Raw genomic sequence first — 144,179 nt, forward strand, 5'->3', positions numbered from 1 at the left:
TCTTAGCCTTTCCTTATGGTCTCCTTTTTCTCTTTTTTCCTCAGCTTCCTTCCTTTCCATCAACTTGTCTTCTATGTCACTCACTCTTTCTTCCACCTCATTAACCCTAGCAGTTAGGACATCCAGTTTCAATTGCATCTCATTTAATTTATTTTTAATTTAAACCTGATTAGATCTAAATTCTGTAGTCATGAAGTCCCTAGAGTCCTTTATGCTTTTCTCCAGAGCCACCAGTTGCTTTGTAATTGTGCTTCTGAATTGGCTTTCTGACATCGAATTGGAATCCATAACTGTAACTCTGTGGCAGAGAATTGCTTCTGCATTTTTCTTTTGTAGGGAGTTCTTCCTTCTAGTCATTTTGTTCAGTGCAGAATGGCTGTATGGGTGGCCTGCGTCAAAAATATCAACCACGCCCTAAGTAAATTTCACCGTAGATGATTCTGACAAGGTCAGAGACCAGAAAATGAAAAAGAGGGTCAGAACAAAATAAAACAAAAGGACCACTAAATTGAAAAACAAATTTTAAAACAAAATAGTAAAAACTAAAAGGCAAACCTCCCCCCCAAAGAAGTAGTGGAGAGAGAATGTAGTCTACCTCATGGATCCTAGAGGGTGGTCCTCTTGGTTCTGAGTGTATTTTGTTCTGTATGTTAGAAGATGCTCAATCCCAAATTTATATAAACCAGCAATACTTATAGAAAGCCTCAACACTGACCACCAAAACATAAACAAGATAAAATAGGGGTAGTAGAATGGGAATTAAGAGAGAATATAATCTCACAGAATGAACCAGCACGAGTATTTCACATGGTTCTGGGTGCATGCTGGTCATGTTTTTGAAGGTATTGTAGAAAAAAACGCCATTGTAGAACAAAACGAGGCAGAGAAAACAAAAAACACAAAACAAAAACACATATCTCGTATATCTCCCAAAATAAACTGTGTATGTTGAAGGGAATCCAGAAGTGAAAAATATATCTAAGACATGTATTTGTAGAAATATGGAAGTCAAAAGGAAAAAACTTAAAAATGAAGAGCTGGTAAAATACTGTATTTAAGCTAGGAAAAGATAAAAAAATGTTGGTATTTTTTAGTCTGATATAAAAAAGAGTTGCAATGGAAAAACAAAAAAAAATTAAAAAGGGGACCCTCTATTTCTACATACTGTATTCCCTCGATTTTCCCTTGGTCCTGGAGCTTTCCAGCGCTGTTTGGTCAAGAACTTGTTCTTCCAGCTGGTCTTCTTGGGGAGGGGTCTGCTGTGCTGATTCTCAGGTGTCTGTGCCTTGGCAGAGATGCCCCACCCCCTGCCAGGTGCCTGGCTCAGTGTGAGCCATCTATCCTGTGAGGCCTTTGTTCCCTAGAAGCCCTGCCTCGCCCAGGCACAAGTTGAAACAAGGAGGAAAAACAACGATGGCAGTAGCTGGATTTCCAGCTCTGGAGTCAGCTCCCTGCAAGTAACTAATGCAGTCTCCCAGTCCGCATTGACCTAGATGCTCCCGAGGACTGTGTGGCTGCGCTGATCTACATAGCTTGGAAGTGCCCAGTGGCAGGGGAGTTCTCGCTGTTCTGTGCCCTCCCCAGCTCCGCCTGTCCCAGGGGAAATGCAGGATTGTCAGCTTTGTCCCTTGGGTGCCCTGAGATCTGGGGTCCTGTGCTACTTGAACCATGTTCCTGGGGGGCCACCTCTCCCAAGAGGAAGGGGGCTCTGGTGCCAGCCCACCTAACTGACTGGCTTCTCCCAAAAGTCTTGAGGGCTGCAACGCTCCAGCCCTTTACCAGTATTGGACCACGGTTTGCTGTGAGCTTTCCCCCAGGCGCCCCTCCTTTAATAGTGACTCCAGGAATCCTGAGATTTCACTACCCCTCCTGGGATTTTGCTCCATTTCCCTGCTAAGCACTTTTCCATCCAGGAAAAATCCAGTGCGGATTTTTAAAGTTCCTGCTTCTCCAGGGTTGGGCTTTCCTGTCCTGGAGGCTTTCGCAGCTTCACTTAAGCCCTGCTACTCAGAGTGCCCCTCCCCCACTTTATTCTTTTTTATTTTCCACCTTCCTACCTTGTTAGAAGCAAAAGCTATTCTCTCTGTAGTGTTTCAGCTGTTCTCACTTTAAATCTCAGGTTGAATTCATAGGTCTTCAGGATGTTTTGAAAGTTATTTAGGTAAGTTGGTGGGACCAGGTGAGTTGAGGACTGCTACTCTTCTGCCATCTTGCCCCGCCTCTTCCATAATGTTATCTTCTATATCACCTATTTGTTCCTTTGTTGCTTCTGTCCTGATTGTTTTTACATCCAGTTGGTTTTGCATCTCAGTTATAACATTTTTTATTTCAGCCTGGACTAGATTTTAGGTCTTTTATCTCTGCAGCCAGTGTTTCTCTGGTGTCATCTATGATTCTTTCAAGCCCAGCTAATATTCTTATGATTTGTTCTAAATTGATGTTCAGATACATTGCTTATATTTGTTTTCAGCAATCCCTGGCTATGATTTCTTCTTGTCCTTCTTTCATTGGTGGAGAATTCCTCTGTCTTGTGATTATGTCTGATTTTTTGTCTTTTGCATATTAATAAAGCTCCTGAAATGAATACAATATTAACAAGGGATTATACAGTATCCAGGGCCTAGCACTTCATGAATTGTTTCTGGCGTATGCTGTGTGCACTTTGCTGTTGTGTTTTGGCCGCTCTTTCCCCACAGGTCAGTACTCTGCAGAGTTCCCCTTTGCTTGTAGTGGGAAGTGTTTGGACCCTTAACTAGATGTGATTTGATTTGTTTGTTAAAATAAGCCCGATTTTAAAAGCTTTATCCAAGAAAAGAGAAAAGGAAAAGGAACAATAAAGCAAAAACAAACAAACAAACAAACAACAACAACAAAAAACAGAAATGACATACTATAAGCTGGATCCCAAAGAAAAAGAAAGAAGAATAAGAGAGTAGCCTGATCCAAAACAAATTAAAAAAGGAAATTTAAAAAAGGCAAAAAAAGAAAAAAACCCTATAAGATTGACTCCAAGGACTAAAGAAAAAAGTTTTTTTTTTTAAATACAGAATGTATATATATAAAGGAAATCCAGGTCCTTCCAGATCTGAAACTGGTGCTTTGGAGCACTCTGTGATCCTTAGACTTGGTATATGTGGGGGGATCTTGTGTTGGCTTTCTGAGAGAGAGGCCCACTTTGCTGGCTCACAGTCAGACCTTCCCTAGTAGAGATGCCCCTGCAGGGTGCAGTGGGGGCAGGGTTTGTTGTAAGTGACTCAGCCTCCACTTGAGTCACTGTGTTTTTCTCTGAAGCCTGGTGGCCAGTGGGGTGGAGGTGGAAAAAATGGTGTTATCCCGCCCTCTCATCCCCAGGGAAGGAAACTCAGGCTGCTTCTCTCCAGGTGACCCTTACGGAAAAGCAGACAATCTCCCCACCTGTGTCCCAGGCTTTGGTCAATCCCTGCCCTCACCCTGTACAGGCCCAGATCATTGGATCACCTGGTACCACAGTTCTCCTGTTTTATCTCTGGCCAGTGTCTTGGATTCAAAACTCCAATATTAAAGGACCCAGCAAGGTAAGGACCCACTCTCCTACTCTGGAGGAGAGCCTTGAAGTGCTATTCCCAGCACCGTTCTGTCCCAGAAAGCCAGCCACATGCTTGTGCAGCTGACAGGAGCCTATAGTAAAGCAGAGTAAAAAGCTGCAACCAGATTATCTGCCCTCTGCATGCACCTCTGTCTCCTGATGTTGAATGGCCACTCAATAGTGCCTGGCAGGCCTTTTGTCCTTGGAGAGGTAAACATGCCCCCAGGAAGGGGAGTTTTCTTTCCCAGTGCAACCCAGAGGATCTCCATATCACAGGTTTTACATTGCTGCTCTCTCTTCCCCTCCCTCTCTTCCTGACTTCTCTCTGAATAAAAGGCTTCCTCCTTTCCACAGCAATGTGGCTTTTCTTTCCCCCAATTCATGTCTCTGAACCTTGCATCTGCCATGTTATCTTGCTCCAATTGTACAGGTTATTTATTTTTAATCCTCAGATCAATTGCCTAGTTGTTCAAAATGATTTGAAATTGATCTAGTTGTATTCAAAGGATGAGGCAAGCCCAGGGTCCCTTTACTACTCTGCCATCTTGACTCTTCCTATACCACATTTTCTTTATCCATTCATCTGTTGATGTACCTTGGGCTGCTTCCATATTTTGGCCATAGTAAATAATGTTGCAATAAGCATAGGAGTGCATATATCTTTTTGAATTAGTGTTTCCATTTTCTTTGGTAAATATGAGTAGTGAATTACTGGATCACATGGCATTTTATTTTTAATTTTTTGAGAAATATCCATGTTGTTTTCTACAGTGATTGTACCAATTTACACTTTCACTAACAGTGCATGAGTGTTCCCTTTTCTCCACATCTTCACCAACACTTGTTATTTCTTATGTTTTCAATTATAGCCATTCTGACAGGTGTAAAGGTGACATTTCATTGTAGTTTTGATTTGCATTTCCCTGATTGTTAGTGATGTTGAACATTTTTCATATGTCAGTTTGCCATTTTTATGACTTCTTTGGCAAAATGTCTATTCAGGTCCTATGCCCATTTTAATCAGATTATTTGGGGCTTTTATTTTCACTTGCTTATTAGACATATCATTTGCAAATATAATCTCCCATTCAGTTAGGTTGCCTTTTTGTTTTGTTTATGGCTCCCTTCACTGTGAAAAAGCCTTTTAGTTTGATGTAGTCCCATTTGTTTGTTTTTGCTTTTGCTTCCCTTGCCTGAGGAGTCATATCTAGAAAAATGTTTCTATTCCTGATGTCAAGAGATTACTATCTATGTTCTCTTCTAAGAGTTTTATGACTTCACATCTATATTGAGGTCTTCAATCCAATGTGAGTTTGTATGTATGGTGTTAAAAAGTGGTCCAGTTTCATTCCTTTGCATGTAGCTGCCCAGTTTTCCTAGAATCACTTACTGAAGAAACTTTCTTTTCCTCATTGCATATTGCCTCCTTCGTCATAAATTAATTGGCCATATAAGTGTGGGTTTATTTCTAGTCTATCTATTCTATTCTGTTAATTTATGTGTCTATTTTTGTCACTGTACCATACTGTTTTGATTACCACAGCTTTGTAGTGTATCTTGAAATCTCTATTGGATAACCTCCAGCTTTTTTCTTCTTTCTTAAGATTGCTTTGGCTATTCAGGTTCATTTCTGGTTCCATACAGATTTTAGGATTATTTGTTCTTATTGTGTGAAAAGTGCTATTTGTATTTTGATAAGGATTGCATTGAATCTGTCAATTGCTATAGGTGCTATGGGCATTTTAATCATGTTAATTCTTCCAATATATGAGCATAGAATATCTTTCCATTTGTTTGTGTCATGTTCAATTTCTTTCATCAATATTTTATAATTTTCAAAATAGAAATCTTTCACTCCCTTGGTTAAATTTATTCCTAGGTATTTTATTGCTTTTGATGCAATTGTAAATGGAATTGTTTTCTTAATTTCTCTTTATACTGTCTCATTATTAGTGTATAGAAATGCTGGTTTCTGGTTATTAATTTTGTATCCTGTGACTTTACTGAATTTATTTTTTCAGTCCTATTGTTTTTCTGTGAAGTCTTTAAGTTTTCCTATATATAGTATCATGTTATCTGCAAGTAGTGACAATTTTACTTCTTTCTTACCAATTTGAATGTTTTAAGACTTCTTTTTCTTGTCTAATTATTGTGGCTAGGACTTCCAGTACTATGTTGAATAAAAGTGGCAAGAATGGACATCCTTGTCTTGCTTCTGATCTTAGAGAAAAAGCTTTCAGCTTTTCACCATTGAGTATGATGTTAGCGGAGGGCTTTTCATATATGACCTTTATTATGTTGAGTTCCTTCTAAATCCACTTAATTGATATTTTTTTTATCATCAACAGATCTTTGACAAAATTGTCAAATGCTTTTTCTGCATCATTGAAATTACTATATAATTTTTGTCCTTAATTTTTTGATAATGCTGTATCACATTGATTGATTGCTGTATATTGAACCATCCTTTCATCCTCAGAATAAATATCACTTGATTGTGGTGAACGATCTTTTCAATGTATTGCTAAACATAGCTTGCTAAGTTTTTGAGATTTTGCATCTATGTTTATCAGGGATAATTCTCTGTTGTCTTTTTTTTTTAGTCTTTGGTTGTTGTAGCAGGAGAATGCTGACCTAATAGAACGTATTTGGAAGCTCTCCTTTCTCTTCTGTTTTTTTAAAAATAATTTGAGGAGAATAGGTATTTTTTTAAATTTTTTTATTTATTTATGATAGTCACAGAGAGAGAGAGAGAGGCAGAGACACAGGCAGAGGGAGAAGCAGGCTCCATGCACCGGGAGCCCGACGTGGGATTCGATCCCGGGTCTCCAGGATCGCGCCCTGGGCCAAAGGCAGGCGCCAAACCGCTGCGCCACCCAGGGATCCCTGGAGAATAGGTATTAACTCTTCTTTAAACGTTTGGCAGAATTCACCAGTAAATCTGTCTGGTCTAGGACTTCCTTGGGAATTGTTTGATTATCTATTCAATTTAGTTACTAGTAATTGGCCTATTCAGATTTTCTATTTCTTCCTGATTCAGTCTTGGAACATTGTATGTTTCTAGAAAGTTACCTGTTTCTTCTAGATTGTTCAATTTATAGGCATATAACTTTTCATAGCATTCTCTTTTAATCCTTTGTATTCTTGGTGGTGTTCATTGTTAGTTCTCTTTTGTTTTCTTTAAAGATTTATTTATTTGAGAGAGAGAGAGAGAGAAAGAGAGAGAGCAAGCATGAATGTGGAGAGGGGCAGAGGGAGAGAATTTTCAAGCAGATTCCCCAATGAACAATGAGCCCAACACAGGGCTCAATCTCATCACCCAGAGATCATGACCTGCACTGAAACCAACAGTCATATGCTCAACTGACTGAGCCACCCAAGTGCCCCAGTTCTCTTTTATTTTTTATTTTACTTATTCATGTATTTTCTTTTAAGGATCTGGTTAAAAGTTTATCAATTTTGTTGATCTTTTGAAAGAACAAGCTCTTGGCTTCATTGATCTTTTCTATTGTTTTATTTTTAAGAATCTATTTCATTTATTTCTGCTCTGATCTTTATTATTTTCTTTCTTCTACTCACCTTGGACTTTGTTTCTGCTTCTTTTTTTCTAGTTCCTTCAGATATAAGGTTAGATTGAGATTTTTTGTGTGTGTCTTGAAGTAGGCCTCTTGAGGTAGGTATCACTATATATTCCCTCTTAGAACTACTTTTACTATAATCCCAAATATTTGGACCATTATGTTTTTATCTGTATTTATCTACATGTATTTTTTTCTCTTTAAAAATTTTTTTAAATTTATTTTTTATTTTTTGCCTCTCCATTTTTATTGCTTTAAATTGTTATTTAAATTCCAGGTAGTTAACATACAGTGCAATGTTAGTTTCAGCTAACATTAGTTAGTTTCAGTCATTCAACACTTCCATTCAATACCTGGTTCTCATCACAGCAAGTGCACCCCTTAATCCACGTCACCTATTTTACACATCCCCCCAGTCACTTCTCCTATAGTAACCATTGGTTTGTTCTTTATAGTTAAGATTCTGCTTCTTGGTTTGCCTCCCTCTCTTTTTTCCCCTTTGCTTATTTGTTTTATTTCACAAATTCCACAAATGAATGAAATTATATATTATTTGTCTTTCTCTGACTTGTTTCTCTTAGCATGTTACTCGCTAACTCCATCCATGTTGTTCTATGCTCATGGAATGGAAGGACAGATATTGTTAAAATGTCTATGCTACCCAAAGCAATCTACACATTTAATGCAATACATATCAAAATACATCATTTTTCACAGATCTAGAACAAACAATCTGAAAACTTTTATGGAACCACAAAAGATCTCAAATAGCCAAGACAACTTGAAAAAGAAAAGAAAAGCTGTAGGGATTATGATATCAGACATTAAGTTATATTACAAAGCTGTGCTAACAAAACCAGTATAGTATTGGCAAACAAATAGACACAGAGATCAATGGAACAGAATAGAAAACCCAGAAATGAACCCACAACTATATGGTCAGTTAATCTTACTTCCTCTTTGACTTCATTGTTGACCCTCTGGTTATTTAGTAGCAGGCTGTTTAGCCTCTATGTGTTTGTGATTTTTCCAGTTTTGTGTCTGTTTATGATTGAGTTCTAATTTCATGCCATTGGAACATGGTTGGAAATGATGCATGATATTATTTCAATTATTAAATTTATTGACACTTGTTTTGTGGCCTAACATGCAATCTATCAGGGATAATGGTGCACTTTAAAAAGAATGCATATTTCTGCTAAGTCCATCTGGTCTAATGTGTCATTCAAAGACATTGTTTCCTTATTGATTTTCTGCCTGGGCGATTTATTCATTGATGTAAGTGGGCAGTAAAGTCCCCCACTATTATTGTGCATCAATTTCTCCCTTTATGTCTGTTAATATTTGCTTTTTGTAATTAGAGGTGCCAATGTTGAGTACATAGATATTTACAATCCCCAAATGAATGAGACCATATGATGTTTGTCCTTCTCCGATTGACTTACTTCACTCAGCATAATAACCTCCAGTTCCATCCACTTTGAAGCAAATGGTGGGTATTTGTTGTTTCTAATGGCTGAGTAATATTCCATTGTATACATACCACATCTTCTAGTGAAAGGGATAAAGGGGAAAGGAGAGAAAATGAATGGGAAATATCAGAAAGGGAGACAGAACATGAGAGACTCCTAACTCTGGGAAACGAACAAGGGGTGGTGGAAAGGGAGGTGGGCGGGGGTGGGGGTGACTGGGTGATAGGCACTGAGGGGGGCACTTGATGGGATGAGCACTGGGTGTTATGCTATATGTTGTCAAATTGAACTCCAATTAAAAAATATGTAAAAATAAAAAAATAAACAAATAATAAAAATAAATAAACAAAAACAAAAAATAGATATTTACAATCATTATATCCTTTTGTTAGATGGACCTCTTTATGATAGTATAATGCTTTTTTGTCTCTTATTACAGTCTTTGTTTTAAAGACTATATGATGTCACTGATATGTGAAATTTAAGAAATAAAACATGTGAACATAGGAGAAAAAAGAGAAAGAGAGGCAAACCTTAAAGTAGACTCAACTATAGGGAAAAAACTGAGGACTGCTGGAGGAGAGGTGGGGGGGGAAGGGTTAAATGAATGATGGGTATAAAGAAGGGCCTGGGTGACTCAGTGGTTGAGCATCTGCTTTCAGCTCAAGGTGTGATCCTGGAGTCCAGGGATTGAGTCCCAAATCAGGCTCCTACAGGGAACTTGCTTCTCCCTCTTCCTGTGTCTCTGCCTCTCTCTCTGTATCTCTCATGAATACATAAATAAATTCTAAAAAAATAGGACACTGGTTGTGATGTGCCCTGGGTGTTGAATCTAAGTGATGAATCACTAAATTCTACACCTGAAACAAATATTAAACTGTATGGTAACAAACTACAATTTAAATAAAAACTTGAACCTTAAAAAAAGGCCTATTTTGTCTAATATAAATATGGCTTTTTTTCCACTTCATTTGAATGGAATGTCTTTTTCTATCCCTTTACTTTCAGTCTACATGTGTCTGTGAGTCTGAAGTGAGTCTCTTGTATGCAACATATAGAGGATCTTGCTTTTTATCCATTCTACCACTCTGTGTCTTTTGATTAGAGCTTTTAGGCGATTTACATTTAAAGTAATTATTGATAAGTATGTATTTACTGCCCTTTTGTTCATTGTTTTCTGGGTGTTTCTGTTCCTTTCTGTTTCTTTTTCTTCTGTTTCTGTTTCTTTTCTTCTCTGTTCCTTTCTAATTCTCTTGCTATCTTTCCTTTTGATTGATGACTTTTTTAAATATTATATTTGGCTTTCTTTATTTTTTGTGTATCTGTTATAGGTGTTGGGTTTGTGGTTACCATGAGTTTCATATATAGCACCTTAAGCATATAGCTATTTATATTGAGTTTGTGATCACTTAAGTTCAAACACATTCTTTAAAACTTTTTTATTCCACATATGAGTGAAACCATGATGATTGTCTTTCTCCAATTTGATGGGATGAGCACTGGGTGTTATAGTATATGTTGGCAAATTGAATTTAAATTAAAAATATTAAAATTTTTTTTTACCCAACTCCATGCTTTATGTATATGTTATCATATTTTTCATCTTTTTGTTCATAATTTTATTCTAATTATGGGCTTTTCTACTTCAAGTCTTTTTAACATTTCTTGTAAGGCCATTTTAATGATAATGAACTCCTTTAATTTTGTTTTTGTAGGAAACTCTATACTTTTTTTTCTTTACACCTTTTTAAAAAATTCTGAAATGATAAGCTTGCCAGGTAGATTATTCTTAGTTGTAGCTTTTTTTCCCTTTCAGCTCTGAATATATCATGCTCTTCTCTTCTGGTCTGAAAATATTCTGCCAAAAAATGAGCTGACAGCATTATTCTGTTTTTCTTATGCATAACTTTTTACATCTCTCTTGCTGCTTTTAAAATTCTCTCCTTCCTGGGATCGAGTCCCACATCGGGCTCCCTACATGGAGCCTGCTTCTCCTTCTGCCTGTGTCTCTGCCCCCCCCCCCTCTCTCTCTGTGTGTGTGCCTCTCATGAATAAATAAATAAAATCTTAAAATAAAATAAAATAAAATAAAATAAAATAAAATAAAATAAAATTCTCTCCTTATCTTTAAGCTTGATGTTTTAATTATTGTGTGTTGTGATGTGGACCTCCTTGAGCTCATCTTGTTTGGAACTCTCTGTGCCTCCTAAATCTGGATATCTGTTTCCTTCCCCTGGTTGTGGAAGTTTCCAGCTATTATTTCTTCAAATACATTTTCTGCCCTCCCTGTCTCTTTTTTTCTGGGATCCTTAAAATGTAAATGTGTGTTTGATGTTCATTAAAAGATTTTTTAACATCCTTATAGCAGCAATGTCCACAATAGCCAAACTGTGGAAGGAGCCTCGGTGTCCATTGAAAGATGGATAGATAAATAAATTTTTTAAAAAAGGGGGGATCCCTGGGTGGCGCAGCGGTTTGGCGCCTGCCTTTGGCCCGGGGCGCGATCCTGGAGACCCGGGATCGAATCCCACATCGGGCTCCCGGTGCATGGAGCCTGCTTCTCCCTCTGCCTGTGTCTCCACCCCCCCCCCTCTCTGTGTGTGTGACTATCATAAATAAATAAATTTAAAAAAAGAAGAAGAAAGATGAATAGATAAAGAAGATGTGGTATATGTATACAATGGAATATTACTCAGCCATTAGAAATGACAAATACCCACCATTTGCTTCGACATGGATGGAACTGGAGGGTATTATGCTGAGTGAAGTAAGTCAATCAGAGAAGGACAAACATTATATGGTTTCATTCATTTGGGGAATATAAAAAATAGTGAAAGGGAATAAAGGGGAAAGGAGAAAAAATGAGTGGGAAATATCAGAAAGGGAGACAGAACATGAAAGACTCCGAACTCTGGGAAACGAACTAGGGGTGGTGGAAGGGGAGGCGGGCGGGCGGGGGATGGGGGTGACTGGGTGATGCGCACTGAGGTGGGCACTTGATGGGATGAGCACTGGGTGATATTCTATATGTTGACAAATTGAACACCAATAAAAAATAAATTTATTAAAAAAAAGATTTTTTTAACATACTCATTTTTCAGTTCCTTTTTCTTGGGGAACCTGGCTGGCTCAGTCAGAAGAACATGCCTCTCTTGGCTTTGGGGTCATGAGTTCGAGCCCCACGTTGGTAGTAAATATTACTTAAATGAATAAATAAAGACTAAAAAAATAAGTAAAATTTCTTTTTCCTTATTGCTATTCAACTTGAGTTTTTATTATTCCATTTTCCGGATCCCTGATTTGTTCTTCTGCACCCACCAATATAGTTGATTCCTTGTAGTGTACTTTTCATTCACTTGTATTCTTCAACTCTAATTGATTTTTTCATATTTTCTATCGTTTTGTTGAACTCCTCACTGAATCTTACTCTTCTTTCCAGTCCAGTGATCATCTTTATGGCCATAACTTTCAGTTCTTCATTTAATTTTTGTTCTGAGGTTTTGTGTGTGTGTTTGGAGCATATTCCTATGCATTTTACTTGACTTTCTGTATTAGTTTATATGAATTACATGGAGCAGCAACTTCTAAACTTGAAAGAATGGTCTTGTGTCATGGAGAAACGAACATGCTCTGTGTATGCTGTATGCCTGGTGACTTGGCTGGCTAGCTAAAGCTGTGCCTGAGTGGGCTGGAGGTCCCAAGACAGTCTTATGAGGCTTCCATAGTGGAATGGCCAGAGATGAAGTGGGCATGGGTGCTCCATGTAGGGTCGCCTTGGTAGAGTGGCTGAAGCCAAAGCAGATATGAGCCAGGAGGTTCTAGAGTATTCCATGTTGAGGGTGCCCTAGTAAACCATCTTGGGCCAAAGTAGTGTGGGCCTGGAGTGTTCTATGATGCTTTGCTCCTGTGTCACCTCAGCAAGATGGCTGAAGCTGTAGTGAGCACTGACCAAGGATGTCCCAGGGTGAAGCACTATGGAGCCACCTTGATGGGACAGTTAGGGATGGTGTGATCTAGGGGTCTAGGGCTCACTGAGGGGGCAGGCCAGTATATTACCTAAAACCCTGAGGTGGAGGGCAAATATGAACTGTGTCACTTGTCAGGCCCTCTATACTAGAGAGAGTTATAGAAGCTTCCCTGCTATTTGATAGAGTTCTAGGGCTGGATCTTTTATATAGTAAGTCTTTTTTTTAAAAAAAAAACCCACAGCTTTTATTCTGTGCACCAGGGTAGACAAGTCTACTCTTAGTCCCCATGGTAGTTGGCAGCATTGGGGATGGGGAGGGACTGCCTTCTTTATCATGTCTGTCTCTTGCAATTCTCTATGTGGTATATTTTTTGTTGCACAGAAAGCTGTACAGCAAGCCCTCAATTATTTTTCAGGAAGAATTTCTCTGTAAATAGATACAGATTTGTTGTGTCCACGAAGAAGATAAATTCGGCATCTTCCTACATTGCCATCTTGCCTCAGACTCTTATTTTCTGTGGTATTTCCCTATTGTAGGACATCTTGCTTGTACCCAATTTTGGGATAACACAAATGAAGTTACTATAAATTGTGTTGAGATTTTTGCATAACCATGAATTTGCATTTACCTGCAATAAAAACTCAAAAGTACATTTCCTGGGTCATACTAGAGCTGCATGTTCAGTGCTTTTTTTTTTTAAACAAACTGCCAAGTGTTTTTGAGAATTTCTATACCATTTTACATTTCCACTGGCAATGTATGACTGACTCGGCTTCTATGCTTCCCTGCTAACATTTGTTGTTGTCACTAGTTTTTCATTTTGGCTATTCAGAAAGATATGTAGTGATATCTTGTCATTTTAATTCACATTTTCCCTAATGTTTAATGAAGTTGAATATCTTGTCATGTATTTAGTTTCCGTCCACATATTCTTTTCAGTAAAATGTTCATGTATTTTGCCCGTTTTGTTATTGGAGTTTTGGGGTTATTTTTACTAATAATTCTGAGGCTTTTAAAATACATATATATTAGATACTAGTCCTTTGTCAGGTAAGTTATTTGCAAGTCTTCCCTTCCAGCTTGTAATTTTATTTTTGTCCCCATCACAGAGTCCTTTACTAGCTAAAGTTTTCCATTTTGATTAATATTTGAACATTAAGTCAACCACATTCTGAGTTATACCTCATTTGTTTGTAAAGTGTTATCTTTTTAATGTAATGTTGGGTTCAACTTGACAGTATTTTGTTAATTATTTTTTCATTTATGCTAATGAGTGATATTGGTATGTAATTTTCTTTTAATGTCTTTGTTAAGTTTGTTACCAGATTAATGCTGGCCTCATAAAATGAATTAGGATTGTTCTTTGCTCTATTCTCTCATAAAGTTTGGCTATCTTTAGTATCAATTTTCACCATATATTGATTGAATTTACCAATGAAACTGAAAAATACAGTGGGATGCCTAAGAATTCTTTAGCAGAGACTGTTCATGGTTTTCATCAGGTTTTTCAAAGGATTTCTCCGAATTGTTAAGAACATTCTGGATCTCTCTCTCTCTCTCTCTCTCTCTCTCTCTCTCTCGGCTGATTGTGGTGGCATATGGTTTTGGCTTTTTTATCTTGTGGAGTTGAGAGACATAGGCTTTGATAAAAGTTTTTTTAAGTTGTGATGTTCACTTAGACTTCTAATTAAGTGTTGTTAAATGCCTTTTAATAATTTTATGTAGCAAGTAATAATACATTGTCACTCTAGAATATTTTGAAAATTCCTCAAATGAATTCTCTGGAGTCTTCCTCCAAGTTTGTCAAGTTAAGGTCAGTTATGCTTCAAAACTTTTCTTCTTTCCTTGAGAATGTTATGTTCTGTTACCTTTCAAGAGAAGCTGAGGAAGAAAAAAAATCCCAAATAAGAAAGAACAACCTGATGTTGGAGGTGATATGTTGTTGGTGGGATTCTGTCTGACAGTGGAGTGGTGGTGGTCATGAGTTCATTACAATAATAAAGTTTAAGGTAAACTTTCTCTAGAATCCTGAAGCAACTTCTCTCCTAACACTGCTCCTTTTGAATCATTGCTCATCTCCCTTATATATGAGGTGTCGGCATATAGAGATAGATGATAGATAGATAGATAGATAGATAGATAGATAGATAGATAGAGCTGAAGATTGATAGCTGAGTAGACAGGTATTATTTCTTCTTAACCCTTCATGGAATAGTCCCACTCAGTATGAGAACTGACATCTGTGTGTGTGTGTGGGGGGGAAATCCTGAAAAACTAAATCACTGCCTACTGGTCACAGTTCTATTCCATGAATGAGTCAGGAACAAGTAGTAGTGCCCCTAGATGGTGGAGGTATAGCCTCAGAGGGCTAAGTAAAGTGGTAGCTCCCTATAGTGAATTCCCCACTCCCAACAACCCTGACAGCCTCCATCCCTGAGGGTGCTGCCTATTTTAAACAGATGCTACAAATATGATGAAGGGAAAAATAAGCAAGCATGCCAGCATTATTATAAAACAACCAAGAGAATAACAGTAAAAATTAGGTGAATGTGGTAATAGAGGAATATTTATATTTAAGGGTCTGTGTTTGTAGCATACATGGTCTCAAATCATGGAATTTGTGTTTGTATTATATCCTTTCCTATGAAGGAAAGAAGAAGGTCAGCTGGTCCTGGGAGAACCTTAAAGTTAGAAAACCTAGGGATTCTCCTGGTTTATCAGAAAGGGGAGACAGTTTGGAAGGGAGAAATCAAGAGAGCTAGAGATTGGGACATTGCTGTCACCCAAAGCATTTTGTAAAACAATCCAAAGTTCTCCTGAATGGGGTCTTCCAAGATTCACGGGGAGCAGCAGGTTGGCTTGGCAAGCCATTGTCTTCAGATTGGTTCTGCATAATATCAATCAACACAACAAAGGCCACATGTTCCTCATCTGGATTGTTGACAGCCTGTAGAAAGATAGGAAATATCCTCACTCTAGTAGTCCCTACCAGCCATGTCATTTCTCTCTTCAACTCAGACCTGGGGAAGACACCTAGGGTTCTTCCTTAAGTGATGTCACACTGTATACAAGGCTGAGTCTAGAATTGAAGTCTGTGATAGAAAATAAGAAAGAGGCATCTATCTACTCTTTCCCTTCACCATTAGATTCTTGAGCTATGAGATCCCTTTTGCACACCCCCCACCCCCCGTTTGAGAGTGGGTTGTTTTTATTTGGAAATTATTCTTAGAAAACACAATCTGGACAATAGATGCATCAATTGAGTCTAAATATCCTAAATAATATAATTGTTGCACTTGATAGTTTCACTTTACTTCTCCTAAATTAATAGGAAAAGTCCTCATGCCATTCTACTGGCATAGATCCTATTCTGAAAAATAAGCAGAAATGTCTATTTCTTTGTCTTTACTAAAATAGAAAATCTTTTTTTGTGACAACTGTGGGATCTGCCCCAACAAATTGGATATTTCTATAATAAAATAAATCATTGTTAGTGTTCATCCAGGCAACCCACAACTCTTCAAATGATCTAAGATGCCACTGCCCAATGCAGACAGCCTTTCTTCATATGACAAACTTCACATATCTAATAACATTACAGTAGTATACTTCATTTCTCCTCTATTGGCCTTTGTGTTATTGTTGTCATACATATTTTTTTTTAATTTTTTTTATTATTACTTATTTATGATAGTCACAGAGAGAGAGAGGCAGAGACACAGGCGGAGGAAGAAGCAGGCTCCATGTACCAGGAGCCCGATGTGGGACTCGATCCCGGGTCTCCAGGATCGCGCCCTGGGCCAAAGGCAGGCGCCAAACCGCTGCGCCACCCAGGGATCCCATGTTGTCATACATATTTTATAAACAGTGCATGCATTATTATTTTTGAAACAGTCAACATTATTTGAAAAATATTTAAATAGTTAGAACAATCTTATGTATTTACCCATGCATTTACCATTTCTTGTGTTCTTTATTCCCTTGAATAGATCCATTTGTCCATCTGGTAACATTTTGCTCTGACTGAGGAATTTCTTTAATTTTTTGTAGACTTCTGGTGATAAATTCTTGTAGGTTTTGAATGTGGAAAAAGACATTATTTTGCCTTCCCTCTTATTGCTCTGTGTAGATTTTGTGTATGAACAAATCTCATTGCTCTTAGATTTTTTCTCTTTTTCAATGTTCATTATTTACCAACAGGTAATTTGCTGCCATCCTTATCTGTGTTTCTCTTACTGTACTATGTTTTTTCTCACTGTTTAAGATTTCTTTACAAATGCTCTTCAGTAATTTGATTGTGATTATCATTGATAATTTTCTTCATGTTTCTTGTAAGTGAACTTCGTCAAGCCTCCTATATCTGAGAGTATATAATTTTCAACAAGGTTGGGACGCCATTATTTTTATGCCCCCCCTTTATGGATCCTAATTACACATATATTAGGAAATTTGAAGTTGCTCTACAGCTTCCGGGTAATTGGTTAATATTTTTACTTTTCATTTTTTTCTGTGTTTTATAGTTATATAGTCTACCGCTGTGTTTTTTAGCTTACCATTCTTTTCCTCTGTAAGGTCTAATCTGCTCACTCTATCCATTTATTTTCCATTTTATTTTTCATCTCATACCTTGTAGTTTTCATCTCTTGAAGCCCAATTTTTTATGTCTTCTACGATTCAATTAAAATTTTTGAAATAGGGGGAGGGGCAAGATGGCGGAAGAGTAGGGTCTCCAAATCACCTGTCCTCAACAAATTACCTAGAAAACCTTCCAATCATCCTGAAAATCTACGAATTCGGCCTGAGATTTAAAGAGAGACCAGCTGGAACGCTACAGTAAGAAGAGTTCGCGCTTCTATCAAGGTAGGAAGACGGGGAAAAAGAAATAAAGAAACAAAAGGCCTCCAAGGGGGAGGGGCCCCGCGAGGAGCCGGGCTAAGGCCAGGGCGAGTGTCCCCAGGACAGGAGAGCCCCGTCCCAGAGGAGCAGGAGCTGCACCAACCTTCCCGGGTGGAAAGGCCTCCCGGGGAAGTGGAGCAGGATCCCCAGAAAGGCGGGGATTCCCTCAGGCTCCCTGGGACAGTAACAGAGGAACTGCACCCCGGGAGAGTGCGCCGAGCTCCCTAAGGGCTGCAGCGCGCACGGCAGGACCGGAGCAGCTCGGAGGGGCTCAGGCGGCGGCTCCGCGGAGGGGGCTGCAGGGCGGAAGCGCGAATCCAACAGCGCAGGCCCCAGAGCACAGGGGCCGGGACACAGCCCAGGATCCGGCCTCCCCCCGGGACAGGCAGAGGCCGGGAGGGCCCAGAACAGCAAGGACGCTCCTGCCCCGAGCTCAGCAGATCAGCGGCCCCGCCCCGGAGCCCCCAGGCCCTGCAGACGGAGAGCTCTGGAGTTACTGCGGGAGTTGACTCCAGGGTCCCAGAGCTGCCCCCGCCACTGTGGCTTCCTCCCAGGGCCTCACGGGGTGAGCAACCCCCACTGACCCTGCACCAGGCAGGGGCAGAGCAGCTCCCCCAAGTGCTAACACCTGAGAATCAGCACAGCAGGCCCCAACCCCAGAAGACCAGCGAGAGGGACCAGTTCCAGGGGAAGTCAAAGGGACTTAAAGTATACAGAATCGGAAGATACTCCCCCGTGTGTTTTTTTTTTTTTTTTTTGGTTTTTTGTTTTTGTTTTTGTTTTGTTTTGTGCTTTTTTTCTTTCTTTCTTCATGATTTCTGATTGCTTCCCCCACCCCACCCCACCCTTTTTTTTCTTTTTTCTCCTTTCTTTTCTTTCTCTTTTTCTTCTCTTTTTCCCCTTTTTTTCCTTCCTTCTCTTTTTTCTTTTTCTCTTTTCTTTCCGTCTCTCTCTTTTTCTCCTTTTCCCAATACAACTTGTTTTTGGCCACTCTGCACTGAGCAAAATGACTAGAAGGAAAACCTCACCTCAAAAAAAAGAATCAGGAACAGCCCTCTCTCCCACAGAGTTACAAAATCTGGATTACAATTCAATGTCAGAAAGCCAATTCAGAAGCACTATTATACAGCTACTGGTGGCTCTAGAAAAAACCATAAAGGACTCAAGAGACTTCATGACTGCAGAATTTAGATCCAATCAGGCAGAAATTAAAAATCAATTAAATGAGATGCAATCCAAGCTAGAAGTCCTAACGACGAGGCTTAACGAGGTGGAAGAATGAGTGAGTGACATAGAAGACAAGTTGATGGCAAAGAGGGAAACTGAGGAAAAAAGAGACAGGCAATTAAAAGACCATGAGGATAGATTAAGGGAAATAAATGACAGCCTGAGGAAGAAAAACCTATGTTTAATTGGGGTTCCCAAGGGCGTCGAAAGGGACAGAGGGCCAGAATATGTATTTGAACAAATCCTAGCTGAAAACTTTCCTAATCTGGGAAGGGAAACAGGCATTCAGATCCAGGAAATAGAGAGATCCCCCCCTAAAATCAACAAAAACCGTTCAACACCTCGACATTTAATAGTGAAGCTTGCAAATTCCAAAGATAAGGAGAAGATCCTTAAAGCCCCAAGAGAAAAAAAGTCACTGACTTGTATGGGGAGGAATATTAGGGTAACAGCAGACCTCTCCACAGAGACCTGGCAGGACAGAAAGGGCTGGCAGGATATATTCAGCGACCTAAATGAAAAGAACATGCAACCAAGAATACTTTATCCAGCAAGGCTCTCGTTCAAAATGGAAGGAGAGATAAAGAGCTTCCAAGACAGGCAGGAACTGAAAGAATATGTGACCTCCAAACCAGCTCTACAAGAAATTTTAAGGGGGACTCTTAAAATTCCCCTTTAAGAAGAAGTTCAGTGGAACAATCCAAAAAACAAGGACTGAATAGATATGATGACACTAAACTCATATCTCTCAATAGTAACTCTGAACGTGAACGGGCTTAATGACCCCATCAAAAGGCGCAGGGTTTCAGACTGGATAAAAAAGCAGCACCCATCTATTTGCTGTCTACAAGAGACTCATTTTAGACAGAAGGACACCTACAACCTGAAAATAAAAGGTTGGAGAACCATTTACCATTCAAATGGTCCTCAAAAGAAAGCAGGGGTTGCCATCCTTATATCAGATAACTTAAAATTTACCCCGAAGACTATAGTGAGAGATGAAGAGGGACACTATCTCATACTCAAAGGATCTATCCAACAAGAGGACTTAACAATCCTCAATATATATGCCCCGAATGTGGGAGCTGCCAAATATTTAAACCAATTAATAACCAAACTGAAGAAATACTTTGATAATAATACACTTATACTTGGTGACTTCAATCTAGCTCTCTCTATACTAGATAGGTCTTCTAAGCACAACATATCCAAAGAAATGAGAGCTTTAAATGATACACTGGACCAGATGGATTTCACAGATATCTACAGAACTTTACATCCAAACTCAACTGAATACACATTCTTCTCAAGTGCACATGGAACTTTCTCCAGAATAGACCACATACTGGGTCACAAATCGGGTCTGAACCGATACCAAAAGATCAGGATAGTCACCTGTATATTCTCAGACAATAATGCCTTGAAATTAGAACTTCATCACAACAAGAAATTTCGAAGGACCACAAACACGTGGAGGTTAAGGACCATCCTGCTAAAAGATGAAAAGGTCAACCAGGAAATTAAGGAAGAATTGAAAAGATTCATGGAAACTATTGAGAATGAAGATACAACCGTTCAAAATCTTTGGGATGCAGCAAAAGCAGTCCTAAGGGGGAAATACATCGCAATACAAGCATCCATTCAAAAACTGGAAAGAACTCAAATTCAGAAGCTCACCTTACACATAAAGGAACTAGAGAAAAAGCAACAAATAGACCCCACCCCCAGCAGAAGAAGACAGTTAATTAAAATTCGAGCAGAACTAAATGAAATCGAGACCAAAAGAACTGTAGAACAGATCAACAGAACCAGGAGTTGGTTCTTTGAAAGAATTAATAAGATAGATAAACCATTAGCCAACCTTATTAAAAAGAAGAGAGAGAAGACTCAAATTAATAAAATCGTGAATGAGAAAGGAGAGATCACTACCAACACCAAGGAAATACAAACGATTTTAAAAACATATTATGAACAGCTGTACGCCAATAAATTAGGAAATCTAGAAGAAATGGACGCATTCCTGGAAAGCCACAAACTACCAAAACTGGAGCAGGAAGAAATAGAAAACCTGAACAGGCCAATAACCAGGGAGGAAATTGAAGCAGTCATCAAAAACCTCCCAAGACACAAGAGTCCAGGGCCACATGGCTTCCCAGGGGAATTCTATCAAACGTTTAAAGAAGAAATCATACCTATTCTACTAAAGCTGTTTGGAAAGATAGAAAGAGATGGAGTACTTCCAAATTCGTTCTATGAGGCCAGCCTCACCTTAATTCTGAAACCAGACAAAGACCCCACCAAAAAGGAGAATTACAGACCAATATCCCTGATGAACATGGATGCAAAAATTCTCAACAAGATACTAGCCAATAGGATCCAACAATACATTAAGAAAATTATTCACCATGACCAAGTCGGATTTATCCCCGGGACACACGGCTAGTTCAACACTCGTAAAACCATCAATGTGATTCATCATATCAGCAAGAGAAAAACCAAGAACCATATGATACTCTCATTAGATGCAGAGAAAGCATTTGACAAAATACAGCATCCATTCCTGATCAAAACCCTTCAGAGTGTTTGGATAGAGGGAACTTTCCTCGACATCTTAAAAGCCATTTATGAAAAGCCCACAGCAAATATCATTCTCAATGGGGAAGCACTGGGAGCCTTTCCCCTAAGATCAGGAACAAGACAGGGATGTCCACTCTCACCACTGCTGTTCAACATAGTTCTGGAAGTCCTCGCCTCAGCAATCAGACAACAAAAAGACATTAAAGGCATTCAAATTGGCAAAGAAGAAGTCAAACTCTCCCTCTTCACTGACGACATGATACTCTACATAGAAAACCCAAAAGCCTCCACCCCAAGATTGCAAGAACTCATACAGCAATTTGGCAGTGTGGCAGGATACAAAATCAATGCCCAGAAATCAATGGCATTTCTATACGCTAACAATGAGACTGAAGAAAGAGAAATTAAGGAGTCAATCCCATTTACAATTGCACCCAAAAGCATAAGATACCTAGGACTAAACCTAACCAAAGAGGTAAGGGATCTATACCCTAAAAACTATAGAACACTTCTTTTTTTTTAATTTTTATTTATTTATGATAGTCAGAGAGAGAGAGAGAGAGAGAGAGAGGGAGAGACACAGGCAGAGGGAGAAGCAGGCTCCATGCACCGGGAGCCCGACGTGGGATTCGATCCCGGGTCTCCAGGATCGCGCCCTGGGCCAAAGGCAGGCGCTAAACTGCTGCGCCACCCAGGGATCCCCTATAGAACACTTCTGAAAGAAATTGAGGAAGACACAAAGAGATGGAAAAATATTCCATGCTCACGGATTGGCAGAATTAATATTGTGAAAATGCCAATGTTACCCAGGGCAATTTACACGCTTAATGCAATCCCTATCAAAATACCATGGACTTTCTTCAGAGAGTTAGAACAAATTATTTTAAGATTTGTGTGGAATCAGAAAAGACCCCAAATAGCCAGGGGAATTTTAAAATGAAAACCATAGCTGGGGGCATCACAATGCCAGATTTCAGGTTGTACTACAAAGCTGTGGTCATCAAGACAGTGTGGTACTGGCACAAAAACAGACACATAGATCAATGGAACAGAATAGAGAACCCAGAAGTGGACCCTGAAATGTATGGCCATCTAATATTCGATAAAGGAGGAAAGACTATCCATTGGAAGAAAGACAGTCTCTTCAATAAATGGTGCTGGGAAAATTGGACATCCACATGCAGAAGAATGAAACTGGACCACTCCCTTTCACCATACACAAAGATAAACTCAAAATGGATGAGAGATCTAAATGTGAGACAAGAGTCCATCAAAATCATAGAAGAGAACACAGGCAACACCCTTTTTGAACTCGGCCACAGTAACTTCTTGCAAGATACATCCACAAAGGCAAAAGAAACAAAAGCAAAAATGAACTATTGGGACTTCATCAAGATAAGAAGCTTTTGCACAGCAAAGGATACAGTCAACAAAACTAAAAGACAACCTACAGAATGGGAGAAGATATTTGCAAATGACATATCAGATAAAGGGCTAGTTTCCAAAATCTATAAAGAACTTATTAAACTCAACACCAAAGAAACAAACAATCCAATCATGAAATGGGCAAAAGACATGAAGAGAAATCTCACAGAGGATGACATGGACATGGCCAACATGCACATGAGAAAATGCTCTGCATCACTTGCCATCAGGGAAATACAAATCAAAACCACAATGAGATACCACCTCACACCAGTGAGAATGGGGAAAATTAACAAGGCAGGAAACCACAAATGTTGGAGAGGATGCGGAGAAAAGGGAACCCTCTTGCACTGCTGGTGGGAATGTGAACTGGTGCAGCCACTCTGGAAAACTGTGTGGAGATTCCTCAAACAGTTAAAAATAGACCTGCCCTACGACCCAGGAATTACACTGTTGGGGATTTACCCCAAAGATTCAGATGCAATGAAACGCCGGGACACCTGCACCCCGATGTTTCTATCAGCAATGGCCACAATAGCCAAACTGTGGAAGGAGCCTCGGTGTCCATCGAAAGATGAATGGATAAAGAAGATGTGGTTTATGTATACAATGGAATATTACTCAGCAATTAGAAACGACAAATACCCACCATTTGCTTCAACGTGGATGGAACTGGAGGGTATTATGCTGAGTGAAATAAGTCAATCGGAGAAGGACAAACAGTGTATGTTCTCATTCATTTGGGGAATATAAATAATAGTGAAAGGGAATATAAAGGAAGGGAAAAGAAATGTTGGGAAATATCAGGAAGGGAGACAGAACATAAAGACTCCTAACTCTGGGAAACGAACTAGGGGTGGTGGAAGGGGAGGACGGCGGGTGTTGGAGGGGAATGGGTGACGGGCACTGAGGTGGACACTTGACGGGATGAGCACTGGGTGTTTTTCTGTATGTTGGTAAATTGAACACCAATAAAAATTAATTAAAAAAAAAAAGTTAAAAAAAATCACACTTGACCCTCAAACCCTGGAACATTGTCCCAAACCAACAGTTTCTTCCTTATGTGAGATCATTCCAAAGGGGCTTCCTTGGTCCTTGCTGCTAATAGACCCTTGTCAGATCCATCCCATTGGCCTTCCTATCATGGACCAGAAATATTTGAATCCTAGCATGACCTCACTTAAGCTGTCAAACTGAGACCCCTCAGTAAAATGTGGTTATGTTCCTCCTTTAAAAAGAAAAGCATTCAGAAAGCAATAAAATCAAGATTTTATAAAGAAAAAAATTTTTGAAATATATGGAATATAATATTTTAAATGTCCTTGTCTACTAATCTTAATATCTTTGTCAGTTTGGGTTCACTTTTTAAACTAACTGATTAGAGGGGAGTATTTTCCTCTATGTTTACATGCCTTGTTTGATTGGATACCATACATTGTGAATTTTATCTTTTTGGGTGCTAGATGTTTTTCATTCCTACAAATATCCTGGAATTTTTTGGTGGGGGAGACAAAGTAAGTTTATTGTGCTTTGGATTTTTCTATTTCTGTCTTCAAATTCACTATTTGGTTTTTCTTACACAACATCTGATATACCCTTGAGCCCATTCAGTTATATTTGTAGTTTATATATCGTTTATAGTTTATTCTATAATTGGCACAGAGGAGGCATCCAGTAAACATTTGTTGAAATAAAGTATAAATGAATAATTTTGCCACTTAACTTCTTAGATTTGGTTAATTCTACTAGAATTCTGCTTTTTCATCACAACTTCATCTAATGAGTCCCATTGTGTAAGACATTTTTATGTTTACAGAAATGTCTCACATCTTTCCTCTTCTATTTGCCCTTAGAACATTTATTGGTTTTGCTTTTTGCACTCTGGTAGTAGGATGTCAGAATGATCACTGGGACAATCTTGACAACTTCTATTGTGAGCTTCACTATCATCATGTTTTTTTGGTACACTTCCATCATTCTTCACAATCTCATAGGACTTTACTAAGCTTTTAAAAAACACATCATGATGTGAGATAAAATATATTCAACTACCCCTCTTGTACTATTGCTTTCCAACATTTTGTCTTTTATTTATTTGTTAAGTGTGAGATAGAAGAATTACTTGCACCTAGTCCAGAAGATCATCCAATACTTACATGATCAACAACACACTACCTAAATGTGCATTCCACAACAACTTGTTAAACACCAAACATATAGCAAAATTATATACTGTGTAGGATGTTGTGAGACAAAGACATATGAGACAAGAGACACTGCTCTCAGTAACCTTACTGAGACAGACATAGAACCAGACAAGTAAATACATTGTAGGAAGAATAATATAACAGATGCATACAAGGCATATGTCTGGCATAAGAATATGCCAGTGAGAATCTCCAGATCACTTGGATATGGAAGTGGATGGTAGGTATCTTCATATGGTGAGACTTGTAGTTTCTCTTCATTTTTGCTAACTATACTGATGAAAAATTAGAGATCTAATACCATATCAAAAAATAAATATTTTCTGGAAGAAATTGTGTAGCATTAATGATATTTGATCTTTAAATATTTATTAGAATTCCTCAGTAAAACAATCTGGGCCAGACATTTTCATCCTTTAAAAAAAACAACTTCTAAATTACTTATTCAATTTATTTCATAGATATAGGACTAATCAGGTGATCTGTATATCCTCAACTGAATTTTCGTAATAGTGTCTTTCAAGAAATTGGTCCATTTTATTGAATATACCAAACTTGTGTACATAAAGTTAGTCATAGCATCCTTGTTTTAATTTTAATGTCTGTAGAATCAGTAATGATGATGTCCCCTTTACTTCTAACATAGGTATTTTACTTTTAAAGGCTACTTTACATAGAATATCAACAAACTGGGCTAAGGGATCTCAGTGCCAATATTGACAATTGTGCAAGAGGGGCACTTATTTTTTTTTAACATACAGTGGTTTCTTAGTTTCAGGTGTATAATATAGTGACTCAAGAATTCCATACATAATCTAGTACTCATCATGACAGGTGCACTCCTTAATCCCCTTCACCTATTTAACTCAAATTCCCACATCCATCCCCTCTGGTACACGTCAGTTTGTTCTCTACAATTAAGAATCTGTTTCTTGTTTATCTCTCTCTCTTTTATTCCTTTGCTCATTTGTTTTGTTTCTTATATTCCACATGTAAGTGAAACCATATGGTATTTGTCTTTCTATGACTGACTTATTCTGCTTAGCATTATACTTTTAGTTCCTTCCATGTCATTACAAATGGCAAGATTTCATTCCTTTTCATGATTCAATAATATTACATTACATATATACATATATATCATATATATCATATCTTTTAAAAAAGAAATATTTATTTATTTTATAGAAAGCACAAGTGGGGCAGGAGCAGAGGGAGAGAGAGAGAGAGAGAGAGAGAGAGAGAGAATCCTCAAGTAGGTAAGCATGGAGCCCAAGGAGCGGCTTGATCCCAGGACCCTGAGATCATGACTTGAGCCAAAACCAAGAATTGGCCACTTAACTGATTAAGCCACCCAGGCATTCCTGTATACCACATCTTTATCCATTTATCAGTCTATGGACACTTGGGCTATTTCCATAATTTGGGTATTGTAAACAATTGTGCTATGAACATATGGGAGTATGTAGCCCTTTGAATTAGTGTCTTTGTAGTCTTTGGGTAAATACCCAGCAGTGGGAATGCTATCATAGGGTAGTTCTAGTCTTTCTATTATTAACTTTTTGAGGAATCTCCATTCTGTTTTCCACAGTGGCTGCACCAGTTTGCATTCCCACCAACAGTACAAGAAGGATCCCCTTCCTCCACATTCTTGCTAACATCTGTTGTTTCTTGTGTTGTTGATTTTTGCCATTCTGACAGGTGTGAAGTGATATCATGGTTTCAATTTGCATTTCCCTTATGGTAAGTGATGATGAACATCTTTGCATGTGTCTGTTGGCCATCTGGATGTCTCTTTGAAGGAATGTCTATTCATGTATTCTGCCCATATTTTAATTAGATTATTTGTTATTTGCATGTTGAATTGTATAAGTTCTTTATATATTTCAGATACTAACCCTTTATCAGATATGTCATTTGCAAATATCTTCTCCCATTCCATAGTATGTCTTTTAGTTTTGTTGATTGTTTCCTTCACTGTGCAGAGGCTTTTTATTTTGATGAGCTCTCAATAGTTTATTTTTGCTTTTATCTCCCTTGCCTCAGGAGACATACCTAGAAAAAAAGTTGCTACAGCCAATGTCAAGGAAGTTACTGCCTGTGTTCTCCTCTAGGATTTTTATGGTTTCAGGTCTCACATTTATGTCTTTAATCCATTTTGAAATTATTTTAGTGTATGTTTATGGAAGTGGTCGAGTTTCATTCTTTTGCATGTTACTGTCCAATTATCTAACATCATTTGTTGAAGACACTGCCTTTTTTCCATTGGATAGCCTTTGCTGCTTTGTTGAAGATTAATTGACCATATAGTTGGGGGTTCATTTCTGGGTTTTCTATTCTGTTCCACTGATCTGTGTGTCTATTTTTGTGTCAGTACCATATGGCTTTCATTACTACAGCTTTGTAATATAACTTGAAGTCTGGAATTGTGATGCCTCCAGCTTTTTTTTTTTTCAAGATTGATTTGGCTATCTGTGATCATTTGTGGTTCTATACACATTTTAGGATGGTTTGTTCCAGTTCTGTGAAACATGCTGCTGGTATTTTGATAGAGATTGCATTGGATATATAGATTGTTTTGGGTAGTATAGACATTTTAAAAATACTTGTTCTTTGAGATTGTCCCCTTTATTACTATATAGTGCTCTTGTCTCTTGTTACAGTCTTTGTTTTAAAGTCTATTTTGTTTGACAGAAGTATTGCTACTCAGCTTTCTTTTAACATCTATTTACATGATAAATGTTTCTACATCCCCTCATCTTCAATCTACAGGTGTCTTTAGGTCGAAAATGAGTCTCTTGTAGGCATCATATATATAGGTCCTATTTTTAAATCCATTCTGTCACCCCATGTCTTTTGATTGGAATGTATAGTCCATGTACAAAGTAATTATTGACAGATACATATTTGTCACTTATTTGGTTGTTGTTTCTGAATATTTTCTCTAATCCTTTCTTGTCTTTCTTTCATGTTTGATAATTTTCTTTAGTGATATACTTGAATACCTTTCTCTTTATTCCTTGCATAGCTATTTGTGGTTTGTGATACATGGTTACCATTAGGTTTGTATATAACCTCTTCTGTATACAGTCTATATTACAGAGATGGTCATTTAAGTTTGAACTCATTTTTTTTCCTCTCTTCCTCACATTTTAGTTATATGTTGTCATATTTTACATCCTTTTATTTTGTGAGTTCCTTGATTGCTTTTTTACAGGATGTTTATTTTTACTGTTTTTGTGTTTCTTACCTCCATACTGTCATTTTTGGTCTTTCCTTTCCACTCAAAGAGTCCTCTTTAATATTTCTTGCTGGACTGGTTTAGTGGTCACAAACTCCTTCAGTTTTTGTTGTCTGGGAAACTCTATCTTTCCTTCTACTCTGAATGATAGCCTTGCTAGATAGCATATTCTTGGCTGCAGACTTTCCCATTCAACATTTTGAATATATACCACTCTGTTCTGTCTTGAAATGTTTCTGCTGCAAAATCCCTTGGTAGCCTTACAGGGTTTCCCTTGTATTTTACTGTCTTCTTTTGCCTTGCTGCTTTTAATTTTTTTCTTTATCACTCTATTTTGCCAATTTAATTATAGGATATTTTGGTGCGGATCTGCTTTTGTTGATTTTGTTGGGGGTTCTCTGTGCCTCCTGGATCTGGATATCTGTTTCCATTGCCAGATAGGGAAGTTTTTAGCTATTATTTCTTCAAATAAATTTCCTGCCCCCTTTTCTTCTTATTCTTCTGTGACTCCTATAACATGAACTACATTTGATGAAGTCATTAAGTTCCCTAAGTCTATCCTTGTTTTGCATGATTATTTTTTCTCTCTTTTGTTCAGCTTGTTTACACTCCATTACTCTGTCTTCTAGGTCATTAATTCATTCCTCTGCTTCTTCTGGCCTTTTGTTCATTCCATCCAGCATGTTCCTCATTTCATTTATTGAGCCCTTTCTCTCTGCTATGTTATTCCTTATCTCTGTGATTAGGGTCTCACTCATCCACTCTTTTCTCAAGTCCAGTGAGTGTCCTTACAATCATTGCTTTAATACTCTGTGAGGCATGTCACTTATGTTTGTTTCACTTAGATCTCTGGCCAAGGCCTTGTCCTGTTCTTTCATTTGAGATAATTTTCTGTCTTATTTTGTCTAAGTCTCTGCCTATTTATTTGTGTTAGGAAAATCAGCTAAGTCTCCCATTCTTGAGGTTATTGGCTTTATGAAGAAAAGGTCCTGAAATGCCCTGCCATGTAGTATCTCCTCTGTTCCCCAGGGACTGGTGTTTCCAGGAGTGTCCCCAGTGTGTGCTGTATATGCTCTGCTTTTTTGTCCTGGCCACTTTATCCTTCATACTAGTTGTCTCCAGAGGCTTTCTTTGCCTATTGTGGGCAGTTTTTGGATCCTGGCCTGAATGTGGTACATTTTAAGTAGGTGCGCTCTGTTCTGCTCATGAAATGAGACCTGTCACCGCCACTGCTGGAACTATGACTCTGCAAAACCCCCACATTGGGAGATGCACTGTGAGAAGGGGTAGTCTTTTGATGGAGGGGGACCCCACCCTGGGACTGAGGCAAGCCAGACTGGGAAGGACAGTTCCACCAGTGTGTGGGAATGGGGTGCTGGCTTTGTGTAAACAAGTTAGGTAGCTAGTATCGGTGTTGTGCTGGCACCCACAGGTGGCCTTGTGCTTATGCTGAGGGGCAAGGAAGGGAACTGACACTGGCCAAGTTCACTTGTTCCTGGAGAGGGTCTCTCCATAAAAGCTGCCTCTCTGGAACATGCTCCAAAATGGGCAAATAACCTCCCCACCGTGTGCTCTGGGTGGTCTTCAGATAGCTTTTCCCATCCTGTATTGTTCTTGGTTGTTTTCCTGCCTTCTTTCCAAGAGCAGTGCAATGTCCTCGAGGTTCTATCCCAGCCATGCTTTAAAACTCCAGGACTTAAGCACCACTGGCTGTAAAAAGTCATGAAATTTGGCCCTTCTTGCTTTCCTAGCCAATTGCTATGGGGATTCTTTTTTCCCTATGTGTTCCCCCGTGTATCAGTCTGTCTCTCACCCTTCTCTGAGACCACAGCTTCCTCCCCACCACAGTGGCAACAATCCATTTCTCTCCCAAAGTTTCTCTCCACACTTCCTACCTTCTTGGGTGTGGCCTCTTCTCTGCCTTTAATTGTGGACTGCATTCTGCCGATCTTAAGCTTAATTTCTGGAGTATTTAGGATTTGATAGTTATATAGTTGTATACATGGGGTAAGGTGAACCTAGGGTACTTCCACTTTGCTGCCATCTTCCAATTCCCTAACAGGTATTTTGTGTCCTTTCTTTGCTCATGGATTAGCCTGGATAGAAGTTTATCAATCTGGTTGATTGTTTCAAAGAAGCAGCTTTTGGTTTTCTTGATTTTCTGGTATCATTTCTTTACTCAATTTCATTGCTTTATATCATTTTTAAATTATTTATTTTCTTCTGTTTTAGGTTTAATTATTAGTTCTTATTTCTCTAGTTTATGAAAATGGAAGCTTATTCATTTCAGATCTTTTTTCTTTTATAATATATTTAATGCTATACATTGCTTCTAACTACTGTTTATATGCACTACATATATTTTGATCAAATCCATTTTCATTTTCTTTTGCTTAAAAATATTTAATATATTTCTCTTGGATTCTTCTTTGACCTATGGATCATTTAGAAATCTCTAATTTCTGATTGTGGGGTGTTTTTCAGCTATATTTCTGTTATTTTTTTGTATATTTATTTTCTATTGGTGCTCAATTTGCCAACATATAGAATAACACCCAGTGCTCATTCCATCAAATGCCCCCCTCAGTGCCCGTCACCCAGTCACCCCAACCACCCGCTCACTTCCCCTTGCACCACCCCTAGTTCGTTTCCCAGAGTTAGGAGTCTCTCATGTTCTGTTTCCCTCTCTCATATTTCCAACTCATTTTTTCTCCTTTCCTCTTTATTCTCTTTCACTAATTTTTTATATTCCCCAAATGAATGAGACCATATAATATTTGTCCTTCTCCGATTGACTTATTTCACTCAACATAACACCCTCCAGTTCCATCCACATCAAAGCAAATGGTGGGTATTTGTCGTTTCTAATGGCTGAGTAATATTCCATTGTATACATAAACCACATCTTCTTTATCCATTCATCTTTCGATGGACACCAAGGCTCCTTCCACAGTTTGGCTATTGTGGACATTGCTGCTAGAAACATCGGAGTGCAGGTGTCCTGCCATTTCACTGCATCTGTATCTTTGAGGTAAATCCCCAGCAGTGCAATTGCTGGGTCGTAGGGCAGATCTATTTTTAACTCTTTGAGGAACCACCACACAGTTTTCCAGAATGGCTGCACCAGTTCACATTCCCACCAACAGTGCAAGAGGGTTCCCCTTTCTCCACATCCTCTCCAACATTTGTTGTTTCCTGCCTTGTTAATTTTCCCCATTCTCACTGGTGTGAGGTGGTATCTCATTGTGGTTTTGATTTGTATTTCCCTGATGGCAAGTGATGCGGAGCATTTTCTCATGTACTTGTTGGCCACGTCTATGTCTTCCTCTGTGAGATGTCTGTTCATGTCTTTTGCCCATTTCATGATTGGATTGTTTGTTTCTTTGCTTTTGAGTTTAATAAGTTCTTTATAGATCTTGGAAACTAACTGTTTACATGATAGGTTATTTGCAAATATCTTCTCCCATCTTGTAGGTTGTCTTTTTGTTTCATTGACTGTTTCTTTTGCTGTGCAGAAGCTTCTTATCTTGATGAAGTCCCAATAGTTCATTTTTGCTTTTGTTTCTTTTGCCTTCGTGGATGTATCTTGCAAGAAATTACTGTGGCTGAGTTCAAAAAGGGTATAGCCTGTGTTCTCCTCTAGGATTTTGATGGAATCTCGTCTCACATTTAGATCACAGACACATAGATCAATGGAACAGAATAGAGAATCCAGAAGTGGACCCTCAACTTTATGGTCAACTAATATTCAACAAAGGAGGAAAGACTATCCACTGGAAAAAAGACAGTCTCTTCAATAAATGGTGCTGGGAAAATTGGACATCCACATGCAGAAGAATGAAACTAGACCACTCTCTTGCACCATACACAAAGATAAACTCAAAATGGATGAAAGATCTTTCTGTTATTGATTTATAGTTTAATTCTGTTGCTGTCCAAGAATATACATTGTATGATTTCTATCCTTTAAAATTTCTCAATGTGTTTGGCAGCCCAGAATATCATCTATCTTGGTGAATGTTCCATGTGCCTGGGAGAGGAATGTGTATTCTACTGTTGCTGGATGGAGTCTTCTGTAAGTGTGAAATAGGTCAAGTTGATTGATAGTGCTCTTCAGATCATAAATATTCTTGATTTTCTGCCTCCTTGATTTATCAACCACTAACAGAGGGATGCTAATCTCTCTGGCTGTAATAGTAGATTCATCTATTTTTTTTCAGTCCTGAGTTTTTGCCTTGTGTTCTTTGATGCTCCATTGTTAGATGAATATACATTTAAGATTGACATGTCTTCTTGGAGAATGAACCCTTTATCATTATGCAATATCCTTATTTCTCCCTAATAACACTCCTTGTTTTGAACTTTGCTATGTTTGAAATTAATATAGCTATTACAGCTTCCTTTGGAGTAGTGACAGATGGAATGTCTTTTGCCATCCCTTTATTTTTTCATATTTCTCAAAATTGTGGTAAAATACACATAACATATAATTTACCATCTTAACCATTTTTAAGTGAATAGTTTGGTGATAATAAATACATTCATAATGTTGTGCAATCATCACCACTATCCATCTCCACAATTCTTTTCATTTTATAAAAGTGAAATTCTATACCGACTAAAAAATAACTCTCCATTCTCCCCTCTCCTCAGCCCCTGACAACCACCATTCTACTTTTATTTTTAATTTATATATATATATTTTTTATTGAAGTGCGATTTGCCAACATATAGTATAACACCCAGTGCTCATCCCATCAAGTGCCCCCCTCAGTGCCCGTCACCCAGTCAACCCATCCCCCCGCCTGCCTCCCCTTCCGCTACTCCTTGTTTGTTTCCCACAGTTAGGAGTCTCTCATGTTCTGTCTCCCTCTCTCATATTTCCCACTCATTTTTTCTCCTTTCCCCTTTATACTCTTTCACTATTTTTTATATTCCCCAAATGAATGAGACCATATAATGTTTGTCTTTTTCCTATTGACTTATTTCACTCAGCATAATACCCTCCAGTTCCATCCACGTCAAAGCAAATGGTGGGTATTTGTCGTTTCTAATGGCTGAGTAATATTCCATTGTATACATAAACCACATCTTCTTTATCCATTCATCTGTCAAAGGACATCATGACTGTGGACATCATCCACAGTTTGGCTATTCTGGATGTTGCTGCTATAAACATCGGGGTGCAGGTGTCCCAGCGTTTCATTGCATCTGTATCTTTGGGGCAAATACCCGGTAGTGCTTTTATCTCTAAAATTCTGACTGCTCTAATTACCTCACGTAAGTGGAATCATAGAGTATTTGTCCTTTTGTTACAAGCTTATTTCACTTAGCCAAGGTTCACCTATGCTGTAGCATATGTCAGAATCTATTTAGTAAGACTACTAAATAGTATTCCGTTTATGTATATACCTATACCACATTTTGCTTATCCATCCAATGATGGATACTTAGGTTGTTTCCACATTTCAGCTGTTGTGAATAATGCTGCTATGAGTAAGGATGTACACGTATCTCTTTGAGAGTCTGCATTAAATCCTTTGGGGGTATATACTCAGAAGTCGACCTGGATCATATAATTCTATTTTTAATTTTTTGAGGAACTGCCATATTTTTTACAGGTGTGACACCATTTTACATTCCCACCAACAGTGTACAAGTATTCCAATTTCTCTGTATTCTCACCAACACTTGTTTTCTACTTTTTTTTTATAGTAAACTTTCCTAATGGGTGTGTGGTGACATCTCATTGTAGTTTTGATTTGCATTTTCCTTATGATTAGTAGCTTTTGAGTATCTTTTTAGGCACTTATTATTTGTAAAACTTCTTTGGAAAAATGTCTATTCAAGTACTCTGCCCATTTTTTTTAAACTGGGTTGTTTGAGGGTTTTTGTTGTTAAGTTTTGGAGTTCTCTATATATTCTGGATACTAATGTTATAATATATATGACTTGCAAATATTTCCCTCTGTGGATTGTTGTTTTACTCTTTTGATATTGTCTTTTGGTGCACAGTTTTTCCAAAAAAAGATTTCATAAAGTCTAGTTTGTCTATTTTTTTCGCCTTTGCTGTCATATCCAAGAAATCATTGCCAAATCCAATGTTGTAAAGCTTCTGTCCTATATTTACTTCTGAGAGTTTTATAGTTTTAGGCCTTACATTTTGGTCTTTGATCCATTTTGAGTTAATCTTTGCATATGGTGTTAGGTGAAAGTCCAATCAATTTTTTTTTTTTTGCATGTGGATATCCAGTTTTTCTAGCACCATTTGTTGAAGACTGTCCTTTTCCCCCATTGAATAGTCTTGATAGCCTTGTCAAAAATCATTTGACCATATATGTAAGATATATTTCTGAGTCTTTAATCTATTCCATTGATCTATATATCTGTGTTCATACCAGTGCCACAATGTTTTGAATACTGTAGCTTTGCAGTAAGTTCTGAAATCAAGATGCATGACTTTTTAAATTTTGTTCTTCTTTTTCAAGATTTTTTTTCTTGGCTATTCAGGATTCCTTGAGATTCCACATGAATTTTAGGATGGGTTTTCTATTTCTTCAAAGAACATCACTGGGATTTTAAGAATTGCATTCAATCTGTAGATCACTTAGGGTAGTGTTGACATCCTAATAATATTAAGTCTTGCAAATGGAATTGTTTTCATAATTCTCTTTTCAGATTGTTCATTATTAGAGTACAGAAATACAACTGATTTTGTCTGTTGACTTTGTGTCCTACTACTTTTTCTGATTTATTTATTAGTTCTTTTTTTTAAAAGATGTTATTTATTTATTCATGAGAGACACAGAAAGAGGCAGAGACATAAACAGAGGGAGAAACAGGCTCCTCGCAGGGAGCCCAATGCGGGACTCAATCCCCAAACCCAGATCATGCCCTGAGCTGAAGGCAGATGCTCAACCACTGAGCCACTCAGGTGACCCTCATTTATTAGTTCTAACAGGTGTGTGTGTGTGGGGGGGTGTAACCTTTAAAGGTTTCTACATATAAGACCATATCATCTGTGGAAAAGTTAATTTTCTTCCTTTCCCGTTTGGATGTCTTTTGTTCTATCCATTTATACTTTTAACCTACCTGAGTCCTATTTAAAATGGATTTCTTTGAGATAGCATATAGTTGAGGCTTATTCTTTTGTGCTGAAGCTAACAATATCTTTTAAATACTTTGTTTAGACCATTCAAATTTAAAGTGGTTATTGACATTGGTAGGATAAAATCAATCATGCTCTATTTTGTATTCATTGCATTTGTTCTTTATTTTTTATTGTCTAATCTGTTTTTAATTCAACATTTTATGATTCCATTTTATCTTCTCTTGGTGTGTCATTTATACTTCTTTTAAAACATTTTTAGTGGTTTGCATTAGGGTTTACAGTATTATGGATAAGTACTCCTTCAAATAACACTATATACACCTCTTCACATGTAATGCAGTACTCTTATTACAGGGTATTCCTAATTCTATTGTCCCTTGTGATATTGTTGTCATTCATTTTATTTATCCATATGCTATAACTATTGTTTCTATTTATTATTTTTAAAGACTTTTTAGATTAGAAATAAGAAAAAAAGATTTTATTTTTACTTTATTTATTCCTTCACCAATATTCATTTCTTATTTATGTAATCCAAGTTACTGAATGTTTTGTAGTTACCCCTAGAGAACAGGATCAACCTCCAGCCACCTAATCCATTGGTTCCAATGTTAACATTGATGACACAACGAACATGCTAAGCAGGTATAAATAGGTTTATTATTCATACAATGAGCCTTTTTTTAAAAAATTGAAGTTTGGTTTGCCAATATAGAGTATAACACCCAGTGCTCATCCCATCAAGTGCCCTCCTCAGTGCCCGTCACCCAGTTACCCCATCCCCCCACCCACTTCCCCTTCCACACCCTTTGCTCCTTTCCCAGAGTTGGGAGTCTCCCATGTTTTGTCACCCTCTCTAATTTTTCCCACTCATTTTCCCTCCTTTCCCTTATAGTCCCTTTCACTATTTATTATATTCCCCATATGAGTGAAACCATATGATGATTGTCCTTCTCTGATTGACTTCACTCAGCATGATACCCTCCAGTTCACAATGGGCCTTTCTGAGGACAGAAGGGCAGGCATCTTATCTGGTTCAGAATGACTTTTGTAAAGGGAGGGAAAATTGTTGTTTTATTGTGTTTAGAAAGTGGGGCCAAATGTGGGATTCCATACATGGCCAGGAGTTTGCATGATTTGAACTTACTCATAGACACCAAGGCACAGAACAATCAGGCTGTCTTCTCTGCGACCAAGAGATGAGTGGGGAGTGGGGAGGTATGGATCCTGTAAGCTCTCAGCAAACAATAAAAATGTAGTTATGTTCCTTACTACTATTTACTTTTGATATTTTACTGTGTTCTATTTAATTAAATTTTAATGTTTACGGCACTCTAAGGGGCTTATGGCCTGAAGCTGGTAAGTAAGATGGAAGTTCAATTGGATGCCTATTCAAAAACCTGGTGTTGTATTTTTTAAGTGAAATGCGTGTCTTGGTCTTGTCTGGAATGTCAAAAGGGATAAGATTTTTGGTGTAACTTTGTATAGGAGCTTTTCTATATTGCTAGGGACTAAATTATGTCTCCCCAAAATTTGTATGTTGAAGCCTAATCAGCAATGTGATTATATTTGAAAATAGGAACTTTAAGGATATGATATTCAAGGTTAAAAGAGATTATACTGCTAAAGCCCTAATGTCATAGGTTTGGTGTTCTTATAAGAGGAAAACACACCAGAAGTGCATATGTACAGAGGAAGGCCATGTAATTTCCTTCTATTTTTAAGTTTGAATAATATTCAATTGTGTCTGTGTATATCGTATTTTCTTTATCCATTCACCTGTTAACAGACACTTGGATTGTTTGCATATCTTGGCTACTATTCTCACCACACACACACACACACACACCACACAAACACACAAAAGGTAACTATATGAAGTGATAGATAGGTTTAAAAAAATGGTTATGTGATAACACAGGGAGGGTGTAGCCATTTGCAAACCAAAGAGAGAATCCTCCTCAAAAATCAACCTTCATGGCACTTGGATCTTGGACCTCAAGCCTCCAGAACTGTAAAAAATAGATTTGTTGTTTAAACTACCCAATCTGTGATACTTTGTTATGAAAGCCCAGACAGACTAATACACATATGAGCCCAGACAGACTAATACATATACGCAGAGAAATACGTGACACTGAATTGTATTTTTGGGTATTTGTGAGGCAAGAAATTTGCAGAATACTTTATCCCAAAGTGGGAAACCTTGGACAAGAAATTTTTGTTATTGTCATTGTTCAAACCAGATGGCTCAAAAATCGGCAGTGGCTGAGTGTCCTAATAATGAGCATATAGGGCTAAATGTTGGCCAGGGCATTTTCTACCCTAAAACGGCTGTCTGAAGTTCAGCCAATTGTGCTGACCCTTAGTTCCTATCTTTTCCTTGATCAGTGATGTCCCACATATGAGATACAAAGCAGTAGCTCTCAAGCAGGCACCATCACATGTGATGGTAGTAATGTCATCTGGACTCCCTTTCTAATCACCAATTTTTTCCCAAGAGCTCCCAGATTACCAATGGGTCTGAGAGAGGACTGACCTCCCCTGACACCATTGCATTTGGTAAAGGACAGGAGAAACTACTTCTTCCTGTAGGTGTGATATGCTAGAGGGTCCAGCTTTGGCTCCTTAAGTATCACTTTATATCAATAAAAGGGCCTCTGTGGGTGTGCCAAGCCACAAGTCTTGTCTCTATGATTCAAAGCATAATGGGCAGCTGTGTACAGGGAGTTACAGATTCAGGCCTATGAGAGCCACATTTTCCAGAAAGGCTCAGTTCTCATGAAGCCAGCAGTTCTCATGACAATGGTGTGTAGTACAAGGACAAGGAAATCAGTTTTTTTGGTACCGGATGCTCGTGGGCAACTTGTACCCATCATTGGTTGTCCAGAGACTCCAGGAGGCATGACAGGAGTTTGCTAAAGCCTCTACAGTGAAAACAGCTTTGTGGGAACTAATGGAAGTTTCTATTGCATTGTAATTTGGACAGTCTAGAACCTTTTGTAACCGGGGACCCTATTCATCAATGTAGGCTGATTTGCGAGTAACAACATAAATGGGCTTCAGTAAAATTTGTACATAAGCAGTATGTTACCTCCAGAAACCAAAATTGCCTAAAAGCTTTTGGACTTGTTTTAACACTTTGTTTCAATAGTTGTTTCTTTACACTTTCAAGGTTGGAACAGTCCTCAACTATCCGAATATTACCCAGAAATTTTGCTAGTTGTGGGGCCTTATATTTTATGTGAAGCAGTGTCTCATGTTTTTCTGTGGGCTCCTTTATGAATGTTGGTATGTTATGAACATATATGTCAAATGAATTTTCTTAGAGGATGTTTCAATAAACAATCTTATCTGCGCTCTTCTGAAAATTTGGATAAGGTTAATATCTTGCCTGAAAATACTGTGTGGTATGGGAGGGGTAATGGGATTCCTCATGGATACCTGAGTAAATGTGTATAGTGTTTCTTTAAAGGTGAAGGCAAGCTGTAACAGTCTATTGAAGTAGGCATTAAATAGAACATATTAATCAAATCTACAAATGTAAGATGTTTTCCAGTTTTTTATTTGAGGAAGTCAGTAATTTTAATGATACTGGTCATGGGAAGCTTTAATCAGGAGTACTATAGCACTAAGGTTGTAATAATCTACTGTTTAGTGATATTGTTTTCTGTTTTGGGCATTGGCTAAATTAGGATATTAAACTGGAAGACAGTAGAAATAATTGCCTTTTTCTTAAAGAAGTCATATAATGGGTCTTAATTCTTATATACCTTGTCCTAATCTACATTGGGACATATTGACTGATATGACTCCTGCTTCTAACTTTCATTTATTTACTTTTTAAAAGATTTTATTTATTTATTCGTGAGAAACAGAGAGACAGAGAGGTAGAGACACTGGCAGAGGGAGAAGTAGGCTCCATGCAGGGAGCCCGACAGGGGACTCTATCCTGGGTCTCCAGGATCACGTCCTGGGCCAAAGGTGGCGCTAAACCACTGAGCTACCCAGGCTGCCCTCTAACTTTCATTTAGCTCTTCATAGAGTTTTTCTAAGCCTTGGAGGTTAAAGTTTAAAAAAAAAAAGAAACTTGAATGAAAAGTCTTAATATCAAAAAGCAGAATATTTTCCTACTTAAACATGTAAATTAGAAACTAATAATGAACATTAAAATAATAAATTGTGTTGCCATACTTTGGAATATTACATAATAATAATTATACCTTTTTAGAAATCATAAGTGTTGGCAAGGATGCAGAGAAACAGGAACCCTGGTGTACTTTTGGTGGAATGAAAACTGGTGCAACCACTGCAGAGAACAATATGGAGGTTCCTCAAAAAAATTAAAAATAGAATCACCATATGATCCAGTAATTCTACTACTGACCCAAATGAAATGAAAACACTCATTCAAAAAGATATGTGCATGCCTATCTTTATTGCAGCATTATTTATAATAGCCAAGATATGGAAGCAACCCAAGTTGCTTATATATTATAACCCAAGTTATTATATATATAAATATATACCACAATTATATATATATTATATATAATGGATATGGAATACTACTTAGCCTTAGAAAAGAATGATATCTTGCCATTTGCAACAATATGGATGGACCTAGAGGGTATAATGCAATGTGAAATAAGTCAGACAAATACCATATTATTTCATTCATATGTGGAATTTAAAAAACAAAACAAAGAAAAACAAACACACAAAAAGACTTAAATACAGAGAACTGGTGGTTGCCAGAGTGGAGGTGGGTGGTGGGATGGATGAAGTAGATAAAAGGGATGAATAGTACACTTGTAATGAGCACTGAGTAATGTACACAATTGTTGATCATTATATTGTATGCCTAAAACTAATATAACATTGTATGTTAATATACTTCCCCAAAATTGTTTTCAAATATGCTTTTAAAATGTAAATTAAAATACAAGAAAACACTAATGCTATAATGGTAAGTTTCTTTTTTTTAAAAAGCAGGGTGAAAAAATGTTTGCTTACTAGCAGTTAAAGTGGTGTTTGGAGAAAAGTATTAGTTGATATTATAATTAATTCTGCCTTGTTGGAGCCTCCTGTCCTGCATTTACTATTTCTATGCAAACTGGTGCAGCAACTCTGGAAAACAATATGGAGCTTCCTCAAAAAGTTAAAAATAGAACTACTCTATGCTACAGCAATTGCACTACTAGGTACAAAGAATATAAGAATACTAATTCAAAGACATACATGTACCCTCATATTTACAGCAGCATTATCAACAACAGCCCATTTATGGGAAGAGGACATCAACAATAGCCCATTTATGGAAAGGGCCCAAATGACCATCAACTGGTGAATGGATAAATATGTGGTATACCTATACAATGGAATATTACTCAGCTATAAAAGAGAATGAAATCTTGCCATTTGCAACAAGTGGATGATGCTAGACAGTATTATGCTGTGCAAAGTAAGTCAGTCAGAGAAAGACAAATATCATATGATTTCACTCATATGTGGAATTTAAGACACAAAACAAATGACTATGGAAAAAGAGAGAGAGAGAATCAAACTAAGAAACATATTCTTAACTATAGAAAACAAACTAATGATTACCAGAGGAGAGGTGGGCAAGGTATCGTTTAAATAGGTGATGGGGATTAAGGAGTACACTTATTGTGATGAGCAGCGGGTGTGGTATGTAAGTGTTGGATCACTAAATTCTACACCTGAAACTAATATTACACTGTATATTAACTAATGAGATTTGAATAAAAACTCTCTTAAATAGAAAATGACTATTTTTTCAATTATAAAACTAATATTACTCAATATAGATAAGTTATAAATATTACAGATATGTAAAGTACTTAGAACAGTGTCTGGCAAATAGAAATAGTACAATATAAGGTGTTTGTTGAATAAAAATAATGAATTAATTTATGTATACATCTATCTTGGCAATGAAAGAATATGATTATAGGTTACAGGGACGCCTTGGTGGCTCGGTGGTTGAGCGTCTGCCTTTGGCTCAGGGCGTGATCCTGGAGTCTCGGGATCGAATCCCGCATCAGGCTCCTTGCATGGAGCCTGCTTCTCCCTCTGCCTATGTCTCTGCCTCTCTCCCAGTGTTTCTCATGAATAAATAAATAAATAAATAAAATCTTTAAAAAAAAAAAAAAAGGTTACTTACAATAGACCAATGCTTCTCTAGTCCCTCTTCAGATTCCTTTTCCTGGACAGGATACTGCTTTTACAAAATGTATCAAAATTATAAAACCTGAAATTCAGTAATCTCTAACGAAGGAATGCTCTTTCATCTTTAATAAAGCTTCACCCTTTCATCCTCTGGTTCTCTGCTCTCCAGACTTCTCACCCACCTTCCTAAATCTCCTTCTCCCTCCTCTATCCTCTCCCCTCTTTTTTTCTCCCTAGCAGAGCTCCAACTTCTCCCAGTCCACACTCCAACTGGGATTTGGTCCCACCCCCCCACCCAACATTCTATTAACCCTCTCTCCTCTTGCCAGTCAGGCCATTCACTGTCTTCTAGAGCTTGGAGGCCTTCCATTCCCCTTTCCCTAATAAACTCATCTCTGCTTGTCCCTCTTTCCTTCCTCCCCTCCCTCATTTTCATTCCTTTTTCACATCAACATCCCCCTCAGGCACTCTATCTCCTCCCTCTTTCACTCCCGTCTCATGATTTTCATGGAATCCAGGCAGCTTTACCTTCCCTGGCCCTTTCCTCTATGATTATATATATATATATATATATATATATATATATATATATATATATATATAATATCTCTCTTCATATAAGACAAATATAATCCATGCTGGATTAATTATGTTTGCATTATTATCATTATATTCATTTTACTTCTGATTTTAAGAAAAATTAAAATATTTTTGTGGACTCTTAAAAGTGTAGTGGGCATACTGTGCCCAAAGAATAAGTCTGACCTGCTAATACCTTCCAACCAAATCTTCCACCTGGCACTGGAAGGGGCAAGGCCATACATATCCTTTACTCCAATACCCTCAGAAGAGACAGTGTTTAATGTATGTCTCTCATAAGTAAATCAAATTTTTAAAAAAAGAAAATGCACACTTTAACCCTACTTTGCAGAAGCACATGGTACAACTGATAGCAGGCTTTAGGAAAAATGGCTTTAACTATACCTCACTGATAAGCAATAATTCAGCTGGTTTCTGAGTCAATCACCATATCATATAAAATATAGAAGCCTATAAACAAGCTAAGTTAATTACAATAAATGTGGATTTGCTGCAAATGATTAATATTATGCTAGTAGTTTCTCAAATTATAAATCAAATGTATTTTAGTATAGTATAACTTGCTGCTTTTCTATAACAATGAGAGGAAGGCATAACTAGCACGAGCAGAATAAATTCCACTTATTGACAGGGCTGGAAGTGAGGTAATCTTGATTGGCTTTTTCCAAGAAAAAAAAAAGTCTCTAAACAGGTATGTCTCACTTGCCAGTTCTGGTAATATTCCATTGCTGGAAACTAATAGTAACATGACAAAAGCCATGGATTCACAATAGCAAGGTATTCGTCTGCTTAGAGAATTCACTACCTTCTACATTTCTTGCAAAAGTTTACACCACCAGAGTGGTAGGTGGAATGCACTGTAAAATATATTTGAACATAGTTTTATTCTGAGACTACCAGGAAGAGACACACACATTAAGGCCGTAAGTAATTTATGGTTAAGTTTTGGTTATTGTAAATGTAGGCTACTTTTTTAAAAGATTTTATTTATTTATTCATGATAGTCACACATACAAAGAGAGAGAGAAGCAGAGACACAGGCAGAGGGAGAAGCAGGCTCCACACAGGGAACCCGACGTGGGACTCCATCCTGGATCTCCAGGATCGCACCCTGGGCCAAAGGCAGGCGCCAAACCGCTGCACCACCCAGGGATCCGGTAAATGTAGGCTATTAATGTGGCGACCCACATACACCAACTACCCTGCTTCAGAGGTCAATATCTTCTGCTTGGGAGTTCAGGACTTGGGCTTTAGCACCCTTAAAAATGACCACCCTGTTCTCATAAGTGACTCTGTCAGAAACCAAGTTCATTTTATTCCCTGATCATTCCCTCTTAGTTCACCTCAAGTACCTCTCCTATGAAGTATTAACACAGCTCTTGGGATAACAAAGGTGCAGCACGTATGAGCTACCTTGCTCATCTTCCTTATCTTCACTGCCATACCCATTGGAGAGTACTGAAGAAGTTGAAAAAGGACCCTCAGGGAAATTCCTGGGTCACTGTGTGTATCCATCCCCAAAACCTGTGCCTTTGCTTTTTCAGGACTTTTTGCGTAGTAATGTTCTTTCTCTCCTTCTGGTCTGTCTTATAACCAATACAATGCTCCACTACAGAACCCTAAAGGGGTGAGAGTCAGAGCAAAGGAACTTAGACTTGAGTGTGTAAGTTGTAGTCAACACCTCATTTGTGAAGTAGTTGTTGGGTTCAAAGAGAAGTTCCAGAGTGAAGGTGAGGGGCTCATCAGGTTTTAAAAACTTGATTTGCACAACTCTCAAGTGCTTCAGAATGGGCTTGTCTTATTTTTGAATTAAGTGAGTGACCTCCTCAACATTCTTTAAAACCATGAACCAGAAATTGGAGGTCTCTGTAGGATCCTTTGTCTCCTCATCCATATTTTCTCCCTCTATTCCTCCACACTCCCCAAACACTTTCTCCACATTTTTTAAAGCTTCTTCACAATACTTGTCCACATCCTCATTCTTTGAGTACTCCTCCAGATCCTGCATCTGAGCATCAGAATCATCTTCTATCCTAATATAACCATAGTCCTTGGCGTTGGACTTTACCTTATACCCCTATTTTGTGGGTTAGTACAGCATATTGATGACCTGGCATCTCTTTTCCAAAAAAGCCCTATAGGTGTCAAGAAATTTCCTCTCAATGGAATGAAAATCCTTCAGGTTCTTGGCCTCTAAGCCTGCAGATTTGGCCTGAAGCTTTTTGAGGACACACACTCCATACTTTGCTGCCGGAGACAGGCTGTCAATAAAGTCCTCAGCTAAGTAGTACCATATGAAAGACTATCTAGAGGCTGTGGCTGCCACAGGGCCCATTGGTGGCTTCACTTCACTGGCTGTGCCATGTTCCCCAAGACCTTTCATTGTTAGATTTCTTTCTTTCTTTTTTTTTTTTTTTACTGAGTTTTCCAAATAATATTTTAATTGCTCAACTCTAAGTGTTTAAAAAATTTCGTACAAAGGTCCTGCAACATATATTTTCATTTATTTCCAGTTATTGGATACTTTAGATCCCATTTTATTTTATTTTTTAATATTTTATTTATTTATTCATGACAGACACACACACACACACACACAGAGAGAGAGAGAGAGAGAGAGAGAGAGAGAGAGAGAGAGAAGTAGGCTGCATGCAGGGAGCCCATCCCGGGACTCGATCCTGGGTCTCCAGGATCAGGACCTGGGCTGAAGGCAACGCCAAACCGCCGAGCCACCCGGACTGCCCTTTTCAATCCTATTTTAAATGTTATTTTTATTTATTTATTTTTATTCGAGTTCAATTTGCCAACATTTAGAATAACACCCAGTGCTCATCACCCCAAGTGCTCCCCTCAGTGCCCATCACACAGTCACCTCAACACCCACCCACCTCCCTTTCCACTACCCATTGTTCGTTTCCTAGAGTTAGGTGTCTCTCATGTTTTGTCACCCTCACTGATATTTTCACTCATTTTCTCTCCTTTCCCATTTATTCCCTAATTTTTATATTCCCCAAATGAATGAGACCATATAATATTTGTCCTTTTCTGATAGACTTATTTCACTCAGCATAATACCCTCCAGTTCAATCCACCTCGAAGCAAATGGTATTTATTGTTTCTGATGGCTGAGTAATATTCCATTGTATACATAAACCACATCTTCTTTATCCATTCATCTTTCGATGGACACTGAGGCTCCTTCCACAGTTTGGCTATTGTGGACATTGCTGCTATAAACATCGGGGTGCAGGTGTCCCGGCGTTTCATTGCATCTGTATCTTTGGGGTAAATCCCCAGCAGTGCAATTGCTGGGTCGTAGGGCAGTTCTGTTTTGAACTCTTTGAGAAACCTCCACACAGTTTTCCAAGGTGGCCGCACCAGTTCACATTCCCACCAACAGTGCAAGAGGGTTCCCCTTTCTCCACATACTCTCCAACATTTATTGATTCTTGTCTTCTTAATTTTCACCATTCTCAATAGTGTGAGGTGATATCTCATTGTGGTTTTGATTTGTATTTCCCTGATGGCAAGTGAGGCAGAGCACTTTCTCATGTGCTTGTTGGCCATGTCTATGTCTTCCCCTGTGAGATTTCTGTTCATGTCTTTTGCCCATTTCCTGAATGGATTGTTTGTTTCTTTGCTGTTGAGTTTCATAAGTTCTTTATAGATCTTGGATACTAGCCCTTTATCTGATAGGTCATTTGCAAATATCTTCTCCAATTCTGTAGGTTGTCTTTTTGTTTTGTGGACTGTTTCTTTTCCTGTGCAGAAGCTTCTTATCTTGATGAAGTCCCAATAATTCATTTTTGCTTTTGTTTCCCTTGCCTTTATAGATGTATCTTGCAAGAAGTGGCGTGGCCAAGTTCAAAAACAGTGTTGCCTGTGTTCTCCCCTAGGATTCTGATGGATTCGGGTCTCACATTTAGATCTTTCATCCATTTTGAGTTTATCTCAGTGTATAGTGTAAGACAATGGTCTAGTTCCATTATCCTGCATGTAGCTGTCCAATTTTACCAACACCATTTATTGAAGAGACTGTCCTTTTCCAGTGGATAGTCTTTACTGCTTTGTCGAATATTAGTTGGCCATACAGTTCAGGGTCGACTTCTGGATTCTCTATTCTGTTACATTGATCTATGTGTCTGTTTTTGTGCCAGTACCACACTGTCTTGATGACCACAGCTTTGTAGTACAACCTGAAATCTGGCATTGTGATACCCACAGCTCTGGTTTTCTTTTTCAATATTCCCCTGGCTATTCAGGGTCTTTTCTGATTCCACACAAATCTTAAGATGATTTGTTCCAACTCTCTGAAGAAAGTCCATGGTATTTTGATAGGGATTGCTTTGAATGTGTAAATTGCCCTGGGTAACATCAACATTTTTCGCAATATTAATTCTCCCAATCAATGAGCATGGAATATTTTTCCAACTCTTTGTGTCTTCCTCAATTTCTTTCAGAAGTGTTCTGTAGTTTTTAGGGTATAGATCCTTTCCTACTTTGGTTAGGTTTATTCCTAGGTATCTTATGCTTCTGGGTGCAATTATAAGGGAATGACTCCTTAATTTCTCTTTCTTCAGTCTCATTATTAGTGTATAGAAATGTCACTGATTTCTGGCCATGGATTTTGTATCCTTCCACACTGCCAAATTGCTGTATGAGTTCTAGCAATCTTGGGGTGGAGGCTTTTGGTTTTTCTACGTAGAGTATCATGTCATCGGCGAAGAGGGAGAGTTTGACTTCTTCTTTGCCAATCTGAATGCCTTCATCTATTGAGAGGATCATATGGTTCTTGTTTTTTTCTCTTGTTGATATGGTTTATCACATTGATTGCTCTATGAGTGTTGGACCACTCATGCATCCCGGGGATAAATCCCACTTGGTCATGGTGAATAATCTTCTTAATGTACTGTTGGATCCTATTGGCTAAGTATCTTGTTGAGAATTTTTGCATCTGTGTTCATCAGGGATATTGGTCTATAATTCTCCACCTTTTGTGGGGTCTTTGGTTTTGGAATTAAGGTGATGCTGGCCTCATAGAACAAGTTTGGAAGTATTCCATCTCTTTCTAGTGTTCAGAATAGCTTTAGTAGAATAGGTATGGTTTCTTCTTTAAACGTTTGATAGAATTCCCCTGGAAAGCCATCTGGCCCTGGACTTTTGTGTCTTGGGAGGTTTTGGATGACTGCTTTAATTTCCTCCAGGGTTATCGGCCTGTTCAGGTTTTCTATCTCTTCCTGTTCCAGTTTTGGTAGTTTGTGGTTTTCCAGAAATGCATCCATTTCTTCTATATTGCCTAATTTATTGGCATATAGCTGTTCATAATAAGTTTTTAAAATCGTTTGTATTTCCTTGTTATTGGTGGTGATCTCTCCTTTCTCATTCATGATTTATTCATTTGAGTCTTTTCTGTTTTGTTTTTAATAAGGCTGGACAATGGCTTATCTATCTTATTAATTCAAAGAACCAACTCTTGGTGTGTTTTTTTTTTTTTATCTATTCCCCAGTTCTTCTGGTCTCTATTTCATTGAGTTCTGCTCGAATGTTTCTTAACTCCCTTTTTCTGCTGGGTGTAGGTTTTATTTTCTGTTCTTTCTCCAGCTCCTTTAGGTACAAGGTTAGCTTTTATATTTGAGTTCTTTCCAGTTTTTGGGTGGATGCTTGTCTTGCGATGTATTTCCCCCTCAGGACTGCTTTTACTGTATCCCAAAGATTTTGAACGGTTGTGTCTTCACTCTCATTAGTTTCCATGAATCTTTATAATTCTTCTCTAATCCCCTGGTTGACCCTTTTATCTTTTAGCAGGATGTTCTTTAACCTCCACGTGTTTGAATTCCTTCCAAATTTCTTCTTGTGATTTAGTTCTAGTTTCAAAGCATTATGAGCTGAATATATGCAGGGGATAATCGCAATCTTTTGGTATCAGTTAAGGCCTGATTTGTGACCCAGTATGTGGTCTATTATGGAGAAAGTTCCATGTGCACTTGAGAAGAATGTGTATTCAGTTGCATTTGGATGTAAAGTTCTGTAAATATCTGTGAAATCCATCCGGTCCAGTGTATCATTTAAAGCTTTTGTCTCCCAGTATAAGTGCATTATTATCTAAGTATGTCTTAACTTCGGTTATTAATTGATTGATATACTTGGCAGCTCCCACATTCAGGGCATAGATATTCATGATTGTTAGGTCCTCTTGTGGATCGATCCTTTAAGTATGATATAGTGTCCCTCTTCATCTCTTACTACTGGCTTTGGGATAAACTTTTTATCTGATATGAGGATGGCTACCCCTACTTTCTTCTGAGGACCATTTGAATGGTAAATCGTTCTCCAACCTTTTATTTTCAGGCTGTAGGTGTCCTTAAGTCTAAAATGAGTCTTTTGTAAATAGATGGGTCTTGCTTTTTTATCTAGTCTGAAACCCTGCGCCTGTTGAGGGGATCATTAAGCCCATTCACGTTCAGAGTTACTATTGAAAGATAGGAATTTTGTGTCATCATAATACCTATTCAGTCCCTGTTTTTATGGATTATTTTTGGGGCTTCCTCTTTCTTTTACAGAGTCACCCTTAATATTTCTTGCAGAGCTGGTTTGGTGGTCACATATTCTTTAGGTTTCTGTCTATCTTGGAAGCTGTTTATCTCTCCTATTCTGAATGAGAGCCTTGCTGGATAGAGTATTCTTGGGTGCAGGTTCTTCTAATTTTGGACCCTGAATATATCCTGCCAGCCCTTTCTGGCCTTCCGGGTCTCTGTGGAGGGGTCTGCTGTTAACCTAATAACTCTCCCCATAAAGGTTAGGGATCTCTTGTCTCTTGCTGCTTTAAGGATCTTCTCTTTATCTTTGGAATTTGCAAGTTTCACTATTAAATGTCAAGGTGTTGAATGGTTTTTATTGTTTTTAGGGGGGGTATCTCTCTATCTCCTGGATCTGAATGCCTGTTTCCCTTCCCAAGTTAGGGAAGTTCTCAGCTATGATTTGTTCAAATACACTTTCTGGTCGTCTGTCCCTTTCGGCGCCCTCTGGAACCCCAATTAAATGTAGATTTTCCATCTGAGGCTGTCATTTATTTCCCTTAACCTTTCCTCATGATGTTTTAATTGTTTTTCTTTTTTCCTCAGCTTCCTTCCTTGCCATCAAGTTGTCTTCTATGTCACTCATTCTTCTACTTCATTAACTCTTGTCGTTAGGATCTCCAGTTTGGATTGCATCTCATTTAACTGATTTTCAATTTCGGCCTGGTTAGATCTCAATTCTTCTGTCATGAAGTCTCTTGAATCCATTATGCTGTTTTCCAGAGCCACCAGTAGCTTTATAATTGTGCTTCTGAATTGGTTTTCTGAGATCGAATTGTAATCCAAATCTGTAACTTTGAGGGAGGGAGTACTGTTTCTGATTCTTTCTTTTGTGGTGAGTTCTTCCTTCTAGTCATTTTCCTCAGTGCAGAGTGCCTAAAAATAAGTTGTACTGGAAAAAGGAAGGAAAACGGGGGAAAAATGGGGAAAACTAACCAAAAAAAAGAGGAGGGGTATCCTCTTATTTTATATACTGTAAGTCTTTCAACTTCCCCTAGAGCTTACCAGTGTTGCTTGGTTAAGAACTTACTCTTCCCCTGTCCTTCCTGCTGGTCTTCTGGGGTGGGGGCCTGCTGTGCTGATTCTCTTGTGTGTGCACCTGGGGGAGCTGCTCAGCCCCCTGCCAGGTGCATGGTTCAGTGGGAGCTGTTTATCCTGTGATTCCCCTGCTCCCTGGCAGCCCTGTTTAGTCCCAGGCACACGGTTACACCAGGAGGTACAACAACAGTGGCAGCGGCCAGCTATCCAGCCCAGAGTCAGCTCCAGCAGTAACTACCACAGTCTCCCAGTCCGCAGGGGCCTGGATGCTCCTGGGACGGGGGGCGCTGATCTGCACAGCTCAGGGGCGCCCAGCGGCAGGAGTGTCCTTGCTGTCCTGTGTCCTCCCGGCCTCTGCCTGTCCCAAGGGGAGCACGGGATCCTGAGCTGTGTTCCCTGGCGCCTTGGGCTCTGGGGCCTGCATCACTGGAATTGCGCTCCTCAGGCTGTGCAGCCCCCTCCACGCGGATCTGCCACCTGAAGTGCTCCCAGGACCGAGTAACCTCCTCCGCGTGGAGCCGCTGCCTGAGCTGCATCTCCTGGGGCCCCGCCGGGTGCGCGCTCTAGGCCTGTACGAAGTTCGGTCCTCAGTATTTGGCATGCTCTCCCCTGGGCACACTTCCTCTGTTAGTGACCGCGGGAATCTGGGGCTTCCACTGCCCCTCCTGGGATTCTGCCCAAGTTCCCTACGAGCAACTTTCCGTCCAGGAATATTGGTAATTTCATGCTTCTCCGGGACTGGACTTTCCTGTCCTGGAGGCACTTGCCACCTGGCCTTAGCCCGGCTCCTCGCGGGGGGCCTCTCCCCCAACTGAATGCTTTTTTATTTTTTTCCGTCTTCCTACCTTGATAGAAGCATGAACTCTTCTCACTGTAGCATTCCATCTGTTCTCTCTTTAAATCTCAGGCCAAATTCGTAGGTTTTCAGGATGATTTGAAAGTTATCTAGGTAAGTTGGTGAGGACAGGTGACTTGGGGATCCTACTCTTCCGCCATCTTGTCCTGCTCCCTATCCACCATTGTTAGCTTTCTAATAGGAAAAGGATTCACAAGAAGTGGAAGAGATGGCTGTGGCTCAGGCAGTGGGCACTGGCGGGGTCTAAGATGGAGGAAGAAGTTGAAGCGGAAACAGCTGCAGCCATGGCCACTGTGGAAACTGGCCTGAGGTGGATGAAGAGGCGGGGTGTGGTCTTGCAGCACAATACCAGAGCAGGCCTAAAGCTGAGCCGGAGCAATGGATTAAAGGCCTTCCCCTCTAGCTGCATTGGTAAAAGGAGGATGTGCCATAAGCCCCTTGTGCAAATGACCTTCTAATCACCTTATTTGTTGAGTAGCTCTCATTGGCAATTTTTGTCCAATGAAAGATTAGATTTAGCAAACCTCCAGCACCACCAATCTTCCCTGTGGTAGCAGCTCCAAAATTTCTTTATCAGAGGGGTTTACTGAGGATTGATCTAGAGGGGAGATCTTAAGTAAGCCTGAGAAAACTTGATCCTGTAAGAGGAAATAATGCAGCCGAAGGAACTTTTTAGACGCTAGAAATGTGACTTCCAAGCCTCTTTTATATGGAGGATTAATTAGATCTAATACGGATGACCACTAGTAGAGTGCTGTACAAAAATCTTTTCAATAACGTCTGTGCTTTCTTCTTATCTATGTTTAACAAATATTATGGTTAAAAATTTTTCAAAAAGAGCTTAAGTTTGCAGCTTTAATGTCAGCTATAATTACCAACCTCCCCAAAAAAAAACCCACAGAAAAAGAAGGCCCTCAACCCCTTCACCTTGTTATTTTTGCTTCCATAGTAAAGACACATGCAAAAAAAAAAAAAAAAAAAAAAAAAAAAAACAAAAAACAAGCCTTTTTACATTCAAATACACAAACAAAAGAGGAGTAAAACAATAAAATATCACCAATGAAGATCTTTAGGTGATATGACTTCTTACAGATTTTTTGTGTTCTAGTTCTGGATTTTCAAAATTTCTATGAAGAGTGTGAATTGTTTTAAAATTGGATTAATTCTGACTTTTCCTGGGGAAGAATGAGATGAGTTTGAATGGGGTGGGGTAAAGAAGGGACTATGATGACCAGTATACAATTAGATGTATGACTATGGGTCATATAATCAATGAATTTGGAAATAAATTACAGCTCTAAGTCCCTTCCCACATTCTATCCCACAGTAAATTTATAAAAATCATCTAGGAAAAATTATCAAAATTCTTCCAACAACAGGAAAAACTGCTACATATCATCATCTTGAGTAAAAGAAAACAATCTATTGACATTGGGAGCTGTCCTGGCACACAGGTAGGCCTTGGTGCTCTCCTGTTGCACATAAACAATCTCACAACATCATCATAGGAGAAGGTCATTCTGTGACAGTGATGGACTAAAATAAAAAAGACACTACTCTATAATGATGTCTGAACACAGAAAAATACATGGACATTCTCCAAAGCACAAAAATGACCAAAAACTCTCCTGTCCTGGCCAGTATGTATAAATGATGCTACTTTACCAATTAGTTTTAGCTTTATTTTGAAATAACACATTTAGAAAGATACTAAGTTGATCATCTGTATATTTGCCTTTTGGCCATCTGTATGTCTTCTCTGGAAAAATGTCTATTCGGGCCCTCTGCTCATTTTCAAATCAGATTGGTTTTTTGGTGTTGAGTTGTATAAGTTCTTTAGATATTTTGGATATTAATCCCTTATCTATCATTTGCAAATATCTTCTCCCCTTCAGGGGCCTTTTCTTTTGTTGATAGTTTTCTTTGTGTCCAAAAGCTTTTTTGTTTAGATATAGTCCCAGTAGTTTATTTTTGCTTTTGTTTCCCTTACCTGAGGAGACATATGTAGAAAAAAGTTGCTACAGCTGTGGTGCCTGGTTTGCTCAGTCAATTAAGCAGCTGACTCCTGACTTTGGCTCAGGTCATGATCTCAGAGTGGTGAGATCCAGACCTACATAGCACTCTACACTCAGCCCAGAATCTGCTTGAGATTCTTTGCCTCTGCGCCCCCCCCACTCACTCTCATGCACACACACACTCTCTCTCTCAAGTAAATAAATAAATCTTTTTTTTAAAAAAAGGTTGCTACAGCCAATGTCAAAGAAGTTATTGCCTGTGTTCTCTTCTTGGATTTTTATGTTTTAAGGTCTCACATTTATATCTTTATATATCCATATATTTATTTCCCATTGTATATTCCTGATCCTTTATCATAGATTAAGTGACCATATAAGCGTGGGTTTATTTCTGGGCTGTCTATTCTGTTCTTTTGACCTATGTGTCTATTTTTGTGCCAGTATCATCCTGTATTGATGACCATAGCTTTGTGGTATATCTTGAAATCTGAAATTGTGATACCTCCTGTTTTATTTATTTGCTTCTTAAGATTGCTTTGGCTATTTGGCATCTTTTGTGATCCCATACAACTTGTAGTATTATTTGTTTTAGTTTTGTGAAAAATACTGTTGGTATTTGATAGGGATTTCATTGAATCTGCAAATTACTTTGGGTGACAGGGACATTTTAACAATATCAATTCTTCCAATCCATGAGCTTGAGATATCTTTCCATTTGTTTGTGTCATCTTCAATATCTTTCATTAGTGTTTTATATTTTTCAGTTTACAGGTGTTTCATTTCTTTGCTTAAGGTTATTGCTAGGTATTTTATTATTTTTGATGCAATTGCAAATAGTGTTTTTTAAATTTCTCTTTCTGATACTTGTTATTAATGTCCACTAATAGAAGAATGGATAAGCAAGATGTGGTGTGTATGTGTGTGTATACACATATATATATGTGGGTATATATACGTATATTCACATTTGCACAATATATATGTGTGTGTATGTGTGTATAGACAGAAACAGTTACACAATAGAACATTATGCAGCCATAAAAAAGCATGAGATTGTGCCATTTGAGACAACATGGATGGACCTAGAGGGTATTATGCTAAGTGAAATAAGTGAGACTGAGAAAGAAATACGATATGATTTCACTCATATGTGGAATCCTAAAGAAAATGAATAAACAAAAAAGGCAGAAACAGACATATAAATACAGAGAACAAAACTCATGGTTGCTGGAAGGGAGTGAGAAATACAGGCTTCTAGTTGTGGAATGAATAAGTCATGGGAATACAAAGCACAGTATAAGGAATATAGTTAATGATATTGTAATAACCAATGTATGGTGACAGATGATAGCTACACCTGTAGTGAACATCACATAATGTATAAATTTGTCAAATCACTACATTGTACACCTGAAACTAACGTAATATTGTATGTTACATATACTTAAATTTAAAACTTCACAAAAGATACAAAGTCAAATCCGCCCCCTTCTGACACCACCCAATGCAAAATAAAGCCTAGTTTGCTTAAATCTTTATCCTAATCACCTGATACAAATAATGTAATAATAATATAACAATATTCCTTTTGAATAAGGAAGATGGCAGAAGAGTAGGGTCCCCAAGTCACCTGTCCCCACCAAATTACCTAGATAACCTTCAAATCATCCTGAAAATCTACTAATTCAGCCTGAGATTTAAAGAGAGAACAGCTGGAATGCTACAGTGAGAAGAGATCACGCTTCTATCAAGGTAGGAAAATGGAAAAAAAAGAAATAAAGAAACAAATGGCATCCAAGGGGGAGGGGCCCCGCAAGGAGCCGGGCTAAGGCCGCGGCGAGTGCCCCCAGGACAGGAGAGCCCCGTCCCGGAGAAGCAGGAGCTTCACCAATCTTCCCGGCGGAAAGGCGCTTGCATGGAGTTAGAGCAGGATCCCAGGAGGGGCGGGGATGCCCTCAGGCTCCCTGGGACACTAACAGAGCAACTGCGCACCAAGGATAGTGTCCCGAGCTCCCTAAAGGGCTGAAGAGCGTGCACGGCTGGACCCAGGAGCAGCTCAGAGGAGCTCGCGGAGCGGCTCGGCACGGAGGGTGCTGTGCCCCCGGAGCAGCTCGGAGGGGCTCCGGCGGCGGCTTCACGGAGGGGGCCATGCCACTGGGAGCTCGAATCCAACAGCGCAGGCCCGGGAGCACAGGGCGCGGGGACACAGCCCAGGATGCGGCCTCCCCCGGGACAGGCAGAGGCCAGGAGGGCCCAGGACAGCAAGGATGCTCCTGCCATGAGCTGAGCAGATCAGCGGCCCTGCCCCCGGAGCCTCCAGGCCCTGCAGCCAGAGAGCTCCGTAGTCATTGCAGGAGCTGAATCCAGGGATCCAGAGTGGCCGCTGCCACTGTGGTTGTTCCTCCTGGGGCCTCACGGGGTAAACAACCCCCACTGAGCCTTGCACCAGGCAGGGGGCAAAGCAGCTCCCCCAAGTGCTAACACCTGAAAATCAGCACAACAGGCCCCTCCCCCAGAAGGCCAGCTAGAAGGACAAGTTCCAGGGGAAGTCAAGGGACTTAAAGTATACAAAATCAGAAGATACTCCCCCGTGTTTTTTTTTTTCTTTTTGATTTCTGATTGCTTCCCCCACCTTTTTTTCTTCTTTCTTTCTTTTGATTTCTCTTTTTCTTCTTTTTTTCTTTCTTCTTCCTTTTTTCTTTTTTCTTTTTCTCTTTTCTTTCCTTCTTTCTCTCCTCTCTTTTTCTCCTTTTCCCAATACAACTTGTTTTTGGCCACTCTGCACTGAGCAAAATGACTAGAAGGAAAACCTCACCTAAAAAGAAAGAATCAGAAACAGTCCTCTCTCCCACAGAGTTACAAAATCTGGATTACAATTCAATGTCAGAAAGCCAATTCAGAAGCACTATTATACAGCTACTGATGGCTCTAGAAAAAAGCATAAAGGACTCAAGAGACTTCATGACTGCAGAATTTAGATCCAATCAGGCAGAAAATAAAAATCAATTGAATGAGATACAATCCAAACCAGAAGTCCTAACGACGACGGTTAAGGAGGTGGAAGAACGAGTGAGTGACATAGAAGACAAGTTGATGGCAAAGAGGGAAACTGAGGAAAAAAGAGACAAACAATTAAAAGACCATGAAGATAGATTAAGGGAAATAAATGACAGCCTGAGGAAGAAAAACCTAGGTTTAATTGGGGTTCCCAATGGCGCCAAAAGGGACAGAGGGCCAGAATATGTATTTGAACAAATCATAGCTGAAAACTTTCCTAATCTGGGAAGGGAAACAGGGATTCAGATCCAGGAAATAGATCCGCCCCCCCTAAAATCAATAAAAACCGTTCACACCTCGACATTCAATAGTTAAGCTTGCAAATTCCAAATATAAAGAGAAGATCCTTAAAGCAGCAAGAGCAAAGAAATCCCAGACTTTTAGAAGGAGGAGTATTAGAGTAACAGCAGACCTCTCCACAGAGACCTGGCAGGACAGAAAGGGCTGGCAGGATATATTCAGGGTCCTAAATAAGAAGAACATGCAACCAAAAATACTTTATCCAGCAAGGCTCTCGTTCAAAATGGAAGGAGAGATAAAGAGCTTCCAAGACAGGCAGGAACTGAAAGAATATGTGACCTCCAAACCAGCTCTGCAAGAAATTTTAAGGAGGACTCTTAAAATTCCCTTTTAAGAAGAAGTCCAGTGGAACAATCCACAAAAACAAGGACTGAATAGATATCATGATGACACTAAACCCATATCTTTCAATAGTAACTCTGAACGTGAATGGGCATAATGACCCCATCAAAAGGCGCGGGGTTTCAAACTGCATAAAAAAGCAGGACCCATCTATTTGCTGTCTACAAGAGACTCATTTTAGACAGAAGGACACCTACAACCTGAAAATAAAAGGTTGGAGAACCATTTACCATTCAAATGGTCCTCAAAAGAAAGCAGGGGTAGCCATCCTTATATCAGATAAAGTAAAATTTACCCCGAAGACTGTAGTGAGAGATGAAGAGGAACACTATATCATACTTAAAGGATCTATCCAACAAGAGGACTTAACAATCCTCAATATGTATGTCCCAAATGTGGGAGCTGCCAAATATATCCATCAATTAATAACCAAAATTAAGACATACTTAGATAATAATACACTTATACTTGGTGACTTCAATCTAGCGCTTTCTATACTCGATAGGTCTTCTAAACACAACATCTACAAAGAAACGAGAGCTTTAGATGATACACTGGACCAGATGGATTTCACAGATATTTACAGAACTTTACATCCAAACTCAACTGAATACACATTCTTCTCAAGTGCACATGGAACTTTCTCCAGAAGAGACCACATACTGGGTCACAAATAGGGTCGTAACTGATACCAAAAGGTTGGGATCGTCCCCTGCATATTCTCAGACCATAATGCCTTGAAATTAGAGCTAAATCACAACAAGAAGTTTGGAAGGACTTCAAGCACGTGGAGGTGAAGGACCATCCTCTAAAAGATGAAAGGGTCAACCAAAAAATTAAGGAAGAATTTAAAAGAATCATGGAAACTAATGAGAATGAAGATAGAACCGTTCAAAATCGTTGGGATACAACAAAAGCACTCCTGAGGGGGAAATACATCTCAATACAAGCATCCATCCAAAAACTGGAAAGAACTCAAATACAAAAGCTAACCTTACACCTAAAGAAGCTAGAGAAAAAACAGCAAGTACATCATACACCCAGCAGAAGAAGAGAGTTAATAAAGATTCGAGCAGAACTCAATGAAATCGAGACCAGAAGAACCGTGGAACAGATCAACAGAACCAGGAGTTGGTTCTTAGAAAGAATTAATAAGATAGATAAACCATTAGCCAGCCTTATTAAAAAGAAGAGAGAGAAGACTGAAATTAATAAAATAATGAGTGAGAAAGGAGAGATCACTACCAACACCAAGGAAATACAAAAGATTTTAAAAACATATTATGAACAGCTGTACGCCAATAAATTAGGAAATCTAGAAGAAATGGACGCATTTCTGGAAAGCCACAAATTACCAAAACTGGAAGAGGAAGAAATAGAAAACCTGAACAGGCCAATAACCAGGGAGGAATTGAAGCAGTCATCAAAAACCTCCTAAGATACAAAAGTCCAGGGCCAGATGGCTTCCCAGGGAAATTCTATCAAACGTTTAAAGAAGAAACCATACCTATTCTACTAAAGCTGTTTGGAAAGATAGAAAGAGATGGAGTATTTACAAATTCACTCTATGAGACCAGCATCACCTTAATTCCAAAACCAGACAAAGACCCCACCAAAAAGGAGAATTATAGAAGAATACCCCTGAAGAACATGGATGCAAAAATTCTCAACAAGATACTAGCCAGTCGGATCCAACAATACATTAAGAAAATTATTCATCATGACCAAGTAGCATTTATTCCCGGGACACAAGGCTGGTTCACCACTCGTAAAACAATGAATGTGATTCATCATATCAGCAAGAGAAAAACCAAGAACCATATGATTCTCTCAATAGATGAAGAGAAAGCATTCGACAAATACAGCATCCATTCCTGATCAAAACTCTTCAGGGTGTAGGGATAGATGGAACATTCCTCAACATCTTAAAAGCCATCTACGAAAAGCCCACAGCAAATATCATTCTCAATGGGGAAGCACTGGGAGCCTTTCCCCTAAGATCAGGAACAAGACAGGGATGTCCACTCTCACCACTGCTATTCAACATAGTATTGGAAGTCCAAGCCGCAGCAATCAGACAGCAAAAAGACATTAAAGGCATTCAAACTGGCAAAGAAGAAGTCAAACTCTCCCTCTTCGCCGATGACATGATACTCTACGTAGAAAACCCAAAAGCCTCCACCCCTAGATTGCTAGATCTCATGCAGCAAGTGGGCAGTGTGTCAGGATACAAAATCAATGCCCATAAATCAGTGGCATTTCTATACACTAACAAGGAGACTGAAGAAGGAGAACTTAAGGAGTCAATCCCATTTACAATTGCACCCAAAAGGATAAGATACCTAGGAATAAACCTAACCAAAGAGGTAAAGGATCGATACCCTAAAAACTATAGAACACTTCTGAAAGAAATGGAGGAAGACACAAAGAGATGGAAAAATATTCGATGCCCATGGATTGGAAGAATTAATATTGTGAAAATGTCCATGTTACCCAGGGCAATTTACACGTTTAATGCAATCCCTATCAAAATACCATGGACTTTCTTCAGAGAGTAGAACAAATTATTTTAAGATTTTTGTGGAATCAGAAAAGATCCTGAATAGCCCGGGGAATATTGAGAATGAATACCATAGCCGGGGGCATCACAATGCCAGATTTCAGGTTGTACTACAAAGCTGTGGTCATCAAGACAGTATGGTACTGGCACAAAAACAGACACATAGATCAATGGAACAGAATAGAGAATCCAGAAGTGGACCCTCAACTTTATAGTCAACTAATATTCAGTAAAGGAGGAAAGACTATCCACTGGAAGAAAGAGTCTCTTCATAAATGGTGCTGGGAAAATTGGACATCCACATGCAGAAGAATGAAACTAGACCATTCTCTTTCACCATACACAAAGATAAACTCAAAATGGATGAAAGATCTAAACGTGAGACAAGATTCCATCAAAATCCTAGAGGAGAACACAGGCAACACCCTTTTTGAACTCAGCCACAGTAACATCTTGCAAGATACTTCCACGAAGGCAAAAGAAACAAAAGCAAAAATGAACTATTGGGACTTCATGAAGACAAGAATGTTTTGCACAGCAAAGGATACAGTCAAGAAAACTAAAAGACAACCTTCAGAATGGGTGAAGATATTTGCAAATGACATATCAGATAAAGGGCTAGTTTCCAAGATCTATGAAAGAACTTATTAAACTCAACAGCAAAAAAATAAATAAATAAATAAACTCAACAGCAAAGAAACAAACAATCCAATCATGAAATGGGCAAAAGACATGAAGAGAAATCTCACAGAGGAAGTCATAGACATGGCCAACATGCACATGAGAAAATTCTCTGCATCACTTGCCATCAGGGAAATACAAATCAAAACCACAATGAGTTACCACCTCACTCCAATGAGAATGGGGAAAATTAACAAGGCAGGAAACCACAAATGTTGGAGAGGATGGGGAAAAAGGAACCCTCTTACTTACACTGTTGGTGGGAATGTGAACTGGTGCAGCCACTCTGGAAAACTGTGTGGAGGTTCCTCAAAGAGTTAAAAATAGACCTGCCCTACGACCCAGCAATTGCACTGCTGGGGATTTACCCCAAAGATGCAGATGCAATGAAACGCCGGGACACCTGCACCCCGATGTTTATAGCAGCAATATTCACAATAGCCAATCTGTGGAAGGAGCCTCGGTGTCCATCGAAAGATGAATGGATAAAGAAGATGTGGTTTATGTATACAATGGAATATTACTCAGCCATTAGAAACGACAAATACCCACCATTTGCTTCAACGTGGATGGAACTGGAGGGTGTTATGCTGAGTGAAGTAAGTCAATCAGAGAAGGACAAACAGTGTATGTTCTCATTCATTTGGGGAATATAAATAATAGTGAAAGGAAATGGAAGGAAAGGGAGAAGAAATGTGTGGGAAATATCAGAAAGGGAAACAGGACATGAAGACTCCTAACTCTGGAAAGCGAACTAGGGGTGGTGGAAGGGGAGGAGGGTGGGGGATGGGGGTGAATGGGTGACAGGCACTGAGGGGGGCACTTGACGGGATGAGCACTGCGTGTTATTCTGTATGTTGGCAAATTGAAGACCATTAAAAAATAAATTTATTATTAAAAAAAAAACAATATTCCTTTTGAACATCAACTGTATGGGGATGCCCAAGACCACCCCTAAATTCAGAGATTCACAACTGATCATGGGACTCAGCACACAGTCATACTGAGAGCCAAGATTTATTATGGTAAAAGGATACAAAGAAAAATAAGCAAAGTGAAACGGCCTATGAGTAAAGGCCACAGGAAACCAGGTGAAAACTTCCACGAGTCTTCTCTAAGAGATATCACTGCACACATTTTCTATAGCAATGAATTGTGATATTACCTGTGAAGTATTGTTGACCAAGAATTTCATTAGAGACTGAGTGCCCAAGGTTCTTACTGGGGCTGCTTACATAGGCCCCCAATGTGACTTCCACCAGGGGGACTTTTGCCCCAGGGTTTCCAGTCTGGTCCAATTAATTCAGTTTAGTACTTGTTTTTTTAGAGAGACTGCTGGAAGGTAATAAGTTCCAAGCAGTTTTGCTTGTCCATGTCACCAGATCATCTGCTTTGTGAGTGTGGATGACATCTGGAGGTTCTTTGAGTGGTATAGGATAGCCCCTTCTATCTCTTAGCATGGTCTGATGTGATCTTAGGGCCAGTAGTCAGTTTAAATTCAAAGCATTTTCAGAAGTTTGAAAGGTAACATTGGTACTTTTATTGGGGAGAGGGAGAAAGCCTCCAGGAGTTGTTCTGAAAACAAAGGTGTTCTCTAATGCCTTACTACCACCACTCCCCATACCTCATTGGGTGCCTGTTTCTTTTTTCCCCTCAGTTGTCACAAAATCAGTGTGTCTCATTCAATAATCATAATTTGTTTTCCTGCGATTTTTTTGGTCTCATCCAGACCATTCATTTGAATGAGTTTTATGAAAAAAGGACCAGAGCACTTTCACAGAAAAACATTTTTTACATGACTTAAAATCACATTCTAACCAAATCCTCCATTTTCAAAAAGTTTTAAAGTATGTTTATATAATCCTTGCTCATTTTGCTCTATTTATCCAGTGAGAACTCACCAAAAAATGCTATTCTGGAGACATCTGTATTTATTCCACAAAGTATCTTAATAGGGTGTGGGTACCAGGAGAAAGGTGAGGGAAGTAGTCAGGCTACCAGTCTATTGTTGCAAAGTGCAACTAATTCAGAGAGTCAAACACAGCAAGTCAATAGTATCTGGCCATCTCCAAAAATGGGTCAAGTGTCCAATCTGTCCTGACTAGGTAGAGGAGTCATAGTCCTATGCTGTACCCTCCTCCAACATGCAGCTTTCAGCTAGAATCACTAAGTTGAGAATGCAATGACTTTGTGTGTGTGTGTGTGTGTGTGTGTGTGTGTATGACAAGAACATATCTCAATAAAGTGGTTTCTTTAAAAAAATAAAATTAGTCTGTGTGAGAAATAAAGAGCCATTCAACAGCTCAGTTTTAGAATGTCTCATTATAGAATAAGCCCTTTTCCATGGGCATCTGTATGCGACCAAGATAGTCCAGCCAATATCTAGAATATATTTATAGTTTATGATCCTACAGAGTAGTGTCCTAAATCTGCAACCCTCTCAGAATCTGTGTCCTGCTTACTGAGTGAAGCAATCTCGTTAGTTTCAGTATAGCATAGTTAATGCTGGTGCTAAAATAGTTCATAGCAAACAATATCAAGGTTTCAGATTACACTCAGGTATGGGCAATTACCCCTGTGAATTCAGAATTTGAACCATAGCAAGCAGTATTTCTTAGGCATTAGAAAAGATAATATATTTCAAGGCCACAGGATTGTGTTCCAAGTTCAAGGGACAAGCAAGGCTTTCCTAAGCCCTTTTTATCTTGTTAGTTCTACTTTTTTAAAAGATTTTATTTATTTATTCATGAGAGACACAGAGAGAGAGGCAGAGACATAGGCAGAGGGAAGAAGCATGCTCCATGCGAGGAGCCTGATGAAGGACTTGATCCAAAGACCCCAGAATCGACCTGAGCCAAATGCAGATGTTCAACCATTGAGCCACCCAGGTGCCCCAATCTTGTCGGTTTTAGAGCCCAACTTCACCTCCGCAAAAATAAGCACATCAGGACAAAAATATAATACTTTTAATGGTTGGATATTGGGTTTCAACAAGGGTTCATTAGCAGACTAAAAACTTGTATTTTTTTTCAAGTTTTTATGGGGCACCTGGGTGGCTCAGTCAGTTAAGTGTTCAACTCTTGATTTTGGCATAGGTCATGATCTCGGGGTTGTGAGATTGAGCCCCACATTCAGCTCCACCCTGGAGCCTGCATAAAATTCTCTCTCTTCCTTTGCTCCTCCCCCACCCCTGCTTGTACTCTCTTCCTATATATAAATAAATAGATCAATAAATAAATTCCAGCTAGTTAACATACAGTGTAATATTAGCTTCTGGTGTAGAATTTATTGATTCATCACCCAGTGCTCATCACAAGTGCCTTAATACCCATCACCAATTTCACAACTTCCACTCACTCCTCTTCCAGTAACCATCAGTTTGTTCTGTATAGTTACGAGTCTGTTTCTTGGCTTGCCTCTCTTTCCCCTCACCCATGTTCATTTGTTTTGCTTCCTAAATTCCAAATATGAGTGAAATCATATAGTATTTGTCTTCCTCTAACTTATTTTGTGTAGCATAATACTGTAGAGCTCTATCCATGTTGTTGCAAATGGCAAGATTTCATTCTTTTTGATGGTAATATTCCATAGTATATATATACCACATATTCTCTATCCATTCATCTGTTGATGGCCATTTGGGCTCTTTACATAAATTGGCAATTGTTAATAATGCTAATATAAACATCGTGCATGTATCCTTTCAAATTAATATCTTTTTATTCTTTGGGTAAATACTTAGTAGCGTAATTGCTGGACCATAGAGTAGTTCTATTTTTAACTTTTTGAAGAACCTGCATACTTTTTTCCAGAATGGCTGCACAAGTTGACATTACCAACACCAGTGTATAAGGGTTGCCCATTCACCACATCCTTGCCAACACCTGTTGTTCCTTGTGCTGTTATTTTTTAGCCATCTGGCAGGTGTAAGGTGATATCTCATTGCAGTTTCAAATTGCATTTCCATGATGATGAGTGATGTTCAGTTTCTTTGCATGTGTCTGTTGGTCATCTCTATGTCTTCTTTGGGAAAATGTCTATTCATATCTTCTCATTTTTATTTTTTAAGATGTATTTATTTGAGACAGAGAGTGTGAGCAGGGGAAGGGGCAGAGAGAAAGGGATAGTAATCCTCAAGCAAACTCAACCACTGAGCGTGGAAGCCTGATGTGGGGTTTGATCCCAGGACCTTTAGATTATGACCTGAGCCAAAATCAAAAGTCTGACACTTAACCAACTGAAGCACCAGGCACTCATCCTTCTTCTGCTCATTTTTAATTGGATTATTTGTTTCTTAGATATTGACTTTTATAAGTTTTTTAGATATTTTGGATACTAACCCTTTATCAGATATTTTAATTACAAATATCTTTTCCCATTCAAAAGTTTACCCTTTTGTTTTGTTTTGTTGATTTTTTCCTTCACTGTGAGAAGCTTTTTACCTTGATGAAGTCCCAACAGTTAATTTTCCTTTTATTTCCCTTGTCTCAAGATACATATCTAGTAAGAAGTTGCTACAGCTGATGTCAAATAAATTACTGCCTATACTCTACTCCACAATTTTGATGGTTTTTTGACTTACATTTAGGTCATTCATCCATTCTAAATTTATTTTTGTGTATGGTGTAACAAAATGGTCCAATTTCATTCTTTTGCATGTTGCTGTCCAGTTTCCCCAATGCCATTTGTTAAAAGAGACTGTCTTTTACCTTTGGAAATCCTTTCCTGATTCGTTGAAGATTACCTGAAGATTACGTGTGGGTTCATTTCTGGGATTTCTATTCTATTCCATTGGTCAATGTGTCTGTTTCTGTGCCAGTACCATACTGTTTTGATCACAACATCTTTGTAATATAACTTGAAGTCCACAATTGTGTTGCCTCCAGTTTGCTTTTCTTTTTCAAGGTTGCTTTGGCTACTCTGAGTCTATTGTGGGTCCATACAAATCTTAGGATTATTTTTACTAGTTCTGTGAAAAATGCTGTTGTTATTTTCATAGTGATTGCACTGAATGTGCAAATTGCTTTGGGTATTATAGATATTTTAACAATATTTGTTCTTCCAATCCATGAACGTGGAATGTTTTTCCATGTCTTTGTGTTCTCTTCCATTTCTTTCATCACAGTTTTATAGTTTTTAGAGTACCAGTCTTTCACTTCTTTGGTTAGGTTTATTGCTAGGCATCTTATTGGTCTTGGTGTAATTGTAAATTGGATTGATTCCTTGATTTCTCTTTCTGATGTGTTATTATTGATGTATAAAAATGCAACAGACTTCTGTACATTGATTTTGTATCCTGCAACTTTACTGAATTCATGTGTCAGTTCTAGCAATTTTGGTGGACTCTTGAGTTTTCTATATAGAGTATTATGTCATCTGCAAATAGTGAACGTTTGACTTCTTCCTTGCTTATTTGGATTACTTTCATTTCTTTCTGTCATCTGATTGCTGTGGGAGTACTTCCAGGACTCTGTTAAATAATAGTGATGAGAGTGGACATCCCTGTCTTGTTCCTGACCATAGAGGAAAAGCTCTCAGTTTTTACCCATTGAAGGTGACATTAACTGTGGGGTTTTTGTATACAGCCTTTGTTATGTTGAGGTATGTTCCCTCTAAGCCAACTTTGTTCAGGGTTTTATATCATGAACGGATGTTGTGCTTTTTCAAATGCTTTTTCTGCATCTATTGAAAGATCATACAGTTCTTATACTTTTATTAATGTGATGTATCATATTGATTGTTTTGTGAACATTGAACAACACTTGTAGCCCAGTAATAAATCCCACTTGATCATGGTGAATGATTCTAGCAATATACGGTTGGATTTGGTTGATATTTTGAGAATTTTGGCATCCATTTTCATCAGGGATATTCGCCTATAGTTCTTTTTTTTAGTGGAATCTTTGTCTGGTGTTGGTGTCAACGTAATGCTGGCCTCATGAATTTAGAAGTTTTTCTTCTGCTTCTATTTTTTTTGACTAGTTTGAAAAGAATAGGTATTAACTCTTTAAATGTTTGGCTGTTAAGCCATGTGTCCCTGGACTTATGTTTGATGGGAGATTTTTTATTACTAATTCAATTTCTTTGCTGGTTATTGGTCTCTTCAAGTTTTCTATTTTTTCCTGTTTCAGTTTTGGTAGTTTATATGTTTCTAGGAATTTATCCATTTCTTCATGTTGTCCAATTTGTTGGCATATGCTTTTTGATAATATTTTTTATAATTGTTTGTATTTCTGTGGTGTCAGTTGTTATTTCTCCTCTCTCATTTGTGATTTTATTTATTTGGGTCCTTTATCTTTTCTTTTTGACCATTCTGGCCAGAGTTTTATCAATTTTATTAATTTTTTCAAAGAACCAGCTTCTGGTTTCATTGATCCATTCTATTGTTTTTTCAGTTTCTATGTCATTTATTTTTACTCTAACCACTACTATTTCCCTCCTTTGGCCGTGTTTAGGTTTTGTTTATTGTTTTTTAGCTCCTTTAGGAGTAAGGTTAGGTACTTTATTTGAGACTTTTCTTGTTTCTTAAGGTAGGCCTGTAGTGCTGTATACTTTCCTCTTAGCACTGCTTTTGCTGCATCACAAAGGTTTTGGACTCTTCTGTTTTCATTTTCATTTGTTTCCATATATTTTTTAAAATTTTTTCTTTGATTTCCTGGTTGATCATTCATTGTTTAACAGCATGTTGTTTAACCTCCATATCATTTGTGGTCTTTCCAAGTATTTTCTTATGATTGGCATCGTTTCATAGCGTTGTGGTCATAAAAGGTGCATGGTATGATGTCAATCTTTTTGTACTGGTTGAGACCTGATTTGTGACCCAGTATATGATCTATTCTGGAGAAGGTTCCATGTGCACTTGAAAAGAATGTGTATTCTGCTGCTTTAGGATGAAATGTTTGGAATATATCTGTTAAGTCTATCTGTTCAGGTGTGTCATTCATAGCCATTGTTTCCATGTTGATTTTTCTGTTTAGATAATCTGTCTATTGATGTAATGGGATGTTAAAGTCCCCTACTGTTATTGTATTATTACGAATGAGTTCCTTTCTGTTTGTTATTGTTTTATATATTTGGGTACTCCCATGTTAAACATTTCCCAGGTTAGATTTTCTTGGTGGATTGTTCTTTTTGTTATGATATAGTATCCTTCTTTATGTGTTGCTATGGTCTTCATTTTATTTTTTTTAAATTAATTTTTATTGGTGTTCAATTTACCAACATACAAAAAAACACCCAGTGCTCATCCCGTCAAGTGTCCCCCTCAGTGCCCGTCACCCATTCCCCCCCATCCCCCACCCTCCTCCCCTTCCACCACCCCTAGTTCACTTTCCAGAGTTAGGAGTCTTCATGTCCTGTTTCCCTTTCTGATATTTCCTACCCATTTCTTCTCCCTTTCCTTCCATTTCCTTTCACTATTATTTGTATTCCCCAAATGAATGAGAACATACACTGTTTGTCCTTCTCCGATTGACTTACTTCACTCAGCATAATACCCTACAGTTCCATCCACGTTGAAGCAAATGGTGGGTATTTGTCGTTTCTAATGGCTGAGTAATATTCCATTGTATAAATAAACCACATCTTCTTTATCCATTCATCTTTCGATGGACACCGAGGCTCCTTCCACAGTTTGGCTATTGTGGACATTGCTGCTAGAAACATCGGGGTGCAGGTGTCCCGGCGTTTCATTGCATCTGAATCTTTGGGGTAAATCCCCAACAGTGCAATTGCTGGGTCGTAGGGCAGGTCTATTTTTAACTCTTTGAGGAACCTCCACACAGTTTTCCAGAGTGGCTGCACCAGTTCAAATGCCCACCAACAGTGTAAGAGGGTTCCCTTTTCTCCGCATCCTCTCCAACATCTGTTGTTTCCTGCCTTGTTACTTTTCCCCATTCTCACTGGTGTGAGGTGGTATCTCATTGGGGTTTTGATTTGTATTTCCCTGATGGCAAGTGATGCAGAGCATTTTCTCATGTGCATGTTGGCCATGTCCATGTCTTCCTCTGTGAGATTTCTCTTCATGTCTTTTGCCCATTTCACGATTGGATTGTTTGTTTCTTTGGTGTTGAGTTTAATAAGTTCTTTATAGATTTTGGAAACTAGCCCTTTATCTGATATGTCATTTGCAAATATCTTCTCCCATTCTGTAGGTTGTCTTTTAGTTTTGTTGACTGTAACCTCTGCTGTGCAAAAGCTTCTTATCTTGATGAAGTCCCAATAGTTCATTTTTGCTTTTGTTTCTTTTGCCTTCGTGGATGTATCTTGCAAGAAGTTACTGTGGCCAAGTTCAAAAAGGGTGTTGCCTGTGTTATCCTCTAGGATTTTGATGGAATCTTGTCTCACATTTAGATCTCTCATCCATTTTGAGTTTATCTTTGTGTATGGTGAAAGAGAGTGGTCTAGTTTCATTCTTCTGCATGTGGATGTCCAATTTTCCCAACACCATTTATTGAAGAGACTGTCTTTCTTCCAATGGATAGTCTTTCCTCCTTTATCGAATATTGGTTGACCATACAGTTCAGGGTCCACTTCTGGGTTCTCTATTCTGTTCCATTGATCTATGTGTCTGTTTTTGTGCCAGTACCACACTGTCTTGATGACCACAACTTTGTAGTACAACCTGAAATCTGGCATTGTGATGCCCCCTCTATGGTTTTCTTTTTTAAAATTCCCCTGGCTATTCGGGGTCTTTTCTGATTCCACACAAATCTTAAAATAATTTGTTCTAACTCTCTGAAGAAAGTCCATGGTATTTTGATAGGGATTGCATTAAACGTGTAAATTGCCCTGGGTAACATTGACATTTTCACAATATTAATTCTTCCAATCCATCAGCATGGAATATTTTTCCATCTCTTTGTGACTTCCTCAATTTCTTTCAGAAGTGTTCTATAGTTTTTAGGGTATAGATCCCTTACCTCTTTGGTTAGGTTTATTCCTAGGTATCTTATGCTTTTGCGTGCAATTGTAAATGGGATTGACTCCTTAACTTCTCTTTCTTCAGTCTCATTGTTAGCGTATAGAAATGCCATTGATTTCTGGGCATTGATTTTGTATCCTGCCACGCTACCAAATTGCTGTATGAGTTCTAGCAATCTTGGGGTGGAGGCTTTTGGGTTTTCTATGTAGAGTATCATGTCATCGGTGAGGAGGGAGAGTTTGACTTCTTTTTTGCCAATTTGAATGCCTTTAATGTCTTTTTGTTGTCTGATTGCTGAGGCGAGGACTTCCAGTACTATGTTGAATGGCAGTGGTGAGAGTGGACATCCCAGTCTTGTTCCTGATCTTAGGGGAAAGGCTCCCAGTGATTCCCCATTGAGAATGATATTTGCTGTGGGCTTCTCGTAAATGGCTTTTAAGATGTCGAGGAAAGTTCCCTCTATCCCAACACTGTGAAGGGTTTTGATCAGGAATGGATGCTGTATTTTGTCAAATGCTTTCTCTGCATCTAATGAGATGATCATATGGTTCTTGGTTTTTCTCTTGCTGATATGATGAATCACATTGATGGTTTTACGAGTGTTGAACCAGCCTTGTGTCCCGGGGATAAATCCTACTTGGTCATGGTGAATAATTTTCTTAATGTGTTGTTGGATCCTATTGGCTAGTATCTTGTTGAGAATTTTTGCATCCATGTTCATCAGGGATATTGGTCTGTAATTCTCCTTTTTGGTGGGGTCTTTGTCTGGTTTCGGAATTAAGGTGATGTTGGCCTCATAGAACGAATTTGGAAGTACTCCATCTCTTTCTATCTTTCCAAACAGCGTTAGTAGAATAGGTATGATTTCCTCTTTAAACGTTTGATAGAATTCCCCTGGGAAGCCATCTGGCCCTGGACTCTTGTGTCTTGGGAGGTTTTTGATGACTGCTTCAATTTCCTCCCTGGTTATTAGCCTGCTCATGTTTTCTATTTCTTCCGGCTCCAGTTTTGGTAGTTTGTGGCTTTCCAGGAATGCGTCCATTTCTTCTAGATTTCCTAATTTATTGGCGTAGAGCTGTTCTTAATATGTTTTTAAAATAGTTTGTATTTCCTTGGTGTTGGTAGTGATCTCTCCTTTCTCATTCATGATTTTATTAATTTGAGTCTTCTCTCTCTTCTTTTTAATAACGTTGGCTAATGGTTTATCTATCTTATTAATTCTTTCAAAGAACCAACTCCTGGTTTTGTTGATCTCTTCCACAGTGTTTTTGGTCTTGATTTCATTTTGTTCTGCTCGAATTTTAATTAACTGTCTTCTTCTGCTGGGGGTGGGGTCCATTTGCTGCTTTTTCTCTAGTTCCTTTATGTGTAAGGTGAGCTTTTGTATTTGAGTTCTTTCCAGTTTTTGAATGGATGCTTGTATTGCGATGTATTTCCCCCTCAGGACTGCTTTTGCTGCATCCCAAAGATTTTGAACGGTTGTATCTTCATTCTCTCTGCATCCCCCAGTTCTGCGCGTTATTATTGCTCAGCTTGACTTTCTTGCACAGGCTCCCGGGGACCTCCATAACCGCAGAGCGTGCTCAGGGGCTGGGAGCCTCGGCGCCCAAAGGTTAGTTCGCTTGCAGAGAGGCCGGCAGGGCCCCTTTCATCTTTTAGCAGGATGGTTCTTAACCGCCACATGTTTGAAGTCCTTCAAAACTCCTTCTTGTGGGATCCCTGGGTGGCGCAGCGGTTTGGCGCCTGCCTTTGGCCCAGGGCATGATCCTGGAGACCCGGGATCGAATCCCACGTCAGGCTCCCGGTGCATGGAGCCTGCTTCTCCCTCTGCCTCTGTCTCTGCCTCTCTCTCTCTCTCTCTCTCTCTCTCTGTGACTATCATAAATAAATAAAATTTAAAAACAACAACAACAACAACAACAAAAACAAAACTCCTTCTTGTGATTGAGTTCTAGTTTCAAAGCATTTTGGTCTGAAAATATGCAGGGGATGATCCCAATCTTTTTGTATCGGTTAAGACCTGATTTGTGACCCAGTATGTGGTCTGTTCTGGAGAAAGTTGCATATGCAGTTGAGAAGAAAGTGTATTCAGTTGCATTTGGGTGTAACGTTCTGTAAATATCTGTCTAATTCATCTGGTCCAGTGTCTCATTTAAAGCTCTTGTTTCTTTGGAGATGTTGTGCTTAGAAGATCTATTGTGGGATGAGCACTGGGTGTTATTCTATATGTTGGAAAATTGAACACCAATAAAAAATAAATTTATAAAAAAAAGATCTATTGATTGTAGAAAGCACTGTGCTCATGTCTCCAAGTATAAGTGTATTATTATCTAAGTAAGTCTTAAATTTGGTTATTAATTGATTGATATACTTCACAGCTCCCACATTCGGGGCATAAATATTGATGATTGTTAGGCCCTCTTGTTGGATAGATCCCTTAAGTATGATATAGTGTCCCTCTTCATGTCTTACTAGTCTTTGGGATAAATTTAATTTATCTGAAATGAGGATAGCTACCCCTGCTTTCTTTTGAGGACCATTTGAATGGTAAATGGTTCTCCAACCTTTTATTTTCAGGCTCTAGGTGTCCTTATGTCTAAAATGAGTCTCTTGTAGACAGCAAATAGATGGGTCTTGCTTTTTTATCTAGTCTGAAACCCTGTGCCATTTGAGGGGATCATTAAGCCCATTCACGTTCAGAGTTACTATTGAAAGATAGGAATTTTGTGTCACCATAATACCTATTCAGTCTGTTTTTGTGCATTATTTTTTGGGGCTTCCTCTTTCTTTTACAGAGTCCCCCTTAATATTTCTTGCAGAGCTGGTTTGGTGGTCACATATTCTTTCAGTTTCTGCCTATCTTGGAAGCTCTTTATCCCTCCTATTCTGAATGAGAGCCTTGCTGGATAAAGTATTCTCGGCTGCAGGTTCTTCTCATTTAGGACCCTGAATATATCCTGCCAGCCCTTCTCACCCCGCCCCGTCAGGTCTCTGTTGAGTGGTCTGCTGTTAACCTAATACTTCTCCTCATAAAGGTTAGGGATCTCTTGTGTCTTGCTGCTTTAAGGATCTTCTCTTTATCTTTGGAATTTGCAAGCTTCACTATTAAATGTCGAGGTGTGGAGTGGTTTTTATTGATTTTAGGGGGGGATCTCTCTATCTCCTGGATCTCAATGCCTGCTTCCCTTCCCAAGTTAGGGAAGTTCTCAGCTATGATTTGTTCAAATACACTTTCTGGTCCTCTGTCCCTTCAGTGCCCTCTGGAACCCCAATTAAACGTAGACTTTCCTTCTGAGGCTGTCATTTATTTCCCTTAACCTGTCTTCATGATCTTTTAATTGTTTTTCTTTTTTCCTCAGCTTCCTTCCTTGCCATCAACTTGTCTTCTAGGTCACTCACTCATTCTTCCTCCTCGTTAACCCTCATCATTAGGGCGTCCAGTTTGGATTGCAGCTTAGTTAACTGATTTTTAATTTCGGCATGATTAGATCTGAATTCTGCAGTCATGAAGTCTCTTGAATCCTTTATGTTTTTTTCCAGAACCATCAGAAGGTTTATAATTGTGATTCTGAATTGGCTTTCTGACTTTGAATCATAATCCAAATTCTGTAACTCTGTGGGAGAGAGGACTGTTTCTGTTTCTTTCTTTTTTTTTGTGATGAGTTTTTCCTTCTAGTCATTTTGCTCAGCACAGAGTGCCTAAAAACAAGTTGTACTGTAAAAAGGAGGAAAAGAGAAAGAAGAAAAGGGGGGGGGACAAACAGAAAACAAAAAACAAGGGGGACATCCTCTGATTCTATATATTGTAAATCCCTCGACTTCCCCTGGAACTTTCCAGCGCTACTTGGTCAGTAACTTGCTTTTCCCCTGTCCTTCCAGCTGGTGTTCTGGGGAAGGGGCCTGCTGTGCTGATTCTCAGGTGTGTGCGTGTGGGGGAGCTGCCCATGCCCCTGCCAGGTGCACAGCTCAGTGGGAGCTGTTTATCCTGTAAGGCCCCTGCTCCCTGGCGGCCCCGCTCAGTCCCAGATCCAAGGTGACACCAGGAGGAATAACAACAGTGGCAGCGGCCAGCTCTCCAGCTCTGGAGTCAGCTCCCGCAGTAACTATGGCAGCTCCTGCTGTGCCCGAGATTGCAAATAGGAGAAACCACAGAGGAGCCAACACCGATGCAAACACACGAGGGTTTATTTACAAGCTCGAGCTTGGGTCCAAGTATACTGACACAGCGGAGCAGGGACTTGGACCCCGAGACCAAGAGGCATAGCAGCTTTATAGGGACCAGTGACCAATGGGATATGCAGAAAGTTGCGTAGTCATGTCGGTACACAGACAGGTGGCCGATTGAATTACATTTTACCCTAAAGTATCCATTTGAACTGGCCGATCACTGAGCCGATTTCCGATTGGGGTGTGCCCTGCGGCTTGACTAGTGTGGGGCAGCGCCCTAAGCAATAAGCAGGTCGGCACAAGGCGGGTGCAACACAAAATGGAGTCAGTCCTCTCTGCTTGTCCAGGGGTAGGGGATTTTTGTTACATTTCCTGGATCCCACACTCCCAGTCTGCAGGGGCCTAGATGCTCCGGGGGCGGGGCGCCGATCTGCACAGCTCGGGGCCGCCAGGTGGCAGGAGCGTCCTTGCTGCCCTGTGTCCTACCAGTCTCCACCTGTCCCAGGGGGATTGCCGGATCTTGGGCTGTGTCCCGCAGCGCCCTGGGCTCCGGGACATGCACCACTCTAATCGAGCTCCCAGGGCTAGGGAGTCCCCTCTTCGTGGAACCACCGCCTGACCCTCAGCCTGAGCTGCTCCCGGGGACTGCCCGATGCGCGTCCAGGCCTTTAGGGAGCTCCGCCCACAGTGTGTGGTGCACCCCCCGCCCCGGGCTCAGTTACTCTGTTAATGACCCTGGGAGCCTGAGGGCATCAGTGCCCCTCCTGGGATCCTGCCCAAGGTCCCTGTGAGCGCCTTTCTGTCTGGGAAGGTTGGTAAAGTTTCTGCTTCTCCATGACTGGGCTTTCCTGTCCTGATGGCACTCCCCCTGCGGCCTTAGCCCCGCTCCTCACGGGGCCCCTCCCCCTTGGATTTTTTTTATTTCTTTATTTTTTTCCGTCTTCCTACCTTGATAGACGTGCGAACTCTTCTCACTGTAGCATTCCAGCTGTTCTCTCTTTAAATCTCAGGCTGAATTCGTAGGTTTTCAGGATGATTTGAAAGTTATCTGGGTAAGTTGGTGAGGACAGGTGACTTTGGGACCCTACTCTTTCACCATCTTGCCCTGCCTCTCTTGCCACTTTTTTAAACACAGTATTGGAAGTCCTGGCAATAGCAATTAGGTCAGAAAGAGAAATATACCACTCCGAACAAAGAAAACTCCATGACAGATGACTTCACTGGTGATTTCTACCAAATATTCTAAGAAAAACTGAAACCAACTCTCAAACAACTCTTGGGGGTGGGGTGGGGGGAATAGAAGAGGAAAGACCACTTGCTAACTCCAAGAGGCCAGCATTATATGTTAACTAAGTTAAATAAAGACATGAAAAGATATTATAGACAAATATCCTTCAACAAAATACAAATTAAACAGCATATGTAAAGTTTATATACCATGACCAAGTAGGATTTAATTGATGAATGCCACAGTGGTTCACCATAAGAAAATCAATCAAAGCATTGTGGTCTGAAAATATACATGGAATAATCTTAATCTTTCTCTACCACTTGAGACCTGATTTGTGACTCAGTATGTGATCAGTTCTGGAGTATGTTCCATGTGCATTTGAGAAAAATATGTATTCTGCTGCTTTAGGATGAAATGCTCCGTATCTGTTGGTTAAGTCCATTTTGTCCAGTGTGCCATTCAAAGCCCTTGTTTCCTTCTTGATCTTCTGCTTACCTGATCTGTCCATTCCTAAAATTTATACGGAACTAGAAAAAATCTCGAATAGCTAAAGAAAAAGGAATGTTGAAAAAGAAAACCAAAAGTGGAGGTATCACAATTCCAGGCTTCAAGCTGTATTACTAAACTGTAGTCATCAAGACAGTACAGTAATAACACAAAAGCAGATACTTAGATCAATGGAATAGATTAGAGAACCCAGAAATGGACCCTAAATTCTATGGTCAACTAATCTTTGGCAAAGCAGGAAAGAATATCCAATGGAAAAAAAGTCTCTTCAACAAATGGTGCTGGGAAAATTGGAGAGCCACATAAAGAAGGATAAAACTGGACCATTTTCTTACACCCATACACAAAAATAAACTCAAAAATGGATGAAAGACCTAAATATAAGATAGGAATCCATCAAAACCTTGGAGAAGAACACAAGCAGCAACTTCTTTGACCTCGGCCACAGCAATTTCTTGCTAGACATGTCTCCAAAGGCAAGAGAAACAAAAGGAAAAATAAACTATTGGGAATTCATCAAAATAAAAAGCTTTTGCACAACAAAGGAAATAGTCAACAATACTGAAAGGCAATTTAACAGAATGGGAGAAGATATTTGCAAATGTCTTATCAGATAAAGGCCTAGTATCCAAAATCTATAAAGAACTTATCAAACTCAACTTCCAAAAAACAAATAATCCAGTCAAGAAATGGACAGAAGACTTGAACAGATTTTTCTCCAAGGAAGACATACAAATGACCAACAGACATGAAAAAACACTCCACATTATTTGGCATCAGGGAAATACAAATCAAAACCACATGAGATACCACCTCACACCAGTCAGAATGGCTAAAATTAACAACTCAGAAAACAACAGATGTTGGTGAGGATGCAAAGAAAGGGGACCCCTCTTATATTGTTGCTTGGAATGCAGACTGGTGCAGCCACTCTGGAAAACAGAATGGAGGTTTCTCAAAAAGTTAAATAGAGCTACCCTATGACCCAGCAATTGTACTATAGGTATTTATCCAAAAGATACAAACATTGATTTGAAGGGGCACATACACTCCAATGTTTATAGCATCAATGTCCACAATAGCCAAACTATGAAAAGATCCCAGATATCCATTAACACGTGACTGGATAAAGGAGATGGGCAACCATCAAAAAGAATGAAATCTTTCCATTTGCAATGACATGGATGGAACTAGAGGGTACTATGCTAAGAAAAATAAGTCAGAGAAAGATAAATACCACATGATTTCACTCAGATGTGGAATTTAAGAAACAAAACAAAAGAAAATGTGGGAAAAGAAGGAAAAATAAGATGAACATTGATGGGGAGGCAAACCATAAGAAATGCTGAACTCTAGGAAACAAACTGAGGGTTGCTGAAGGGGAGGTGGGTGTCGGGAATGGATAACTGGGTGATGGGCATTAAGAAAGGGGTTCAGGATGCCTGGGTGGCTCAGTGGTTTAGCGCCTGTCTTTGGCCCAGGGCGTGATCCTGGAGTCCCGGGATCAAGTCTCATATCAGGTTCCCTGTATGAGGGAGCCTGCTTTTCCCTCTGCCTGTGTCTCTGCCTCTCTCTCTCTCTCTCTCTCTCTCTCTCTCCGTCTCTCACGAATAAATAAATAAATTCTTTTTTTAAAAAAAGAAGGGGGTTCAATGTAATGAGTACTGGGTGTTATATGCAACCGATGAAACACTAAATTCTTCCTCTGAAAATAATTTTAAAATAAATAAAATAAACATAACCAAAGAGGTGAGAGATTTGTACACTATAAGCTACAAAACATTGCTAAAAGATTTAAAGACAGAAATAAATGGAAGGACATCGCATGTTCACAGATTGGAAGAATCAATATTGTTAAGATGTCAATACAACCCAAAGCAATCTACAGATTTAATGTAATCTCTGTCAAAATCCCAACTACAAATTTGTAGAAATGGAAAAACCCATCCTAAAATTCATATGTAGTCTCAAAGGATCTTGAACAGCCCAACAATCTTTTGGAGGTCTCATACTTTCTGATATCGAAATTTACTATGAGGCTATAGTAATCAAAACAGTGTGAAAATGGCATAAAGACAGACATATACTCCAATAAAATAAAATAAAGATCTCAAAAATACACCTTTGCAAAAAAGGTCAAATTTTTCAAATGCTAAAATCATTTAATTGGGAAAGGACAGTCACCAACAAATGGTGCTGGGAAAATGGGATATCCACATGCAAAAGAATAAAGTTGGACCCTTCTTACATCATATACAAAAATTAACACAAAATGGATCAAATACCTAAGTGTAAAATCTAAAATAATAAAACTCATATTAGAAAACATAAAGGAAGAGCTCCACAACATTGGCTTTGGCAATGATTTCTGGGAGATGAAACCAAATGCACAGGCAACAAGAGTATGTAAATGAATTGGATTTTATCAAAATTTAAAACTTTTGTACATCAAGGATGCCATCAATGGAGTTAAAAGGCAGTCCATGGAATGGGGGAAATATTTGCAAACCATAGAACTGGAATAAAGGGTTAATATACAGAATATACAAAGAACTTCCACAATAACAAAAACACTACAATAACAAAAACAACAACCCAATACAAAAATGGACAAAAAGAGGAGGGGCAAGATGGCGGAAGAGTGGCGTCCCCAAAACACCTGTCCCCACCAAATTACCTAGATAACCTTCAAATCATCCTGAAAATCTACAAATTCGGCCTGAGATTTAAAGAGAGAACAGCTAGAATGCTACAGTGAGAAGAGTTCGTGCTTCTATCAAGGTAGGAAGACGGGGGGAAAAAAGAAATAAAGAAAGAAAAGGCCTCCAAGGGGGAGGGGCCCCGTGAGGAGCCGGGCTAAGGCAGGGGCGAGTGCCCCCAGGACAGGAAAGCCCCGTCCCAGAGAAGCAGGAGCTTCACCAACCTTCCCGGGTGGAAAGGTGCTCGCAGGGAGTTAGAGCAGGACCCCAGGAGGGCGGGGATGCCCTTAGGCTCCCTGGGACACTAACAGACACCTGTGCCCCGGGGAGAGTGTCCCGAGCTCCCTAAAGGGCTGCACCGTGTGCACGGCTGGACCCGGGAACAGCTCGGAAGGACTCAGGCGGCGGCTCCGTGGAGAGGGGACTGCATGTCCCGGGAGCAGCTCGCAGGGGCTCGGGCAGCGCCTCCGGCGGAGAGGGGGCTGCATGTCCCAGGAGCAGCTCGGAGACGGCTCTGGCAGAGGAAGAGGCTCCATGCGGAGGGGGCTTCCCGGCTCCGGGAGCAGCTCGGAGGGGCTCGGGCTGCAGCTCCGCAGAGAGGCAGCTGCGCCACCGGGAGCATGAATCCAACAGCGCAGGCCCGGGAGCACAGGGCGCGGGGACACAGCCCAGGATCTGGCCTGCCCCTGGACAGGCAGAGGCCGGGAGGGCCCAGGACAGCAAGGACTCTCCTGCCACGAGATGAGCAGATCAGCGGCCCCGCCCCCAGAGCTTCCAGGCCCCTGCAGCCAGAGAGCTCCGTAGTTACAGTGTGAGCTGAATCCAGGGCTCCAGAGCTGGCCGCCGCCACTGTGGTTGTTCCTCCTGGGGCCTCACGGGGTAAACAAGCCCCACTGAGCCCTGCACCAGGCAGGGGGCAGAGCAGCTCCCCCAAGTGCTAACACCTGAAAATCAGCACAACAGGCCCCTCTCCCAGAAGACCAGCCAGACGGACAAGTTCCACGGGAAGTTAAGGGACTTAAAGTATACAGAAACAGAAGATACTCCCCCGTTTTTGTTTCTGTTTTTATTTTTTTTCTTTTTTGCTTTTTGATTTCTCTTTGCTTCTCCCACCCCCCTTTTTTTTTGTTTCTTTTCCTTTCTCTTTTTCTTCTCGTTTTCTTTTTTCTTCCTTTTTTTCTTTTTTCTTTTTCTCTTTTCTTTCCTTCTTTCTCTCCTCTCTTTTTCTCCTTTTCCGAATACAACTTGTTTTTGGCCACTCTGAACTGAGCAAAATGACTAGAAGGAAAACCTCACCTCAAAAGAAAGAAGCAGAAACAGCCCTCTCTCCCACAGAGTTACAAAATCTGGAATACAATTCAATGTCAGAAAGCCAATTCAGAAGCACTATTATACAGCTACTGGTGGCTCTAGAAAAAAGCAAAAAGGACTTAAGAGACTTCATGACTGCAGAATTTAGATCTAATCAGGAAGAAATTAAAAATCAATTGAATGAGATGCAATCCAAACCAGAAGTCCTAACGATGAAGGTTAACAAGGTGGAAGAACGAGTGAGTGACATAGAAGACAAGTTGATGGCAAAGAGGGAAACTGAGGAAAAAGGAGACAAACAATTAAAAGACCCTGAAGATAGATTACGGGAAATAAACGACAGCCTGAGGAAGAAAAACCTATGTTTAATTGGGGTTCCCGAGGGCGCCAAAAGGGACAGAATAAGTATTTGAACAAATCATAGCTGAAAACTTTCCTAATCTGGGAAGGGAAACAGGCATTCAGATCCAGGAAATAGAGAGATCCGCCCCTAAAATCAATAAAAACCGTTCAACACCTCAACATTTAATAGTTAAACTTGCAAATTCCAAAGATAAGGAGAAGATCCTTAAAGCAGCAAGAGACAAGAAATCCCTGACTTTTATGGGGAGGAGTATTAGGGGAACAGCAGACCTCTCCACAGAGACCTGGCAGGACAGAAACGGCTGGCAGGATATATTCAGGGTCCTAAATGAGAAGAGCATGCAACCAAAAATACTTTATCCAGCAAGGCTCTCATTCAAAATGGAAGGAGAGATAAAGAGCTTCCAAGACAGGCAGGAACTGAAAGAATATGTGACCTCCAAACGAACTCTGCAAGAAATTTTAAGGGGGACTCTTAAAATTCCCCTTTAAGAAGAAGTTCAGTGGAACAATCCACAAAAACAAGGACTGAATAGATATCATGATGACACTAAACCCATATCTTTCAATAGTAACTCTGAACGTGAACGGGTTTAATGACCCCATCAAAAGGCACAGGGTTTCAGACAGGATAAAAAAGGAGGACCCATCTATGTGCTGTCTACAAGAGAATCATTTTAGACAGAAGGACACCTACAACCCGAAAATAAAAGGTTGGAGAACCATTTACCATTCAAATGGTCCGCAAAAGAAAGCAGGGATAGCCAGCCTTATGAAAAAGAAGAGAGAGAAGACTCAAATTAATCATGAATCATGAATGAGAAAGGAGGATCACTACCAATACCAAGGAAACACAAACGATTTTAAAAACATATTATGAACATCTCTATGCCAATAAATAAGGCAGTATAGAAGAAATGGACGCATTCCTGGAAAGCCACAAACTACCAAAACTGGAAGAGGAAGAAATAGGAAACCTGAACAGGGCAATAACCATGGAGGAAGTTGAAGCAGTCATCAAAAACCTCCCAAGACACAAAAGTCCAGGGCCAGATGGTTTCCCTGGGGCATTCTATCAAACGTTTAAAGAATAAACCATACCTTTTCTACTAAAGCTGTTTGGAAAGTTAGAAAGAGATGGAGTACTTCCAAATGTGTTCCATGAGGCCACCATCACCTTAATTCCAAAACCAGACAAAGACCCTACCAAAAAGGAGAATTACAGACCAATATCCCTGATGAACATGGATGCAAAAATTCTCAACAAGATACTAGCCAATCGGATCCAACCGTACATTAAGAAAATTTTTCACCATGACCAAGTAGGATTTATCCCCGGGACACAAGGCTGGTTCAACACTTGTAATACAATCAATGTGATTCATCATATCAGCAAGAGAAAAACCAAGAACCATATGATCCTCTCATTAGATGCAGAGAAAGCATTTGACAAAATACAGCATCCATTCCTGATCAAAACCCTTCAGAGTGTAGGGAGAGAGGGAACATTCCTCAACATCTTAAAAGCCATCTAGGAAAAGCCCACAGCCAATATCATTCTCAATGGGGAAGCACTGGGAGCCTTTCCCCTAAGATCAGGAACAAGACAGGGATGTCCACTCTCACCACTGCTATTCAACACAGTACTGGAAATCCTAGCCTCAGCAATCCGACAACAAAAAGGCATTAAAGGCATTCAAATTGGCTAAGAAGAAGTCAAACTCTCCCTCTTCGCCGATGACATGATACTCTACATAGAAAACCCAAAAGCCTCCACCCCAAGATTGCTAGAACTCATACAGCAATTTGGTAGCGTGGCAGGATACAAAATCAATGCCCAGAAACCAATGGCATTTCTATACACTAACAATGAGACTGAAGAAAGAGAAATTAAGGAGTCAATCCCATTTACAATTGCACCCAAAAGCGTAAGATACCTAGGAATAAACCTAACCAAAGAGGTAAAGGATCGATGCCCTAAAAACTATATAGAACACTTCTGAAAGAAATGGAGGAAGACACAAAGAGATGGAAAAATATTCCATGCTCATGGATTGGCAGAATTAATATTGTGAAAATGTCAATGTTACCCAGGGCAATTTACACGCTTAATGCAATCCCTATCAAAATACCATGGACTTTCTTCAGAGAGTTGGAACACATCATCGTAAGATTTGTGTGGAATCAGAAAGACCCCGAAGAGCCAAGGGAATTTTAAAAAAGAAAACCATAGCTGGGGGCATCACAATGCCAGATTTCAGGTTGTACTACAAAGCTGTGGTCATCAAGACAGTGTGGTACTGGCACAAAAACAGACACATAGATCAATGGAACAGAATAGAAAACCCAGAAGTGGACCCTGAACTTTATGGTCAACCAATATTCGATAAAGGAGGAAAGACTATCCATTGGAAGAAAGACAGTCTCTTCAATAAATGGTGCTGGGAAAATTGGACATCCACATGCAGAAGAATGAAACTAGACCACTCTCTTTCACCATACACAAAGATAAACTCAAAATGGATGAGAGATCTAAATGTGAGACAAGATTCCATCAAAATCCTAGAGGATAACACAGGCAACACCCTTTTTGAACTCGGCCACAGTAACTTCTTGCAAGATACATCCACAAAGGCAAAAGAAACAAAAGCAAAAACGAACTATTGGGACTGCATCAAGATAAGAAGCTTTTGCACAGCAAAGGATACAGTCAACAAAACTAAAAGACAACCTACAGAATGGGAGAAGATATTTGCAAATGACGTATGAGATAAAGGGCTAGTTTCCAAGATCTATAAAGAACTTATTAAGCTCAAAACCAAAAAAAACAAACAATCCAATCATGAAATGGGCAAAAGACATGAACAGAAATCTCACAGAGGAAGACATACATATGGCCAACATGCACATGAGAAAATTCTCTGCATCACTTGCCATCAGGGAAATACAAATCAAAACCACAATGAGATACCACCTCACACCAGTGAGAATGGGGAACATTAACAAGGCCGGAAGCCACAAATGTTGGAGAGGATGCGGAGAAAAGGGAACCCTCTTGCACTGTTGGTGGGAATGTGAACTGGTGCAGCCACTCTGGAAAACTGTGTGGAGGTTCCTCAAAGAGTTAAAAATAGACCTGCCCTACGACCCTGCAATTGCACTGTTTGGGGATTTACCCCAAAGATTCAGATGCAGTGAAACGGCAGGACACCTGCACCCCGATATTTATAGCAGCAATGTCCACAATAGCCAAACTGTGGAAGGAGCCTCGGTGTCCATCGAAAGATGAATGGATAAAGAAGATGTGGTTTATGTATACAATGGAATATTACTCAGCCATTAGATACGACAAATACCCACCATTTGCTTCAGCATGGATGGAACTGGAGGGTATTATGCTGAGTGAAGTAAGTCATTCGGAGAAAGCCAAACATTATATGTTCCCATTAATTTGGGGAATATAAATAATAGTGAAAGGGAATATAAGGGAAGGGAGAAGAAATGTGTGGGAAATATCCGAAAGGGAGACAGAACATAAAGACTCCTAACTCTGGGAAATGAACTCGGGGTGGTGGAAAGGGAGGAGGGCGGGGGGGGGTTGGTGGTGAATGGGTGACGGACACTGAGCAGGGCACTTGACGGGATGAGCACTGGGTGTTATTCTCTAAGTTGGTAAATTGAACACCAATAAAAAGTAAATTTATTAAGAAAAAGACTTCTAACTCTGGGAAACGAAGTAGGGGTGGTGGAAGTGGAGGAAGGCGGGGGTGATTGTGAATGGCACTGAGGGGGGCACTTGATGGGATGAGCCCTGGGTGTTATTCTGTATGTTGATAAATTGAACACCAATAAAAAATAAATTTATTATAAAAAAAAAAAAGATTTTCCTTCTCTGGGCAGCCCGGGTGGCTCAGTGGTTTAGTGCTGCCTTCATCCCAGGGTGTGATCCTGGAGAACCGAGATCGAGTCCCGCATCGGGCTCCCTGCATGGAGCCTGCTTCTCCCTCTGCCTGTGTCTCTGCATCTCTCTGTGTATGTCTCTCATGAATAAATAAATTTAAAAAAATAAGATTTCCTTCTCCTCTCTCTGCACCCCTCCCTTCTGCATCATTCAGTCTCTCAAAAAAAAAAAAAATTCTGGTTGCTCCATATCCTCACCAACACTTGATATTGTCAGTTTCTTTTTATGTTAGCCATTTTAGTGCATATGAAATAATATCTCATTGTGGTTTCATTTGCATTTTTGTGGTAATTAAGGATATTGAGCATCTTTTTAACATTCTATTGGTCATTCATATATCTTCTTTTGTGAAATATCAATTTAGATCCTTGGCCATTTTTGCCTATGTTTAGTCTTTGAGGTGTAAATGCTCTTTATATATTCTAATAGTTTATGTGTATCATTTGTCAGATATAAGTATTCATAGTCAGGTATGTGTGTAATAAATATCATTTTCTGTCTACAAAAAAATGGACAAAAAGATTTAAATAGACATTTCTCCAAAGAAGATATACAAATGGCAATGAAGTTTGTGAAAAGATTCTCAACATCCCTAATCATTAGGGAAATTCATATCAAAACCACAGTGAAATACTACTTCACACATTATAATGGCTATTATTTTTTAAAAGCACAGAAAACAAGAAGTATAGGTGAGGATGTAGAGAAACTGAAACGTCAAATGGTACAGCCACAGTGGAATTAAAGGGGTATTCTACAATGTACCGACTGATTCTCCTCCTCAAAACTGTCAAGGTCATCAAAAACAAAAACACTTGCACATTAAACCTAACGAGGGTGACTGTCTGCTAAAATATAAGATTTAAATAGGATCCAGTGTCTCAAAACATAATACTAAAAATGTCCAGGATATAATCAAACACCACTCACCATATCAAGAACCAGAAAATCACAACTTCAATGAGTAAAAACAATCAGCAGGTGACAACGCCTACATGACTCACATATTGTAACTATCTGATAAGTATTTGAAAGCAGTTATGATTAAATGCTTAACAATTATAAAGATTCTTGAAACAAAAAGAGAAAATCTCAGCAAAGAAATAAAAGTTATAAAAATGAACCAAATAGAAATAAACTTGACAAAATAATAAATCAACAAATACACTGGGTGAGTTCAATGGCAAAATGCAGATAGCAGGAAAGAATCAGTGAACTTAAACACAGATAAATAGAATTAACCCTATTTGAACAACAAAGAGAAAATAAACTGAAAAAAAATTAACAGAACAATGACACCTATAACAATAATAAATATCTAACTTTCGTGTCACACAGTTCTCAGAGAAGAAGAATAAAGGATGTGGAGCTGAAAAAATATTCAAGGAAATAAAAGCTGAAAATTTCCAAAATCTGGCAAAAAGCATAAACCTTAAGGGCTCATGTAATTCTATGTTCTATTTTTGCACCTGCCTTTGAGTCTCTTATTATTTCAATAAAAATTTTTAAAAAGAGACCTCAAAACCTTTTGTTTGTGATCACCTCAGGGATATAAAGCTATAAAAAGGGAGCTATAATTTTTTTAAGTTCCTACTATGTACCAAACCCATGATACGATTTTTTTTCTCTGTGACAATCCTAAGAAGTGGAAATGATTATTATAATAATAACCACCGAATGTTCTGGGCTTGCTATGTTTCAGGCATCGTGATAAGTGCTTGACAGTCATTACAATGAATCATCAGAAGAATCTTATGACCTAGGTACTACTAATTATTTCCATCATATAGATATGGAAACTAACTGGTGACCCAGATCACATAATATACAAGTTCCACAATGGGAACAAGAATCAAGATTTAAAATTTGAGGTTTAAAAAACAATAAATTTAAATTAAACCCATGAAAGAACAGGTCAGATTAGCAAAGTCTAAATTATACAATATTTAAAGGAAAATAAGATTTAATTCCTGTAATAATTTTTCATGTTAAGCTACATTAGGGAGTTTTCTAAAAAAGCTTCAGCCTAGCTGTTACCATATATTCTAAATCAATGAGGTAACATACCTGACAAAGGAATATGTTAATACCTATCCCTACGATAGTAGCAAACAGCTTTCATATGGGTAGAGGCATGGGACGCCTGGGTGGCTGGGCGGTTGGGCGCCTGCCTTCCGCTCAGATCATGATCCCAGGGTCCTGGATTGAGTCTCCTATGGCGCAGGGGCTCAGGAGCCTGCTTCTCCCTCTGTGTCTCTACCTCTCTCTCTGTCTGTGTCTGTCATGAACAAATAAATAAAATCTTAAAAAATAAAATAAATAAATCTTTAAGAAAATATGGGTAGAGGCATTTTGATATTAAGCAAACTAGCAATATCATTCATCATCAGTTTCACTGAAGGCAGCATAGTGTGATTAAGAGCATGAGCAATGAGATCAGATATGAACTCTTGCACCACTAATTGAATGGTACTGGCAAATTACAATGTCGATATCTCAGATTTCTCATCTGAAAAATGGAGATAACCACCCTGATCCAAACTCTAGTGAGGACACAATTCTAAATGTTCTAAAATACCACACTAACATACAGGAAGAGTATACAAGTTTAATTCTTGACCATGAAATGCAAATGTTTTAAATTGGCTGATATGGATCTTAGTAAGTATAAACACCTTTTCAATTCCTCTAAGCTGTAAAATAAAAAGTACCTCATCACAGTGAGAGAGGGAACTGATCACAAACCACTCACTCTTCCCTTATCCATAGGACTCCTGGCAAACTCTAGGTGATATTCTGGACAGAAAAGATTATGGTGTGTTTATAAATATAATTTCCACTTGCTACTGAAGTATTCTGTATTAAAACATGCACATACACACGCAGATGCAAGTATGCACATACATACACACAGTATCAATATTTATTACCTCCTTTCACCTTGATAGCTGATGTAGAAATACTAAATGATAAAGCACTCCATACTGGTTCCACCTGTTGTGAATCCTTCTGAACATGAGCTTCCTCTCACTCTGGATCATCCAGCCATGTGTGTGTATGCATGTGTGTGTGAAAGAATCTGAGAGAATGTTGATGTGAAATAGAAAATGTAAAAATACAGCTACTTATCACTATTTTCACAGAGTTGCCTTGTGAAATTTTCATTTCAACACAAATCTTACCAAATAAGACTGTTTGGAAAGCTTTTTTCTCACATCAAGTGATATACTCAACTGGAATGCTGAACCTTTTGTATGAAATTTAAATTAATACACACAATAGCCAAACTGTGGAAGGAGCCTTGGTGTCCATCGAAAGATGAATGGATAAAGAAGATGTGGTTTATGTATACAATGGAATATTACTCAGCCATTAGAAACGACAAATACCCACCATTTGCTTCAACGTGGATGGAACTGGAGGGTATTATGCTGAGTGCAGTAAGTCAATTGGAGAAGGACAAACAGTGTATGTTCTCATTCATTTGGGGAATATGAATAATAGTGAAAGGGAATATAAGGGAAGGGAGAAGAAATGTGTGGGAAATATCAGGAAGGGAGACAGAACATAAAGACTCCTAACTCTGTGAAACGAACTAGGGGTGGTGGAAGGGGAGGAGGGCGGGGGGTGGGGGTGAATGGGTGACGGGCACTGAGGGGGGCACTTGGCGGGATGAGCACTGGGTGTTATTCTGTATGTTGGCAAGTTAAACACCAATAAAAATAAATTTATTATTAAAAAAATACACAGATTCTGCACTTTACAGAAGCAGCGAATCACAAATAGATGATTAACATATTACAGACTGATTTATTCTACCAAATACACCTACACTAGTATTGACATTGAAGTACTCAGTAGGTGTCAGAACCAGTAATACTCCTTTTATACACACTACTTCTTATATAGATGTACATATCTGCATTTATGTATGCTTGACCCAAATCTGTCCTGGACCCAAGGTGCCATTGTACTTCATCAACCAAAAAGGATATCTATTCTGCAGGTATTTTAAACCCAAAACCTCCCACACTGTCCAATTCTGGGACTCTCCTCTTGTCATTCCTTAAGTTGCTCTCCCCCAGGTGTGGGTCAGACCAAATAGTAACCATGCCAGGACCCTCACTCTACGCTGCCACCTATCTTTGGCTTCCCTCTGGGTACCTTTGCTTTAGCAGACAGACAAGTCGACCTTGACTTCAACGTGGAAGAACGGCCCCCATTCCTGACCTCCTTCAAAGCCACTGACGGCACTTCGACCGGAGTAAGCCTTAGCCAGAACTGCCTTTTTTCTAACCGACCACAGGCACTATTACACACACAGTATGGTTTCATAAACCACCGGAGCTGGGAAGAGGACTCACCCATTCCTTTTGACCAACATGCGCGCAAGCACAACACGCGCAGGCCAAACAGACTTAAAGTAGCAGCATCCATGATGACTAAGCCCTGTCTTCCCCGCCTCCACGTACTCTCGCACACCCCCTGATAGAGAAGTTTTACCGAGGCCGGTGTCCTTTTATGACAAATGACTATCCCCCCTTAACTTCCTTCCCATTTTATCCTATCCCACGCAGGACCTCACGTGAACACACATGCGCGGGCACACACAAACCTCCACAGAGCCAGTAGAAGTGAGGAGATGTGTGCACATGTAGAATGGAGGGTAGTGATTACCCATTGGCTACAGGACCTGGAGAGGTATTTATTATTGTCTTAAAATTCCCTGAGAATAGGTCAACAAGTGGGTCATTAGTTTTTAAAAAACAAGCCGAGGTTGTTTACTTTTGGACACTCTTTTCTCTCTTTAAAACCTGTATTATTTGGCAAAAAAAAAAAAAAAAATCGGAGAAAATACATTTCAGAAATGTGTTCCATGTAAACTTATCCATTATATTTATTTTTTAAAAGATTATATGCTTTAAAATAATCAGCTACATGTTGCACATATCTGTGTGGTAACTAAAAAGTAAAATCTCTTGGGTACCTATGGATGATATATAATTTCATGATTCTTATTTTCTGTATTCTATTTTTCTCTGGTTTCCAAATATTTTAATTTGATAATGCACCATTGGCCAGTGAACAAATGTCCTGTGGTTGTTTTTTGGTGTACACAGCTACAAAGATAATGAATGCATTCAGTGGTGAAGAAATACCATCATAGTTACTATATTTTCCTCATCATTAATTGGGCTTGTCAGTACCTTAAGTACTGCTGCTAAGTTTGCCACTTAGCCTTCCTTAATACTTGCAGAAATCCTGGAGATTTTGTAATTAAAATGTAAAGCAGGTTCTCTCACTTTTTGTAAATTAGAAAACAAATTATGGGGACAATGATTTAATAAGAAGTTACCACACTTTTATTGTATACCGGTTTTGAATATTTCACAGATTTAACTTAGTAATAAAAATAACATAGATACGCTTATACAGCACTCCCTGCGTGCCATGCATATTTCAAGCACTTCATATAAACCAATTAAATCTTCATAATAATCTATGAGGTAAATGTGCAATTATTTTTTTTTAATTTTTATTCATTTATGATAGTCACAGAGAGAGAGAGAGAGAGGTAGAGACACAGGCAGAGGGAGAAGCAGGCTCCATGCACCAGGAGCCCGACGTGGGATTCGATCCCGGGTTTCTAGGATCGCACCCTGGGCCAAAGGCAGGTGCTAAACCGCTGCGCCACCCAGGGATCCCAAATGTGCAATTATTATATATTTACAGATATGAAAACTAGGACACATAAACTAACCTGTACAAGGTCACCCAACTAATAAGTTACAAAATTGGGATTTGAATTTAAGCAGCCTGGCTTCAGAGACTAACCACTCTACCATATGACATATAATACTAAATACTATAATTTACACTATAAATTATGATGTACCAAAAGGTGGAATTTTATTGTATTTAAGTATTTAAGTATATCCCCTGAGAACTAAGAATACCAAACTTCTAACAAGCCCCAAGAGCCATCTCAACAAGCCTTCAGGACTGTACAAATGATACACTTTTTAAAGAACAATTATTAAAAAAATTAAGGTAAAAATTCTATCGTTAGTCACACTTGGGTCCTAAATCCTAGTATAGATTTCTTTGGTATGTGGGTTGAAATTTATGGCCTACTCTCAAAGCCTAAAGTTCCTTTACACTAGTCTAAATGCAAATCAGATGAACATCCACAAGCTAAAGGAGTGATGACAACCTTCAATTTCATCCCTGAGAAGGGGTGAAAGAGAAGGAAATATAAAAAGCAATCCCTGACATCAGGAAGCTGGCCTGGTCCTCACAACTAGGCTATGCCATTCTTCAATTGGATATAACCTATCTCATAGAATACCAACCTCAAACAAGGTTACTATGAGACTGTAATAAAATGAGACAAACCAAGGCCATCTAATTTTGTCTAAGCACAGACAAAAACAAAATCACTGTGTTATTCACAAAATGCTAAACACCACTGCCATTCTAGCTAAAATAAGTGGCTACAACCTCTTTACCAGTTATAGCTTTGTCTTTCTTCTAAACTTTCCTCCCTATAGATGAGATTTATTGAGCTATGAACCATTAAATTTTCCTACAATGTAAAGTAAACCCCAACTTCCACAGACCCTCCACCAAATCACAAAATCAAAGCCCAAATTCTGCAGTGTTTTCTAACAGTTAATGATAACATACAATGCCTCCCCAGGATGTGTGTTCTCCCTCATGGCAATGATGGAGACTATGGGTATGTTCAATTTGTTCAACTATGTTCAACTTGGGTATGTCCTTATTCAACTATGGGTATGTCCTTGATGGTCTTTGACTGGACACCACTGACATGGGGGATAAAGGAAAGGGGCTGGCCTGCCCTCACAGAAAGCTCAGAAGCAGTTTTACTGCTCTAGCTCAAGGAGGCGAAATAAAGGAACAGAAGGGGCTTCAAGATGCCTGGTCCTTCTCTGTAAAATAGAGGGAGAGATACACCCATGTTCCTAACTTTTTAATGCAGAGTAACATTTAACAATTAAAAGAGGCCCAATCAATATTTGCTGGAGCCAGGAATTTAACAGAGGTCAACATTGAGGGTGGTGAAGAGTGTGAAAATGTTTATAATTAACAAGCATACACTGGAAGTACAAGCATACACTGGAAGTACCTCCCAATTTAGGTTCCCCTATAATACTAAGTTGCTTCTATTTCCCTATACCCTGTCAACTATTGCAACCCCAGAGAAAAGCAGGTGAGCATTACCATTGTCTCTGCTAGAAAGATATATTAGAGGAGGGTCCTATCCAGACAGGAAAAGGAAAGAAAAAGCCCATATCTTCCTCCTCAGTTGATTGTAAAGATGAGGCAGAGGTAAGAAAATCAGGCAGTGTTATAAACTTACCTCTCTGAGCCAAAATCCGAAGGGAGCATGTTCAATAATGGAGGAATAAGTCACAAGCAGAAGAGCTTTTGTTCCACTTTCATCTTATAATTCTGTGGGATCACATCACAATCACCTGGGATGGAAGAGTGGATAGGCAGCAATAACGAGACACAGTTAGCACTTCCTAGCCTCTCTCAGATCTAACATGGCTTGGAAGGGATTTAAAAATTCCCTGTTTTCCCAGAGGGATAGATATGACCTTCATAGAGTCTGCCAAAATGGGAAGCCACCAAACCTCTGAGTTTCCGCATGTGAAGAAGGCAATGTCAGCTCTGAGACAAGTCAGCTCTCTAACCAATCACATTCTATTTCCCCAGTCAGTGGTCAACCCTCCCACCAATGTGATAAAACAATATAAGTCCCTGTAAACCTAGATGACATTGTGGAAGGTTAGGTAAGTCTGAAATATAGACTAACACACAGGAGCCTGTTATTTATATCAGTGTTTAAATTATGAAATAGCAGCAAATTTACTGGATTCAAACTGAGATTTTTGTTTCCCCAAAAACTTGAGGTGTGGAGATGGACTCAAAATTAGTTTAGTTATAAAACCTCAGATAGTTTCTTTGCACATTCAAATAGAGTGTTAGTAGATCTGCATGCATATTTAAACACATAGAAAAGTAATAGAAAATAAATCAAGACATTAACAATACTTATCTTTGGGGAGTGGGTATATGGATTTTGGTTTAATTAATATATTTTTTAGTATTTTCCAAATGTTTTCCAATGAACATAATGAGAAAAAAAGATCAGTTTCAAAACAGGAAACACTCTGAAATTTTTATTTATTTTGCAGTGAAAGAACATGAAAAAACTTCAAAATGGTAACATGATTACTTCCAATGAATGATTAAGTGTACTATAGGAAGAGAAATACACTCTTAATACAGTTTACATAATTACACAGAATAATATGTGGCAATCTCTTGAAAGTAATGTGATTAACCACTAATAAACAATAACCTCAATATATCTAAGTTATATTATTTATTATGGTCACATAAAATACAAGAGCCTATGGACCAGCTATTATTAACAATAAATGTGGTTTTGCCTGAAATTCTTAACTATATGCAGGTTTCTTAAACATTCAAGTTTTAAATCTACTGTATTTTTATTGCAAAATGAAGCAGGTACAACAGCATTAAACCCACTAGATTAAGGACTAAGAAAACAAATATAAAAACAAACAACAGCAACAGCAGAAAACCTTGGGTTGGTTCTCCAAGATTTTCTTTTCAAATAAATGTTGATCTCATTTAGCAGTTCCGATAATACTCACAGCCACAGATTAATAGCTACATGATAAAAAGACTTTAGAAGGATTTAAACTACAAACACTATACTAATATTTTAAATCATCTACCACAGTTTACATTTCTTGAAAGCATTCTACTACTAAAATGCAAGACCAAATGAATTAGTATTTAAATTTCTCCTATACTTCTGAGACCTATGTTTTAACTGGCACTGCAAGAAAAAATTCAGAACACAAGAATATAATTAACTTATATATTGAGTAAAGATCTAAGTAAATGTTAGGGCCAAGTATACTTTGCTGTTAGCGATCAATGTCTTCTACTATTGTCTCAAGATTTTTGCAACAGGCTTTAACCTCCTCAATTGCAGCCATCCAATTATCATAAATAATTTTGTCATAAATTGCATCATTAACTTCCCTAACTACCCCCTCCTGCTGAGACTCAAGGGCATCACCTGAGAAAAACAACACTGATCTTGGAATTATATAAGTACGTAAATTGTGACCAAGTAAAAAATCATCATTTCCATCTTTTCCATTTGAGCTGATTCCCTGAGGAGTAAAGAAATTGAAGAATGAATCCTTGGGAAAATCTTCAGTTACCGTTCGTATTGTTCCCCAAATCCGATGCTTCTGCTTCTTCCTGATGGTTTTCAAAGTGACATTCTTTCCTTCATTCCAATCTATCTCACAGCCTGTGCAATACTCAATTGCAGTTCCCCTATAGGGATGGGGATCATAATATGCCAGCCTTGACTTCAGCACATAAGTCTTTGTTAACAGCTCATTTTTGAAATATTCATTGGGCTTGAAGTGAAATTCTAGTGTGAAACTGAGAGGCTCACCAGGACCTGAAAGTTTCACTTTAATATCTGTCAGGAGCTTCAGAATAGGCTCATCATATTTCTTAATCAAAGGAGTGAGTGTGTCAACATTTTTTAAGACAGTCAGCCAAAAATCAGGAATTCCTTTAGGATCCTGTTCTTCTTTATTCTCTTTTCCAGTAGCCTCAATGTCATCATCATTATCATCCTCATCATCATCGTCATCATCTTCCTCAACAGCATAATCATAATAATCTCCCTCATAACCATCATCCTCATCCATATACTCATGAACCAGACCCTCCTCATTACCATACATCTCTTCCTCATCATACATCTCATCATCATAGTCCTCTGAGTCTGATTTATATTCACATTCCTCTTTTGTAGGTTCATAGATTGCATTTATAATCTGACGTCTTTTTTCCAATAAGGGTTGATACATTTCAGCAAACTTTCTTTCAATGCCATGAAATTCCCTCATAAATTTGGATTCTAGATTGGCCACTCTAGTTTGAAGCTTTTTGAGGGCTAACACACGGTACTTAACTTTCAAAGGTAGACTTTCAACAAAGTCTGTATCTAAAAGATAACCAATAAGTCCTTTTGGACGATCTGAATCCTCATCAATATCTTCATCTTTTACCCCACCTTCCCCGGACCCAGCAGCAGCATCTTCGCCTTTTCCCCCTTCTTTCCCAGGCCCAACGGCGGCTTCTTCACCGCGCTCCTTATCATCTCCAGGCCCAGCTGCGACATCTTCACTCCGCTCCAGCTGTTCCCCGGGTCCCTCCATAATTACCTTATTATCAGCCTCTTCTTGACTAAATTCTAACAGTTTCTTGTGGTCGGCTGACTCGGCCATTTTTCAAAGGCTTGTAACGCGTAAGGTGGCTACCGCCAAGATAAGGAGACCTGACCTCCGCAGGGAAAGACTCACCGGAATAGCAGAAGCGGTGGTGGCTGGGGCAGAGGTGGAGCGAGCAGTAGTGGCTGGCTGGGCTGCGGGAATAACGGTGGAGGCTGCTGCGGGGATGAATGCTGTGAGAAGTGGACGGAGGATGGGCTTGGGTTCAGAGAGTGGCGAGGCCAGTCTCGCAGGAGCGAGCCAGAGACGGCAGAGAGCTGCAGTTGGGCGGACCTCCTTCGCAAGCGGCAGCTGCTGCAAGAAAAACTGGTGCCGCAATACGATTACACAGAGGTCTTTTGACTAGATTTTCTTGGTGCAAATAGTTTGCTGCGTCACTCCCTCCCTCCCCTATGACTCTGCTCTAATCTCATTTGCTGAGCTGGGTGATTGACAAATCCTGAGCCAATAAATTATTAGATCTATCAAGTTTCCAACTCAGCTCACCTTCCCAGGTTTTCTAATATAGCTGATTCATCCACGTCTCACTTATCTTCTAACTCCCTCCCGAGTTTTCAGAAACCCAAATTTTGTTTATTCTCTCAAATTGTAACTGGTATTATAATTTCAAAAAAAGCTAAAAAAATAGTAAGTAAAATGTCAGACAAAGCTAAAGGACAAAGCATCCACCCATCCTAAATCTGTCCCTTTGATTTTAGCCCCAGGCTCTGGAAGGGGGAGATTTATAAAGAGAGGCTACAAGGGAAAACACTTTAAAAATTAGCAATCTTGGTCTTATGATGGTGTAAATGCCAGTGATTTAAATATTCTATATTTTGTAAACTCAACACCTAAGAAACAAAAAAAATCCAATCGTGAAATGGGCAGAAGACATGAACAGAAATTTCACCAAAGAAGACGTACACATGGCCAACAAGCACATGAGAAAATGCTCCACATCACTTGCCATCAGGGAAATACAAATCAAAACCACAATGAGATACTGCCTCACACCAGTGACAATGGTGAAAATTAACAAGACAGGAAACAACAAATGTTGGAGAAGATGTGGAGAAAACCCTCTTGCACTGTTGGTGGGAATGCAAAGTGGTACAGCCACTCTGGAAAACAAGTGTGGAGCTTCCTCAAAGAGTCAAAAATAGAGCTACCCTATGACCCAGCAATTGCACTACTAGGTATTTACCCCACAGATACAGATGTAGTGTAACGCCGGGACACCTGCACCCCAATGTTCATAGGAGCAATGTCCACAATAGTCAAACTGTGGAAGGAGCCTCGATGTCCTTTGACAGATGTATGGATAAAGAAGATATGGTATATATATATATATATATATATATATATATATATATACACACAATGGAATATTACTCAGCCATTAGAAACAACGAATACCCACCATTTGCTTCAACGTGGATGGAACTGGAAGGGTATTATGCTGAGTGAAGTAAGTCAATCGGAGAAGGACAATCATATGATTTCACTCATACGGAGAATATAAGAAATAGTGAAAGGAATTATAAGGGAAAGGAGGGGAACTGAGTGGGAAAAATTAGAGAGGGAGATAAACCATGAGAGACTCCTAACTCTGGGAAACAAAGGGTTGCAGAAGGGGAGGTGGGTGGGAGGATGGGGTAACTAGGTGATGGGCACTGAGGAGGGCACTTGATGGGATGAGCACTGGGTGTCATACCATATGTTGGCAAATCCAACTTGAATAAAAAAAAAAAAAACAAAAATAATAGAACTCCTGGGACACCTGGGTGGCTCGGTGGTTGAGCATCTGCCTTTGGCTCAGGGTGTGATCCCAGGATCCTGGGATCAGGCTCTGAAACAGGTTCCCTGTTTGGCAAGAAGTCTGCTTCTCCCTCTCCCTGCCAGTCCCCCTGCTTGTGCTCTCTCTGCCAAATAAATAACTAAAATTGTTTTGTTTTTAAAGACATGTACAATAATATTTATGTCAATATTATTTATTTTTAAAATAACTCCATGGGGTCATATTTTGTATATCATGTAACTCACCCTTTTCAAGTGAATAATTCAATGATATCTTAAATTTACCAAATTGTACAGCCACTGCCATGGATCAGTTTTAGAACATGTTCATCACTCCAATATTATATTTCATAAATATTTACTGTTAATCCCCACTATACTTTCTAATGTTCCACTCCCATCATAGGTAACTGTTAATTTACATTCTGTCTTTATAACTACCTTTTCTAAATATTTCATAGAAATTGAATCATATAATTTGTAGGCTTGTGTGTCTGGCTTATTTCACTGAGAATAAAGCTTTTGAGATTCATCTAAGCCATAGTATATATATCCACAGTTGGTTCTTTTTTATTGCTGAATAGTATTTAAGTGTATGGATTTAATATATCATGTTTATTTTTTCATTAGGTAATAGACATATAGACTGTTTTCAGCTTTGACCACTATGAATTACGGTACCATGAATATTTGTGTCTTTTTTTTAAAAAAAAAAAAGATTATTTATTTATTTATTCATGAGAGACAGAGAGAGAGGCAGAGACATAGGCAGAAGGGAGATTCAGGCTCTCCACTGGGAGCCCAAGGCAGGACTCGATCCCAGGACCCCAGGATCACACCCTGAACTGAAGGCAGACACCCAACCACTGAGCCACTCTGGCGCCCTGTGTGCAAATCTTTTTTATTTTGACTGTTCCAGTGGGTATAGAATGGTATCCTGTTACGGTTTAATTTGCATTTCTCTACTGATCTTTTATTTCATGTGCTTATCAGCTATCCATATATATTTTTTTGGCACAACATCTTCAAATTTTTTGCCCATTTTGTATTGGTTTGACCGTCTTTATATTATTGAGGTGAAAGACTTCTGTGCATATTCTGGATACAAGTCATTTATCAGATATATGTTTTGCAATATTTTCCACCAGTATATTGCATATCTTTTTACACCAACTAAGATTGCTTTTGAAGTACAAGGGATTTGAATTTTGATGAGATCCAATTTATCACTTTTTAATGGGCTGTGTTTTGATGTCATAACTAAAAACTCTCTGCCTAACTCAAGGTCTTAAATATTTTTTCCTAAGGGTTTTATAATTTTAGCTCTTTTATTTAGGCCTGTGACCCATTTTGAGTTATTTTTTTTTCATATAGTATAAATTAAATACCTGCGTTAGCTTCCTATATATGGATATCTATTTGTCTCAGCACCATTTGTTTAAAAAACTGTCCATTCCATATTTTATTGCCTTGGTATTTATCAAAAACCTGTTGACCTTTGTCATATAAATGAGCCAAAGATGGCCCCTGTATATCAGTCCCTTTGTTCTTTATTATTCATAGCAGGCTACGGCTCAAAGTCAGCACCAAACTCAAATTCCATACATCTGTTATATATATATATATATATATATATATATATATATATATATATATATATATATACACACATACATAATTTTGGGCATTTAGAGTTTGCCTGTTACCCTGTAAAACTGCTCCTAACTTCTGCTAGCCATAGATAAGATAAACCCTGTGACTATAAAAGATCCCAAACTACTGCTGATTTTTGGAGCTCTCTGGCCTAAAGAATGCCCACCTTGCTAGTGGAGGACATCACCTAGAATGTAAGCCCCCTCTCTGATTTACCTCTCCTAAAAATTTCCTTGCCCACTTCACCTTCTCCATTATGGCCCCATGATAAATCTGTGTAAGGTCTCCTGCTGTGAGGAATTTATCCTCTCATATATCCCTGGTCCAATAAAGCTTGCTGTACAATACTGCCATCTTGTCTCCTTGTCTTTTCTTTGATCAGTCCTGACCCTTAAACTTGCCACAACCATAGATATAAGGGTTCATTTCTAGATTTTCAATTCAATCTCATTAATCTATGTCTAGGTTTATGCCCATACCACACTGTCTTAATTATAGTTAAGTGTTTTTTATTGGGAAGTGCAAGTCCTCCATGGTTTTCTTTTTTTTTCCTAAAAAGTTTTGGCTTCTGAGTCTTTTGAATTTCTATCTATACTTTAGTATCAGCTTGTCTATTTTTTCCAAAAAAAAAAAAAGCAAAAACTAAAGCAGAACACCTGGAGTTCTAATAGAGATTGCCTTTAATTTATAGATTGATTTGAGAAGAATTGGTTTTTTAACAATATTGAATCTTTCAATCCATGTACAAGGAAATTCTATTTATTTAGATATGTTTTCTCTAATTACTCTCAGAATTGTTTTGTAATTTTCAGTGAACAAATCTTGTACCTCTTTCATTAAATTTACTCCTATATATTTTAAGTGATGTCATTATAAAACATACTGTTGTATTTTTATTGTGGTAAAATGTATATGACATAAATTTTAGCATTTTAACTATTTATAAGTATACAATTTTACTGCATTAAGCACATTCACAATATTGTGCAACCATCCCCAAAACTCATTTGCAGAACTTCAGCTTCCTAACTCAAACTCTGTACCCATTAAACAATAGTTCTCCATTCCTTACTCCCACCTATCCAAGCTCTGGTAACCTTGATTATACTTTGTATCTCCGTGCATTTGTCTACTTTAACTGTCTCATATAAGTAGAATTATAGAGTATTTGTCCTTTTGTATGTGGCTTATTTCAGTTAGCAGAGTTTTTTCAAAGTTCATACAGTTTTGACATGTATTAAAACTTCATTCCTTTTTATGGCTAAAATTTATAGATAATAAGATTATTTATCTATCTATCTGATATATATACTTGAATTGTTTCAAACTCTGACTATTGTGAATAACACTTCTAGGAAGTTTGGTGTGCAAGTATTTATTTCTCTGTTTTCAATTCTTTGTATATATTTCTATATACCTAGTAATGGAATTACTAGATCACATGGCAATCATACATACAGCTTTTTGAGGAAAGTCCAAATTCTTTTCCATGGTGGCTATACAATTTTAGACTCCCAACAGCAATGCAAAAAAGTTGTAATTTCTCCAAATTCTCACTAAAATTTTGTATGTGTATGTTTTCATAGACAGCCTAATGAGTATGAAGTCATATTTCACTCTGGTTTTATTTTTTTTTAATTTTTTAAATAATTATTTATTTATTATTTATTATTTTTAAAAAATTATTATTTATTTATTTGAGAGAGCAAGAGATACAGAGTGGTGGAGAGACAGAGAGGGAGAGACAAGTAGGACTCTGGGATCATAACCTGAGCTGAAGGCAGGCACTTAACCAACTGAGCCACCCAGGCACCCCTTGTTTTTAACTTTTATTTCCCTCAACAAATATATATGTTGAGCATTTTTAAAGTGTTTATTGTCCATTTGTATTTCTTATTTAGAGAAATTTTTATTTAAGCCCTTGGCCCACTTTTCAATTGGTTTGTTTGATTTTTTGGTATTGAGGTGAAGGAGTTCTTTAAATGTTCTAGATAATAATTCTTTAACAGATATGATTTCAAAATTATTTTCTCCTATTATACAGGTCATATTTTCACTGTCATGATAATGGTCCTTTGATGTACAAATGTGATTAATTTTGATGAAGTCGACATTATTTATATTACTTCTGTTGCCTACATTCTGGGGGTCATATTCAAGAAATCATTGCCTAATCAATGTCATGAAGTTTTCCACCTAAGTTTTCTTCTAGTCTAGTTCTTTGATCCATTTTAAGTTAATATTTGTATATGGTGTATGGTAAGGTACAACTTTATTTTTTTTGCATGCCACTTTTTACAGCAACATTTGTTGAATAAACAGTTTTTCCCCATTTAATGGTCTTAGCATCCTTGCTGAAAATCAATTGATAATATATGTGAAGGCATATTTCTAAGCTGTCTATTCTATTTATTGGTCTATATGTCTGTTTTTATGCCAGTTTTGAGTAGCTTTGTAGTAAGTTTTGAAATCAGAAAATGTGAGTCTCCCATCTTTCAATAGGAAAGTTCTTCACATTTCAATATTGTTTCATGTGTTCAGAATCACTTGAGATTCCAGAAAAAATGCAGGATGGGTTTTTCTGTTTCTCAAAAAATACTTTGAAATTTTGATAACAATTTCATTAAGTCTGTAGATCTCTTTGAGTAGTATTGATATTTAGAAAATGTGAAGTCTTCAGGTGAGGAGTTAAGATAGTGGAGTAGTAGGGGGACCCTATGCTTGCCTTGTCCCTCAAACACAGAGAGATTAATATCAAATCATTCTGAATACCTAAGATATTGATCAGAGGACTAAAACAACAAACTACACATCTGGTAGGAGAAAATAGTGACGTCATGGAGGGGAGGAGCTGCAGAGAGTTGCTTTGGGGGAGGAAAGAACTGCAGGTGCTGTGGAGGGGAAGGAGCCCTGATCATAGGGAAAGGAGAGGAGAGGAGAGGAGAGGAGAGGAGAGGAGAGGAGAGGAGAGGAGAGGAGAGGAGAGGAGAGGAGAGGAGAGACAAAGCAGCATGCAGGTGATTACATAAGACAAATTTCCCCCAAACCATTGACTGGTAAAAGGCGAGGGGCCAATTATGGCAAGATTTTACAAGCACCAGAGCTCAACATCTGAAGTTGTAGAGCCCATGACATCATCACCAGGTCATGCCTGGCAAGCTTAAGTGGTGCTCCTGAGGGAAGGAGGGAAGAGATTGGGGACCAGGCAGCATGGACTGAGAATCTCTTAGATCATACCAGAAGAAATAATTATCCTTCTTGGAGCATTTGGGAGAGGTGGCACTGCCTCTCAGGGGACCAAAGAGATGGTGAGTACCATTGAGTGAACCCCATTAATTATCATAGCAGCAGAGGCACCTGCTTAAGACAGCCTCCCTGGAAGCCAGCTTTTGGCTATGTTTTCCAATAAACTCTGAGCTCCTGCATGGTCATGTGACTGCTTTTCTGGGACAAACCAGCACCAGCCACATTGCAACAAGACCCTCCCCTAGAGAAACCCTTTGGGTCCACATCACTCAGGGTCCCTAAAGTTTGAAGTTTTTGACACCCAGCTAATGTGCCTGAGATAAACACAGGAATACTGACTGCCAGGTAGGCTGACAGTTCAGACAGACAGAGTGAAAGCAGGGTTCTGATGGAAGCCAGGGACACAAGACAGGAGATTGTTCGATCTTCTGTGAGGGTTTCCTGAGCAGTGGCAGGAGCAAACTGCCCTCTCAAGGGATGATAGAGAGTGGTAATGCCATTTCCCCACACCAACCTATCAGCACAGACTTCAGTGAGCAACACAGCATCCTTACTGGAGGTTGGAGCCTCTTACACCAAGTCCCGCTCCACTACATATGGCAGTGCATCTTTACTAGGGCAAGTCAGCCTGAGAACCAGCACAGCAGACCCCTCCCACTGAAGAGGAGCACAAAACCCCCACATGTGCCAAGTCTATTGATCATAGAGTGCTACAAAGCTTTAGCTTTAGTGGAAACATGATAAGGCTTATTTTAACAAGAAGACTAAGGACACCTGGGTGGCTCAGTGGTTGGGCGCCTGCCTTCCGCCCAGGGAATGATCCTTGAGTCTCGGGATCAAGTCCCATGTCAGGCTCCCCGCTGGGAGCCTGTGTCTCTCTCTGCCTGTTTCTCTGCCTCTGTGTGTGTGTGCCTTTCATGAATAAATAAATTAAATCTTTTTTAAAAAGATGAGGAGGCGGGGCAAGATGGAAGAAGAGTAGGGTCCGCAAGTCACCTGTTCCCACCAACTTACCTACATAACTTTCAAATCATCCTGAAAACCTATTAATTCGGCCAGAGATTTAAACAGAGAACACCTAGAATGCTACAGTGAGAAGAGTTCGTGCTTCTATCAAGGTAGAAGACGGAAAAAAATAAAGAAATAAAAAAGCATCTAAGGGGGAGGGGCCCTGTGAGGAGCCAGGCTAAGGCCGGATGGCGAGTGCCCCCAGGACAGGAAAGCCCACTCACTGAGAAGCAGGAGCTTTACCAATCTTCCTGGATGGAAAGGCACTTGCAGGGAACTCGGGCAGGATCCCAGGAGGGGCAGTGATGCCCTCAGGCTCCCAGGGGCACAAACAGAGGAACTGCGCCCCCGGGAGAGAGCACACCACACACTGTGGCTAGAGCGCCCTAAAGGGCGTGCTGGGCGGGGCCCTGGGAGCAGCTCAAGCAGCAGCTCAAGCGGTGGCTCTGCCTGGAGAGGGCTACATGGCCCCGGGAGCGCGGTTCCAGTGGCACAGGCCCGGGAGACCAGGGCACTGGGGGCACAGCCCAAGATCCAGCGCTCCTACCTGGACAGGTGGAGGACGGGAGGACACAGGGCAGCAAGGACGCTCCTGCCGCTGGGCAGCCCCGAGCTGTGCAAATCGGCACCCTCCACCACCAGAGCATCAAGGCCCCTGCGGACTAGGAGCTGCCGCGTTACTGTAGGAGCTGACTCCATAACTAGAGAGCTGGCCACTGCCACTGCTGTTATTCCTCCTGGTGTCACCTTGTACCTGGGATTGAGCAGGGGCCTCACAGGATGAACAGCTCCCACTGAGCCATGCACCTGGCAGGGGCCTGGGCAGTTCCCCCACGTGCACACAACTGAGAATCAGCACAGCAGGACCCTCTCCCCAGAAAACCAGCAGGAAGGACAAGAGAAAAGCAAGTTATTGACCAAGCAGCACTGGAAAATTCCAGGGGAAGTCGAGGGATTTTATATATATATATATATATATATATATATATATATTTGGATTTACAATATATATTATCAGAGGATACTCCCGCTTGTTTTTTGTATTCTGTTTGTACCCCCCCCCCTTTTTTTCTTTCTCACTCTGTCTCCTTTTTCCAGTAAAACTTCTTTCTGGAAAATCTGCACTGAGCAAAATGACTAGAAGGAAAAACTCACCACAAAAGAAAGAATCAGAAACAGTCCTCTCTCCCACAGAGTTACAAAATTTGGACTATAATTCAATGTCACCAAGCCAATTCAGAATCACAATAATAAAGCTAATGGTGCCTCTGGAAAAAAGCACAAAAGATTCAAGAGACTTCATGACTGCAGAATTTATATCTAATCAGACCGAATTAAAAATCAATCAAATGAGATGAAATCCAAACTGGAGGTCCTAACAACAAGAGTTAACAAGGCAGAAGAACGAGTGAGTGACACAGAAGACAAGTTGATGGCAAGGAAGGAAGCTGAGGGAAAAAAGATAAAAACAATTAAAAGATCATGAGGGAAGGTTAAGGTAAATAAATAACAACCTCAGAAGGAAAAATGTATGTTTAATTGGGGTTCCAGAGGGGGCCAAAAGAGACACAGGACCAGAAAGTATATTTGAATAAAAAATCGCTGAGAACTTCCCTAACATGGAAAAGGAAACAAGCATTCAGATCCAGGAGATATATTTCCCCTAAAATCAATAAAAACCATTGAACACCTTGACATATAATAGTGAAACTTGCAAATTCCAAAGATAAAGAGAAGATCCTTAAAGCAGCAAAAGACAAAAGATCCCTAAACTTTATGGGGAGAAGTATTAGGTTAACAGCAGACCTCTCCACAGAGACCTGGCAGGCCAGAAAGGGCTGGCAGGATATATTCACAGTCCTAAATGAGAAAAACCTGCAGCCAAGAACACCTGACCAAGCAAGGTACTCATTCAGAATAGGAGAGAGAAAGAGCTTCCAAGATAGGCAGAAACTGAAAGAATATGGGACCACCTAACCTACTCTGCAAGAAATATTAAGGGGAACTCTGTAAAAGAAAGAGGAAGTCCAAGGAAACAATCCAGAAAAACAGGGACAGAATAGGTATTATGGTGACACTAAATTGATATCTTTCAATAGTAACTCTGAATGTGAATGAGCTTAATGACCCCATCAAGAGACCCAGGGTTTCAGACTAGATAAAAAAGCAAGACCCATCTATTTGCTGTCTACAAGAGACTCATTTTAGACAGAAGGACACCTACAGCCTGAAAATGAAAGGTTGGAGAACCATTTACCATTCAAATGGTCCTCAAAAGAAAGCAGGGGTAGCCATCCTTATATCAGATAAACTAAAATTTACCCCAAAGACAATAGTGAGATATGAAGAGAGACACTATATCATACTTGAAGGACCTATCCAACAAGAGGAATTAAAAATCATCAATATATATGCCCCAAATGTGGGAGCTGCCAAATATATCAATCAATTAATAACCAAAGTGAAGAAATACTTAGATAATAATACACTTATACTTGGTGACTTCAATCTAGCTCTTTCTACCCTCGATAGGTCTTCTAAGCACAACATCTCCAAAGAAACAAGAGCTTTAAATGATACACTGGACCAGATGGATTTCACAGATACCTACAGAACTTTACGTCCAAATGCAACTGAATACACATTCTTCTCAAGTGCACATGGAACTTTCTCCAGAATAAACATACTGCACCACAATTCAGGTCTGAACCAATACCAAAATATTGGGATCATCACCTGCATATTCTCAGACCATAATGACTTGAAATTTGAACTAAATCACAACAAGAAGTTTGGAACAACTTCAAACACGTGGAGGTTAAGGACCAACCAGCCAAAAGATGAAAGGGTCAACCAGGAAATTAAGGAAGAATTAAAAAGATTAATGGAAACTAAAGAGAATGAAGATACAACTGTTCAAAATCTTTGGGATACAGCAAAAGCAGTCCTAAGGGGGAAATACATCACAATACAAGCATCCATTCAAAAACTGGAAAGAACTCAAATACAAAAGCTAACCTTACACCTAAAGGAGATAGAGAAAAAAACAGCAAATAGATTGTACACCCAGCAGTAGAAGAGAGTTAATAAAGATTCGAGTAGAACTCAAAGAAATCGAGACCAGAAGAACTGTGGAACAGATCAACAAAACCAGGAGTTCGTTCTTTTTTTTTTTTTTCTTTTTTTTAAATTAATTTTTATTGGTGTTCAATTTACCAGCATACAGAAAAACACCCAGTGCTCATCCCGTCAAGTGTCCACCTCAGTGCCCGTCACCCATTCCCCTCCAACATCCGCCCTCCTCCCCTTCCACCACCCCTAGTTTGTTTCCCCGAGTTAGGAGTCCTTATGTTCTGTCTCCCTTCCTGATATTTCCCAACATTTCTTTTCCCTTCCTTTATATTCCCTTTCACTATTATTCATATTCCCCAAATGCATGAGAACATACACTGTTTGTCCTTCTCCGATTGACTTATATCACTCAGCATAATACCCTCCAGTTCCATCCACGTTGAAGCAAATGGTGGGTATTTGTCGTTTCTAATTGCTGAGTAATATTCCATTGTATACATAAACCACATCTTCTTTATCCATTCATCTTTCGATGGACACCGAGGCTCCTTCCACAGTTTGGCTATTGTGGCCATTGCTGCTAGAAACATCGCGGTGCAGGTGTCCCGGCGTTTCATTGCATCTGAATCTTTGGGGTAAATCCCCAACAGTGCAATTGCTGGGTCGTAGGGCAGGTCTATTTTTAACTCTTTGAGGAACCTCCACACAGTTTTCCAGAGTGGCTGCACCAGTTCACATTCCCACCAACAGTGTAAGAGGGTTCCCTTTTCTCCGCATCCTCTCCAACATTTGTTGTTTCCTGCCTTGTTAATTTTCCCCATTCTCACTGGTGTGAGGTGGTATCTCATTGTGGTTTTGATTTGTATTTCCCTGATGGCAAGTGATGCAGAGCATTTTCTCATGTGCATGTTGGCCATGGCCATGTCTTCCTCTGTGAGATTTCTCTTCATGTCTTTTGCCCATTTCATGATTGGATTGTTTGTTTCTTTGGTGTTGAGTTTAATAAGTTCTTTATAGATTTTGGAAACTAGCCCTTTATCTGATATGTCATTTGCAAATATCTTCTCCCATTCTGTAGGTTGTCTTTTAGTTTTGTTGACTGTATCCTTTGCTGTGCAAAAGCTTCTTATCTTGATGAAGTCCCAATAGTTCATTTTTGCTTTTGTTTCTTTTGCCTTTGTGGATGTATCTTGCAAGAAGTTACTGTGGCCGAGTTCAAAAGGGGTGTTGCCTGTGTTATCCTTTAGGTTTTTGATGGAATCTTGTCTCACATTTAGATCTTTCATCCATTTTGAGTTTATCTTTGTGTATGGTGAAAGAGAGTGGTCCAGTTTCATTCTTCTGCATGTGGATGTCCAATTTTCCCAGCACAATTTATTGAAGAGACTGTCTTTCTTACAATGGATAGTCTTTCCTCCTTTATTGAATATTAGATGACCATACATTTCAGGGTCCACTTCTGGGTTCTCTATTCTGTTCCATTGATCTATGTGTCTGTTTTTGTGCCAGTACCACACTGTCTTGATGACCACAGCTTTGTAGTACAACCTGAAATCTGGCATTGTGATGCCCCCAGCTATGGTTTTCTTTTTTAAAATTCCCCTGGCTATTCGGGATCTTTTCTGATTCCACACAAATCTTAAAATAATTTGTTCTAACTCTCTGAAGAAAGTCCATGGTATTTTGATAGGGATTGCATTAAACGTGTAAATTGCCCTGGGTAACATGGACATTTTTACAATATTAATTCTGCCAATCCATGAGCATGGGATATTTTTCCATCTCTTTGTGTCTTCCTCAATTTCTTTCAGAAGTGTTCTATAGTTATTAGGGTATAGATCTTTTACCTCTTTGGTTAGCTTTATTCCTAGGTATCTTATGCTATTGGGTGCAATTGTAAATGGGATTGACTCCTTAATTTCACTTTCTTCACTCTCATTGTTAGTGTATAGAAATGCCATTGATTTCTGGGCATTGATTTTGTATCCTGCCACGCTACCAAATTGCTGTATGAGTTCTAGCAATCTTGGGGTGGAGGCTTTTGGGTTTTCTATGTAGAGTATCAAGTCATCGGTGAAGAGGGAGAGTTTGACTTCTTCTTTGCCAATTTGAATGCCTTTAATGTCTTTTTGTTGTCTGATTGCTGAGGCGAGGACTTCCAGAACTATGTTGAACAGCAGTGGTGAGAGTGGACATCCCTGTCTTGTTCCTGATCTTAGGGGAAAGGCTCCCAGTGCTTCCCCATTGAGAATGATATTTGCTGTGGGCTTCTCGTAAATGGCTTTTAAGATGTCGAGGAAAGTTCCCTCTATCCAAACACTCTGAAGGGTTTTGATCAGGAATGGATGCTGTATTTTGTCAAATGCTTTCTCTGCATCTAATGAGAGTATCATATGATTCTTGGTTTTTCTCTTGCTGATATGATGAATCACATTGATGGTTTTACGAGTGTTGAACCAGCCTTGTGTCCCAGGGATAAATCCTACTTGGTCATGGTGAATAATTTTCTTAATGTGTTGTTGGATCCTATTGGCTAGTATCTTGTTGAGAATTTTTGCATCCATGTTCATCAAGGATATTGGTCTGTAATTTCCTTTTTGGTGGGGTCTTTGTCTGGTTTCAGAATTAAGGTGAGGCTGGCCTCATAGAACGAATTTGGAAGTACTCCATCTCTTTCTATCTTTCCAAACAGCTTTAGTAGAATAGGTATGATTTCTTCTTGAAACGTTTGATAGAATTCCCCTGGGAAGCCATCTGGCCCTGGACTCTTGTGTCTTGGGAGGTTTTTGATGACTGCTTCAATTTCCTCCCTGGTTATTGGCCTGTTCAGGTTTTCTATTTCTTCCTGCTCCAGTTTTGGTAGTTTGTGGCTTTCCAGGAATGCGTCCATTTCTTCTAGATTTCCGAATTTATTGGCGTACAGCTGTTCATAATATGTTTTTAAAATCGTTTGTATTTCCTTGGTGTTGGTAGTGATCTCTCCTTTCTCATTCATGATTTTATTAATTTGAGTCTTCTCTCTCTTCTTTTTGATAAGGTTGGCTAATGGTTTACCTATCTTATTAATTCTTTCAAAGAACCAACTCCTGGTTCTGTTGATCTGTTCCACAGTTCTTTTGGTCTCGATTTCATTGAGTTCTGCTCGAATTTTAATTAACTGTCTTCTTCTGCTGGGGGTGGGGTCTATTTGTTGCTTTTTCTCTAGTTCCTTTATGTGTAAGGTGAGCTTTTGAATTTGAGTTCTTTCCAGTTTTTGAATGGATGCTTGTATTGCGATGTATTTCCCCCTCAGGACTGCTTTTGCTGTATCCCAAAGATTTTGAACGGTTGTATCTTCATTCTCATTAGTTTCCATGAATCTTTTTAATTCTTCCTTAATTTCCTGGTTGACCTTTTCATCTTTTAGCAGGATGGTCCTTAACCTCCACGTGTTTGTGGTCCTTCCAAACTTCTTGTTGTGATTAAGTTCTAATTTCAAGGCATTATTGTCTGAGAATATACAGGGGACTATCCTGATCTTTTGGTATCGGTTCAGACCCGATTTGTGACCCAGTATGTGGTCTATTCTGGAGAAAGTTCCATGTGCACTTGAGAAGAATGTGTATTCAGTTGAGTTTGGATGTAAAGTTCTGTAGGTATCTGTGAAATCCATCTGGTCCAGTGTATCATTTAAAGCTCTTGTTTCTTTGGATATGTTGTGCTTAGAAGACCTATCTAGTATAGAGAGAGCTAGATTGAAGTCACCAAGTATAAGTGTATTATTATCAAAGTATTTCTTCAGTTTGGTTATTAATTGGTTTAAATAGTTGGCAGATCCCACATTCGGGGCATATATGTTGAGGATTGTTAAGTCCTCTTGTTGGATAGATCCTTTTAGTATGAGATAGTGTCCCTCTTCATCTCTCACTATAGTCTTTGGGGTAAATTTTAATTTATCTGATATAAGGATGGCAACCCCTGCTTTCTTTTGAGGACCATTTGAATGGTAAATGGTTCTCCAACCTTTTATTTTCAGGTTGTAGGTGTCCTTCCGTCTAAAATGAGTCTCTTGTAGACAGAAAATAGATGGGTCCTGCTTTTTTATCCAGTCTGAAACCCTGCGCCTTTTGATGGGGTCATTAAGCTCGTTCACGTTCAGAGTTACTATTGATAGATATTAGTTTAGTGTCATCATATCTATTCAGTCCTTGTTTTTGTGAATTGTTCCACTGAACTTCTTCTTAAAGGGGAATTTTAAGAGTCCCCCTTAAAATTTCTTGCAGAGCTGGTTTGGAGGTTACATATTCTTTCAGTTCCTGCCTGTCTTGGAAGCTCTTTATCTCTCCTTCCATTTTGAATGAGAGTCTTGCTGGATAGAGTATTCTTGGTTGCATGTTCTTCTCATTTAGGACCCTGAATATATCCTGCCAGCCCTTTCTGGCCTGCGAGGTCTCTGTGGAGAGGTCAGCTGTTACCCTAATATTCCTCCCCATAAAAGTCAGGGACTTTTTTTCTCTTGCTACTTTAAGGATCTTCTCCTTATCTTTGGAATTTGCAAGCTTCACTATTAAATGTCGAGGTGTTGATCGGGTTTTGTTGATTTTAGGCGGGGGGGATCTCTCTATTTCCTGGATCTGAATGCCTGTTTCCCTTCCCAGATTCGGAAAGTTTTCAGCTAGGATTTGTTCAAATACATATACTGGCCCTCTGGCCCTTTCGACGCCCTCGGGAACCCCAATTAAACGTAGGTTTTTCTTCCTCAGGCTGTCATTTATTTCCCTTAATCTATCCTCATGGTCTTTTAATTGCCTGTCTCTTTTTTCCTCAGTTTCCCTCTTTGCCATCAACTTGTCTTCTATGTCACTCACTCGTTCTTCCACCTCGTTAAGCCTCGTCGTTAGGACTTCTAGCTTGGATTGCATCTCATTCAATTGATTTTTAATTTCTGCCTGATTGGATCTAAATTCTGCAGTCATGAAGTCTCTTGAGTCCTTTATGGTTTTTTCTAGAGCCACCAGTAGCTGTATAATAGTGCTTCTGAATTGGCTTTCTGACATTGAATTGTAATCCAGATTTTGTAACTCTGTGGGAGAGAGGGCTGTTCCTGATTCTTTTTTTGAGGTGAGGTTTTCCTTCTAGTCATTTTGCTCAGTGCAGAGTGGCCAAAAACAAGTTGTATTGGGAAAAGGAGAAAAAGAGAGAGAAGGAAAGAAAAGAGAAAAAGAAAAAAGAGAAAGAAGAAAAAAAGAGGGGGGAAAAGAGAAGAAAAAGAGAAAGAAAAAGAAAGAAAGGAGAAAAAAAAGGGTGGGGTGGGGTGGGGGAAGCAATCCGAAATCAAGAAGAAAGAACGAAAAAAAAGCACAGAACAAAACAAAAACAAAAACAAAACAAAAGAAAACAAAAAAAAAACACGGGGGAGTATCTTCCGATTCTGTATACTTTAAGTCCCTTGACTTCCCCTGGAACTGGTCCGTGTCGCTGGTCTTCTGGGGGAGGGGCCTGCTGTGCTGATTCTCAGGTGTTAGCACTTGGGGGAGCTGCTCTGCCCCTGCCTGGTGCAGGGCTCAGTGGGGGTTGTTTACCCCGTGAGGCCCCGGGAGGAAGCCACAGTGGCGAGGGCAGCTCTGGGACCCTGGAGTCAGCTCCCGCAGTAGCTCCAGGGCTCTCCGTCTGCAGGGCCTGGGGGCTCCCGGGCGGGCCGCTGATCTGCTCAGTTCCAGGCAGGAGCGTCCTTGCTGTCTTGGGCCCTCCCGGCCTCTGCCTGTCCCGGGGGAGGCCGGATCCTGGGATGTGTCCCGGCGCCCTGTGCTCCGGGGCCTGCGCTGTTGGATTCGCGCTCCCGCCCCGCAGCCCCCTCCGGAGCCGCCGCCCGAGCCCCTCCGAGCTGCTCCGGGTCCCACCGAGCGCTGCAGCCCTTAGGGAGCTCGGCGCACTCTCCCGGGGCGCAGTTCCTCTGTTACTGTCCCAGGGAGCCCAAGGGCATCCCCGCCTTTCTGGGGATCCTGCTCCAATTCCCCGGGAGGCCTTTCCGCCCGGGAAGGTTGGTGCAGCTCCTGCTCCTCCGGGACGGGGCTCTCCTGTCCTGGGGACACTCGCCCCGGCCTCAGCCCGGCTCCTCGCGGGGCCCCTCCCCCTTGGAGGCCTTTTGTTTCTTTATTTCTTTTGACCCGTCTTCCTACCTTGATAGAAGCGCGAACTCTTCTCACTGTAGCGTTCCAGCTGGTCTCTCTTTTAATCTCAGGCCGAATTCGTAGATTTTCAGGATGATTTGAATGTTTTCTAGGTAATTTGTTGAGGACAGGTGACTTGGAGACCCGACTCTTCCGCCATCTTGCCCTTCCCCCCCAGGAGTTCGTTCTTTGAAAGAATTAAGAAGATAGATAAACCTTTAGCCAGTCTTATTAAAAAGAAGAGAGAGAACACTCAAATTAATAAAATCATGAATGAGAAAGGAGCGATCACTACCAACACCAAGGAAATACAAACAATTTAACAACATATTATGAACAGCTCTACGCCAATAAATTAGGCAATCTAGAAGATATGGACACATTTCTGGAAAACCACAAACTACCAAAACGGGAACTGGAAGAAATAGAAAACCTTAACAAGCCAATAACCAGGGAGGAAATTGAAACAGTCATCAAAAACCTCCCAAGACACAAAAGTCCAGGGCCAGATGGCTTCCCTGGGGAATTCTATCAAACGTTTAAAGAAGAAACCATACCTATTTTAATAAAGCTATTTGGAAAGACAGAAAGAGATGGAATACTTCTAAACTCGTTCTATGAGGCCAGCATCACCTTAATTCCAAAAGCAGACAAAGACCCCACCAAAATGGAGAATTATAGACCAATATCCTTCATGAACACAGATGCAAAAATTCTCAACAAGATACTAGGCAATGGGTTCCAATAGTACGTTAAGAAGATTATTCACCGTTACCAAGTAGGATTTATCCCCGGGATGCAAGGCTAGTTCAACACTCATAAAGCAATCAATGTGAAAGATCAGATCAGCAAGAGAAAAAACAAGAACCATATGATCCTCTCAATAGATGCAGAGAAAGCATTTGACAGAATACAGCATCCATTCCTGATCAAAACTCTTCAGAGTGTAGGGATAGAGGGAACATTCCTCAATATCTTAAAAGCCATCTACTAAAAGCCCACAGCAAATATCATTCTCAATGGGGAGGCACTGGAAGCCTTTCCCCTAAGATCAGGAACAAGACAGGGATGTCCACTCTCACCACTACTATTCAACATAGTACTGGAAGTCCTAGCCTCAGCAATCAGACAACAAAAAGAAATAAAAGGCATTCAAATTGGCAAAGAAGTCAACTCTGCCTCTTTGCCGATGACATGATACTCGACGTATGAAACCCAAAATCTTCCACCCCAAGATTGCTAGGATTCATGTAGCAATTTGGTAGCGTGGCAGGATACAAAATAAATGCCCAGAAATCAATGGCATTTCTATACACTAACAATGAGACTGAAGAAAGAGAAATTAAGGAGTCAATCCCATTGACAATTGCACCCAAAAGCATAAGATACCTAGGAATAAACCTAACCAAAAAGGTCAAGGATCTATACCCTAAACACTAAAGAACACTTCTGAAAGAAATTGAGGAAGACACAAAGAGATGGAAAAATATTCCATGCTCATGGATTGGCAGAATTAATATTGTGAAAATGTCCATGTTACCCAGGGCAATTTACACATTTAATGCAATCCCTATCAAAATACCATGGACTTTCTTCAGAGAGTTGGAACAAATTATTTTAAGATTTGTGTGGAATCAGAAAAGATCCTGAAGAGCCAGGGGAATTTTAAAAAAGAAAACCATAGCTGGGGGCATCACAATGCCAGATTTCAGGTTGTACTACAAAGCTGTGGTCATCAAGACAGTGTGGTACTGGCACAAAAACAGACACATAGATCAATGGAACAGAATAGAAAACCCAGAAGTCGACCCTGAACTTTATGGTCAACTAATATTCGATAAAGGAGGAAAGACTATCCATTGGAAGAAAGACAGTCTCTTCAATAAATGGTGCTGGGAAAATTGGACATCCACATGCAGAAGAATGAAACTAGACCACTCTCTTTCACCATACACAAAGATAAACTCAAAATGGATGAAAGATCTAAATGTGAGACAAGATTCCATCAAAAACCTAAAGGATAACACAGGCAACACCCCTTTTGAACTCGGCCACAGTAACTTCTTGCAAGATACATCCACGTAGGCAAAAGAAACAAAAGCAAAAACGAACTATTGGGACTTCATCAAGATAAGAAGCTTTTGCACAGCAAAGGATACAGTCAACAAAACTAAAAGACAACCTACAGAATGGGAGAAGATATTTGCAAATGACGTATGAGATAAAGGGCTAGTTTCCAAGATCTATAAAGAACTTATGAAACTCAACAGCAAAGAAACAAACAATCCAATCATGAAATGGGCAAAAGACATGAACAGAAATCTCACAGAGGAAGACATAGACATGGCCAACATGCACATGAGAAAATGCTCTGCATCACTTGCCATCAGGGAAATACAAATCCAAACCACAATGAGATACCACCTCACACCAGTGAGAATGGGGAAAATTAACAAGGCAGGAAACCACAAATGTTGGAGAGGATGCGGAGAAAAGGGAACCCTCTTACTTACACTGTTGGTGGGAATGTGAACTGGTGCAGCCACTCTGGAAAACTGTGTGGAGGTTCCTCAAAGAGTTAAAAATAGACCTGCCCTACCACCCAGCAATTGCACTGTTGGGGATTTACCCCAAAGATTCAGATGCAATGAAACGCCGGGACACCTGCACCCCGATGTTTCTAGCAGCAATGTCCACAATAGCCAAACTGTGGAAGGAGCCTCGGTGTCCATTAAAAGATGAATGGATAAAGAAGATGTGGTTTATGTATACAATGTAATATTACTCAGCCATTAGAACTTACAAATACCCACAATTTGCTTCAACGTGGATGGAACTAGAGGGTATTATGCTGAGTGAAATAAGTCAATCGGAGAAGGACAAATGCCATAAGATTTCACTCATGTGGAATTTAAGAAACAAAACAGATGAGCATAGGCGATGGGAGAGAAAAAAGAGGGGGAGGCAAACTGTAAGAGACTCTTAAGTATAGTGAACATGGGGTTGATGGAGGAAGGTGGATGGGAGGTGATAAATGGGTACCGGATGTTATATGTAATTGATGAATCACTAAATTTTACTCCTGAAACCAATATTACACTATATGTTAACTAACTAGAATGTCAATTAAAGCTTGAAATAAAAAAGAAATAAAAAATTAAAAACTGAGGGAAAAAAGAAGAGAATTGATTAAAAGCAGGAATACTACGGTATTTTCTCAAATCCTAACATTAGCAGAATCAGGTTGAATATTCAGTCATTAACTATGAAGTTAGCTGCAGCGTTTTTTTACAAATTGTTTTTCACAGAAAAATTATTCATTTCTATTCCTCATTTAGTGATATTTTTATCATAAACTGGTTTAATTCACTCAATCGCTTTTCTACATCTTTTAAGAGAGGCATATGATCTTTCTCTTTCACAACATTAATGTGGCAAATTATATTAATTGATTTTCAAGTATTAAATTATATTCACACTTCTGGGGAATAAAACCTTATACCTGATATATATTCCATGATATATATCATATACTCTATTAGCAAAGCATTGCATTATATTGATGATTGATGATTCAGAGAGATGTTGGTCAGATATGTTCTTTTACATACTTTCCTGATTTTGGTATTTGTGTTATGCTTGCCTAATAAAAGGAAAGGACACTTTTTTTTTCTTTCCTGAAAATATCGTATAACCTCAGTGGCTTTACTTTGACAAATGTTTAGAATAAATCATTTTATTTAGATGAACATACTTAATTTAAAAGACTATATATAGGGATGCCTTGGTGGCTCAGTGGTTGAGTGTCTGCCTTTGGCTCAGGGTGTGATCCCGGGATCCTGGGATGAAGTCCCATATCAGGTTCCCTGTGTGGAGCCAGCTTCTCCCTGTGCCTATGTCTCTGCTTCTCTGTGTATCTCTCATGAATAAATAAATAAAATAAATAATAAATAATTTAAAATAACACTATATATAATAATAATTTAAAATTTTTAAGTAAAATTTTAAAAACACTATATATAAAAAACACATTCATCGATTTCATGATTTCTGTTTACTTTTATTTTAAATTTAAAAGTTATATATTTTAATACATATAATCATTTTGAAAGAGGATAAAATCAAGGGTCATAATTTCCACTTTGCATTTACTAAGAAAGTTTCTCTTTTTTTTGAATATTTTTTATTGGAGTTCTATTTGCCAACAGACAGTATGACAGTGAGTGCTAATCCTGTCAAGTGCCGCACTAAGTTCCTATCACCCAGTAACCCATTCCTCTGCCTAACTCCCCTTCCACCACTTGTTTATTTCCCAAAATTAGGAGTCTCTCATGGTTTATCTCCCTCTCTAATTTGTCCCATTCATTTTCCCTCCTTTCCCCTATAATCTTTTTCACTATTTTCAATAATCCCATATGAGTGAAACCATATAATGATTGTCCTTGTCTGATTGACTTATTTCTCACAGCATAATACCCTCCAGTTCCATCCATGTCAAAGCAAATGGAGGGTATTTGTCATTTCTAATGGCTGAGTAATATTCCATTGTATACATATACCCCTTCTTCTTGATCCATTCATCTTTTGATGGACACCGAGGCTGCTTCCACAGTTTGGCGATTGTGGACATTGCTGCTATAAACATCGGGGTGCAGGTGTCCTGGCGTTTCAATGCATCTGTATCTTTGGGGTAAATCCCCGGCAGTGCAATTGCTGGGTCATAGGGCAGATATATTTTTAACTCTTTGAAACCTCCACACAGTTTTCCAGAGTGGCTGCACCAGTTCACATTCCCACCAACAGTGCAAGAGGGTGCCCCTTGCTCCACAACCTCTCCAACATTTGTTGTTTCCTGTCTTGTTAATTTTCGCCATTCTCACTGGTGTGAGGTGGTATCACACTGTGGTTTTGATTTGTATTTCCCTGATTGCAAGTGATGCAGAGCATTTTCTCATGTGCTTGTTGGCCATGTGTATGTCATCTTGGGTGAAATTTCTGTTCCTGTCTTTTGTCCATTTCATAATTGGATTGTTTGTTTCTTTGCTGTTGAGTTTAATAAGTTCTTTATAGATCTTGGATACTAGTTCTTCACCTGATAGGTCATTTGCAAATATCCTTTCCCATTCTGTAGGTTGTCTTTTAGTTTTGTGGACTGTTTCTTTTGCTGTGCAGAAACTTTTTCTCTTGATGAAGTCCCAATAATTCATTTTTACTTTTGTTTCTCTTTATCGAGGACACTATCCTTTTTCCAGTGGATAGTCTTTCCTGCTTTGTCGAATATTAGTTGACCATAGAGTTGAGGGCCCATTTCTGGGTTCTTGATTCTGTTCCACTGATCTAGGTGTCCGTTTTTGTGCCTGTACCACGCTGTCTTGATGATCACAGCTTTGTAGTACAACCTGAAATCCGGCATTGTGATGCCCCAGCTCTAGATTTCTTTTCAATATTCCCCTGGCTATTCAGGGTCTTTTCTGATTCCACACAAATCTTAAGATGATTTGTTCCAACTCTCTGAAAAAGTCCATGGTATTTTGATGGGGATAGCAATGAATGTGCAAATTGCTTTGGGTAGCATAGATATCTTCACAATATTAATTCTTCCATCCATGAGCATAGAATATTTTTCCATCTCCTTGTGTCTTCCTCAATGTCTTTCAGAAGTGTTCTGTAGTTTTTAGAGTATAGATCCTTTACCTCTTTGGTTAGGTTTATTCCTAGGTATCTTATGCGTTTCAGTGCAATTGTAAATGGGATTGGCTGTTTAATTTCTCTTTCTTCAGTCTCATTGTTAGTGTATAGGAATGAGACTGATTTCTGGGCATTGATTCTGTATCCTGCCCCACTGCCAAATTGCTATATGAGTTCTAGCAATCTTGGGGTGGAGGCTTTTGGGTTTTCTATGTACAGTATCATGTCATCTGCAAAGAGGGAGTTTGACTTATTCTTTGCCAATTTGAATGCCTTTTATTTCTTTTTGTTGCCTGATTGCTGAGGCTAGGACTAATAGTCCTACGTTGAATAGCAGTGGTGAGAGTTGACATCCCTGTCTTGTTCCTGGTCTTAGGGGAAAGGCTCTCAGTTTTTCACCAATAAGAATGATATTTGCTGTGGGTTTATCATAGATGGCTTTTAAGATGCTGAGGAATGTTCTGTCTATCTCTGCACTCTGAAGAGTTTTGATCAGGAATGGATGCTGTATTTTGTCAAATGCTTTCTCTTCATCTCTTGAGAGAATCATGTGGTTCTTGTTTTTTTCTGTTGCTGATATGATCTATCAAGTTGTTTGTTTTATGAGTGTTGAACCAACCTTGCATCCTGGGGATGAATCCCACTTGGTCATGGTGAATAATCTTCTTAATGTAATGTTAAGTACATTAGTATCTTGTTGAGAATTTTTGCATCTGTGTTCATCAGGGATATTGGTCTATAATTCTCCTTTTTGGTGGAGTCTTTGTCTGGTTTTGGAATTAAGGTGATGCTGGCCTCATAGAACAAGTTTGGAAGTATTCCATCTCTTTCTATCTTTCCAAACAGCTTTAGTAGAATAGGTATGGTTTCTTCTTTAAACGTTTGATAGAATTTCCCTGGGAAGCCATCTGGTCCTGGACTTTTGTGTTTTAGGAGGTTTTAATGTCTGCTTCAACTTCCTCCCTGGTTATTGGCCTGTTCGGGTTTTCTATTTCATCCTGTTCCAGAGTGGTAGCTTGTGGTTTTCCAGAAATGTGTCCATTTCTTCTAGATTGCCTTATTTATTGCTGTATAGCTCCTCATGTTTTTAAAATCATTTGTATTCCTAGGTGTTGGTTGTGATCTCTCCTTTTTCATTCATTATTTTATTAATTAGAGTCTTTTCTCTTTTGTTTTTTAAGGCTGGACAATGGTTTATTTATCTTTTTAATTCTTTCACAGAACCAACTCCTGGTTTTGTTGATCTGTTCTACCATTCTTCTGGTTTCTATTTCATTAAGTTCTGCTCAAATCTTTACTATCTTTCTTCTGCTTGGTGTAGGTTTTATTTTCTCTTCTTTCTCCAGTTCCTTTAGGGGTCAGGTTAGCCTGTGTATTTGAGGTTTTTTTCAATTTTTTGAGGGACGCTTGTATTGCAATGTATTTTCCTAATCTTAGGACTGCTTTTGCTGTATCCCAACAATTTTGAAGGGTTGTGTCTTCATTCTCATTAGTTTCTATGAATCTTTTTAATTCTTCTCTAATTTCCTGGTTGACCCTTTCATCTTTTAGCAGCATGCTCTTTAACCTCCACGTGTTTGAGTTACTTCCAAATTTCTTCCTATGATTGAGTTCTAGATTCAAAGCATTGTGGTCTGAAAATATGCAGGGGACAATCCCAATCTATTGGTATAGGTTGAGACCTGATTTGTGACCCAGTATGTGGTCTATTCTGGAGAAAGTTTCATGTGTGCTTGAGAAGAATGTGTATTCAGTTGCATTCGGATCGAAAGTTCTGTATCTATCTGTGAAATCCATCTGGTTCAGTGTATAATTTAAAGCCCTGGTTTCTTGGGAGATGTTGTGCCTAAAAGATATGTCATTTGAAGAAAGTGCCATGTTAAAGTCTCCTCCTATTAGTGTATTATTATCTAAGTATCTCTTTACTTTGGTAATGAATTGATTGATATACTTGGCAGCTCTCATATTAGGGAAATAAATATTCATAATTGTTAGGTTTTCTTGTTGGATATACAACTTAAGTATGATAGATTGTCCCTCTTCCTCTCTTTCTACAGTCTTTAGGATAAACTTCGATTTATCTGATATAGGATGGCTACTCCTGCTTTCTTTTGACCATTTGAATGGAAAATGCTTCTCCAATCTTTCATTTTCAGGCTGGAGGTGTCCTTATGTCTAAAATGAGTCTCTTGTAGACAGCAAATAGATGGGTCTTGCTTTTTCATCCAGTCTGAAAACCTGAGTCTTCTGATGGGATCATTTAGCCCATTCATGTACAGAGTGACTATTGAAAGATATGAATTTAATGTCATCGTAATACCCATTCGATCCCTGTTTTTGTGGCTTATTTCTTGGGCTTCCTCTTTCTTTTATAGGGTCCCCCTTAATATTTCTTGCAGAGGTGGTTTAGTGGTCACATATTCTTTCAGTTCTGCCTATCTTGGAAGCTCTTTATCTCTCCTTCTATTCTGAATGAGAGCCTTTCTGGATAGAGTATTCTTGGCTGCAGGGTCTTTTCATTTAGGACCCTGAATATATCCTGCCAGCCCTTTCTGGCCTGCCAGGTCTCTGTGGAGAGGTCTGCTGTTAATCCAATAGTTCTCCTCATATAAGTTAAGAATCTCTTGTCTATTGCTGCTTTAAGAATTTTATCTTCATCTTTGGAATTTGCAAGCTTCTCTACTAAATGTCAAGGTGTTGAGCGGTTTTTATTGATTTTAGGGGGGGACCTCTCTATCTCCTGCATCTTAATGCCCGTTTCCCTCCCCAAATTAGGGAAGTTCTCAGCTATGATTTGTTCAAATATGCTTTCTGATCCTCTGTCCCTCTCGGCGCCCTCAGGAACCCCAATTAAATGTAGAATTTTTTCCTTCTGACTCTGTCATTTATTTCTCTTAACCTTTCCTCATGATGTTTTAATTGTTTTTCTCTTTTTTCCTCAGCTTCCTTCCTTGCCATCAACTTGTCTTCTATGTCACCCACTCCTTCTTCTACCTCATTAACCCTCGTCGTCAGGACCTCCAGTTTGGATTGCATCTCATTTAATTGATTTTCAATTTCTGCCTGATTAGATCTGAATTCTGCAGTCATGAAGTCTCTTGAATCCATTATGCTTTTTCCCAGAACCACTAGTAGCTTTATAATTGTGCTTCTGAATTGGTTTTCTGACATCGAATTGTAATCCAAATTCTGTAACTCTGTTGCAGAGTACTGTTTCGTATTCTTTCTTTTGTGGTGAGTTCTTTGTAGTCATTTTGCTCAGTGCGAAGAGGCTAAAAACGAGTTGTACTGGAAAAAGGAATAAAAATAAGAAAAAATACAAGGAGGGGTATCATCTGGTTCTATGCAAAATATCATCTGGTTCTATATACTGCAAAAATCCCTCGATTTCCCCTGGAGCTTCCCAGCGCTGCTTGGTCAAGAACTTGTTCTTCCCCTTTCCTTCTAGCTGGTCTTCTGGGGGAGGGGCCTCATGTGCTGCTTCTCAGGTGTGTGCACCTGGGGTCTCTACCCTGCCCCCTGCCAGGTGCTTGGCTCAGTGGAAGCTGTTTATCCTGTGTGACCCCTGTTCCCTGGTGGCCCCACTCTGTTCCTGGCACAGGGTGACACCAGGAGGGACAACAACCTTGGCCGTGGCCAGCTCTCCAGCTCTGGAATCAGCTCCCGCAGTAACTACTGCAGTCTCCCAGTCTACCCTGGCCTGGATGCTCCCGGGGGCGGGGGTGCTAATCTTCACAGCTTGGGAATGCCCAGTTGCAGGAGTTTCCTGGCTGTCCCGTGCCATCCCTACTCTGTCTATCCTGGGGGAACTCAGGATCCTGGGCTGTGTTCCCCGGCACCCTGGGATCCGGGGCCTGTGCTGCTGTAATCGCTCTCCCAGGTCCACGCCTCCCAATGGCAGAAGGGCGCAGCCCCCTGCATCCGGAGGAACAGCCTGAGCTTCTCCCAAGGCCCCGACAGTTGTGTGCTCCAGCCCTTTACCGAGCTGGGAGCACAGTCAGTCTGTTGCCGGTTCTCTCCCAGAGCATATTTCCTCTGTTAGAGACTCTGGGAGACTGGAGGCTCCATTGCCCCTCCTGCAGTTCTGCTGGAATACCCTGCTAAGCACCTTTCCATCTGGGAAGAATCCAGTGCGGATTTTAAAGTTCTGCTTTTCCGGGGCTGGGCTTTCCTGTCCTGGAGGCTCTCACAACTTGCCCTTAGCCCCGCTCCTTGTGGGGGCCCCTCCCCAACTTGATTCTTTTTTTTTCCAACTTCCCACCTTGTTAGAAGCTCAAACACTTCTCTCTGTAGCGTTCCAGCTGTTCTCTCTTTAAATCTCAGGCCGAATTCGTAGGTTTTCAGGATGATTTGAAAGTTATCTAGGTAAGTTGGTGGAGACAGGTGACTTGGGGACCCTACTTCTCTGCCATGTTGCCCTGCCCCCTCAGTAGTTATATTTTTAACTTTTTGAGGAACCTCCATACTGTTTTCCACAATGGCTGCGTGAGTTTACATTCTCACCAAAAATGGCATGAGGGTTCTCTTTTCTCCACATCCTTGCCAACACTTGTTGTTTTTGTATTGTTGATTTTAGCTATGCCATTCTGACAGATGTGAGGCAATATCTCATTGTAGTTTTGACTTGCTGATGATCAACGATGTTGAACATCTCTTCATGTGTCTTTTGGTTATCTGGATGTCTTCTTTGGAGAAATGTCTGTTCGTGTCTTCTAACATTTTTTAACTGAATGATTTTGGGAAGGGTTGAGTTGTATCAGTTCTTTATTTTGGATGCTAACCATTAATTGGAGGTATCATTTGCAAATATCTCCCCCATTCCATAAGTTGCCTTTTAGTTTTGTTGCTTCCTTTGCTGCACAGAAATTTTTTATTTTGATGCATTCCCAATAGTTTATTTTTGCTCTTAGTTTCCTTGTCTCAGAAAACATATCTAGAAAAATGATACTATAGCCAATGTTCTAGAGATTACTGCCTGTACTCCCTTTGAGGATTTTTGTGGTTTCAACTCTCACATTTAGGTCTTCAAAACATTTTGAATTTATCTTTGTGTATGATGTAAACCAGTGGTCTAGTTTCATTCTTTTGTATGTAGCCATCCAATTCTCCCAACACCATTTGTTGAAAAAAGCTCTCTTTTTCCCATTGTATGTTCTTTCCTCCTTTGTTATAACATGCACAATTAATTGACCATATAATTGTGGGTTCATTTCCAGGTTTTCTCTTCTATTCCATTGATCTATGTGTCTATTTTTATGTCAATACCACATTGTTTGAATTAATACTACTTTGTAATATAAATTCAAATCTGGAATTGTGATACACCCAGTTTTGTTTTTCTTTTTGAAGATTGCTGTGACAATTCAAGATCTTTTATGGTTCCATATATATTTAAGGATTGTTTATTCTAGTTCTGTGAAAAATGCTGTGGGTATTTTGACAGGGAATACATTGAATATGTAGGTTGCTTTAGGTAGTATAGACATTTTAACAACATTTGTTCTTCTAATCCATGGGCATGGAATTTTATTTTGCATCATTTTATTTTGCATCATCAGAATTTCTTTCTCGTTTTCAGAGTTTTGATTTTTCACCTCTTTGGTTTAGTTTATTCCTAGGTATCTTATTGTTTTTGATGCTGTAAATGGGATTATTCTCTTAATTTCATTTTCTGCCACTTCATTATTAGTGTACAGGAATGCAACAGATTTCTGTACATTGATTTTGTATTGTGTGACTTTATTGGATTCATTTATCAGTTCTAGTAGATTATTTTGTGGAGTCATTCAGGTTTTCTATATATAATGTCTTCCACAAATAGTTACAGTTTTACTTCTTCCTTACCAATTTGGATGCCTTTTATTTCTTTATGTTGTCTAACTGCTTTGTCTCGACCTTCCAGTAATATGTTGAATAAAAGTGGTCAGAGTGGATATCTTATTTATGTTCCTGACCTCAGGGGGAAAGCTCTATTTTTCCCATTGAGTATGATGTTGGTTGTGGATTTTTCTCTTTTTTCTGAAGATTTATTTATTTATTTTGATGGGGGGCAGCAGCAGAAGGAGAATCTTAGGTAGACTCCATGGTGAGCACGGAGCCCAACAAGGGACCTAATTTCATAACCCTAAGTGTATGACCCTGAGATCATGACCTGAGCCAAAACCAAGAGCTTAACCAATTACAGCATCCAGGCACCCCAGCTATGGGTTTTCATATAAGGCTTTTATTATGTTGAGATATGTTTCCTCTAGACCTACTTTATTGAGTGTTGTTATTATTAAAAGATGTACTTTATTAAACACTTTTGCTGAATCTATTGAAATGATCATATGGGTTTTCTCCCTTTGGTTATTGATGTGATGTTATCAAGTTGATTGTTATGTGAATAGTGAACCATATTTGCACCCCAGAGTATATTCCACTTGTTTGTGATGAATAATTTTTTCATGTATTGTTGTATTATTTTGCCAATATTTTGTTGAGAATTTTTGCATCTATATTCATGAGAGATATTGGCCTGTAGTACTATTTTTTTGTGGTGTCTGTATCTGGATTTTGTAACAGGATTATACTGACCCCAAAGAATGAATTCAGAAGTTTTCCTTCCCCTTCCATTTTTTCTAATATGTTGAGAAGAATAAGTATTAAATCTTCTTTAAATGTTTGGTAGAATTCTTCTGTGAAGCCACTTGGTCCTGGACTTTGATTTGTTGGGAGTTTTGTCATTATTGATTCAATTTCATTGCTAGTAATTAGTCTGTTCAATTTTCTATTTCTTCCTCCTGTAGTTTTGGCAGGTTGTATGTTTCCAGGAATTTATCCATTTCTGCTAAGTTGTCCAATGTGTTGGCATAGAGATTTTCACAATATTCTATTACAATTGTCTGTATTTCTGTGGTGTTGGTTGTTATCGCTTTTGTTAACAATTGTATTTATGTGGGTCCTCTCTCTTTTTTCATTAGTTTTGTTACAGGTTTATCAATTTTGTTGATTTTTTTTTTCAAAGAACCAGATTCTGGTTTCATTAACCTATCTTTCATTTCTATATCATTTATTTCCACCCTAATCATTAGTATTTCCTTCCTTTTGGTTTAAGTTTTATTTGTTCTTCTTTTTCTAGCTCCCTTAAGTGTAAGGTTAGGTTGTTTATCTGAAATTTTTCATGCTTATTGAGGTAGGGTTGGATTGCTATGAATTTCCCTCATAGCACCACTTTTGATGAATCCCAAAGATTGTGGACCATTGTGTTTTCATTTTAATTTGTTGCCATGTACTTTTTAATTTCTTCTTTGATTTCCTGGTTGACCCATTCATTATTTAGTAGCATGTTATTTAACCTAAATGTATTTGTGATCTTTGCAGATTTTTTCTTGCCCTTGACTTCTAGTTTCATTCCATTTTTGTCAGAAAAGTTACATGTTATGATTTTGATTTTTTACAATTTGTTGAGACTGGTTTGGGGGTCTAATATGTGATCTTTTCTGGAGAATGTTCTAAATGCACATGAAAAGATTGTGTGTTCTGCTGTTTTAGGGTGGAATATTTTGACTATGTCTGTTAAATCCATCTGATACAGTACGTCATTCAAAGCCACTATTTCCTTGTTGATTTTCTATTTGAATGCTCTGTCCATTGATGTTAGTGGCATGTTAAAATTTCTTATTGTTATTGTATTACTATCTATTCCTTTTTATTGTTATCTACTGTTTTATGTATTTGGTTTCTCTGATGTTGGCTGCATAAATATTTACAAAGATTATATCCTTTCCTTGCATTGTCACGTTTATTATTTTATCACGTCTTTCTTTGTGTTTTCTTACAATTTTTGTTTTAAAGTCTATTTTATCCAAGTATTGCTACTCTGACTTTCTTTTGACATCCATTTGCAAGATAAATGTTTCTCTACACGCTCACTTTCAATATATGTCTTTACGTCTGAAATGAATCGGTTGGAGGCAGTAAATAGGTCTTTTTTTTATTATTCACTGTGTCTCCCTCTGTCTTTTGGTTGGAGAATTTAGTCCAATTACATTCAAAGTAATTATTTTTAGATAGTATTTATCACCATTTTGATACTTGTTTTGTGATTGCTTTTATAAATTTTCTCTGAGTCCTGTCTTCTCTTGCTCTCTTTCATGGTTTGTTGGCTCTCTTTAGTGATATGTTTGGATTCCTTTCTCTTTATTGTTTTCATATCTATTAACGTTTTTTTTTTTTTTTAATTTCTGGTTACTGTTACTATTGTATATACCATCTTCCATATAGTGGTCTTTATTAGCTTGATGGTCACTTAAATTTAAATCCATTTTTTACTTCTCTCTTCCCCACACTTTAGATATATGGTGTCATATTTTACATCCTTTTATTTTAAGAGTTCCGTGACAGAATTTTATAGAAATATTTATTTTTAGGGCTTCCTTTTTTTTTTTTTTTTTTACTTTTCATACTCTCACATATAGTCTTCTTTTCTACTCAGAGTCTCCTTTATTTCTTCTAGGGCTAGTTTAGTTATCATGAACTCCTTTAGTTTTTGTTTTCTCCTTCTATTCTGAATGATAGCTGTGCTAGATAGAGCATTCTTGGCTGCAGACTTTTTCTTTTCAGCGCTTTAAATATATCCTGCCACTCCCTTCTGGCCTGCAATCTTGCTATGAAAATCTGCTTATTGCCTTGTAGGTTTTACATGTAACTGTCTTCATTTCTTTTGCTGCTTTGAATTTTTTTTCTTTATCTCTACTTTTTACTATTTTAATTACCTACTCTTTAATTATGGTCCTCCTTGTGTTGATTTTTAGGGATGATCTCTATGCCTCCTGGATCTGGGTATGTTTTTCCGTCCCCAGATTAAGGAAGTTTTCAGCTATTATTTCTTGAAATATCTTTTCGTCCCCTTTTTCTCTCCATTCTTCTGATTTCTAATATCCCTATAATAAGAATGTTATGTTTCACAGAGTCACTGAGTTTCCTAGAATGATTTTGAATTTGTATAATTTTTTCCACTCATTTGTTCACTTTGTTTACTTTCCATTGCTGTGTCTTCCAGGTCATCTATTCACTCCTCTGCTTCATTTATTCCATTTATTCCATCCAATGTAGTTTTAATTTCATTTACTGTGTTCTTCATCTAAATTGGTGCTTTTTTTTACGTCTTTGTTAAGGGTCTCCATTCTTTCTATTTTTTATCAATTTATTTTTAATTGGTGTTCAATTTGCCAACATATAAAATAACAGTGGCCTGCCATTTATTCCATCCAGTGTAGTTTTAATTTCATTTACTGTGTTCTTCATCTAAATTGGTGCTTTTTTTATGTCTTTGTTAAGGGTCTCCATTCTTTCTATTTTTTATCAATTTATTTTTAATTGGTGTTCAATTTGCCAACATATAAAATAACACCCAGTGCTCATCCCATCAACTGCCCCCATCAGTGCCCATCACCCAGTCACCCCCACACCCTGCCCACCTACCTTTCTACCACCCCTGGTTCGTTTCCAAGAGTTAGGAGGCTCTCATGTTCTGTCTCCTTTCTGATATTTCCCACTCATTTTTTCTCCTTTCCCCTTTATTCCCTTTCACTATTTTTTCATTCCCCCAATGAATGAGACCATATAATGTTTGTCCTTCTCCGAGTGACTTATTTCACTCAGCATAATACCCTCCAGTTCCATCCATGTCGAAACAAATAGTGGTTATTTGTCATTTCTAATGGCTGAGGAATATTCCATTGTATACATATACCACATCTTCTTTATCCATTCATCATTCGATAGACACTGAGGCTCCTTCCACAGTTTGGCTATTGTGGACATTGCTGCTATAAACATCGGGGTGCAGGTGTCCCGGCATTTCACTGCATCTGTATCTTTAGGGTAAATCCCCAGCAGTACAATTACTGGGTCTAGGGCAAATCTCTTTTTAAATCGGTGAGGAACCTCCACACAGTTTTTGAGAGTGGCTGCACCAGTTCACATTCCCACCAACAGTGCAAGAGGGTTCCCCTTTCTCCACATCCTCTCCAAAATTTGTGGTTTCCTGCCATATTAATGTTCCCCATTCTCACTGGTGTGAGGCAGTATCTCATTGTGGTTTGGATTTGTATTTCCCTGATGGCAAGTGATGCTGAGCATTTTCTCATGTGCTTGTTGGCCATATCTATGTCTTCCTCTGTGAGATTTCTGTTCATGTCTTTTGCCCATTTCATGAATGGATTGTTTCTTTGCTGTTGAGTTTGATAAGTTCTTTATAGGTCTTGGACACTAGCCCTTTATCTGATAGGTCATTTGCAAATATCTTCTCCCATTCTGTAGGTTGTATTTTAGTTTTGTGGACTGTTTCTTTTGCTGTGCAGAAGCTTCTTATCTTGATGAAGTCCCAATAGTTCATTTTTGCTTTTGTTTCTCTTGCACTCATGGATGTATCTTGCAAGAAGTTACTGTGGCCAAGTTCAAAAAGGGTGTTGCCTGTGGTCTCCTCTAGGATTTTGATGGAATCTTGTCTCACATTTAGAACTTTCATCCATTTTGAGTTTCTCTTCCTCCATGGTGCAAGAGAGTGGTCTAGTTTCATTCTTCTGCATGTCGATGTCCAATTTTCCCAGCACCATTTATTGAAGAGACTTCTTTTCCAGTGGATAGTCTTTCCTCCTTTGCTGAATATTAGTTGACCATAAAGTGGAGGGTTCACTTCTGGATTCTCTGTTCTGTTACATTGATCTATGTGTCTGGCATTGAGTTCTGCTCAAATCTTTATTAACTCTCTTCTTCTACTGGGTGTAGCTTTTATTTGCTGTTTTTTCTTCAGCTGCTTTAGGTGCAAGTTTAGTTTTTGTATTTGAGTTCTTTCCAGTTTTTGGATGGATGTTTGTATTGCGATGTATTTCCCCCTCAGGACTGCTTTTGCTGTATCCCACAGATTTTGAATGGTTGTATCTTCATTCTCATTAGTTTCCAAGAATCTTTGTAATTCTTCTCTAATTTCCTGGTTGACCCTTTCATCTTTTAGCAGGATGGTCCTTAGCCTCCATGTATTTGAAATCCTTCCAATCTTCTTATGATTTAGTTCTAGTTTCAAAGTATTATGGTCTGAAAATACGCAGGGCACCATCCTAATCTTTTGGTGTTGGTTAAGACTTGATTTGTGACCAGTATGTGGTCTATTCTGGAGAAAGTTCCATGTGCACTTGAGAAGAATGTATATTCAGTTGCATTTGGATGTAAAGTTCTGTAGATATCTGTGAAATCCATCTGGCCCTTTGTATCATTTAAAGCTCTCGTTTCTTTGGAGATGTTGTGTTTAGAAGACCTATCGAGGGTAGAAAGAGCTAGATTGAAGTCACCAAGTATAAGTGTATTATTATCTAAGCATGTCTTAACTTTGGTTATTAATTGATTTGTATATTTGGCAGCTCCCACATTCGGGGTATATATATTGATGATTGTTAAGTCCTGTTGTTGGATAGATCTTTTAAGTATGATATAGTGTTTCTCTTCATCTCTCACTACAGTCTTCGTGATAATCTTTATTTTATCTAAGGATGGCTACCCCTGCTTTCTTTTGAAGATCATTTGAATGGTATATGGTTCTTCAACCTTTTATTTTCAGGCTGTAGGTGTCCTTATGTCTAAAATGAGTCTCTCGAACCCTGCGCCTTTTGATGGAGTCATTTATCCCATTCACGTTCAGGGTTACTATTGAAAGATACGAATTTAGTGTCATCATGATACCTATTCAGTCCCTGTTTTTGTGGATTGTTCCATTGGACTTCTTCTTTCTTTTACAGAGTCCCCCTTAAAATTCCTTGCAGATCTGGCTTCATGGACACATATTCTTTCAGTTTCTGCCTATCTTGGAAGCTCTTTATCTCTCCTTCTATTCTGAATGAGAGCCTTGCTGGATAAAGTATTCTTGGCTGCAGGTTCTTCTCATTTAGGACTCTGAATATATCCTGCCAGCCCTTTCTGGCCTGCCAGGGCTCTGTGGAGAGGTCTGCTGTTAATCTAATATTTATCCCCATAAAAGTTAGAGATTTCTTTTCTCTTGCTGCTTTAAGGATCTTCTCTTTATCTTTGGAATCTGCAAGCTTCACTATTAAATGTCAAGGTGTTGAGCAGTTTTTATTCATTTTAGGGGGAGATCTCTCTATTTCCTGGATCTGAATGCCTGTTTCCATTTCCAGATTAGGAACGTTTTCAGCTATGATTTGTTCAAATACATATTCTGGATCTCTTTCCCTTTCGGCGCCCCCGGGAACCCCAATTAAATGTAGATTTTTCTTTCTGAGGCTGTCATTTAATTCCCTTAATCTATCCTCATGATCTTTTGTTTGTCTCTTTTTTCCTCAGTTTCCCTCTTTGCCATGAATTTGTCTTCTATGTCACCCACTCCTTCTTCTACCTCATTAACCCTCGTCGTTAGACCTCTAGTTTGGATTGCATCTCATTTAATTGATTTTTAATTTCTGCCTGATTAGATCTAAATTCTGCTGTCATGAAGTCTCTTGAGTCCTTTATGCTTTTTCCTAGAGCCACCAGTAGCTTTATAATTGTGCTTCTGAATTGGCTTTCTGATACTGAATTTTAATCCAAATTTTGTAACTCTGTGGGAGAGAGGACTGTTTCTGATTCTTTCTTTTGAGGTGAGGTTTTCTTTCTAGTCATTTTGCTCAGTGCAGAGTGGCCAAAAACAAGTTGTATTGGGAAAAGGAGAAAAAGAGCGAAGAGAAAGAATAAAAGAAAAAGAAAAAAGAAAAAAAGAAGAAGAAAAGAAGAAAAAAGGGGAGGGAAGCAAACAGAAAACAAAAAACAAGGGGGAGTATCCTCTGATTCTGAATACTGTAAATCCCTCGACCTCCCCTGGAAGTTTCCAGTGCAGCTTGGTTAGTAATTTGTTTTTCCCCTTTCCGTTTAGCTGGTCTTCTGGGGGAGGGGCCTGCTGTGCTGATTCTCAGGTGTCAGCACTTGAGGGAGCTGCTCAGTCCCATGCTTGGTGCAGGGCTCAGTGAAAGTTTTTTAACCTGTTTATCCTGTGAGGCCACTGTGAAGCTCAGTGGGGGTTGTTTATCCTGTGAGGCCCCAGGAGGAACAACCACAGTGGCGGTGGCCAGCTCTCCAGCCCTGGAGTCAGCTCCTGCTATAACTACCAGAGCTCTCAGTCTGCAGGGGCCGGGATGCTCCGGGGGTGGGGGGCCACTGATCTGCACAGCTCAGGGCCACCCTGCGGCAGGAGCGTCCTTGCTGTCCTGTGCCCTCCTGGCTTCTGCCTGTCCCAGGGGGAGCTCCAGATCTTGGACTGTGATCCCGGAGCCCTGTGCTCCCGGGCCTACACTGCTGGAATTGTGCTCCGGCCTGCAGCTCCCTCCGCGCCGACCCTCTGCCCAAGCCGCCTAGGAGTTGCTCCCAGGTCCAGCCGCTCTTGGGCTGTAGCTCTTTAGGAAGCTCTCCCTCCCCCCCCCCCCCCAGGCGCAGGTCCTCTGTTCGTGTCCCAGGGAGCCTGTGGGCATCCCCTCCCCTCCTGAGATCCCGCTCCAAGTTCCTGCGAGTGTCTTTCCATCGGGGAATATTGGTGAAGCTCCTGCTTCTCCGGGATGGGGCTTTCCTGTCCTGGGGGCACTCGCCTCGCAGCCTTAGCCTGGCGCCTCACGGGGCCCCTTCCCCTTGGATGCCTTTTGTTTCTTTATTTCTTTTTTTCCCCATCTTCCTACCTTGATAGAAGCGTGAACTCTTCTCACTGTAGCATTCTGTCTGTTCTCTCTTTAAATCTCAAGCCGAATTCATAGGTTTTCAGGATGATTTGAAAGTTATCTAGATAATTTGGTGGGGACAGGTGACTTGGGGACCCTACTCTTCTGCCATCTTGCTCTCCTCCTCCACTCTTTTTAAAAAAGATTTTATGTATTTATTTGAGAGAGAGGGCACAAGCAAAGAGAGAGGGAGAAGCAGGCTCCTCACTGAATAGGGAGCCTGATGGGGGCTTGATCCCAGGAGTGGGATCATGATTTGATCCGAAGGCAGACACTTAACTGACTGAGCCACTGAGGTGCCCCATGGGGCCTTCACTCTTGTCAAGTCCAGTGAGTATGTTTATGATCATTAAATTCTCTATCAGGCATGTTACTTACATATGTTTTGCTTAGGTCTCTTGCTGTGGTTGGGCCCTGGTCTTTTATTTGGGACATATTTATCTCCTCATTTTGTCTTACTCTGAATGCATTTCTCTGTTGGGAAATTCATCTACATCTCTTGCTCTTGACATAATGGCCTTAGGAAGAAGTAGCCCTGTAGTGCCCTGCAGTGCAATGTCCCCTATCTCCAGGGCTTGGTTCGTTAGGGAGTGTCTCCTATAGGTGTCGTGTGTGCCATCTTCCTGAGTCCTGGCCTCTTTTTCCTTCACTCCACTTGTCTGCAAAGGCTCGCTTTGCCTGTTATTGGTCCAGAGGTCATGCTTTTACAAGGTGTGCATTGGTATGTTTTTTTAATTTACTTATTCATGAGAGACACAGAGAGAGAGGGAGAGACACAGGCAGAGGAAGAAGCAGGCTCCATGTAGGGAGCCTAATGTGGAACTCAATCCCAGGACTCCAGGATCATGCCCTGGGCCAAAGGCAGGTGCTAAACCGCTGAGCCACCCTAGGATCCCTGCGTTGGTGTTTGCAAAATGAGATCTGCCTCCACCACTGCCACTGGAACTGAGATCTAGCAAATCATGTGGGTCAGAAGATGAGGTGTTGGTAGTGTTTGCACCTGTCTTCTGGGGGAGGAGGCCCACAGTGCTGGGACTAAAGCAAGCAAGAATGGGAAGGGCAGATCTGCCTAAGCATGGAGGATGGAGCATGGTGTAAGAAACTTAGATAGTAGTTGTGGGCACTAGATTGGTCCCTGCAGCTGACCCTGTGTTTATTCTGGGGAGGAGCAGAAGGAAATGGCACTGGCAAGCTCCTTTGATCCTAGAGGGGTCTCCCTGTGATCCTGCCTCTTTGTACCATGCCCTGAGATGAGTAAATCACTCTCTCTCCTACCTTTCCCCTGTATTTTTCAAACTGTTGGTTCAATGCTGTATCTGCGCCGTCTGTTTGTTGTGCTGTCTCTTTAAGGGTGAGGACTTTGCTTTCTATAACACACCAAGATCTCCCAGAGCTGAGCCTACTTATTTTCAATATTCTAGGTTTTAAGTCTGGCTGGTTGTAAGAACGAACTCACAAAATTTGGCCCCTCTAGCTTTCAAAGCCAAATATTATGGGAATTCATTGTCCTTGTGCAGGCTGCCCAGTGTGAAAGTTTGGTTTTCACCCTTTGCACTACTGGCTCCCTCTCCACCACAGATTGTCAAGGTCTGTTTAACTCCAAACCATGTCTTTGTACTTTCTACCTTCTTTTTTTTTTAAGATTTGTATGTCTTTATTCATCACACACACACACACACACACACACACACACACACACAGGCAGGCAGAGACACAGGCAGAGGGAGAAGTAGGTTCCATGCAGGGAGCCTGACGTGGGACTTGATCCTGGGTCTCCAGGATCAGGCCCTGGGCTGAAGGCAGCGCTAAACCACTGAGCCATGTGGGCCGCCCCCTATCTTCTTTATGTGGCTTCTTCTCTACCTTTAGATGTGGAATTTGTCTGCCAGTCTTTGAATTATTTTCTGGGCTATTTACACTAATATGAGTGTTATCTAGTATCCATGGAATGATGAAAGCTTAGAGTCTTCCTACTATGTCATCTTCCTAACCTCTTCACCCTAGTTCTGACAGTTTTTTGACAGAGTTGTTAGAGTTTTCTATATATAAGATTATATTATCAGAAAACATAGTTCTACCTCTTCCTTTCTGATATGGGTGTCTTTTTTTCTCCCTGCCTAATATTTCTGTATAGGATTTCCAACGTTATGTTCAGTAGAAATTGCAAGAGTAGACACTTCTGTCTTGTTCTTGATCGAAAGAAAAAGCTTTGAGCATTTCACTATTTACTACAATGTTAGCTGTGGGCTTGTACAATATTAATTTTCAGCTACATTTCTTCTATAATCAATTTGTTGACAGTTTTAAATCATGAATGGAGTTTGGAAAATGCTTTTTATGCATCTATTAAGAGGGAAAAAACTATTAATCCTTCATGCTGCCGATGTGGTATCATAATTATTAATATTGCAACTAGACCATCCATGCATTTGAGGAATAAATCTCAGTTTCTTGTTGGGTTATCCCTTTAATTTGTTGGTAAATTTTGTTTGTTAGTCTTTTGTTGAGGACTATTGCATCTATGTTCATTCAAAGATATTGGCCTACGTTTCTTGTGGTGTCCATTCCTGACTTTGGTATTAGATAATGCTGGCCTTATAAAAACAGTTTGGAAGTATTCCTTCCTCTTCAGTTTTTTGGAAGAGTTTGAGGATTTTTGGGTTAATTCTTTAAATGTTTGGTAGAATTTATCAGTGAAGTCATCTGGTCCTGGGCTTTATGTTGTTAGGAGGGTTGGATTAATTGTTTCAATCTCCTCACTCATTTATCTGTTCAGACTTTTCATTTCTTTATGATTTAATCTTTTTAGGTTTATGTTTCTAGGAATTTCTATATTTGCTTTATGTTATTCAAATTGATGACATAATTGTTTGTAGTAGTCTCTTATGACTATATGTCTTTCTGTGGTATTTTTTAATGACTCTTCCTCTTATATAATTTTGTTTATTTGAGTCTTTTTTTTAGCTGAAGCTAAACATTTGTCAGATTTCTTATATTTTCAAAAGTCCAACTCTGAGTTTCATTGATCTTTTCCACTATCTCTCTAGTCTGTATGTTGTTTGTTTCTACTCCTACCTTTATTATTTCCTTCCATCTGCTAACTTTGAGATTAGTTTGTTTTCTTTTTCTAGTTCCTTGAGTTATAAAGTTAGGGTTTTTTTTAAAGATTTTATTTATTTATTCATGAGAGACACACAGAGAGGCAGAGACATAGGCAGAAGGAGAAGCAGGCTCCCTGCAGGGAACCCCATGTGGGACTCCATCCCGGGACCCCGGAATCATGCCCTGAGCCCAAGGCAGACACTCAGTCACTGAGACACCCAGGTGTCCCAAAAAATTACCATTTTAAGAGAAGTGATAACATTCAAGATCTACACTCTTAACAAAGACAAAGGTATATAATACAGTATTCTTAATTATGGTCATCATTGGATACCCAGAACTTATTCATTTTATAGCTGGGAGTATGTTCCCTTGGCCAACATCTATTCATTACCTCCACACTTGGCTCCTGGCAACCACCAATGTACTGTCCCTATGAGTTCAGCTTTTTAAAATATTCTGCACATTGGTGACAACATACAGTATTTGTCTTTTTCTGCCTGACTTATTTCACTTACCATAAAATGCTCTAAAGCCCCATCCACGTTGTCACAAAAAGGAAGGTTTCATTCTTTCTAATAGTAGAATAACATGCCACTATGTATGTGTTATATATGTACATATATATGCATTTATGTATGTTATATGTGAATATATATAACATGCCACTGTTTATATATATATATATATATATATATATATATATATATATATATATCATATCATCTTTATCCATTCACCCACTAATGGATACCTGGTTTGTTTTGTATCTTGGCTATTGAAAATAATGCTGCAGTAAACATGGAAGTGTTTAAGCCTTGCTCTATCTCAAGATCGCTTTGGCTTTTGGGGGCCTTTTATGGTTCCATAAAAATTTTAGGATGTTTTAAAATTTCTGACCCATGGACATGGAATATCTTTAAATTTATTTGTGTCTTCTTCAATTACTTTTATCAATATCTTACAGCTTTCAGTGTGGCTTTCTTTTACTCTCTTGGTTAAGTTTGTTTTAAGTATTCTTTTTTCATGCTATTGTAAATGGAATTGTTTTCCATATTTCTTTTCAAATAGTTCATTTTACTGTATAAAATGCAATCGTTTGTGTGTTTTGTATCCTGCAACGTTACTGAATTCTTTTATTAGTTCTAAGAAATTGTTGTGGCATATTTAGGCTTTTCTAAGAACAAGATCCTATCATAGGCAAACAGGGATAATTTTACTCCCTCCTTTTCGATTCATAAGCTTTTTTTCTTGCTCTTTTTAAGTTCTTATTTTCATTCCAGTTAGTTAACATAGAGTGTTATAAAAAAAACATAAAGTGTTATATTACATTCAGGTATAAAATATAGTAATTCAACACGTCCATACATCACACTGTGCTCATCAAGACAACTGCACTCTTTAATCCCCATCACCAACTTAACCTATCCACCCACCTCTAGTCTCCTCTGGTAACCATCAGTTTGTTCTGTATAATTAAGTAGAGTCAAAAAAATAAAAAATAAAAAAAGAAGAGTCTGCTTCTGCGATACCTGGGAGGCTCAGCAGTTTTAGCACCTGCCTTCAGCCCGGGTTATGATCCTGGGGTTCCGGGATTGAGTCCCGCATTGGGTTCCCTGCATGAAGCCTGTGTCTCCCTCTGCCTGTGTCTCTGTCTCTCTGTCTCTCTCTCTCTTTCTCTCTGTGCCTCTCATGAATAAATAAAATCTTTTTTAAAAAAGAGTTTGTTTCTCATATAGTATTTGTCTTTCTCTGATTGACTTATTTCACTTAGCAGAATACTTTCTAACTCCATCCTTGTCATTGAAAATGGCAAGATTTAAAAAAAAAGAAAATGGCAAGATTTCATTATTTTTATAGCTAAATAATACTCCATTGCATATGATTATGTATATATAATATACATATTATATGTATATAATATTATTATCATATATATAACCATCAGTTAGGCAAAGGAAATTCCATAGGGTCTTCAGTGAGATTATTGGTCTCTGTCATTCCAGCACGACTGTGCCTTAAAGAGCTTGATCTGGAGTTCAGGGGCATCCTGCTTGAGGCAAAGTGTAGACCCTCTGGAATGCTGAATGGAGGACGACCGTGATACTGGGCCTCAGTCACAGGGCTAGTTTCCAGCAGGTCATTGCACGGGAAGGTCAGGTGTGGCTGTCTTTCCCTCCGTCGGCCATGCTCTATGGGCCATGGTTCCGAATGGCACATTTTTCATCTACATTTCCATTTGACCCCACTCTGACACTCTGGCATCCTACATCCCTTGGGATTCGGGACCCTGGTTGTGGGCAGAGTCACTTCTGAAATTCATTTAAGGGTAGCTTTTGGGAGCAGTAGCTCTTGGAGTCTGGATGGAGGCTGTGTGGGGTCTGTGGTAGGATCCTGAGTTGAGGGCAGCCATTAGGCTGAGGCTCATTGTAAAGGTTTGTGTGCAAAGGGATGGTGAACCTGGGGCTCGGTTCTGGGTGTCATTTCCAGTTGGCGTCCTCACTCTGAGGAGCTGGTCTCCCAAATGTCCCTATTTCCATCAATGTGACAGGAGGAATTTTCTCAGGAAGGTCCGGCGGCCGAAAATCCTTGGGGACTTTAGCCAGCATAGTTGACTGGACCATGTCTCAGCCCAAATGGGGCTTTGGGATTCTGTGCAGGAGCCGTGAAACTTAGGGCTCAGGGCCCGGGGTCCATTCACTGTCTCATGCTCTCTCTAATGTCTGGTTTTCCAAAAGGCACAATGTCCAACTATGAAGCCGTTGAACATGTCTTCCTTCATTCCACGTACCGAACTCACAGGCTTTCAGACCAATATTAGTTTGTGGATTATTTTGTAGCTCTAATCAGGGTGTGCGTTAGGGTTCAGGAGCTCATGGGATTATAGGAAGAGGAACTGTCGAGTCCATCCTGGAATGCTCAACTGAGAGAAAAATTTAGCATGAGGCTTGATCTCCGGGTGTGAGTCCCAACCGTTGCAAAACATGAGGCTCGGTTCTGGGTGGCCTTTTATTTTTATTGATTGATTGTTTCATTGATTTGGATGGAATTAATTTTCTCTATATACACATGACAGATAGAAAGAGCTAGGGGCATAGACACAGGCTAGGGAGAGTCAGGTTCTATGCCAGGAGCCAAAGGACCGACTCAGTCCTGAGAGTCCGGGTCATGCTTGAGCTGAACCCACATGCTCAACCGCAGAAGGACACAGCCATCTCCGGATTTCCTTTTGATTTGTCGTCCTCTCTCCCTCGACTGGTCTTCTGAATGGCACATTTTCCATGGATGTTGCTCGCTGAGTCTTCTGGCATAGGTCCAACTACTCCAATTCCCTATGCCTTCTTCTTTATCCATTCATCAAACAGTGGACACTTGGGATGCTTTTATATCTTGGCTATTGTAAATAATGCTGCTACAAAAATAGTGGTGTATGTATCCCTTGGAATTACTGTTTTTGTACTCTTTACATAAATACGTATTAGTGTGATTGCTGGATCATAGGATAGTTGTATTTTTAATTGTTTGAGGAACCTCCATACTATTTTCCACAATGGCGGCACCACTTTACATTCCTAACACTACGGTGATAGTGTTCCTTTTTCTCCACATCCTTGCCAAAGCCTTTTCTTTCTTGTGTTGTTGATTCAGTCATTCTGACAGGTGTGAAGTGAAATCTCATTGTAGTTTTGATTTGCATTTTCCTTATAATGAGTGATGTTGAATATCATTTCATGTGTTTCTTAGCCATTTGGATGTTTTCTTCTAGAAATGTCTATTCATGTCTTCTGACCATTTTTAATTGGATTATTTGTTTTGGAAGGTTGAGTTTTAAATTACTTTATATCATATTTTAGATACTAACCTTTAATCAGTTATGTCATTTGCAAATATCTTCTTCCATTCCAAAAGTTGCCTCTTACTTTTGTTGATTGTTTCCTTTCCTGCACAGAAGATTTTTATTTTAAGGTAGTCCCAATAGTTTATTTATGCTTTTATTTTCCTTGCCTCTGAAGAATGATGCTAGTTCACTGTTGGAGAAAGTACTGCCTGTGCACTTATTAAGAATTTTTATAATTTCAGGTCTCACATTTAGGTCCTTCATTAATTTTGAATTATCTTCATTTATGGTGTAAATCAGTGGTCCAGTTATATTCTTTTACATGCAGCTATCCAATTCTTTCAAAACCATTTGCTGAAGAAGCTCTCTTTTACACCATGGCATTTTCTTTCCGCCTTTGTAAAAAATTCATTAACCATATGGTTGTGGGCTTATTTCTGAGATTTCTATACTGTGCCATTGATATATGAGTCTATTTTTTCAGGACAATACTGTATTGATTACTACAAGGTTTCTGGTATTCTGTTTGATTGATTGATTGATTTAGTATATTTTTAAATTGGAGTTCAATTTGCCAACATATACCATAACACCCAGTGCTCAAGCAGACAAGTGCGCCCCTCACTGCCCACCACCCTGTCACCCCACCCGCTGCCCACCTCCCTTTCCACCATCCCTTCTTCGATTCTCAGAGTTAGGTGTCTCTCATGTTCTGTCACGCTCACTGATATTTCCCACTCATTTGCTCTCCTTTCCCCTTTATTCCCTTTTACTAATTTTATATTCCCCAAATGAATGAGACCATATAATCTTTGTCCTTCTCCAAGTGACTTACTTCACTCAGCATAATACTCTACAGTTCCATCCATGATGAAGCAAATGGTGGATATTTGTCATTTCTAATGGCTGAGTAATATTCTATTGTATAAATATGCCACGTCTTCTTTATCCATTTATCTTTCAACGGACACCGAGGCTCCTTCCACAGTTTGGCTATTGTGAACATCGCTGCTGTAAACATTGGGGTGCCAGTGTCCTGCCATTTCACTACATCTGTATCTTTGGGGTAAATCCCCAGCAGTGCAATTGCTGAGTCGTAGGGCAGTACTATTTTTAACTCTGAGGAACCTCCACATAGTTTTCCAGAGTGGCTGCACCAGTTCACATTCCCACCAACAGTGCAAGAGGATTCCCCTTTCTCCACATCCTCTCCAACATTTGTTGTTTCCTGTCTTGTTAATTTTCCCCATTCTCACTGGTGTGAGGTGGTATCTCATTGTGGTTTTGATTTATATTTCCCTGATGGCAAGTGATGCAGAGAATTTTCTCATGTGCTTGTTGGCCATGTGTATGTCTTCTTTGGTGAAGTTAATATTCATGTCTTTTGCCCAATTCATGATTGGATTGTTTGTATCTTTACTGTTGAGTTTCATAAGTTCTTTATAGATCTTGGATACTAGCCCGTTATCTGATAGGTCATTTGCATCTGGATCTCTGTTTTTCTTCCCAGACTCAGGAAATTTTCCGCAATTATTTCTTCAAATATATTTTCTACTCCCCCCCCCTTCTTCTGGGATCCCAATAATGTAGTTATTGGAAAGTTATTACACTTGATGATTGTTGTGCCCAAGATTACGTATCTGAGAAACCACCAAGGAGCCGACACTGATGCAAACACACGAGGGTTTATTTACAAGCTCGGGTCCAAGTATACCCGACACAGCCGCAGCAGGGACTTGGAACCCGAGGTGTGTTCTAGCTTAGTTTTATGGGCTGGTCTAGGGGACCTCCAGAAGGGGTGGAGGAATTTCTCAAGTTCTGTTTACATTCTGATATGGGGCTTTCAAGAGCATTGAGCTCTGTTCTCATTCTAATATAGGGCTTAACGGAAGTAAGATAAAGTTCAGCTCTTATTCACAGGGGCCTGAGGTGGCTGTACTTGTGCTAATGCTGAACTTAAGGTGGAATGGCCTTAATTTTCTAGGCCTCCACAATGGTGTTGCTGAGCTAAGTCTATTCTCATTATGCAGTATTTGTCTCTCACTTGTTCATCTTGATTGCTTTCCATTACTCTATCATACAGGTTACTTACATGTTTCTTTGCATCCTGTAGCCTATTTATTCCATCTATTTCACTTTTTAAATTTCACTTATTGAGTTCCTCATCTCTGATATGTTATTTTTTATTTTTTGTCAAGGGTCTCACTAATATCCTCCACCTTTTTGTAAAGTCCAATGAGTATCTTTATGATCACTAAATTCTGTTTCACATAGATCTCCTGCTGTGATTTTTGTCATGTTCTTTCATATTTCTCTGTCTCATTTTGTTTACCTCTCTGTGTCTGTTCTGTATGTTAGAAAAGTCAGCTACATCTTCTGCTCTTGAAAGTGGTGGCTTTATGAAGAAGAGGTCCTGTAGTGACTTGCAGTGCAGTGTCCCTGTTCTCCAGAATCTAGCATTTCAGGGGAGACTCATATATATGTTGCTTGCATCCTGCTGTTGTGTCTGAGTCACTTTTCTTTTTCAGTCCAGATATATGCATTTATTCTCTTCCCGTTTTCAGCTGTGCTTGCTCTCTGTGGTGTTGTGAAGTACAAGGTGGTCGGCTCTGAAGGGGCATGACTGCAGAAGGGCCTGGGGGCGGGGCAGCCATGTTAGTAAAATTTGCCCTGAGCTGGATCTCCCAAATCATGCGGGCTTCAATGGTCTGATGCACAGTAAATGCACAGGAGGCACTGACCAGGGGCATGTGGCTTCTGTGTGTGTGGCAGCTGGATAGCACACATGCTCACAGTACTAGCAAAGTTTGCACTGATCTCAAGGTGGAGCTCATCAGGCTTGGAGTGGGCAAATTTTCAGAAGAATTGATATTCAGGGTACACCGCTAACAGGTTATGTAGCAAATATCTGTGCAATATCACTTGCCGAGGGGTAGGGGAGGAAAATGTCACCTGCCAGTTTCTTCATTCCCAGAGAAGTCACCTAACTACTCTGAGATCAGTATAAACAGATCTTCTTCCTGCTTGCCCCAGGCATTTTGCAAACTATTGTTTCTTCCTGGGCTACTATCTCTTTAAGAGCAGGAACCCAGGTATCACTCACTCTCCCAGCTCTCCCGGTGCTGAGTCTGCTGATTTTTAAAATTTCAGGATTCAAACTCACTGGTTATACAAATTCAGGAAGTTCAGCCCCTTTGGTTTTCAAAGTCAAATGTTAAGGGATTTGTTTTCCCACGTGCGCTTCCTGGTGCAAGGGACCATTTCTTTCACCTAACCATGCCCACAACTCCCACCCTCCTGTGGGTAGCTCCCAACCACAGTTTCTGCCCTTATTATCCTCTCTGATGCAGCTTCTTCTCTACACTTAGTTGTGGAGTCTGTTTTGCCAGTCTTCAGATCACTCCTCCCCCAGAAGACTGACACAAACTCCGGCAACACCTAATTTAATTGACTAATGAATTTTGTGAGACCTCAGTTCTGGAAGCTCTGGAGGCAGTTCTCATTTCACAATCAGACCACCACACGTGTTATTAAAATGCACCCCATCCCTGCTGGGGACCAAACACTACCCACAATAGGCAAAGAGAACAACTGGACTTAAAGAAAATGAGTCCAAGACTCAATAGCAGAACACACACAATACATGTAGGAGATGCTCCCTGAAGCACCAAACCCTGGAGAACAGGGGACAGTGCACTGCAGCGTACTACAGGATCTCTTCTTTATATGGCTATTATCAACAGCAAGGGAAATAGCTGACTTTCCTAACAAGAGTCGCAGAATGTCAGACAAAATAAGGAGACAGAGAAATATGCCCTAAATGAAAGACCAGGACTAAATCACAGCAAAACACCAAAGCAAAATGGATTTAAGTAATATGCCTGATAGAGAATTTAAAGTAATTATCATAAGGATATTCACTGAACTTGAGAAGAGTGGAGAGCATCAGTGAGACCCTTAAAACAGAAAAAACAGAGATCAAGAACACAATAAATGAAATTAAAAACACACTTGATGGAAAAAATGGCAGGATAGATGAAGCAGAGGAATAAATTAACAACCTGGAAGACAGAGTAATGAAAGTGAATAAGCTAAGCAAAGGAGAGGAAAGAAACTTATGCAAATTCATAATAGTCTTAGGGAACTCAGTGACTCCATCAAGCATAATGACATTTGAATTATAGGCATCTCAAAAGAGGGAGAGAAGGGGACACGAAATTTATTTGAAGAAATAATAGCTGAACTCCACCAAATTTGGGGAAGGAAAAAGATATCCAGATACAGGATGCATGGAGATCTCCACCCAAATTCAACTCAAGAAGGTCCACACCAAGACACAGTAATTAAACTGGCAAAAAGTAACACTAAAGAAAAAATTTTAAAACAGCCAAAGAAGACAGTTATATACAAGGGAAGACATATAAAGCAATAGCAGATTTTTTTAAAAAGATTAATTGATTGATTTATGAGAGAGAGAGAGAGAGAGAGAGAGAGAGAGAGAGGCAGAGACACAGGCAAAGGGACAAACAGGCTCCTTGCAGGGAGCCTGATGCTGGACATCCCGGGACTCCAGGATCATGCCTTGAGCCAAAGGCAGACGCTTAACCACTTGGCCACCCAGGCATCCCAATGATCAGATTTTTAAGCAGCAACTTCACAGGCTGCAAGAAAGCTGTATGATATGTTCAAAATTCTGAAAGGGAAGTCTGTAGACAAGAATACTCTATCCAGCAAGGCTATAATTCAGAATAAAAGCAGAGATAGTTTCTCAAACAAAAACTAAAGGATTCCATGACTACTTAACCAGCCCTGGAAGAAATATTGAAGGAGACTCTTTGGGGGGAAAGGAAAAACCATAAGTGTGAGTATGAGAAGTCAAAATCATAAAGCAGTAAAAATAAATATTTCGGTACCATACTGTTTTGATTACTACAGATCTGTAGTATATCTTGAAATTTAGGATTGTGAGATCTCTAGCTTTGTTCTCTCTCAAGATTTCTTTCACTACTCAGGGACTTTTGTGATTCCATACAAATTTTAGGATAATTTGTTCTAGTTGTTCTTGTTCTAGTTGTGAGAGGTGTTGGTATTTTGACAGGGATTGCAGTAAATTCACAGAATATTTTGGTTAGTATGGAGGCCTTAACAATATTGGCTCTTCCAATTGGGCATGGAATATCTTTCAATTTGTGTCATTCTTAGCTTCTTTATAAATATTTATGTCTTTTGGAGTACAGGTCTCTCACCTATATGATTAAGTTTATTCCTAGATTTTTTTTTCTTTTGGGTACAATTGTAAATGAGATTGTCTTTTGACTTCTATTTCTGCTGTATCACTATTATCACATAGAAATGCAACAAGCTTCTGTGTATTAATTTTGTATCCCACAACTTTAATGAATTCATTGATCAATTCTGGTATTTTTTGCTGGAGTTGTTAGGGTTTTTTTTTTTTTTTTTTTGTTAGGGTTTTTTATATATAGTATCGCTATCTGCAAATAAAGAAAGTTTGACTTGTTCTTTACCAATTTGGATGCCTTTTATTTATTTTTGCTCTCTGATTGCTGTGCCTAGAACATCCAGCTGTATGTTGAAAAAAAGTGATGAGAATGGACATTCTTATCTTGTTCTTCATCTAGGAGGAAAAGCTCTATTTTTGACCATTAAGTATGATGCTAGCTGTGGGGTTTCATATACTGCATTTATTGTGAGGTATGTTTCTTCTAAACCTATTTTTGGGGATATTTTATCAAGAATAGATTTTGTTATTTCTTAAAAGATTTTTCTGCATCTAATTGCATTTTTTATCCTTTCTCTTGTGAATGTGATGTATCACATCAATTGATTTGTGAATATTGAACTATCCTTACATTCCCTGGAGTAAATCCCACTTGATGGTAGTGAATAATTTTTCTAATGTATTGTTGGATTTGGTTTGCTAATATTTTGTTGAGGATTTTTGTATCTATATTCATCAGAGATACTGGCCTTTTTTTTCTTTGTAGTGTCTTCATTTGATTTTTCATGTCAGGGGCCTTTTAGAATGAATTTGGACACTTTCCTTGATCTTCTATTTGTTGGAATAGTTTGAGAACAAGTAATGACTCTTTAAAAGTTTGGTAGAATTTACCTGCGAAGTCATCTGGTCTTAGACTCTTTTTTTAGTAGTTTTTTGTTGTTGTTGTTGTTCCAAGTTTGTCATCAGTAACTGGTCTGCTCAGATTTTCTATTCCTTCCTGACTCAGTTTTGGAAGATTCCTATAAACATATAGGAATTTATCCATTTCTTCTAGGTTGTCCAATTTGTTAGCATATTTTTATAATATCCTCTTATAATTGTTTATATTTCTGCAGTGTTGGTGTTTATTTCTCCTCCTTCATTTCTGATTTTATATATTTGAGCGCGCTCTCTCTCTCTCTCTACCTGTCTCCCTCTCCGTCTCTCTCCTTCTGATGAGTTTGGCTAAAGGATTATTGGGTTTTGTTTATTTTGTCAAAGAACCAGCTCCTGATTTCATTTATCTGTTTTATTGGTTTTTTAGTATCTATTTCTGCTCTAATACTTTCCTTCCTTCTACTGGCTTTGTTATTTTCACATTTGTATTTAAATTCTAGTTAGTTAACACATAATATGATACTGGTTTCAGGAGAAGAATTTAGTCATTCATCACTTACGTAGAACACCCAGCGCTCATCATAGCAAGTGCCCTCCTTAATACACATCACCTGTTTTTCCGATCCCACACCCATACTAAGTCCCATACTAAAAAAAAAAGTCCCATACTATTTTTATATTATTATCAATGAGTTATTTGTGTTTATTATAATTTTTTAATATATTTGGATGCTCCCAAGCTGAGGGCATGAATATTTACAATTGTTAGATCTTCTTGTTGGATAGACCCCGTTATTATGATATAGTAATCTTTTTCATCTCTTTGGTTTAAAATCTAGTTTGTCTGATAGAAGTATGGCTACTCTGGCTTTCTTTCAACATCCATTAGTACGATAAATGGTTCTTCTTCCCCTCACTTTTATTCTGCTTGTCTTCAGATCTAAAATAAGACTCTTGTAGGCAACACATAGATGAGTCTTGCTTTTTTTAAATCCATTCTGATACCCTACATCTTTTGATTGGAGGAGGCAGTCCATTTACATTCAGAGAAATTATGATAAATATGAATTTAGTGCCATTTTATTATCTGTTATTTCATTGTTTCTGGAGATTTTCTCTCTTCCTTTCCAGTCTGTGTTACTTGCAGTCTTTCTCTACCACTCAAAGAATCCACATTAATATTTCTGGCAGGGATGGGAGGGGCAAGATGGTGGAAGAGTAGGGTCCCCAAGTCACCTGTCCCCACCAACTTACTTAGATAACTTTGAAATCATCCTGAAAACCTACGAATTCGGTCTGAGACTTAAAGAGAGAACAGCTGGAATGCTACAGTCAGAAGAGTTTGCGCTTCTATCAAGGTAGGAAGACGGGGAAAAAAATAATAAAGAAATAAAAAAGCGGGATCCCTGGGTGGCGCAGCGGTTTGGCGCCTGCCTTTGGCCCAGGGCGCGATCCTGGAGACCTGGGATCGAATCCCACGTCAGGCTCCCAGTGCATGGAGCCTGCTTCTCCCTCTGCCTGTGTCTCTGCCTCTCTCTCTCTCTCTCTGTGACTATCATAAATAAATAAAGAAAAAAAATTTGAAATAAAAAAGCATCCAAGGGAGAAGGGCCCACATGAGGAGGCGGGCTAAGGCCCCGCGGTGAGTGCCCCCAGAGAAACAGGAGCTTTACCAATATTCCCGAAAGAAAAGGCCCTCCCAGGGAGTTGGAGCAGGATCCCAGGAGGGGCGGGGATGCCCTCAGGCTCCCAGGGGCAGTAACAGAGGA

The 144,179-nt window shown here is 39.3% G+C and overlaps 1 protein-coding gene and 1 long non-coding RNA gene across 2 annotated transcripts; both read right to left on the reverse strand.

Annotated features, from left to right (window-relative positions):
* Window positions 1–11,653: 11,653 nt before the first annotated feature.
* On the reverse strand, window positions 11,654–90,650 carry LOC140596176 (uncharacterized). The gene is made up of 2 exons (XR_011998195.1): window positions 90,030–90,650; window positions 11,654–15,530 (listed from the first exon to the last, which is right to left on the reverse strand). It is a non-coding gene; the product is annotated as an uncharacterized lncRNA (long non-coding RNA).
* Window positions 90,651–90,827: 177 nt separating this feature from the next.
* NAP1L2 (nucleosome assembly protein 1 like 2) lies at window positions 90,828–93,925 on the reverse strand. The gene has a single exon (XM_025988482.2). It carries the CDS (start codon window positions 93,022–93,024, stop codon window positions 91,636–91,638), a length of 1,389 nt encoding a protein of 462 aa, XP_025844267.1. The 5' UTR covers window positions 93,025–93,925; the 3' UTR covers window positions 90,828–91,635.
* Window positions 93,926–144,179: the final 50,254 nt, after the last annotated feature.

This window comes from Vulpes vulpes, chromosome X, assembly GCF_048418805.1.
Source record: "Vulpes vulpes isolate BD-2025 chromosome X, VulVul3, whole genome shotgun sequence".
Lineage (NCBI taxonomy): Eukaryota > Metazoa > Chordata > Mammalia > Carnivora > Canidae > Vulpes > Vulpes vulpes.

Bases quoted from the DNA above. Each gene is read 5' to 3' on its own strand.
- NAP1L2 (XM_025988482.2), bottom strand. From the start codon at position 93,024: ATGGCCGAGTCAGCCGACCACAAGAAACTGTTAGAATTTAGTCAAGAA.